The sequence below is a fragment of the Saccostrea echinata genome, unplaced genomic scaffold (genome assembly GCF_033153115.1).
Source record: "Saccostrea echinata isolate AGI-Se365-2 ecotype Australia unplaced genomic scaffold, CSIRO_AGI_Sech_v1 ptg000036l, whole genome shotgun sequence".
In the NCBI taxonomy this organism is placed as follows: domain Eukaryota; kingdom Metazoa; phylum Mollusca; class Bivalvia; order Ostreida; family Ostreidae; genus Saccostrea; species Saccostrea echinata.
Genome location: NW_026889785.1, coordinates 1,933,507 through 2,055,402, shown reverse-complemented (window position 1 = coordinate 2,055,402; position 121,896 = coordinate 1,933,507). Strand labels below are relative to the sequence as shown.

Sequence of the window (121,896 nt, the reverse complement as noted above, 5' to 3'; positions counted from 1 at the left end):
AGTAACAGGTGCGACTTATAGCTTTGATAACAAGATCGTTCATAAGCGACAGGGACCCAAATGCCTACCATTTTTTCTTTAAATGACGACCGCTACATTTGAAACATCTCTCTCAACAAGTACCTTTAGCATTCGACATCCGGCCCCGTACTCCCCATTATCACAGTAACCGTCGTGCACTCGTCCTTGGGCATCTTTAAATCGGTACACTAAAATGCTATGGTTAGCACAGGCATAGTCTGGATTGCGTAAAACATTTTTGTATACGTTTCTGACCTGTGCATAGGTATGAATTTCGGAGATGACTGAAGTGAAGATATTGCCATCTTCTGTAACACTGACACAGTTTTTCAATTTCTTCTTTGTCCAGTATGAGTGGATCCTGAGCTCGTGGTGGTACACCTTGTCACGATGTATGCTTCCATATGGAAATACTAACTTATTTCTCACTATCTTTGTTATAACATTTTCTTTTCGATACTTGGTGTTCATCTCCTGCAGCTTTTTTTAAACTCTCATTTCTTTGGAGAGTGTTCTGAGAAGTTGCTGTTAATGGTGACATTTTCCTTCTTTTGTCGAATAGCTTGGAGGATGAGTTCTTTATCGCTGTAGTTCTGTAATTTCCCTGTTATTGACCTTGGTTTAGAATTACCAGGAAATTTCTGACCATTTCGGTGTATTCTGATGAAGCCAACTTCCAGATTCAAATGCTCCTCGATCAACTCGCTAAATCAGATCTTCCTGGTCATCTTCAGCTAAATTATGTACAGAATATTGTCCTTCACTGATCTTCCTCTGAGGTCGACTATTTCGTTCTCTTGCTGAGTGACCCTTCTGTAATGGTTAACAACAATAGACTTTAAAACTTGGAGTTCTTTTCGCAAATAACTGTTTTCTAATTTCAGCGTCTCAATTTCACCAACATTATCTACGTTTTGTTGGCCGATGTATTTGATACGTTCGTCTAACCCATCTTCGTCCCAAAGATCTCGATTCATATTATTAACTGATTGCTGTAGAATATTGATATTGTCCAATTTACTGGTGATTGACCGTAAGCAATTATGGATAGCGGACATTTGAATTGACGCTCCAGTGGTTCCCGACGCCAGGGTAGGATTACACTGTGATTTGTTCTCATCCTTGCTATTTTGAAAAGCCATAATTTTTTAAAGTTACAAAATTCCAAAAACGCACAATTTTTTTTCCAATTTAACACAAAAGGAACTCTATCTAGAAAGAAACACCGCTGCAAAGTTTGGGGGGGCAACAACTAAGCCATCAAATCACAGATCGACTTATTCCTCCCTTAAATTTACACCATGACCACACTAGCCATAGGTCACGTGTAATCCTGTGCTCCAAATTTGTATCGTTTCATTGGACATTCGAGATTGAATACTTTTCGTTATTTTCATATTTCACTGGAAGCAATGGTCGATGTATATTTCTAGGAAGTAGTCTTCAACTTGAAATATGATGGAACACAAGACTGGACCCTTTTGTGATTAAGAATATTACTTATATTAACCGCATCAATTCCTTTGCAAGAAATATTTCCCTTTGTTGGGTCAATCAGGGTTCAGCTGGCATGAGTACTGTTTAGCTTTATAAATAGGCCAATTTTTGACAAATGATACATTGTGTTTTCTTTCTTGGCCCATACACATTAGAAATTGTACAAATTTGCAGTTTTTCAAGGATTAAGATTTTACACGTAAGTTACAATGAATATAATAGTGATAAAAAATTTTGTTATGCCAACAAAGGGAGATAAATTTAACAAATGCGAAAGTCATCTATTCCTAATCGTCACCTACGCCACAGAATAAAACATGACCTTTTTTTTTTAGCTCACATGAGCCTGGGTTCGTATGCATAAAAATTCTTAAGTCCTTAAGCATATACTTAAGTACTGTTTTCCTGCTTAGCAGATTGGAATTTTACTTAGCATATTGCTTAGCATGTTACATAAAACTTCTCAACTCTTAAGTATATGCTCAGCATATGCTTAAAGTTAAGCATGGTCTTTACTTTTCTTAAGTTCTTAAGCATATTGCTTAAGATATTTCAAAGAGGTAGACGAACAAAAATAATTAAAGGAAATTTACAAAAACTGATTTAAAAATATAAAGAGGTAATTAAATCAGTGAAATCAATTACAATCTACATGTATCTACTTTATTATATGGCATTTATATACTTTACAAGATGCTAGCGATTTATTATTATCAAAACGGTTAAAAATATGTTGCGTAGTTTTGTCAACGTCCAGCACCTGTGACAAATAAAGCAGTGTCGTCGGAAAAGCCCTTTTTGAGTTCACCAGTGCGATGTATTTCTAGTTATGTTAAATTATTCTTACATTTTCAGAAGAATTTGATTTACATGTATACATCCCATATTACACGTAATTTATACAATCATTCAATCGACACCTCAATCGTGGATTAATTAAGTAACGTGAGAGAAAGAGAGAGATTTAATTTAATGACTTTGTATTCAGTAAAAGCGCCAAATATTACACGAGATTATATCCACATATTCGAAACTAAACTAAATTCATCCTGGAAAAAGTGTTTACCATGTCCTCTAATGCTATAAAAAATAATTTCAATTTCAAAATTAATTTGATTAGCTCTCCCTCTCAATTATGCCTTTTTTTTCTACGTCCTCCACAGTTTGTTCATTGTTCTCTCTCTCTCTCTCTATCTCTCTCTAAGTAGTTGATAATATAAACATGTTATCGATATCAAACAAAATATTTTGATCAATTAAATCGATAAAGAATTAAAAAAAAATAGTTATAAAAGGAAGGCGAATCATTAAATACACAGGGAAAAGTGGCTCGCATGAACTTCATATAAAATTCGCACGAATATCATGCGAATTCTTCGCATGAGAAGGAGACGAAAAGGACCACGCATGATATTCGCACGAAAATATCATGCAATTTTCACATGAAATTCGCACGAATATCATGCGAAAAGAAATTCGCACGAAATTCATGTGAAAAAAAAACCCAGGTTTCATATGAATATCATGCGAAGACAAGCATATTTTTTGTACCCCAGATATTAATATCAAGCTATTATCTATGAGTGCCCCAAACCTCAATCCATTAATTCTATCCTTCTTCCTTGGAAACAGAAATTTTGCTTCTTGCAAATGAAGTTTTCTTAAGAAATTCTATTTTTCTTACTTAGTCAATTAATCCAGACACAAGTAATGCATGATTATACAAAAAGTAATTTTGAATTTGAAAGAATCAAAACTTGTTTTCTGGACTCCCTGACTAAATAAAGACATTTGTGACATCAATTTCTACATTGAAAACTAAAACAATTGATCTTTTTCTATCTTCTTTATTGAGGTTCTCATCACATAAGATTTCTTCATCTTGAGGATTCTGTTGAGAGGGTGTTGTCGTTATACCTGAAAATACAAAAGTAAACAATCTCAGGTTATTGAAATTCATAATGGAAAATATTTTTTTTGAATTAACTATGACTACCCTAGGCCCTTAAGTAGGATTAATACCTCTTGGTCATAATCACCTGTATGCCAAGTATGTTCTCCAGATACTACTCCTATAAAAAGTTGCATTTTCTGAGATACTTCTATCAACTCTATGACCTTGACCTTGTCTTATGACCTCTGTCCTGGAAATGGCATATCTTATGATCATTATCAACCATTAGGGCAGTATAATCTTTGGGAGTTACTTTTTTCAATATACAATTATATTATGTTATGGCCAAGAATTTAAACTTCAATTCCTGTTACCTCTACATTGCTTAAATGACCAACATGCAGGGTTGTTTCACTGCCTCTAGTCATAATTAAGCAACCTTTGTATTTAGTATATATCCTCATAAAAGTTATGATTATTTTATATTTTAAAAACATATCTAGTTCAAACTACCCTATGTTAGACTTGGGATATACCTTTGAGTCACAGACGAGTTTTGTCTCAAGAATGTCTACTGTGTTTCCATTACAGAGTTAATTGTGAATGAGAATAATTTAATACATTTGTACCCTTTTGACCTTGAACATATCTAAAATGCCCTTGGTACTGGGTCAAGGCTCATCTCTGGACACAAGCTACCTTTCTATCAGTTATGAGCCTAAGATTGTTTTCTTGGTTACAAAGTCATGTTCAAATAAGAATTTGATTCTCTTATTCCTCTTTTTAAAAGTTTGACAAATCAGTCTGTAAATTCCTGTTACCAGTTAGTTCATATATAATTACAAAGTGTAGGAAAAAACAAGATGTGTTTGTGAAACACTGATGCCCCTGTACGGCAGCTTATGGCGAAGGTTAAAGTTTCTCAAATGCAAGTCAAACTGCAAAGTCGAGAGTTCAAAAATGCCCAAGCACCAACCATTCAAAAGTTATGGTCAAGGTTAATGTTTTCTAAAAGTGGGTCAAACTCCAAGGTCAAGGTCAAAGGGTAAAAATAAATGGTATTCAGGGGGAAGACCTTGTCATAAGAAATATACATGCAGAATATAAAAGCCCTAGCACCAATAGTTCAAAAGTTATGGTCAAGGTTAAATTTTTTTCAAAAGTAGGTCAAACTCAAAGGGCAAGGTCAAAATTGTTGATATCAAAAGGAAGGTCTTGTCACAAGGAATACACCTGTGAAATTTGAAAGCCCTAGTACTAACTATTCAAAAGTTATGGCCAAGGTTAAAGTCTTTTAAAAGTGGGTCAAACTCTGAGGTCAAGGTCAAAAAGTCAAAAATATTTATACCCAAGGAAAGGTCTTGTCAGGATAAATATACAAGTGAAATCTGAAAGCCCTAGCACCAACTGTTCAAAAGTTATGGCCAAGGTTAAAGTTGGGTAAATTTTTACAAAAGTGGGTCAAACTCCAAGGTCAAGGTCAAATATGTTGGTACCAAAAGGAAGGTCTAGTCAATAAATACACATGTGAAATATGGACGGACGGGGCAAAAACTTATATACCCACGATTCTTTGATTACCAGGGCATTATTATAAAGTGGTTTAAAAGATAATTTCCAGACAAAACATGTCTACAGACAGACAAACAGACATGGTGATTCCAGGACACCCTTACAACTTCTTTGTAGGAGCTAGTATATAACTACATTGTAGGGGCAAAAAAGTTTTAGCTTTTACCAATAATATATGGCCCAGTGATCCTGACTTTTGAGATAATTCAATGTTTTACTACACCCACATCACTGTTTTCGTTATCCCTATAAATGCTCTCCCATTGGAAAATGGTTAGTCTGTACATTTCTGTTAAAACTTAAATTTCCTTGATCTGAGACTTAAACAAAACATGAGTTGTGCTAACTGGCCAAGTTTGCAATGGTTAAAATTGGCATTTAGGTGTGATTCTAGAGAATGTAACACGTATATCTGGAAAGTGCAAAAGTTTACAACAACAGACAGACAAGTTTTGACAGTAAAAAGCTTACTAAAGCTTCTGGCTTAGATGGAATAATTAAATTGAATATGTTCAGCTTAATGTCAAATTTAAATTGTGGAAAAAAAATCATACATGTATTTACTTACATGTACCATTGACAAATCTGTTTGCATGTATCTTCTGAGGATATAGGTACTCTGGTATTTGAAGCTGTGATGACATGCAAACTGTGCCTACAGTGAAAATTAAAAAATGTCAGATACTGTCAATTCAATAGCATTTGGTTAATTATCTCCTTAGTACCACTGCATTTTTATGCATTTATTCTATAAATTAGCAGAATATATTTAAGAATTAGATAAGCAGAAATAACCTGAATGCTTATGGTTCTGCTAGTCTGATTCAAATAACTCACAGGAAAAAAATTCCTGCTTTTCTGCGGCTTTATCCTGATTTTCTGCAATTATATTTTTGCTTTTCTATGTTTGATCTTCTATTATGGCCCCACCCTACCCCCAGGGGACATGGTTTGAACAAATTTGAATATACCTAACCTTACCTGAGGATGCGTCTGAATTTATATGGCTAATCATGGATTTGCAATTCTTTGGAAGAAGATTTTTAATGATTTCTCCTATGTATTCTCATTTTAAACTTTGATCACCAATTATGGCCCCTCCCTACCCCTAAGGGGATATGATTTGAACAACCTTGAATGTAAACTATCAAGGATGCTTTCATATAAATATGTCTAATCACTGCTTAACTGTTCTTGAGAAGAAGATTTTTCACATGTATGCCTAACATAAAAATTTGATCACCCATTTAGGCCCTCCCAACCCCAAGGGGTAATGAATTGAACAAACTTTAATCTATACTACCTGACAATGCTTTCATATAAATATGACCAATCATGGCTTTGCTGCTCTTGAGAAGGAGATTTTTAAAGATTTTTTCTATATATATATTTCTATGTAAAAATTTGTTCACTCATTGTGATCTCACCCTAGCCCCGGGGGTCATGGTTTGAACAAACTTAAATCTACACTACTTAAGGATGCTCCTTCATAAAAATCACCAATCATGGCTTTACTGTTCCTGAAAAGAAGAAATTTTAAAGATTTTTCATGTTTTCCTATGTGAAACTTTGATCACCCACTGTGGCCCCACCCTATCCCAAGGGGTCATGATTTGAACAAACTTGAATCTACATTATGTCAGAAAGCTTTCACATAAGTTTCATCTTTCTGACCCAGTGGTTCTTGAGAAGAAGATTTTTAAATATCCACACCCAATTTTTACTATTTCTTACTTATCTCCCCTTGGAAAGAGGGTATGGCCCTTCATTTGAACAAATTTGAAAACCCTTTACCATAAAGGATACTCTGTATTAAGTTTGGTTGAAATTGGCCCAGTGGTGGAGAAGAAGATGAAAATGTGAAAAGTTTATGACAACAACGACAGACGACGGACAAATTTTGATCAGAGAAGCTCCCTTGAGCCTTTGGCTCAGGTGAGCTTAAAACCAATCATGGAAAAGCAGCATGGAGTAGTTACAGAAAAGGAGACAGGTTGCAAAAATAAGATGGGGGGAAAAGTATGTCAGCCACTTGATCATAAATAACAACATTATTTATATATATTGATGTATACCTTTGCAATAAATATTTCATACTAGATTTTTTTTTACCTGTTTGCATGTAACATATATGTATAATCTTTGAGAAGCTATCAGTGTGGTATAGTGGGGGACCATCTGCTCATTTTCTAGCAAATACCTGCAAGTTAAGAATACAACATTTTAGTAAATATTTCTCAAACATGTCATTAGTAAACACAAAATAGAATATACAGTACAACTCATTTACAGGGAAGTTACTCAGACTTGCTTTCTTATAACTTATAAAGCTTCTTTATATATCTGCATGTATTTTGGAATGCATAAAAGTTTAACTCCTAAAACAACTGAGATTTACCTCTTTTTATGAGAACTGAGTTCTGTTGTATTTTCAATTTAAAATGTATAGATATGTTTACAGTGGCATTAGTGCTCCTAAATAAATACTTTTTATCTCTAGCTCAATTAGAAATCTATTGATTTATTAGCTATATTACATTACTGCTTTTATTAATATTGCAAACAGAGCGTCAAACTTCAAACTCGATGAATTATAAACATTTTTTATATCTATCCCCATTTATAATTAACCTCCTAGTGTTTTTAAAACACTGAATGTATCACGGCACACCCCAATGCCTGCCCTGGTGGCAAAAAGATCAAAGGAAACATTATTCTTTTCACTCTTTAAGTCTTGACCTTTTGGTTAAGTGATTATAGTGGATTGTACCACATAGGAAGAAAAGAAAGACCACACAAAGGGACACAACTCATTTACTATTTGCAAACTAGTGAACAACAATGTATCTAAACAGATGTGTCACCCACTGTGCATGTCATTAGTACATTGTAGTAATTATATAAATATCATGGTTCTATATAGAAGAGAGAGTAACCTCTTTGTGATTATACATGTACATTTACAAATAATGGTTTTGAATTGGTGGTGATGGGTGAATGTGAGGTGTAAAGGAGAGTTTGGAGAGGAAGAAATAGGGAAGGTCGGAGTCAGACAGAGGAAGATAAAGGAAATTCAAAATAGTAGAGTTGAAGGGATGGGAGCTAGGAGAAGGATAAATTAAAGACCCACCCCACTTTTTTCCAGGCCACCCTTCCATTATGTATCTATTTTTAGAACAAAATGATTGACTTACAGTCTGATTAAAAAAATTAGGTATATCCTAATATACATGTATAACTTTACAGTGCTGTATATTGCTTGGTGAGGTTTACACCATCCACCAGACCCAGGTGCAACAGGCAAAGAGTGCCTGTGCCAGGTCCATCTTATTTCAACATATCTATTTATTAAGCTGTCAGCATACATGTAACTATATTGCCAATAAATTATATTACATTCATCTGGTGATAAAGGAGAGGATAAAAAATATGACAAACTTACAGAAAATATGCAGTTGAATTTAGTCTGCTCTTTCTTGTCTGCTTTCTCACCCGCATGATGACGTAATATGTGACGTACGACATTCCATAAAAACCTACTTTTGGTTTCGTTAAATAAGTGTATACCCCGTAGTCATCAAAGTTCCGACTAAGACGCGGAAATAAATTTTCAAAATAAAGATTTAAAGGACAAAAATTATAGTTATTTAGATATTTCCCGATTCTGTGATGAATACGAAAGTGAATGGCCGATTTATCCAGGTTCTACTTGCACTTCCTGTTACAGAAAAAAACGAGTGTACCCTCCTGTGGCTTGTTCCAGAGTTTCCTTTGGGATTTATGTGCTCTAATCCCTTGAAACGACGGTGAATATGTATGTACTGTTAATTGTTTGTCATATTTTGTGTTTAAAATGTAGATTCTTATTGTTATTCATTTTGCAACGAAAATTTTCAGAGTAAATTCGGATCTCGTTTTCGTTTCAGGTTCAAGCCAGGTGAATTGAATGGTTCCGTTTCATCGAAGTCATAATGAAGTTATGCATTTTTTATGCTAAGCGACATTTATTTGAAGGCTTTACTAAATTTTGAGTAAGTAATTAACATTAAAAGTGATTTCTAATTGTGTATATTGTTCTGACACATGTGCAGAGACTTGTAAACACGACTTTTACAGTGTATCACACAAAATATTTTAGGACGCAGGTCCCACAAAAGATCCAATTTTCTTGGGATTAATCTCACAAATGTGGGGGTTATGAATGAAGAAATTCCATGTAATAATTAAACTGTTGCATTTGATATATTCTAATTATTTTATGCAGATTTAAAAAATCCATCTTTTCAGCATTATAATATCTGTAAAACACATAAATCCAATTGGAATATCATAACTAAAATGGACTTTTATATCTAATTTGGACAATAGGTTCCAATAACAACCTTATACAGTGTTTTCCCTTTATTTCAAAGTAAAGCATTAGAGATCAATTGTATCTGGCTTTGGGTTGATGTTTATGACAAATCTCTGTGGACCTTACAACAATTAAATTTTATTTTGGTTTTTTTTTTATTTCAAAGCGGCATTTTTATCAATTGAAGCGATTAATTTGGCCGGTAGCTGGTTCTTAGGGAAATCACTACTTATATAGAGAGTTGCATGGTCAATAACATGTTCTGATGTCTGACATATGCCCCTGTTGTGCAGTTATTAATGTAAAAAACACAGGGTCTTCTGTTTTGCTCAAAACATGTAATACCAGTGCAGTTTAACATAAACAAGTTGACAAAACATGGACCTTTCAGGTGATCACATGGAATTTTTTGTTTGTAATGACAGATCCTATTCAGTAATTATAGGAGTTAGCCCTTTTGACTGAAACAATTGGAATATCAGTATGGGTAGTAATATAATAAAATTTTTTATGATTTAATTTCTTTGTAGGAAATGCTTGTCAGGACAAAAGACTGAAAAACTGCCTTTAAACACAGCCATCATTAATGTAAATGGATTCATAAGGAGCATCCAAACAATATGATATTAGGATCATCAGAGACTGGCAATTTTTTACCACTCACTGTGATAGATGCATCTAAATAAACATTAAAATGTTAAATTTTTTTGTTCATTGCTTTTCCTCATATGGTATCAATATTGCATAATATTCTTGTGAATATCGCATGATTTTCACACGAAAAACAGACAAAGTGGAATTCGCATGGATATCATGCGAAATTTTAGTCGCATGAAAATCGCATGAATTTCGCATGAAATTTGAGTGATAACATTCATATGAAATTCGCATGTGGGACTTTTCGCATGATTTTTGTATGATTTTCGCATAAATTTCATGCGAAAAGGCAAACGCATGAAAATCATGCGAGCCACTTTTCCCTGTGTAAATATGACTGATATTTTTCATAATATTATTTCTTTGCTTCTTCATCATGACATGTGTTTGTTTACATTTAAGTGAAAGCGGAAGTGACTTTATTGATACGGCAACAGTGTACTTAAGCAGATTGCGATATGATATAAGCTAAGAATCGCTAAGCATGTTGCTTAGAAGTTTTATGCAACGGCATGTTACTCAGCTAAGAATATGCTTAAGAAATTTAAGTATATACTTAAAAAAATTCTTAGAATTTTTATGCATACGAATCCTGGATTCTAAAGGCAATGATATATATAGGTATTGCAAATCTTAGAAATCTTTCTCTACTCCTTATGTAGCGAAAAATCTGTTTGCCTGGGTACATTTATTTTAAGTTAAAGGTTCTTTAATATATTATGCATAAATATTATTTTACTTGTTCCAGATGCCTTGTAGTATTTGTATGAGCAATTCCAGAAGAAAGTAATTTTCAGAGACAAAATTATTGATGATTTTTATTATGACTGGGCTGGGTTAATTTCAAGACATTTTGAAATGCATTTAGCCCTTTACCTAATATTATAACTGACTTTACATCTGAATATCACATGTACAAATTGCTTGCTGATGTAATTGACTTTACATTTATATATCACACGTAAAAATTGCTAGCGCTTCATGAAAAATATGCCTATGTGCAAGTCTGTGTGATTTACACACCAATAATTCACACTAAACTTAAAAACATTCCTTATATTTACATTTTATAAGTTTAAATGCAAAAAAAATATACTCAATGTTTGAATTTCTCGCTGCCCTATATCGTTATATTTTCAGTAACGTGTCTGTAACCTCATTGTTACGTCACTAGCGCGAGTTTCTCAGTGTATATTTCTACGCTTGAGTATACACAAAAATGGTTTTCAAATCAAGTTCACAGTTGGCTTAGTAGAAAAACACAGCAAATGTAAATATACCTGTATATACATGTGGGGATCCAGTAATTTTTTCCAGGGAGGGGGAAGGGCAGGGCTATCACACCACATTTTTGGACTAGTGCAAGGACCGTAAAAATTGGGAAAATTAGCAATCTTTTAGGGAATTTTGGAAAAAAAATTTCAATTAAAATCATTGTATATTGGGTTTCTTGTATTTTTTTCAGCAAAATTTGTTTTTCGTACAGTAAAAAAATAAGAACGACAAGTTTGGTTATTATTTAATTTACTATATGTTCTTAAATTATAGGGAAAACGACTATTGGGAAAAATTAAAACATTCAAATGGGGAAAAGGTACCTTTTTGAATTGGGAATGGGACCTTTAAATTGCCCCAAATATATGCAATCGAGAGGGGGATCCTTGCTAAGGCTACAAATGTTGAGGATTGATTTTTCTTTTTGACAAACAAAAAATAACAAACGGGGGGGGGGGGGGGGGGGGGGGTTAGGACAAGTCATTTCAGATGTATGATACTCCTCACTATTTTTTAGGGTGCTTTTTTCCTAGGGGGTCCAATACCATTTTTGTTAATTTATGTAGAATTTAATATCTTTGAAAATCGCAAGGGGTACTCTGTAGATCCACACATACTGTATGCATAGTATAGCAACTACTTCTCAAATGTTAGGGCATAATTATTAATAGTATTATATGTACATAACTAATTTCTTTTTAGGACTATTGATCAAAGGAGGTATTGGTTTTGTATTCAACATTCATATAACAGAATGTCTTTTAATAGTATTTTTTTTAGTATTCCTCATACTGAATTGATTTATTGATTGTATGTTGTTTTATGTCTCATTCGAGAATTTGTCACTCATATAGAGACGTCACCATATACCGGTAAAGGGCTTCAAATTTTGACCTTTACTCGGCAATCAGGGCCATTGAGCAGTGAGGGATCTTTATCGTGCCAACGCCTGTCGTGACACGGGGCCTCGGTTGTTAAGGTCTCATCCGAAGGACCTGAAACTTTCACTTCAAAGGGTCGAGCGCATGGCGAAGGAACAGTTGCTATCCATTTTTTATCGAGTTAGGTCAGAGATTCGATTTCACGACCTCCCGATCACGGAGCGAGCGCTCTACCGACCGAGCTACCGTGAACGGTCATCATATTGGATATATGAATAAAAGATAGAAAAAATAAATTAGCATCAAGCTGGCATAGTTAAAAATACCACACATTATTTTTTTAAGCCAGAATCAAATAAAGTATAGATCATAGATGCATTATTTCTCAAAGCCATCAGCATGGCTTGCTTTTCTTGAACTGGGTCTTTTTTTCATTTGAGCAAATACAATTTGAGTGAAACCTTTGATTTCAGTCTTGAGTTTTGACCTGGAAGCTCATCTGATCCAATGGTTCAAGTGAGTTTTTCTTATCCCTTATTGTTAGTATTCCTCTCTTACTCTACAGAACTACTGGACCAGTTTTTACTAAACTTGGCACAAACTCTTTTTTGTTCTAATAAAGGGCCAAGTTTATTTTCAAACGGGAGACAACAAAAATGATCAGATGTAAGTAAACAATAAATCCATTTACTGTAGCATGAAACAGAATTGTATCTTAAATTTTGGAAATATTTTCTGGGTATTTTTTAGCCATTGGTTTCACTAGGATGTTTTATTTTCATACTAGTTATCATGAAAAAATTGACAGGAAATAAGTTCCCCCTCCCACCCAGGTACTTCTTGATTATGCATGATATTTATATTACTCCTACTTTATTTTCAGGGTTTGGGACCCATTTTATGTTACGAGTTTCAACTTCACCTGATAGAATTTTAGTACATCATACATTTTAGACTTATGGACAAAAAACATGCAATGTGAAGATAAGTAAGGAGAACAAAGCCCTGATAAATTTCAGATAAAAGATCCGGAAAAAATATTGCAGTGAATAACTATGAAGAAAAAACAGTCTTGGCAAATTTCAGAAAATTTTTAATGGAAGAATGCACATGTTGTTCCTGAACGGTTTGTATGTGAAATTTGTCCCATTGAAATCATTTGACACTCCATTTGAAGTGATGCATTTTTGATAAATGTTTACATGAAATGTTTCTATTTGACACTCTATTTAAAGTGTCACATCTGTTTCTCAGATTTTAGCTAATGAAGTGAAAACTGCATGAGTTAACAAACTTGAATTTCTGCATTGATATTGAATGCATTCATTAAAGCTGACATAATTTCTTAAAAACGCAACATTTACATCAATGTACGACTTGTTTCATACCAACTATTCCGCCATATTTCTTTCAGATACCTTGTCTTATTGTAACGATATATACCCCAGTGCCCTCGTTACACTTGAGTGAACTTTTGGTTTGGCTATCGACGCGTGCACATCTCCGATAGTAAAGTAATTGGGAACACATGAATTGATGAAAACATTTTAAAACCAAAACAGATAAAAACAGTCATAACGAAAATTATGAATAATTATTGTTTTGACTAACATAAATGCAAGTTTGGAAGAAAAAACATAGTTGCGCGTGTTTTTTAAAAGCATACCAATATATGCACAATAAACTTGAAATAATACACAGTAAAACTCGTACAAACAATTTGCAATAATCTATCGTAAGAATGGAACAGACCACCAGTTCACCAGCGTATTTCCTATGCATGTCCATATGCATTCCAATACAATTGATGCATATCGAGAGAACACGTCGAACACTGTAAACCTATTCATACCTGGAAATAGACCGATGTACCCTTTCGAACATGTGCACATGCTGAATAATTCACACCTTGTATTCCATTTATTGAATTAGCATCACAAAAAGTAATAAACTCCATAAATACTCAACAGTAAACACCTTATCACATCATCGTACAGCCTAGCACTCGAATACGCTTAGTCCGTGCAGATCAGATTTTGGTTAGGGAAAATATCAAAAGTAAATAAGGGAATTAGTATTTGTGCGACTGGGTAAAAAATAAGAAATCACTAAAAAAAGTCTGATTGCTGATTATCTAAAAACTAAACTGAGTAATGTGGTGTAAAAAATGAATTAGAACACGACATGAGAGCATTTAACCAGAACACAAATTAAAAAATATACACATACGTGGAGCTGGGGGGGGGGGGATACTCCCTTTTCTCAAAGTGTCTTTCAGGCACTTAGCATCTAAGAAATAATTGACACTTTACCTGAAAAATCTTTGACAAGCAAAAAAATTAATAATAAAAAATATAATAATAATAATAATAATAAATAGTAATAAAAAGAAATAAAATACAAAAAAAATCTCCAAAATCCTATTTTTTGGCGGGGATGGGGGGGGGGGGCAACTTTTTCGAGGATTTGACTATAGTGCAACAAAAAGTGGAGGAGATCAGCCTTTGAGTGTGTATTTCATACTAAACAGTAAAACATTATGCTCGGAAATAAAGCGGGGCATCCCCCATCCACGCGTTCGACAGGGATTTTTTTTTATTTTAAGAATGGCTGCCCCCCCCCCCCCCCAACTCTAATCCAACATTATTGTACATTGTACTCAAATATTTTTCTGCCGAATATGATAGTATGAATGGAATCTGTCCCTCCCCTGACTAGGGATTTTTTTAAATGCCTGTTTTCCTTCTTCACTTCCCTTACTTCATTTTCCTTCTCCCCCAATTTTTAAGTGCCTTAAGTTTTTCTCTTGCTTGTCAATCATTTTACTGCCCCTTCTCCGCCTAGCATACATACATTTTGAGAAACGGTGCTACGTGCTTGTTTTATATGCATGTATAGAAAGTCTTTTCAGATTGGAGAGTTGTCGCAGGTAGTCTAAAATTTGGTACCTATTCAATTTCTTGTATTTTGAAAAAAATCTTAAAAGATAGTTTAAGGTAGGTCGCGGGTTTGCTTTTGTCATCAATTTTGGTACACAATTTCGACGATTCGAGCGGTTGTTTTGTGCACATTTGATTATGACGTCAGTTACGTCACAAAGGCGACATTGCGTTGTTTCCCGTATAATTCTCTGTAAATAACTTCATAAATGGTCTTCAGGTACGAATCAAGTAGATTAATACAAAATGCATGCTACTGTACGTAAACCTCGTACATGTATGAACCAAGATCGGGTATTATTAAATGACAGTCTGAATTCTGATGTGATTTTGTGTAATGTCTTAGAACAAACTAAATACGATACCAAATGAAAGGAATAATTATATTGTAAGTGTTACTAAACCGCTAAAAGTCAATCAAAATAAATCAGCGTAAAACTTAAGGTATGCAAAAAGAGAATTATTATAAATTTCTTAGCCAAAAGTTGAAGCGTTTTATGTGCGCACGTATTTTGCACCTCAAAGGGAAGTGCGTATTGCACCATGTTTGCCGAGGCGAAACTTTTCAGGATGGAATCGATCCTCAACACTTAAAACGGATGAAATTTAATTACAGTACGTGTAATTTCCTGTTACTATTATTTCAATCATCATAATTATTAATTTGTTTATTTTGTATTTGAATCTCGTGTAGTCGCTATGTATATGCAGGCTAACAAATTGTGACCGCGTGTGTTCAAGTGCTAGTGACAATTTGTTTATCGTTGAGTTACAAATTGAGTTATTTCTTCTGTGATGCATATTTCAATAAAAGGAAAATAGGAAGTAATTCTTTCGACATGTGCACATCCCTGTAGCGATAGCTGTATTCCAGGCAGATGAGTTTAAAGAGTTCGGCGCGTTTTCTCGGCATGCATGCATGTATTTCTTCAATGCGTAAGTTGCATAGTATGTGCTTATACCGTGTAGCATGCACAAAGCTCAACAGTACAGTGGGGGGGGGGGGGGGGTTGGAAAAAAATGCGTGTGCATGATAGCTTCTTTATTGTTCAAATATATATGTAATGTAAATCAAACATGCATTTGCCGTTTTGATTTTTATGCATTGCATCAAAATTATTCAAATTTTATATACACCTTTCCAGTTTTCAGTAAAATTCCTAGTTTTGGTAGGATTGTTAGATTTTTTGCATGTTCCAAAACTGCTTTATCGGAGATGTGTACAGGCCTACATGTTTTCGGTCAGTTCATGGCGTGTTCCAAAACTTTGCTATCGGAGATGTGTATATGCCGACAGCCAGGCTAGAAAATCACTCAAGTGTAAAAAAGGAATCAGGGTTTATATTGCCGGTAAAATAAGTGAGCGAATCTGAAAGAAATATGGCGGAAAAGGGAGTTCGGAATCGAAATAAGTCGTACAAGGATGAAAATATCACATTTTTAAGAGTTCATGTCAGCTTTAAATTTGTATCTATATTTACCAAAGTAATTCAGGCATTTGCTATTTGAATATTTGCAAATATTTTCCTTGCCATTTGCCGGAAAGAAGTAATTTACACATTTATTTTAATTTTGCATGTGATAATTTTTAGGCCCAAATACTGTATAGGAACCTTGAAAATACATGTTCAAAATATGGGAGCTCCTATATGGCCTAAATTATGGCCGTATATGGAGTCAAAAGTAAAAGAGGGTAAAAATTATGAGAAGCTGTACAAAATCTTTTCCACATCAGTGTCAGAAAAAAAGTTAAAATTTGATAGAGTTACTTGTAATTGTACATATTTTAAATATAAAAATGAGAATTAATGCAGTTCATCCATATGTTTGACCTTGAGGACAAATTCACACTCAAATCTTGTATTCAAAACAAGAGGCCCATGGACCACAACGCTCAATGTTTTTCACTTCGGCCTTGCTGCTCTGCAACAGATTTTTCCCCAATATACATTTACTCTTAAGTAAAATTTTGATTTCCTTTTGTGGAACCCCCCCCCCCCACCTTATACACAGATTTAAAAAACATTGAATTAAAGCTACCAAAGAATACTTCCACATTAATATGATTCATCATGACTTTGCTGTTCTTGAGAAGAGGCATTTTAAAGATTTTCCTATATAATCCCTATTGTGGCCCCACCTTACCCCCAGGGGCCATGATCTAAACAATTTACGACCTACACTACCTCAGTAAGCTTTCACACAAGTTTTATCTTTTCTAGTCCAGTGGTTCTTGAGAAGAATATTTTTAAAGATTTTTTTTATGTGGATGTATTTCAATGCAAAACTTGGATCCCTTATTGTGGCCCTACCCTATCCCAAGGGGACCGTGATCTGAACATTTTATAATCTACACTGCCTCAGTAAGCTTTCCTCTCGGTTTCATCTTCTCTGGTCTAGTGGTTCTTGGGAAGAAGGTTTTTAAAGATTTTTCCAATATATTTCAATATAAAACATTGATTCCCTATATTGTGGCCCAATCTTACCCAAAGGGGCCGTGGTTTGAATAATTTAGAATCTACACAACCTCAAGAGGCGTCCACATAAGTTTTACCTAAATATTTTTATGAAACTTCATGTGATGATTAGAGATACTCAACTGGATCACATTTTTTGACCTTGACATTTCCTTTTACCATGACCTCATTTTTCTTAAATTAATGTTTAGCTCAGTTTCAAGATCAATTTAAGATATGTTTTATCAAACCTTATATGAAAAATAGATTGATGAGACCTATTCAACTTCATCAACATTTTTGTCTTAACTTTTCTTTGACTTGACCTCACTTTTCTTAAATTAATGTGTACTTCAGTTTCAAAAAACCTATTCATTTTGATCAAACTTCATACGCTTATCCATATTGAGAAGAGCTACTCACATTGCATGAACATTTTTTACTTTGACCTTGACATTTCCAAAATTTTTGTAAGACTCGGTTTAAAAAAATAAATCAAGATATTTTTATCAAACTTCAGATGTTGATACATTTGGAGTGTTATTGTACTGCATCATAAAATGTTGTCCATGACTTTCCCTTTGATCTTGATATTACTTTTTTCTTAAATATGCATATATCTCAGTTTCAACAAAACTATTCAAGATATTTTTGTATAAGCTTAGGCATTGATAAGTTATTGTCAAGTTTTATTTTCAGGTAAGTTGAATTTTTTTCCCTCTGGCTGCCCCCCCCCACAACACTTTCAAAAACGATGTAACGTCTCTGTACAGGGATAATCGACTGAAATCACTCAGAGCAAACATGTAATCAGGGACCCCCCACTCCCCCCGTTAACATCCAATCTAGGCTACTTGTCATATAGAACATATCTAGTAGTGGTACACTTTTACCTGGAAATTTTGTTAAAATATTGTCACAACAGCTCTTAATCTGGACAATCTCCATACATCTGCAAAATTAGACAATATTTTGGTGTTCTGGTTCCACAGTAAAGTAAATAACTAATGAGTAGTGAAAATAAAAAAAATCAAGACAAGTCATTATAGTTTGACTTCTGAAAACCTGATCGATCGATCAAAGCTGTCAGTTAGTTTCCATGAATGACTTACTGCAGAGACTTATTTGATTTATAATTACATTACTCCAATTTATCTATATATGAAACATATTTCACCAAATAATTTCACTTTCCTTCAATGGAGAAGTACAGAGATAATTCGAATTTCTTTTCTCTTAGGTAGCTCTAGTTCGATTTGCAGTTTGACTGGACTCAATGGACACAATAAACTGACAGCTGATTTAAGACTCATTACTTTTATCAAATGAATGCAAGTCACTTACTTGTACATGAATGATATATGGTAGTCTTTACTTACCGCTTTTACATATTTTATGATCGCATATGCATATGGCCTTTTCACATGACGATCTCTCTAGCATCGACGTTTGTTTTCCGTCACGCTTGAAATAATGTTTCTTCACGCTCAACAGGTCGAGACCACTAGATTTTCTGACGTCAGCATAAATTTGCATGTAGATTAGCTATCTGTTTACTTTACCGACTGTTGAATGAGTCGCAGTGCATTATGGGCTACTACAAGTATCAAAACGAACTCAGTTCTGTTGAAAATAAAGGGCAACTTGAATTGTTTCTTGGAAACTCATTTTCAATTCTTTTTGTATATTCTTGAAAGAAATATTGAAAATGATTTATAATCTTTCATTTCTATGATCACATTTACAAAATTTGCTTTGTGAAGCCTTATATCAACTTTATAATACATCGGAGTAAAACATTGTTCAAAGAGACGTAGGTGCTATTGTGTCGATAAAGCATTGGATGTGGTTTTTTTTTCACGTGATATACATGAACATAGTTTTAGACAGCAGTAAAGGCGCAATTATTAAACTCTTGAATATCATCAAAATGTTTTTATGTACACGCAAACGTCAAAACGTTTGTACGGTATTTGAAGCCACTATTAATCATCTAAAACAACTCAAATATCAAATGTGAGCATGGAACAGTGTCTAGAATATAATCTTTCAATTTCAGTCTTATAAAGTAAAAAAGATATACGGTTTTTCCTGAGACCAAGTAAATATTATGCAGTAAACCGAAGAAAACCACATGTCGCTATTGAATCGTAAACACATAGTAGACCATCATGCTTTGCGAATCATTCAATTGATTGGAGAATGGGTTTGACGAAAACATCGACATGAAAAGTGCCTTCCATAAAAGGTAGTGTACCCGACTTGCTCAAGATCAGCAGTCACAATAGTAATCGCTGTCTTTGCCAGCCGTTCAAGATAACTATTGTTTCCACAGGAGGACAGAGTTCTCATTCCTGTCACTAAAAAGAAGTTATCTTTTCTGTTGAGAAATAAAAATAATTGCGAACAAGGCCGCAAAGTTATAATGACGACTTAGTAAATTAATTTTAAGTGTGTACATTTTATTATGTTTAGAAGCGTAAAAGAAAAATAATGAGCACATTGACTGACAAGATTATAATTGTTAAGTGAGAATATTTATTATAATATTGGGGCAAAATAAACATAATGTGTACACATGGACAGACAAGATTAAATTTGTCGCGGGAAAATAATAATGTCGATAAACAAAACAAGATTCTTTTTAATTTTTGGGTGAGATAATTATTTGGTACACTAATATAGGAAAAAAAAAAATATAAAGATTTGGGGGGACCCTACGGCTTTCCAAAAGAATCATACATAGATATTTCAATTTTCTTTCTTTATATGATTTTTAAATGCTTATTATTAATTAAAAATTCTTATTATTATTAATAATAAATGCTTATTTAAAACATATATTGTTTAAAACATATTTCGTTCAGCAACTGATGGAACTTCACGTGTAAAACTACATGTAGTAGATGATATACAAACATTTACAACGTTGGATTCCGTGATTGAAACAGTGGCAGCAATTGTAAACTGTGATCGCCAATCTATAGACCTTGTTGGTATACATCCTGACAGCAGTTTTATCATTGTAATAGAAATGGAAAGGAAACTAGCGCAATTACTTTCAAGGAAAACACCACAAGAACTGATGAAATTAGCAGAATTCAAAATTGATAAGATTAACATTGACGGAGATGATATCACTATCACCGAACCAGGTAAAAGAAATACTTAAACTAAGGTAGAAGTGAAATACTAGTATAAAATAATAATAGATTAAACGTTGATTTTGAAAATTTTATCGATGTGTAAGCTCTTGACATTTTACTCACAAACTAAAGAAAAGTGCGAAGATCTGGTTACTTACACAATAATACACAGTAAAATCACCTTAACAAAAAATATTAAAGTTCTTTTTTCATAGCTCATGCTAGAGGTTACCCCTGCATGGTTTTCAATCCAATATGATGCTTCGGAAAACAAAATATAAAAGATCGTAATTCGTTAAAGCTAATTATATATAATTGTTATCAAATATAATACATATTAAATATAATGAATATATAAAATTATATATAATCATTAATTCACGTTTTGTTCTTTTAAGCATAATGTGCATGAACATTTTTAGCAACAGTTTTCTGCTCTCCGCTGATATTCTTAAACTTATTTGCTAAAAATTAGGCCCCTTTCGTACCCACATATTGATTTACATCGTTCCAGGTAATAGTAATGAATGGTGATTTGGAAAATACATCTCTTAGAAAATATCGTCGTTTAACAGCACTCATTTCGTATCATCTTCGCTAGCCAAGGGTGACGATCCGCTCCTCTCCTCTTTTCACCCTTGGCAGATTGAGTAAGGATTTTGTTAGCGCTGCCGAGCGCCCCCTATTGGAAGTCGTCTTTAGCTTACGTCAACTTCAGCCAATCAGAGTTTACGTAACATGAGCAGTAACCATCAAAAATGGCTGCGTCCATGGAAGATAAGGTCGAAGCCGTTATTTGCAGAAGATTTAATATTCCCTCGCTCAGACCGAATCAAAAGAAAGCTTTGAAGGCTGTAATGGATAGAAAGAATGTTTTTGTCGGTACCAAAACAGGAAGTGGAAAATCTCTGACCTATGAATGCATTCCAGTACTTTTTCCAGGAGCATGCATCGTAATAATAATGCCGCTGATTTCCATCATGTCTGAACAGTGCAAAAAATTGACTGCTTGAGGTTTCAAGGCCACTTACGTAGGAAAAGACTCGCATGAAACTAATTATTCAATAAATGGGGGAATATGATTTTATTTACTCTAGTCCCGAACAGCTAGTTGGTGACATGAAATGGCGAGATGTTCTGTAAATCTGAGGTCTACCAGCGAAAGCTAAGATTGTATGTTGTTTGACGTCCCTCTTGAGAATTTTTCACTCATATGGAGACGCCACCACTTGCCGGTGGAGAGCTGCAAATTTTGTCCTATACTCGGCACTAACGGCCATTGAGCACCGAGGGATCTTTTTCGTGCCAGCACCTACTGTGACACGGGACCTCGGTTTCATCCTAAGGACCGGTCTCCACGTTCACCACAGTGGGATTCGAATCCGCGACGTAAGGATCAACTCTTTACTTCGCGACTCTAGAGCAGACGCTCTAACCACTGCGCCACGCTTGCGAGGCGAAAGCTAAGAGCAATTGTAGTCGATGAAGCACATACTGTTATACAATGTCGAGTGATTTAAAGTTACAGGGAAGCTGAGGTTATAACAAATTATAAAATATTCATAATATAAAATATATTGCGCCTGTCTTGTAAATGAATTTCTATATATGGATACCTTGGTTCAGAATTTAAGTTACTCGCTGGAAAATAAGCTAATAGGAGAGAATCTCAGGATAAGAAAACAGAACCTTTTAGAGAATGGTCTTCAAGAATAGGAGAATGTGTTCAAACACTCAAATAGTGGCACTTACAGCAACGGCAGGTCCAACCAACAGAAGAAGAATAATGAATCAATTGTGCTTTTTTACCAATGTAGAAATTGTTGTTGAATCCCCTGACAGATGGAATATAAAAATATCCTCTAAATGTATTCCTAATAATGACCAAATTGAGAATGTGTTTGCATGGTTAATTTCTGACTTGACAACACTAAAAGAAAAGATGCCACGTCATGTTTTTTTTACGAGTCAATATCTGATGTTTCAAAACTGTATGTTGTTTTTGTTAAAATATTTGGTGCAAACTGTGATTTGATGAACATATAATTATCAAAGTTAATCTAATGAAAAGATGAAGGAAACATAAGAGCTGACATGGCTGTGGATGGGATGATTAGAATTCTTATCTGCACTAATTCTGCAGGAATGGGTGTTAACCTTTTCGGCCTGAATAATATTGTTCATTATGGATTACCCAGAGAATTGGACACCTTTGTGCAGCAAATGGGGCGCTGTAGTAGAGACGGCACACTGTCAAAGTAACTCATATTATTTAAAAACCACAAGTGACACTTGACGAAGGTTGAAAGTAAACTCGTAAAAGTAGTAAAAAACAACGATGAATGTAGGCGAAACAATCTGTGCAAAGCATATGTCATAGAAAAACTAATATTATGCCAATTCATAATTGCTGTGATGTTTGTGAGAAGAAATGTAGTTGTGATGATGACAATTGTCCTAACACCCACAAAGCTTACCAAATGACAGAACAGGAAGAGGAAGCAGAGGAAGAAATGAGTAAAGAGGTGTCTGAAGAAGACAGAAGATTTCTCAAACAAAAGTTATAAACTTTGAAATATCAAATATCAGTTGAATTTACAGTGTTTTTCAATTTGAGTTAATCTATGGTTTAACAGATAAAGTTATTGATGGGGTTGTTGAAAAATGTCATCTTATATTAAATCCAGATGATATCATGAAGTTGTATCAAATATGGTCATATGCATCAGCTGTTATTGTTTGCAATATTGTGAATGAAATATTTGGAGACACAGAATTTTATCAGAATGATACCGACTCTGAATAATAAAGTTCTTTGAATAATAAAGTGCCCCACCACAGCATGCTATGCCCATCAAATATTGTTTAACTATCAAAAACAGTTTATAGTGCAAGAAATCATTTCAACCGTGATACAAAGATATCAATGATTTTTCCATTCCTTATAATGTTTGATTAATTGATGTACATACATATCCTGTGGTATAAGCATTAATTATAACAAATAATACATCAGATATTTCTTAACTGGTTGTGTTAGAGTTTAACAAATGCCAATCTGTTTATTGTATATTTTATTATCTGGACCTGACAAACAGTTCACCCAATTGATTTTGGGGTCAAAAGGGTCAAGGTCCTAAAGTGTTATGCTTTTTCATTTGAAATACTTTCCGATCATTATCTGGAAAGCCTTATACGTGATCATCATTATAAAACTATTTAAACAGGTTGGTTGCAACAAGTAGTTGACCCATATTGATTTCAAAGTCAAAGGTCATTTACTTTATGACAATGGCCATTTCTAATGTTGTCCAACCAGAAATAATAATCCTTTCTTTGACATTTTTCAAAACTTATAACACAGAAACATCAATGACCTAATGGATGTCAAACATCACTAGTTTAATGCTGTATATATTCATTATCGGTTAAGGAGGTATGGGACACCTGAGGCACTTTTTTCTGAAATTATATAATTTCATCTTTCTAATTTATCTTCAATCTAGATAACCACGTAGTGTAGTGAGACAGAGCTTATGATATTTGAGGTTCAAAACATGCACAGAATTTATTGGTGCAACTTTTTAAAGAACTTAATAAATGAATTTTTTGGCCAAAATTTTTTATAAAAAATAACAAACACAACGAATCAACATATATCTTTTAATATTACATTGTATTTTAAAAAAGATAAATAACTATGATAAAGGCATAATATGGCACTCAATTAAATGCTATACTCTGTAAGGTAAATAAATTCATATTTTTAACTATTTTAAAACATCGAAAAAGACTGTAAACACCAAGTTCATCAATTCATCAATAGTTGCAATTCATAGCTCAAATAATAAATTTTTGTAGTCCGGGTTTAAGAGCTTACATTCATAAGATAGCCGCTCCTTGTTTTCGGAAAGCCATTTATGTAGCTCAGTCACTTTCACAAGTGGAAAAATAACAAACACAACGAATCAACATATATCTTTTAATATTACATTGTATTTTAAAAAAGATAAATAACTATGATAAAGGCATAATATGGCACTCAATTAAATGCTATACTCTGTAAGGTAAATAAATTCATATTTTTAACTATTTTAAAACATCGAAAAAGACTGTAAACACCAAGTTCATCAATTCATCAATAGTTGCAATTCATAGCTCAAATAATAAATTTTTGTAGTCCGGGTTTAAGATCTTACATTCATAAGATAGCCGCTCCTTGTTTTCGGAAAGCCATTTATGTAGCTCAGTCACTTTCACAAGTGGAAATACATCTTTAAATCCTGGAAACTTAGAAAATTCTCTGCCAGGAATTCTCTCAAAAATGTTTGCTGACCTAAGTTCATTCGCCATAGCAACAATATCATTCAGTTTTGATGGTGGTGGTCTCTTGCGTCCAGCCTTCTTTTTTCCATTTCTTTCTGCATATTAACCATTATTTCTTCTTGAATTTGCAAGGAAAATGCTGCATTTTTGGCACTTTTGTATGGTGCATTAGATCCTTGGGCATGTATCGTTTTCTTGACTGCCTGAACTAAGAGCTCAACTAGGTTGTCATTTGGTATGTTGTGACATAGCAGTAGGCCATAAACCTGAACAACGACAACTGGTACTTGGTATGGTTCCCCACACGTGACAGCAGCATCTGCAATTTGGAGTTAAGCAAAATTCAATTGCCATCTCCCATTTGGTAGGCATCGTTTGTATCCCTTAATTGCAGGGCACATTTCATTAAAGAGGCAGAGTACTCTGCAACATGATCACATTCTTGTTGAGGTATATTTACACCTGTGTTTTCTGTGATGTTCCAATGATGTTGGTCTTTCAAATGTCGTTGAAGACCATTTGCAGTTTTACATTGTCTGTCACAAACTTCACACACATAGCGTTGTTGCTGGTTGTCAAACAGTGCCTCTATCTGTCTTTTGTGTCCATTGTAGCAGCTTCTGTTGATAATACTGGCAAGTCTGAAAATTACATGAAACATACATTCTGTAGAATTTTGTACTCGATGAGGACACCCTAAATTTCATATGAATCAGTTTACAAGTATTATAATTTACAAACACAGTGCATACAATTCAATATTTCATCAATTATCCCACACATTCATTTATATAATTTTCCATATAAAAAAAGACATAAGACTAGGTGCACAATGATATGAATTATTGAAAATTACCATTGGGTATTTTTATGTATTTCTCCAGAATTTCCTTAGATATTTGCGAGATGAAATTATACTGCTCCTCCTTTGGTAGGATGTCAAACAGTGTCTGTTTTCGACTAGAAATTTCATTTATGTCTGACAGATCCAAAAGGTGTAAACATGCTGTCACAATGTAGGAATCCAAGCAATCATCTATGAATGAATAGTGAACCCTAGAGAGATAAATATGAAGAAAGTAGAAAATTCATGTTGCATAATAGAATGTAAATGAACATAAAGAACATTCTTTTAGGATGCTAAAATTTTGTCATACCTGTATTACTGCACAACTTCTTCTGAGCCATGGACGTCAATCTGACCAATAAAGTTCCGGAGTTGGCATCCTCTGTCTCCTGAGGCAGTTTTCTTGTAGAAAATCTGATATATGAGCTGGAATAAATAGAATTTGACAAGAATATAAATAATAATTTCTAGAAAGAATATATCAAAATATTGATACTATTGCAATAAGTGACAAAAATTGCCCCACATAAATGCATGTATTACTTTATTAAAATAAATAAATGATATGAAATGTTGACAATTTTCTTTTACACAAGATAGGGGTATAATCCTAAGGAAGGGACATAAAAAGGGAAAAAATCATTAGGGGAAATATAGATAATACTTATCAAGGGTAATAAATGGTGATATTACTTATCAGGAGAATAAATATTGATAATTCAAATCAAGGGAATAAACATCATGCTTATAGTTATATAAAATAAACCATGCTTAACTTTGAAAATCAACAAAAGAAAGAAAGAATGAATGAAAGAATAATACAAACACAATACAAATGTCAACAAGATGTGTTGTAACGCCACAAATGCCCCCACAGGCAGCCAAAATTTGAAATTGTAAATTGCACATTTGTAGCCGAGATATTGATTAGAAATTATGAATTTTTAAATCTTTTCCTATATGTCCCCGGCCATTTTATGGCAGGGGCATAAAACTTGAGCCTAATTGACTGTTGTCAGATAGAAGAAAAATAACTTTCAGAGGTTTAGGGGTATAGGATATAACGATTTGCTGTTTTAACATGTGATTTTGCCCAATATATCAAATTCTGCAAATCATTCAGTAAAACGCAGCTATAATAAACACACTTATAATAAATAGAGAATTGACTTTCTAGGAGAGGCATTTAAAGCTTATCAGATAAAATGAATTATGCACATAACAAATCAAAATTTCTGGCACTTCCCTATAATCATGTATTAATGTATTGCAGAACACGTTAAGAGCTTGTTGTCTGACAACAAACTTTCATATGTACCCCGATCAACCTGGGGTTCATTTAATCAATGACATTGACAAATAAATTGTAAAATAAATATGCCTTTTGAATCAAGAAAATTCAACATCAACTATGGCCCATTCTGATACCAACAGTAGGTTCATCATTCTGTGTAAGCCTTCAGGACGGTGTTTTAACCCACCAAGTCTGTCATAATATGTGTTACCATTCAACATGGCAAGCTGAGCTGAATAGGCTCGCTCATTTGTAAGCACGTCTCCGACGAAAACTTTTTTCTTGATGACCGATGGATTTTCTCCATCAGTATGGGCAATGTAATTGGCATGTATGTGTTCCAAGATGGTGATCATATCCTCAGACTTGTTCTCACTTTTATCCAACATATCAAGCAATACAAAATTAGATTTTTCTGAAAGTTCCTTCAAATGAGGGTTTGGAATGAACTTAAGCACACAATCTTTGTACTTTTTAAGGCAACCCACATACTTCACCAACACATGTGTTATATGGAATATGAAGTTTTCATCCAATTGTCTACACTCATCAAAGTTAGGAATAAATGTACAATTGTCAACTGATTTTATATCGCAATTGGTGCTGTATCATTTAATAATGGATTTAGAACTCTCTTTTGTAGCCCCACCAGAAGAAACCAGTGCCAACTTTGCCTTTTTCTGTCTACACTCATCTGAGATTGACTTCTAGTTATGTCTATGTTATCCCCAATGATGTCACAAGATATCTGAGAATTATTCTAACCTGATTCTTCTAATTCTTCCTTCTCCTTCAGCATAAGGGTTTCAATTTTCTCTTTCCATCTCTGTAAGAGCCTCTGTTTCTGTTTTGGCATTGCTGATGACGACACACATACACCAAGCTTTGCTAAAGTATCAATAGCCTGCAATGTACAGTCTTCAAGTATACACATGTAAAAACTTAGAAAAGACTTTTTTCTTAAATTTTTTTCCCTGCTAAAAATTATATATTCAGGTTGTATATAAGGATTTTTTTAGAAAAGTTAATCATTATTTTTTATGACAATTTTCACAGAATATTAACTATTTAAACTGGCACAAGCTGTGTCTGCACTGTGGTTTAAATTTAGGCTAATTTGACCTCATAATAACATTAATCTCTGATCATGATCTTTTACTTGAATATTTGAAATATTATTCTTCATTATAATTTCTACATACACAAACAAAACAGTATACCACCCTTTATTTGATTAAATGTGTAAAATAAAATAAAAGATAACTAATAACTAAAAATCAACTTTTTTATGCCATCTTAATATTTTCAGATATACCAACCTCATCTGTGGCTCCCCCTTTATCTAAAATCTGTGCTACTATGTGATGTAATGCTGATAACTGTTTGTTACGAAATCTCAGGGCCACAGCTGCAATGACAACAGTTCCCAAAATGGATCCTTTAACAGAATATTGTGGAAATTCATGCAACCGTTGAGCTTTCTTCTGCATTTCATTGTTTAATTTGTCCAAGGAGAAAGCTGCCACATTTTCACTACTGACACCTCTCAATACTGAAGACAACTTTTTGAAACACATAGCAGCACAGTCCTTCTCCACTTAAGAGAAAACGGCTTTGTTCACTGCTGCTTTTAGTGGTGATTTGTAGATAATTAGTCCAATCCTGTTACGTGAACTGTTGTTTGTTAAGGTTTTGACAATTTTCTGGTAATGACCTGATGGAATAATTCTACTTTTCACTTTCTCACTCTCAGCAGTTCTGTACAGCACCAAAAATCAGCATGAGGTCTCCAGTTCATAATCTTTATATTCACTTGTTCAAGCTATCAACAATTCTCAGCTTATCATAGCAGAAATGTTAAAGCTGTACTGGTGCATGTACATTTTAACGTCTCTCATATGAAATAGGTTGTGAACCTTATTACATTAAAAAGTAAATCCAAGTTCATGATATTTTAATTTGGCCGGGTTCTTATAATTAATTTTATAATTTAAAATTATAGAGATAATATTAAACGCATGAAGTAATGTAACATCTGAGCTATAAGCTAATGTCATACATGTAGATATTAAATTGATATAAACAATACCATAGCTTTACCAGGAAAAAAAACAATTTGAAAGTGATTTTGCTCCTTTTACCCATAGGCCGCGATTTATCAACAGACTCCTCTTGTGTTTGCACAGGTTTCGGTAAAATCAAGCGCTCTTGATAAGGAGAACATGTAAATAGAGGCTTCTATATTTTCCTGGGTGTTGGGCTGTGAATCAGCACTCGCTTTGTTTGTGTTGTAACTTTCAAGGGCGTGCTTGTTGAATACCTTTCCACGTAACGAATACTCTCATCAGTTAATGAATGGAATGATACGTTGGACATTTTGCCCGCAAACCGCTTATTAAAGCATGCTTTTCAGACTTTAGAGTGTTCATACGGTGCAAGAGGTCATAGTCAATTTTTGCGATTTTGTGGAGTTTTGTGAAACAAAGCCCGCAAATATACTTAGATTTGCCGTCTTCAGGTCGTGAAACATACCCCAGGAATTGACTTAATTGGTTCAATGCATTAAATGTTGGTCCAAAAATTGTTTTTTTGGGGGGTAGAACGTCAAGACATATCCTACAAGTTTCTTCCGACGCCAATTTTGTTTACAATTTCTAACTACACGTGGTGATTTTTTACATGCGCCTTCATTGGTGATGCTACCTTGGCTGTGACCAATGAAATGCGTAATTGTAACTCCAACAAAAGTCGACTCAATCTGCCAAGGGTGAAAAGAGGAGAGGAGCGGATCGTCACCCTTGGCTAGCGAAGATGATTTCGTTTTTATAAGCGACATATTGAAGTTTATTTTGATATTGACACAAAGGCTTATATTTGAGTTAAACTTTAGGTAGCAGATTTTTTTAAAATCTATATTGAAGAGAATTTTACTAAATGCAACATGGTGTTCAATGAAGACGTTACATGCTAAGTTCATGAAATTTTAGAACATTAATAAAAGTTTCGTTTTCCGAACAAATGTCTATCCACAAATTATATCAAATAAAGGATATTGCACAACATAGTCATTCTGTTTTCAAAAATCAAATAAAGATCTTGATAGAATCTTAAAGAGAAATTTGCAAATTTAAGGAAATAAAGAAACTTCAACAACTGCACGAAATGGAACTGACGGAAATAAAAGAGAGACAAAAGATAAAGAGAACATTGTGGGTCAGTCTGAAAAGAAAGAAAGAATTGAAACATTAACAGGTAACATTGACTAAAAGTTTACTGATATGTTACGGTTTTTTAAAACCCCATCTCTTTATTGATATTATATTGATAATTCTAGGTAATTGATGAAGGTTTGTAAAACTGATAAAAATCAAATACAAAGTAATAGTCTACTTTAAGTACATGTACATCAACATTTTAAAACCTTAAAAAAAAAAACAGTTTTAGTTATTAAAATAACCTGCCACAAAACAATTCTAAATTGATTTTTTATGGAATATCTCGAATCATTTTCCCTACACTACTCTCTAAAAATACAACTTTTTCTTAAGAAAATAACACTGACGACGTCATGGCGTCAGCATGACCTTATCATATTTCAACGTAATGATAATAGTATAGCGTAAAGAATTGTAGATTTTCTGAACTGAAAATATTAATTATCTTTTATTCTCATAACTTTCCTTCCTTTATTTAGATCTATTCTTATTAATCTAACTTTTTTTCCTTTATATGAATGGACATTGTAACTTTTGATTTAATATTAGCTTAATCTTGGGCCATGAAGTTCATACGTGATCAATATACATATATATATATATATATATATATATATATATATATATATATATATATATATATATATATATATATATATGTGTGTGTGTGTGTGTGTGTGTGTGTGTGTGTGTGTGTGTGTGTGTGTGTGTGTGTACTTTAACAAGGGATTTGATCACGTAACCAAATTTATGACATATCCAATTGAAACTTAAAGAAAAAGAATATTTCGTCTTCGAAGGACAAAATTCTTCAAAATCATTTGTTAATTTAAAATATTTTTAATTTTCACAACATTCAAATTGAATTTGAAATACTATACCTATACTGGTTTCTTAAACCGCATAAAATCCTTACAAACAACATATATAGAGGGTTCTTACAAATGTTCTAACCGTTCACGTGCACGGTAGCTCAGTCGGTAGAGCGCTCGCTCCGTGATCGGGAGGTCGTGAGTTCGAATCTCGGCCGCGACAGACCTAAGTCGATAAAAAATAGGTAGCAACTGTTCCTTCGCCATGCGCTCGGCACTTTGAAGTTAAAGTTGCGGGTCCTTTGGATGAGACCCTAAAAACCGAGGCCCCGTGTCACGGCAGGCGTTGGCATGATAAAGATCCCTCACTGCTCAATGGCCCTGAGTGCCGAGTAAAGGTCAAAATTTGAAGCCCTTCACCGGTATATGGTGACGTCTCTATATGAGTGAAAAATTCTCGAATGGGACGTAAAACAATATACAATCAATCAATCAATACAAATGTTCTACCAAGCCACTTTCCTTCCTACGGGCCTGTAGCTTTTATAAATGTAGGAGTATGCCCTCGATAGTTATTTTCTATTCATATTTTTTTTTCCCATTTCTTCATTGCAGAAGACATACGACTTATAGCAGTATTAAAAGATTATAACAAAAGAAACGAAAATAGACGATCAGTCTTTATAAATCTATAAACCCATGTTAATAGTATTTGTAATGAGAATGACACATACATGTAGATTAATGAAAAATAGTAGTAATAATCATTTAAAAAAAATAAATAACCAAATCAGCAAATGACACATTATATGTATATATCATTTCTAAGCACAAGGGCTTTATAAATGAATTTTCCCAAATTGCACAATTCTTTTACATTGTTCATACTTAATAACTGTATTAATTTGTGCATGGATGGCCTACACCAATAATACTTTTTCAATAACTTTGATCGTAATGTCGTATACATTGGGCATACAAGTTTAAATCATATTCATCTTCAATTTCAGTAGTACATGTTTTACAGAATCTTTTGTCTCTTGGTATATTTTTATGCATACCCGTTTCAATAAACAGATTATGCGAGGACAACTTCATTTTGGAAATACATTTTTTGTACAGCTTTGATATTATTTTTTTTTTAATAATACTGTAAGCAAAAAATATCAACTAAATGTTTGTAGATATAACATTTTGATTCTATTTGTATTTTTCTATATAAGATTGTATAAAGTGGTCATTAAGTCTTTGCCGAATGATTGGCAAACAAATACGACTATTTAAATTCTTTTGGTCTTTCCACATATAACCAAGTCCCAAACAATGTAATTGCTCCTTAATAAATTTAGCCCAGCTTTGATAATTTTGCTTATCATTTTCACAAATTCAGTACGACCAATCATAAACAGCTCTTAATATACAATTTTTAGACTGCAATAACTTAAACCAGAATTTAAACATTCGATAAATACGAATAAGATACATAGTTAGACGTCCTGTCTTAAAGTACAACATAGTTGTGTTTGTAGTTTTACAGACACCAAGTACATATCGTAAAACTCAAGATGAACCTTTTCAATGTCCTGGCCTTTGTGGGATCCCCAAACTTCACAGCCATAGTTTAAAATGCTACATACATAAGTATCAAAAATAGAGAATAATGTACAATGGTTAAAATAAAGCTGTTTCATGGTTGATTTGAGAGCAAACATAGGTTTGCGACCTTGTGCCGCTAATTATTTTTGAGTGATAAAAAAATATAACACTTTTAACACAATGTCTAGATAAACAATCTGGTCCACTTGTTCTATATTTTCACCGTTATAAAGCCATTTCTCGTTTGTGCAGACTTTCCTACCATTTCTAAATACAACAACTTAAGTCTTTGATGCATTTACATCTAGACCCCACTCATGTGTATATAACTGTAGTGTATTTAACATGCTTTGTAATTCATTAATTGATTCTGAAAATAATACCATGTCATCTGCATACATTAATAGATAAAGATTTAATAACTGCAGTTCGGTAGGCGTATTACCCTGTGTTATGAACTAATTTTTAAAGATCATTAACGTACAATACAGACAGCATAAAAGATAAAACTTTTCCTTGTTAAAGACCAACATGACTTTCAAAGAAATTCGATATAAGATCAGAAGATTTTACACAAGTTCTAATTCTAGAATACATGGAACGAATAATTGGAAGTAGCTTCCCTTGTATACCGTACTTCTTCAATTTTCTATGTAGTTTTTCCCTAATGATAGAGTCAAAGGCCTTCTTATAATAATAAAAAAACAACAACAACAGTAAAATCGTTTCTTAGTTTGGAGTGCTTGTGATACAAGACAATGTAGTGCAAATATTTCTTCTGTAGTACCAAACATAGGATGAAAACCAAACTGTGTATCTGTAATAACACTATTAGAGGATGCCCACAGTATTAACCTTCTATTCAGTATTGAGGTGAATAATTTACAAAAACAACTAATAAGACGTATACCTCGATAATTATTGGGGTCATCTGGGTCACCCTCTTAAATACAGGCACAATAACAGCATCAGACCAGATGTTAAGATACAATTAAAATATTATGTAAATATGGCAAAAATATATCCTTGAATTCTATAAAGTATTCATTCAAAATATGATCTAGGTCATGAGATTTGTCTCGTTTAAGATTGTCTATAGAATCCGATATTTTTTCTCTCGATAATTTCAATATCTAATTCTTCAAAAACGGTATTTCTAGTGTCCACTGGGGTATCGTTATCCATATTAGTAGTAGATGTAGATAAATCTTCGAAATGCCTTCGGAACAGTTCCATATCAATTGATGTATATTTCTGTTTTTCGAAAATGCTTATAATTTTTTGGGGTTGTCTTTACGGAGATGTTCCAGTAAATCACCTTCTTTCCGTAAATACTGGCGTTTAAGTTTTGCTTTTGAACGTTTGTAATTTCTTTTCGCCTCGATTAAATTCAAATGGTTTACACTGTTTTTCGTATTATTAAAACAGGAGAGTGCTGAACGATATATCCTATACTTTTCTATGAGTTCTACATTGAACCAAGGTTTGTCTGGTGGTTTCACACATGAATAAGATCTTGTCCCACCTGTGTTATGAACTGGTTTTGGAGTCCTTTTGTTAATTTCAAAACAGGGTTGCATAAAGTCAGTCAAACGTGATGTAAACAAAAACTCCGACGGGGTTTGTTTGGAAGCATGACACAAGATCTTCAGAATTTTCAGTTAAAGCAGACCGGGCTTGAATAAACATGTCCTGGTTCCAAACGAATTGCGAAGACAATTGGTTTTCACTATCACCAAGCACAATTGAATTACATACACTGTATAATATGTTTTTTTTAAAATTTCAATCTAATATGAAGAGGAGCATGATCAGAATACATAGTAAAATTTGCAACAATAAACTGAACAATTTGTGGAAATACATAGGGGTAGCTATTACATAATCTACAACACTCATACCCCTTGGTCCAACAAATGTATAATCTGTGTCAATACAAAGTTATGTCGCCCATTAAAAGTCCACTACTTTTGCATAAAGATAATAATTTGTTACCCAAATCATTGACGACCATATCAGGGTTCGTTCTACTTCGAATATGTGTATCTAATCCATAAAATAAAACTTCACTCAAATCTCTCAAAACATCATCATGTAAAATATCGTGCCTTATGAAATCATTTGCTTTTGCGGTTCTTGCATTAGTGTCTCCAATCAACATGACTTTCCCAAAATTTATATTCAACAATTTGGTTTTCGAGATCACTAAATATATCACAATCATAAGTTTGGTAGAAAGTTGAACTACTTGGTGGTATATACACACAGGCCAAATACATATCTTCAGGGCTTGCAATAAACATTTATTAAGCTTGAGCCATATTATAGTGTCATACATATTTTCAAGAAAAGATACATATTGCTTATGTTTTTACGAACTAGAATAATACATCCACCTCCTGGTTTTGATTTTGAAAATTTTCGGGGGAAAAACAAAGCTATAAAATCCTCCCATGTCAATAGAAAACTCCTATTTTAATCCAGCATTCTGTTAAAAGGATGATGTCATACGAGAGAATCTAGGCATCGGAAATTTTTATCACTGAATTTAAAAGAAAACCCTCTGTTTATGTTCCAGCTGATAATTTTCACAAAATCATTCTCCAATTGCTCCTAAGTATCACCTCCCCAATTTCCAGCACCCTGCGTTAGTATCTCCACGGGTTTGTCATCTTCGTGCTCATCTCTGCCAGCCTCTGTGTCCCCCGTCTCTCCTTTGTACAGTTCACCATCAATATAAAGTTTATCGTATTTCATCACTGCTCTTCTGTTTTAACCTAACGCCATATGCAGAACGGGCATTAGGGCTATCCACCTCTCGACAATTTTCCTAGGGAATTATTCCCGTACATACACTGTAGTTTGTATTTTTAAGTTTGTATGTAGATGCCCTGACACTTTCCCTGATTCTGCAGTTGGAGAATTTAACAACAATAGGTCTTGTTTTGTTGTTGAGATATCTTCCAATCCTGTTGACACGCTCAGTGTTCGCCTTTATTCCATAGATATTCAGTTCTGCTTCACAGAATTCATTGATGAGGTTTGTACAGTTCTCCTTGCCATTTCCATGATACTCTGCCTGTACAAAAATGAGCGAATCTTGCCTGCATATCTGTAATTTTGCCTTGTAATTGTTCATTAACTAACTTCAATTCCCTAATTTCCCTCACCGTTTCCTCAACATCGCCTTTTAGGCACATTTGAGATTTCTTGATTTACCCCACCGAGTTTCCAAGGTTACCGGTATACTTCTCCAGATGACAGACTCTAGTTCAGATATATTCAATGCGATTGCATTGTAAAGTCAAATCTTCACTTACTTTGTCGATTTTCGAGATTTTGGTTTCAAGGTCGCTGATTTGAATCATGAGTTGATCTACCCACGCTGGTTGCGCAGTGTTCGAATGTGCAGGCGGTGGTGTATTCATGAATGTGCCTTTGTCAACATGCCCGCCATTGACCACCCTTCCTGTTTTGGCTGACTTACTGTCCTTTTTAGGTGTAATGCCCTCTAAAGATAATCGTCTTTTATTGTCCTTATTATCCTCCGGTATATTGTGACATACACTGTTACCCTAATATCCCCCCAAAAGATATATCACGATTAAATACACAAAAATCTTCTCTCAAAATTTCTGACCGTCCTTTTTCAAACGCATGTGCATCCACTATAAATCCATGTATTTTTTAAACTTATAATAGTACACGTCTTATCGAATAGATGCCGGTCGGCGTATATAAATCAAATAGTTTCAGTTTATATAATAAAAATTTGTTTGTAGCAATATTGACAAACATCACATCAGTATATACAGTTAATTCTCGAAAACCGCCCCCTTTTGTAATTTAGAAATCATGGCGGTATAACGAATTTGGCGATGAATTGAATTTCCCATCTTTGGGTAAACAAGAACTAGAGTTATAGGCTACCCTTCTTGGAAATAAAACATTTATCATTTATATTCGAAGTTTTATATAAGAACTAATTTTAAAATTTGAAAATGTTTCAAATATTTTTTTTACGTACAATAATTTTTTTTAAAACAAAATACACAATTATAAAATAAATACATGAACACAGGTACAGCCATGTACATGTAAATCTGAACCTTTGATTTAAAAAAAAAACATGCTGTGTCGATCTTCGTGATCTATTGCCTATAGTATGTAAAATGAATTCCTGTAAATACATTAATTGTTTATGGCATCGTCGTTGCTAAAACTTTCGCAATTAACACTATATCCATATTTTCAACAATTGCCTTAGCATTCCACACTAGTACTTAAGAAGACGTCTTTTCTTTAGGAGATGGGAAATATGTTATTTAAATATTATACATTTTCTTTAATTATCTATTAATGTAGAGCAAGCATTAGTCTTTTTTGTACAAATGGTTAATAATACTGCATTTCAGACATCATTTCGTGCGACAAGTGAAGATCTTTATTACATTAGGGCCTGCGTACAGATATAACTAAAAATTATTCTGAGTAAATGTTTTTTAATCGATATTTGGAAACACATTTTGTATATGAATATTTTCTGCTATACTTTTGTATTAACATAGAATGAAAATGAATTCGTGATAAAAGTGCATATAACGGAAAATAAATACATTGAGGATGCCTACGAATTTCACGCAAAACGTTAGTAATGAAGCGTTTATGTTGTAGAATATGGATTGCAGTCCAGTTTGATAATTAATACACTCTTTTTATGTTTTCAATATTTGAAATTACATTGATGTCAAACAAGGAAGAAAATTAAATGCGGATTTATTTTCACATGTTTAATATTCACATAGACCATTAAAAGCGGATTTATATTCATATGTTTAATGTTGAAATAAATTTATTTTAAAACTGATTTTGATTTAATATATAACGAAAATTAAAAACAAAATATTAATTAGCTTTTTACTATACCAAAAGAAAAGTATTATAATTTCTAAACAGAAATTTTTCTTTTTAAAAAAGTTATGAAAATTGAATCTAATTGTATCATTCTTCTCTCATTGAAAATCTAACAGTAATGAAAATCGGGGTCTAATTATATTATTCTTCTTTCTTTGAAAATCCAAAAATTAAATTTAATAAAGCTTGTTTTATCAATATTTTGTCTTGTTTTATATAAAGCTTTTAATTGTTTATTTTAAATCGATGACCAGCAATGCCATCTGAATTTACACTGCTTTCGTGGAGATTATGCTTATTTACATGCTTGAGGACAACCCATTGTTCCCCTTAGGTAGGAAAAACACTTAAATCACATACAATGTACAAAATATACATTTTTTACACACTGAACTGTCTACAGAACTTTCCGTTTTTCCCGATTATGACGGCGGGTGTGACCGATCGGCAGGGGATGCTCACTCCTCCATGGAACCTGATCCCGCCTCCGATATGATTTTGGAGTTCAATTTTTGCTCTGCTTCCGATTTGTATTGTTTAAATAAACTATGAGCTTGAATGCTATTCGTTATGTCCATATTTCATTTAATTAAACCTAATTTTGAATTCCTTTTAACAAATTCGACGACTGGTTATCTCGAATTAAATTTGTTTAAACAAATTCTATAATTGTTTATAATTATTGAATTCAGAAATATTTTTCTATGGGCGTTTCATGTCGAATTCGCTTTAACGAATTTAATATATAATGTCAAGTTTAGGAATTCATTTGAACAAATTTGATTTGTCATTACAAATTTTGAATATTAAATTCAAAACTTGTTTTAAGAATGAGGTCTGAACACAATTGCATTACCGTTTTGCTTATAATTTTAATTTCAAATTTTATTGAAAAAAAATAACTTCAGTTTCATAAATTCAAGTTATATGAAAACGTAGAATTCAATGATCACCATATTCTTCGTAACATTACTTGTTTATATTAACGTGGACACAAGCTCAGTTATTGTTAATGTGTACGTTTTACCGTTTAATTTGTTAACTCACATATAACCAAACACGAATTGATAACACTGGTGTTTTTCTGCTTTCTTTCATTTCTACTCTGAATTTTCTGGATTATAATTTTGAATTTTTTTTATTAGTAGTACACACCATGTTTTCCAATTTTCTTAAATAATAAGGATAAATTCACTTTTTAAAGTGCAGGAATGTGTGTCAATGAAATATGTCTTGCAATTTGTAGTTGTAATAATTTTCAGATAAAATAGTTTTTAAGCACGCTTTAATTATATGTCGGTCTGAAATGCTCTAGAAACATGTTAGTCAGGATGTTACAGCGAATTTAAAAATATTAACTTCAAATCTGTGTCAAAACCTCTTTGATTTCTTTAAACGAATTCGAAAATTGGTAAAAACGAATTTAATTCGTTTTAACAAATCCGACAATTCTTTATATCGAATAGGTTATTGTCTTAAATAAGACATTATAGGCGAGATTGAGGAAACCTTAGAGGTTCTCAATGAGATAATGATTTCTTTTTTGCTTCGAATTCTAACGATGAAAGTATGAAAAAAAAATAATACTGAAAAAAGAGAATGTATTAGAAATCAATAGAGGGTATAATTTAGTTAAGAGTGGGAATTTTCATAAAAATAAAAAAAATAATAATAACGATGAGAGATAAAATCAACGTACTGAAAGTACTGAGAAGCGCTAAGCAATGTTTGCAAATTAAATTCATCAGATGAAATATATGGAGATAACGAACAGTATTCAAGCTCAAAAGTCCATTAAACAATACAAAATAGGAGCAGAGCAAACACGGACCTCCAAACATCAGAGGTGGGATCAGGTGCCATGGAGGAGTGGGCATCCCCTGCCGACCGGTCACACCCGCCGTGTGCTCTTTGTCATGATCGGGAAATAATGGAAAAGTCCGTCGACAATTCAGTGTGTAAATAATGGCCTAACAATTAATATGAAAAACGTCAGTCAGCATTTGACTCAATGATAAATTGTATTTGCTGACAAGGTCATTGTATCGACCATAGAACTTACGAAATGATGACTTTAAACGAGACAGCTGATATTCTTGTTTCATTAACTTATTTGTCAATAATTTACCTCGTTTTAGAAATTGTACATACGTAGAGCATGCTCTTGCGTATCGAATCAACTGAGAGATATATACCCCGTATGCAGGTGATGAAGGTATATTGCTGCATAAGTAAGGGAAGTTGATTTAATATGAATTTAAAATTTTCTGTTGTATTGGAATCAGTAATAAGTTGACTCTGTGTCTATTGGTGCGAGCACAGTTGTTTGATACAAATTCACTTGAAAATAAAGCATATCCGCCTCTTCAAATCACTCGAGGAGACATTTGAGGATCTCACGTAAAATCAAAATTATGATAATTTTAGTATGATTTAATGTTCAAATGCTATAGTAAAAGTATTTCTGAACTTGTTTTTATAATAACATGTATATCAGACTGAAACACTATGGCAACACGCGAGTCATGAAATTTTCCCCATGGGATATGAAATTATTAAGCAAGTTTTTATGCCCCTTTATTTTAAATATAGTTTATCTTTCCGCTTTTGTCAAAAGTTAAACTTCACATACATGTAATTGGCAGATAATATTTCTACGTTTCTTAAAAAAATCAATATATGCAAAAGTGACAGATAATCAGTGCAAATAGCAACGTATTTCTTAAACCTATAAAAAGAAAGAAAGAAATTACATGTAGTATTATTTTCTTTTTCCATCTTAGGAAGCTATAAGAGCTAGCTTTGTGTATAAATCGCAAGGAATGAGGGGGGAAATGATAAACGAGTTTTGAACACCTGAAAAATGCTGCTGATATTCCTCTCAATGATATGCAACACTGAGAACTGGAAATGTTCTAGAGATAAATTTTGATAATAAATTCAATCCATGCTCACGAGTTTTGCAGGGTAGACTTTGTATTTTAATTTTGTTGTGACCGTGATTTTATTTGTCATCAGCCGCAGGAGAGGCCTATCTATTTGTGGGTGTAAGAAAATGCATTCAGAGAAATAAGGCGTTATTTTTTATTGGTTTAATAAATGATTTCTTATTGATAAAAGATATATTAAAGTTATGAATTACAAGTCTTAAAAATTAATTAATATTATGTCTGAATTAGAAGTGCTCCCCAACATGGGAGCGTGTAAGATATGTACACAATCCTTACGAGCATCCAGTAGTAATTAATGATAAAAAAAGCTTAGACTATTACATTTTGTTTTGAATATGCTACAGCCTTAAATGGCACAACAGTTTTTTATTTCAAATTTCACATTTACCGCGCTTTGCAGCATATCGGCATCATGATGTAAAAGAAATAGAGATAACGAACAGTATTCAAGCTCAAAAGTCCATTAAACAAAACAGAATAGGAGCAGAGCAAACACGGACATCCAAAACACCAGAGGTGGGATCAGGTGCCATGGAGGAGTGAGCATCCCCTGATGACTGGTCACACCCGCCGTGTGCTCTTTGTCATGATCGCGAAATAACGGAAAAATCCGTCGACAATTCAGTGTGTAAATAATCCCAGCAGACATTTCAACGTTGATTCAACGTTGAATCAACATTGAATTTTGGTTGCATATGAAAGTTGAGGCAACGTTGAGACATCAACGTTGTTTCAACGTAAATTTTCGATGTTGAATAGACGTTGAAAATGGGTTGAACTTTGGTTGATTTATAGTTGAATTTTGGTTGCAAATGAAAGTTAAGGCAACGTTGAAACTTCAAAGTTGTTTCAACGTCAAATATCAACATTGAAAAAAGGTTGAACATTGGTTGAAATTAGGTTGATTTTTGGTTGAAATTTTTGGTTGTACAAATGTTGATATTTGGTTGAAATTCCGTTGAAGTCATACTGAGTTTTGCTTTATAAACAAATACATTTCACATTCTAATAAAAGTTTTTATTCAAGTTGCGAAATACATATGTAAGTTGTAATTCAGTATTAAGATTCTGAGTAAATTTATTTTAAACTGCGTCAAAACAAAGATAAATCCAGGATCCAATCACCGAATCTCAAAAATCGCTGTTTAACAAAATTTATCCAGGTTCATCATACCACGCATCTACCTAAAACTAAGTTCCACAAAGTGGCAGATCCATTGATTTTTAAATCACGCGCATAGTTACATTAAGTCCCACAAAATGACTCGTCGGTCGGAAAGAAATGAACAGGAAGCTCCATCCTCTAATGCAAAACCTATTACCAAAAGAAATAATGATATGAAAGTCATTTATTTGATAACTTGATATTTCAAATGATAAAAATATACATGAATTAAAAAAAAAAAGAAGACAAAAGTACATGTTCTTTTATTAATGAAAAGAATTATATTTGTCCTCGTGTTAAAATTCATTACTGTAACAGTATGGTTATAAATAATTGTTACTGAAGAAAAATGTTAAAAACATGGAGGTGTACATACACAATGTTGCATTCCTTTGTAATTTTCACCGGCGATGGATCTCATCCATTCAGGGCATCAATTACGTCTCAAAACCGCCAGTGGTTGATGGAACCTTACGGCAAACTGCAATTAAATTGTATACTATATTTTAATTTCATGTGCAAATGAATATCAACCAAACACATAAATACACGAACTAAGGATGTGCGTTTCACGCAGATTAATTTAAACAATATTTTATTATGTATAATCATAATAAGGTTGGACAACAGGCACTGCCTATATAAGTCCTCTCCATAATACAAGGTCAATGTCATATACATTTACAAGTAAATATTAGTTACATATTATTGAAAAAATAAATACATACATATGTATATTCAAAAGAAATTTATAAAAATAAGACAAAATAAGTAGTAGAAAATTAATTATAAGTGAGCTGATGATAGAATATGTTTGTAGTTTAACTTATATGACTAACAAAAATAATACAGGTATAAATGTGAAAGTTAATAAGAACGCATTAATATATGCTGGTTCTGTGGTTTGACAATTTAAAAAAAAGAAGAGAAACAATATCATGCAAATCTCTTTGTAGATGTAATAAATTCATGAACAAGTTTAAATACTGCAATATTTTGGTTGTAAGTAAGGTTATTGTCTCCATTCAAAATAAGTTGTAAGGATAAAGGCATTGGTAATTGCGAAGTATTAAAATGTTGCATGCAGATTACAAATATGCTTACAAGAATGAAATGATGTATGGGTACTAGAAAATCTAAAATGTCTTCTAAATTATACTTACTGAGCAGAAGATATGATAATCCAGCCTCAATCCTTGTGCATGGCGTGTAAAATACAAAATATGTGAACAGCAAGAAGACTTCTTGTTCATCAGTTGAATTTAAATTTTGACCCAGATAAACTGCAAACAACTTCTCTGTATCGCTGCCCAGCACGAAAATTGCATAACAAGGTTATCATGACACTGAAACTAACCAGCTAAGCAAGAACCACTCCTTATCTGATGATTGAAGATAGTTTGGGGAGTGGATCTAAGTAATGTAAACTGACCGGGGTTAATTGTTAGCGTGAAAATTGTTAAACCTTTTTGTAACGTGTTTATTTCAATGTTTTTATATTTTGTGATAAGAAAGATTATAGTAATATATATATATTACAGTTTACTTTTCCCCCTTTCATATAAATGCAACAAAAACACAATCTAACTAAAATCAGACTTCTTAGTTCCGCTCCGTATACATTCTGTGCAGAGTATACGGCACGGATCTAAGAAGGCTTATTTTAATTAGATTACATTAATTTGGAATAAATTCTTATTTTTATTAATTCTATAGTAACAAGGAATTACAGTGAAGTATTGAATAAAGATGCCATTATTTATAAACAGCTTATCTTAAGCACATAAAAAGTTTTTTTTTTCTTTTTCATTCATGCAAAAACACTGCATTCAGAATTAATTTACAAATTAACTTTTTTGAAACATGCAATTACAGTGTTGTGAATAATCATGATATTTGCTAACAATGCATATTTATATAGCAAAAAATTACACTGATTTATCGTTCATTAACCCTTATAATTGACCTTGAAAAATAAGGTGCTCATTATCCGTTGTTTCAACATTAAGTTTTCTTCACTTTTTCAACGTTGAAAATATGTTGCATCCTCGATGTTGTTTCAACGTAAAACTATTAACGAACATTCAAAGTTGAAAATATACTGTATTTTAAACATCGCTTCAACCTTAAAATAACAGGAAATATTTAACGTTGAAAATATGTTGAATCTTCAACGTTGTAAAATCGACGAACATTCAACGTTGTTTCAAAATTGAAATAACATCAAACATTCAACGTTGAAAATATGCTGAATCTTCAACGTTGTTTCAACGTTGAAATATCGACAAAAATTCAACGTTGAAAATATGTTGCATCTTCAACGTTGTTTCAACGTTATAAAAAGGTTAAGGATCCAACGTTGAAAATATGTTGAATCTTCAACGTTGTTTCAACGTTGAAATATCGACGAACATTCAACGTTGAAAATATGTTGCATCTTCAACGTTGTTTCAACGTTGTAAAAAGGTTGAGGATTCAACGTTGAAACCTCAACGTTGAAACAACGTTGAACTATAGTTGCTCAACGTTGCAACCTATATTCCACCTACTTTCAACGTTGAAACAACGTTGGGTGCTTGCTGGGATGTGACGAAGATCTAAGCACCCGAGGAGTTTACGTCATTTTGTCAGAGATTATTTGTGTATATAAATTATGGGTATTAGGATATTACATTTGTCTTCGTTTGATGATAAAACATTCCTATCCTTTTATCTCTTATCTTCATATGCATGAATTATGATATATTTGCACCGGAGATTAAAGTTATGTCATTTCTCTTTATCTCGCAATACGTGTAGCTGATTTGTAAACATTTCTTTTTTTAAATAAAACTGTTTATACTTTTCTACTTTGAAATAAAACATATCATAGTAAAAACTCAAGAGTATTTTCCTTGGACTCTTTCTTGTAAGAATACTTTGAAATGTTTCAGTAAAATTTCTACGGACATTTGATGCTTTGCATCAATCTTAACTTGTTAACGTACGATATTAAATATGAACACGACTCGTAAACATGGTAAATAGGCTCACGCCACTTAGTTTTACCATCACCAATATCAGCACTGGGGTATACCCTTCGCATTTGTTACACCTGTCTGCTTTATTGTCACGGGTACCTGCGTGGAATTGACGACAAGTGTTCGTGCTGGTATCTTACACTACCGTTGTTTACATTTTATTGCAGTTACGTGTATTTGTGTTTACTGTATACTGCACTGACCTGTGCAAGTGTTGAAAGCTTCTTTGGTAACTTTATCTCCTGCCGTGGAAGAACTACACAGTTATTTTTGTCGCTACCGAGTGTTTTACAATAGCTATGTAGCAAACGTCCGTCTACACATGTGACAACTGATTACACTGAATAGCGACTAAGTAAACGGCTTATATAAGGACCCCTTAGACAGTTAGATATATTATACTTTCATGTAAATAACTTGAACCTGATTCGTCGAGGAACATTTGTAAAAAAAAAAAAAAAAAAAAAAAATTAACAGTTATCCTCTGAATGATGAAATCACGTCCTCCAGTGTAGCAACAGTCAATTTTGCATGACGACGGGTGATATTCCAAAAAAACAAAAATATAGACTGCGCAGAATTTATGCTCGCGCGGTTCATTGTTAAGTGTATGTGTATAAAACACTCGGTATAATATAATAAATACAGAATGTAGTTGAGGGCTGTGCGTCGGTTGTCAATGGTTTTGGGGTAAAAATTTTCAATGTTACTCTCAACTACATGCGGTATTTATTTATTAACGACTGAATAAAGGAATATGTCGAACAGATTCCTTTTACGAATCGTGTTCAGCTTTAACTACATGCTGATAAGAAGCCCCATTGTGTTCAGTGAAAAGAAATACTGAAAATAAATAGCCCGTAATTTCTCTGCTAGTTCCATAGTTCTAAAAATAATTTCACGACCCAAATACTAGTATAAGTTTTTACAAGACAATAATTTTACTATACTCAAGTATGAACAAGTGAAACTCGCTCTTCTAGTCTTCATGAAGGGAAACATTCCGTTTTTATTTAGTTCTCTAAATCATGCTAAGCAGATGTACTTACAAATGGGTATCGCAGGCACACCTTTACATAAATTTATTCTTCCTAATTCTTTTTTCACACAAGTATGCATAACATCACATCAGTGCTATGCTTGCCTTGCTACATCGTTTAGGGCTTTTTCCCGCCATATCTGGAACATTACACAACAAAGCACAATATTTGTCATCAATATTTCCGAGAAATTAGTTTTTCTCTCTGAGAGGACTGGTTGAAAACACAGCCACTACATGCCACAAACACGAATTATTTACATCATTTTTTTAAATCCATGTTACAAGTATAGACTGTCCCTAAATACATTTCAATCTATTACTAATTGATACTGAGGTGCGAAATGTATGTCATTTATAGCTCTCTGCATGATGCAAGGGTGATGACAATGACAATGATTTTATTCTCATAAATCTACAAACATACATTGTAGAGAGGAGGTAGAAAAGGATACAACATATGTAGATAGGTATATTTAATTCATGTATAATAAACAGGACAAAATATCATGTTAAGATACAGATCAATTATTTCCATCTATGATTTGTTTGACAATCAACAAAAATTTGCAAATTTTTTTTCAATACTGAACAGTTTGTTGTTGGAAAAAATTTGTTTAAATTTCTCTATATTTGGTCTGAGGTACTGTAAACCGACTTTTATTCGCGAAGACTTTATTTCACGATTTACCGGGGATAAACTAGTTTGCAACGATTAATTTTCGCGATCAAGCCTTTTTTTGATCTGTTGTTAATAGAAAGAGAGACTTTAAAGACCGGTTCGCGGCGAGGAATATTCGCGATGACAAGGCTCTCGCGAACCTCGCGAAAATTTCTCGCACGCGAATAAAAGTTGGTTTACAGTAATTTGAAATATATTTTAACCTAGCCATTTTAATTTCTTTTTGTGTGCATTCAAAAACAATGAAATTAATCACTAATCTCAATAAGATCACATAAAGTACAAATCCTTTGTTCTCCTTGGGAGACCATTCCATCTCCCAGTTTTAAAGGGGAGTTTAAAATTGTTATATCTAAATATACATAGCAAAGTTGAAAATTTCCGATAACAGAAAGGCTTTTTTCTAATTACATTGTCTGAAATAAGGGTCCAGTAGAGGTTATATTAGTTAATAAGGACGTAAAAAATATAGAGCGTAAGTTAATAATTTTTTTTATGCAAAATTTTCTGCTAAATGATTTAATTCCCATGAGTTTCAAATACTCATTAAACACAATCCAATCCGAGTTTTAAATTCGTACATGTACTTATCAAATCAATACATTGCATAACATATAATGAAATATTTCAAGGTATTTTTATCAGTTCAGATGGTTATTTACTTCTTCGGATTAACACTGAAGCAATTGCTAGCTATATGACAAATGATTGTACATTGTACAGAGATAAGAAACGTCCTTATCCACTAACAGAGGGATTTCGTACTCTCTACCTTACTTATTGATACCTATACTATTATTAGAACTGCATGCTGATTGAGAGTCGAGGATTTCCAGTTGCATATTTTTTTTAAGACTCCGTAGAAATATCTAACTTGCTTAGTTTCGCTGGATCGCGAAAGGAAGTAGTTGTACGCTGCCAGTAAGCGCTTTGCGCTGCGCTTAGCGCTTGAAAATGAAATTACAAAACAAACTGAAGAATTCAATTCAGAACACAAATACATTTAGGAATTCATAAAGAATATTTGATCACTTGTTTTATTTTGTTTTATTGAATTATCTTTTTATTGTTACCCATTAATTAAAAAGACAATATTTTATTTTCATTCTTTTTGTTGGTTATTCAGATACAAGCTCAGCGACCCAAAGCATTGCAGAAATTCAACCAAGAAAGTACGATGTACTAGCTAGGCCGAATACACCGAAGGAAGTTAAGCGTGCTATCTTTGTTCATGGTAACCCAGTCGATGAAGAGGAAAAGCCATTTCAAGACATACAAGGTCAGCAGATGTAGCATCAAACAATACCTGGTAATTTTTCTACGATATGAAAAAAGACTCGAACACGAAGATTTTTCTTTAAAACATTGTTTCCTTTAAAGCGCACAAGCATTTCGATTTACTTTTGATTAAAGATCTGCTCAATACATTAAGCCTCAAAGAAGAGGACGGAGAAACCTTACCGATCTTCCAGACAAATGCCTCGCGCAAACATAGACTCTTGAATATCTATGCTATTGCTGCGACGCACATCATTTGTTTCTTACGATGTCGTATTAAATAGAACTTTAAACATTACAGACAACGTTAAGAAAAAAAATCTTGGATATAAATCTTGATGACAATGAATCTGATGCTTCGGATCCTGAGATTGAAAGTATAAAAGAATCAAATCAGATGAAGAGATTGTATTTGCAGTCAGTAAAAATTATTGCTAAGTTGAGAGTGTAATTTTTTTATGAAAATTAAGAGAAATATAACGTTGAGAGATCAACGAAAAAATTAGCGATTAAGAGATCAGGTATAGAAACAATGCAAAGATCCATAGGCGCAATATCCCTGCGATATGGGGAGTTTAGGGTTATCACAGGAGTTGATCATCGAAAATGTCAATCCTTCCATTCTTACAAAGGAATTTCCTTCTGAACACTTTGGTGCTAGGTACGTGCCAGGCAAGTCAACTTGCGACTTAATCACAGATTGTGCTAGCTAAAAAATTTACTGTATTAACAATAGAACTTGCAAAATGTTGACTTAAAACGAGACTGTTGATATCCTTGTATCATCAACTCATTTGTCAATAAAATGCCTCGTTTTAGAAGTTGTTCGTACGTAGAAATCCACTTGCGTATCAAATCGACTGGGAGACATTAACTCCATATACGTTTGAAAAGGTAAATTGCTACATAAAGAGTAAAAGTTGACGATAAAAAAGTATATCAGGAACGGGTGGTGACTGCCTCTCTGGTGATTGTGGGGGACTCTCAAGCTTTTCATCAAGTTTTCTTGCTATTTTGCCATTAATGTCTTTCTCTAGTAAAATATCCAAATATGAAACAGATGTATCGGACTTTTTGTTATCTTTCATATTAAATTTAGAGGGATATATTTAATGAATGTAGAAATGAATATGAATATTCATCGATATATGAATTTTTTTGCTTTGAATTCTAAAACAGACAGTATAAAATAAGTCATATCGGAAAAAAAGAATGTATTTTCAATTAATACAATGTGTAACCTAATTGAGAGTGGGATTTTTTTTTCACGAGAATAGAAATTAATATAAATTTTGCCTATAAAAGAAAGAAAAACACCAATACAAACTCAGATGTTAAATTCCGGAAACAAAAATTCAGTAAGAAATCCGTAAAGAATATATGATTACGTGTTACGATTTAAATTTATTAAATTATCTTTTTATTGTTGCCCATTAATTAAAATGACAATTTTTCTTTTCAATCCTGTTGTTGTCTTATTTAGTTACAAGCTCACCGACCCAAAGAATTGGAAAAATTCAACCAAGAAAGTACGGTGTACTTACTAGGCCAGATATAAAGAAGGAAGTTAAGCATGCGATGTCTGTTCATGGTAACCCAGTCGATGAAGAGGAAAAGCAATTTCAGAGCGGAAAAGGTGAGCTGATGTAGCATCAAATAAAATTTTGCGTGTAAACTTCCTGGCATCTCTACTACAATATAGGAAAGGACTCTTAAAAGAAAGAGATTTCTCTTTAAAATTCTAAATGGATGTTTAACCCTTTCTCTTCTGGAACATTTTAAGCGAATTTGGAGACTTTTTGACACATCATTATAAATTAATTTTTTACTCTTTTATATCTCTGCTACGATATGGCAAATGACTTGTAAATAAAGGAGATTTCTCTTTAAAATTCTTAATGGATGTGTAATCCTTTCTCTTCTGGCACATTTTAAATCGAATATGGAGTTGTTTTGACACATCATAATCAATAAAATTTAAATTCTTTTATCAAAAGGAATACTAAAATTACCTGCTATTTTGGTGGGAATATCCATATTTAAGAACTAAATTTCCATGACTATTCAGTAACCTCCAAACTGACCTTACTAGAGTCATAATGGTTAAAGCTTAAAGGAAATATGGAGATAACAAACAGTAGTCAAGCTCAGAGTCCATTTAAACAATACAAATCGGAAGCCGAGAAAACACGGACCTCCAAAAACATCAGAGTGGGATCAGGTGCCATAGAGGAGTGAACATCCCCTGCCCACCGGTCACACCCGCGCAGCTAGGTTAAGGACTCCCATATATATACGTCGGTTTGGGAGAGCTATTATGACGTCACGTTAAAACAATACAAATGAATCTCGATGAATAAATACTATAATGTTCTTTTTAAAACACACGAAATACTTTCGTTTCTCATAAATGTTACAAAAATAAATGGATGTGCAACTTATCTTGCCATAATAGCACTTAGCATATGCAGAATGAAAGCCAGCTTGATCTCGCTGTACTTACTGAGATGACGTCATTTCTTAGTTTGACACGCAGTTTCTCTGTATTTGAGGCGTGGATCAAACTTTTATCGTGGCTTGTAAAAATAAATACGAAACATGCGTAGTCAGACAAAAAGAGAGACATATTCTGAAATATATTAATCCACATTTTATTGTCAAACTAAATTGATAATGTGTAGAATTTATATATAGCCATAGGGAGCACATTTGTACAGTAATGTGCTAGAATGAGGGGTCCAGCCCCTCGAAAATATCAAAAGTTCAACGATATCCGTTTTACTATAAATTCTGAATTTTTAAACACGTGTAGCCATTATTCCTACTATTCTGAAAAGTGCTGGGAGCTGGTTGTACATTGTTTATTTATTCCGTAATCTAACATTATTCCAATGCGTATTACATTTTTGTCTGGAGTTTATACAAAGACGGCTAAATTTTAAACAGTTCTCAAGCATGAGGAAGTTGCTCCCAGCACTTTTCGGGTTAAGGAATTTGTCTCAAAGAAAACAAAATAAATTTTACAGCAGAAGAATGCCCGTATATCGTTGAACTTTTACGATCTTTATAGTAGTACATATATGGTCCAATTTTAAACCTGTCACGTGACAAACAGCTGATGTAAGCGATGTCACTTTGGCCGAACTCAGCAGAGACCCGATATATACAAATGCAATCACCAAAATTCACATTTATCACAACTACTGCTGTTAAAAAAATACTAAAATTGTATTCAATTTCCCTGAATATATAAAGGCGTGTATTTCATGGGCGTCCTTAACCTAGCTGCGCGCCGTGTGCTCCTTGTCATGATCGGGAAAAGTGGGAAAAATCCGTAGACAAGTCAGTTTGAAAATAATGGCCTAAAATGAGTATGAAAAATGTCAGTCAGCATTTGACTTAATGTTTGGTTGTATTTGCTGACAAGGTCATTGTACAGACAATGGAACTTGCGAAATGGTGCCTTCGAATGAGACTGTTGATATCCTTGTTTCATCAACTTGTTTGTCAATAGCTTGCCTCGTTATAGAAATCGTTGATACGTAGAGCTGTCCGTGCGTATCGAATCAACTGGTAGACAAAAACCCTATATGCAGGTGATAAGTATATTCCTACAAAAGTAAGGGAAGTTGACGATTGAAAAATTGAAGCTATCACGATTATCATAAGGCTTTGTTGTTAGATTATCATTAAAGTCTTTTTCTTTTAAAATATCCAAATATGAATCAGATGTGTCAGACTCTGTATTATCTCTTATTGTAAGCTTAATGGGATATATCGAGTCGACATACGAATGGAATTAACTATTGTTAATTGATAATACGTCGTCGATACATCAAAATATCGAGTTGAAGGCCACGGCAATAGTTTTTTTTCTTTTTTTGAATAAATTCTGCTTCATATGAATACAAAAATAGTTCTACTAAAAAGGGGTGCCAAAAATGGTACCCATGAGAATTCCAACTGATTGTTGGAAGACCTGATCTCCAAAACTACATAGATATTGTCAATCAGAAACTCAAGCATCTTTTTAATATAAATTTCAGAGTAGTTGTGTGTACAATAAGAATGCGTTTTTAACAAAATAATTTTGCAAATGACCAATGACAAGGTAAGTATATTAACGAGTTCCATTTTTATTGAAAAATCAGCAATCTTTGATGTCAAAAATCCTGGACTTTAATAATCGTTGGAAATGGTTGTATTAAATGTTGAAAAGTCGTACGTTTTGATGTTATTGATTTTGTTAAAATTTGGTGATTTCAAAGAACTATATATGGTGTGGGCCATTTAAGGCCCCCATTCAGAAAATGTTTATATTTACTAAGGGGACTGAAAAGGTAAGTGTGTTGCTTAAAAAAATATATTTTAATTTGTTCAGGCATTTCGTTGCCATGGAAACCGTCGTCAAAAAACACATACCTTTAGACCTAAAAATCTGGCATCTATCGTCTTTTAACCAATTTTTAATTTTGATACCAACTATAATGTCTTCAGTAAATGCCTATATTTATACTTTGGGATACTAGTATGTCACAGTGACTGTTTTACCAAGGAAATATATTTTAAATTGATCAGGCATTCCGTTTACATGGTAACCATATTCAATTATTCATACCTTAAAACTTTAATTTTGGTCGCATCTATAATATCTTTATTGAATGTCTATATTTATACTCTGGAATATGCTAAGGTGACTGTATTACCAAGGAAATAGATCTATATTTTAGATTTCTAGTTTTAGAGAAGCCATTCCGTTGCCATGGACACCATCTTTAAATACGTATACCTTCTGACCTGTAAATCTAGCTTCTATTGTCATTTAACAAAACTTTGTGATTGCATCTATAATTTCTTCAGTAAATGTCTATATTTATACTTTGGGATATGTTAATGTAAGTGTACTGCTGAGAAAACATATTTTAAATTGATCAAACATTCCATTGCCATGGAAACCATCTTTAAAAACGATATCTTCAGACCTAAAAATCTGGCTATTATTGTCATTTAACCAAACTTTTGCTGTAATAAAAACAATCGTTAATTTTGATACAGTCTCTATTCTCTCCATTCCGATTTTTTGTTAAACTTTACAATTATTTTGGTAAAATAAAAAAAAAACCATATTTAAATATTTAACGAAAACTGTTTTTGTTGGGGGGATTGTCTGACCATTAGTCTGTCCGTCAATGCAGTCATTTCCGACAATGAGGACTAGCTATCTTCTCAAATTGATTTCTTTTTACCGAAGCAAAATATTAAGCCATAATTTGGAATACGAATCGATGTAACAGTTCTTGATTTAACCGTCTAGGATTTTTTCGTTTTTGCTCCATTTTACAGAGAAGATGACTACAGATATAATTTATTGTATTGTTTGTAAATTACTAAATTTTGACCTGCGCCGCGATCAGATTTTTGAAGTTTTTAATTCTGGATAAGTTTTAAACAAATCATGATATTTTTGAAAAATTTAATACAAATCATTTAATTTTATTGTTAAAATATTTCTACCAAATTTGGATAACATATGACGTTAAATAAAAAAGATATGACAGAAGTCCACGAACTTTCCGAACAACCCTCGTATATATATATATATATATATATATATATATATATATATATATATATATATATATATATATATATATATATATATATATATATATATATATATATATATATATATATATATATAATTAAATAAATAAATTTGCATAAAAAATAAATTATTGCAATATATATATATATATATATTATTTCTGTTGCGTATTTCTATTCAAGATTGAAAGAAATATTACTTTAGTATTTTTTTAAAATTAATAATGCCCGCAATATTGAAATTTTAGGAAATAATAGGACATTTTCACAAATATGGTTGGCCTTATATTTGTTGCTTGTAAATGGAAAAAAATGACAACATTTTAACATACACAATGATCGTATTTGTAAATGATATGATACTTTTAAAATGTATACTGTACATACCTCTCTTTTGAAGTATATTCTTATACAGCAGAATCGAAGGTTTAGCGATTCGAAGATCAGACTCTTTCCTCGTGATCCTTGTGATCCGCACCCGTACACATCAACAGATCTATGTATCTTGGAATAACGATCGCGATAAAAAATATTCTTCCTCACAAAAATTGTTTCAAGAACAGATAGTTATTAATGTTCGGGATATTTATGTTGGTATACATAGATGAAGCAATTATAGACGACGCTACTTCGAATAAATATTCAATTAGGCCTATATACGAACAACGTCGTCTCTTCGTGCATGGTTGTGACAGCACACGATAGTCAGCAAAGGCAAATTTAAATCAAGGTTTTTTTTTTAATCGAGTATGTGCGACTTTTTGAAGAAGATTAATTTTTAGGATGTAGACTTTCTTTGAAAATATCTTTTGCATGTGCAAATATCTTTCTTGTTCAAGGCGTCGCACATATATATAATCGCCACTAACGGTGTCAAAAATGCCACTTTTTGACGTATTCTTGTAAACTAAGGTACTTTGAACCTTTAATTTCCTGCATATTACTTGAGTTAATATATCAATATAACGATAAAAGAGAAAAATATATTCTATTCTTTCAAACAATCTCAATTTCATTTAGGTTCATTGGCGTTTAAATTTTAACAATAACGGGGGCAAAATTTGAAGAAATCATATATAGTTCTTTCTAAAAGTTTCTAGGAGATTTTAAGTGTCCACATCTGAATTACGAGGGTTGTTAGAGAAGTTCGTGGACACATTGATTTGCAGAAAATTTATTGTGTACTTTGAAGAATCATGTGTGTCTGATGAAATTCTTTTCTCTTGTTTATAAGGATATAAAAATAATCAGGTCCATTTATGAAGGGTGATCAGAAGTTCGAGACCTAATTGAATTACTTCCATAAAAGAAATAAAATTAGGTTTCAGTGTTCATTAGTCTTTAAAGTAGTCCTATCTGGATTTAATGCACATCTTCCATCGTTCTGCCCATGCACGAATCACGTAATCCATAATCACGTGACATGCTCCGTGGCGTTCTGTTCACAGAAGTTAAAAGATTTTTCGGAGTCCTATATTTCTTATCCTGCAAGTTATTTTTTATAACAAAAAATGTTCATTTGTCAGAAATGGCCGAATCTTGAAAATAGGATGGGTGGATAAGGATGTCCTTTTCCAGAATGAGCATGGTGACCATCACAACTCGAGTTTTCTGTCTTAGGAACGTCGATTATCCGATATGGATATAGTATAGGCACCTTCATTATATCATATCTGGTATGTTTAAAGTCAAAAATAAAAAAGAAAATATTTTAGGGATTTATTAATTATATTATTGTTAAGATATTCAACTATTCTTCTATCTGTTACTTGGCGATCTTTCATAATAAATTGCTCAACTAAAGACAAATATCCTCCCCAGCTTGCTTTCACCAGGCAACAGAACAAACATCATTTTTAAACACCCCCCTTCCCTCACCTAAATAATGAATCAAATTAATGAATGAATTTCTGGCAAGTCTTTTATCTTCATAAACCTTGTACAAATTATTATATGCTACTGCAAAAGAATTTCCAAGATATACGTTAAACTTTACAGCCGTTCGTTGCTCAAGTACGACTGAGTCAACTATTTTCTGTCACAAAGCACGTACATTGTGATGCTATTTTCACATGGTGACGTCACAGATATGAAACAAAACATTACATAGCAGCTGCTATTTATAGAACATATGTATGACTATATTTCTGCCAAATTTTATTCTAATCTGAACTGTGGCTTTCTAAATATAGAGATAGTTCGCGAATTTTTTGATCACCACTCGTACTTACATTTTGAAAATATACAATGTTTTTACTTTGTGTTATCTCTCATATCAAATTTAGAGGGATATATTTAATGAATGTAGAAATGAATATGAGTATTCGTCGATATATGAATTTTTTGCTTTGAATTCTAAAACTGACAGTATAAAATAAGTCATATCGGAAAAAAAGAATGTATTTTCAATTAATACAATGTGTAACCTAATTGAGAGTGGGATTTTTTTTTTCACGAGAATAGAAATTAATATAAATTTTGCCTATAAAAGAAAGAAAAACACCAATACAAACTCAGATGTTAAATTCCGGAAACAAAAATTCAGTAAGAAATCCGTAAAGGATATATGATTACGTGCTACAATTTAAATTTATTAAACTATCTTTTTATTGTTACCCATTAATTAAAAAGACAATTTTTCTTTTCAATCCTGTTGTTGTCTTATTTAGTTACAAGCTCACCGACCCAAAGAATTGGAAAAATTCAACCAAGAAAGTACGGTGTACTTACTAGGCCAGATATAAAGAAGGAAGTTAAGCATGCGATGTCTGTTCATGGTAACCCAGTCGATGAAGAGGAAAAGCCATTTCAGAGCGGAAAAGGTGAGCTGATGTAGCATCAAATAAAATTTTGCGTGTAAACTTCCTGGCATCTCTACTACAATATAGGAAAGGACTCTTAAAAGAAAGAGATTTCTCTTTAAAATTCTAAATGGATGTTTAACCCTTTCTCTTCTGGAACATTTTAAGCGAATTTGGAGACTTTTTGACACTTCATTATAAATTAATTTTTTACTCTTTTATATCTCTGCTACGTTATGGCAAATGACTTGTAAATAAAGGAGATTTCTCTTTAAAATTCTTAATGGATTTGTAACCCTTTCTCTTCTGGCACATTTTAAATCGAATATGGAGTTGTTTTGATACATCATAATCAATAAATTTTAAATTCTTTTATCAAAAGGAATACTAAAATTACCTGCTATTTTGGTGGGAATATCCATATTTAAGAACTAAATTTCCATGACTATTCAGTAACCTCCAAACTGACCTTACTAGAGTCATAATGGTTAAAGCTTAAAGGTAATATGGAGATAACAAACAGTAGTCAAGCTCAGAGTCCTAAAAATGAGTATGAAAAATGTCAGTCAGCATTTAAGTTAATGTTTGGTTGTATTTGCTGACAAGGTCATTGTATCGGCAATGGAACTTGCGAAATGATGACTTCGAATGAGACTGTTGATATCCTTGTTTCATCAACTTGTTTGTCAATAGCTTGCCTCGTTATAGAAATCGCTGATACTTAGAGCTGTCCGTGCGTATCGAAACAACTGGTAGACAAAAACCCTATATGCAGGTGATAAGTATATTCCTACAAAAGTAAGGGAAGTTGACGATTGAAAAATTGAAGTCATCACGATTATCATAAGGCTTTGTTGTTAGTTAACCATTAAAGTCTTTTTCTTTTAAAATATCCAAATATGAATCAGATGTGTCAGACTCTGTATTATCTCTTATTGTGAGCTTAATGGGATATATCGAGTTGACATACGAATGGAATTAACTATTGTTAATTGATAATACGTCGTCGATACATCAAAATGTCGAGTTGAAGGCAATAGTTTTCTTCTTCTCATGTAGAAAGTTTTGATAAATTCTGCTTCATATGAATACAAAAATAGTTCTACTAAAAAGGGGTGCCAAAAATGGTACCCAATGAAATTCCAACTGATTGTTGGAAGAGCTGATCTCCAAAACTACATAGATATTGTCAATCAGAAACTCAAGCATCTTTTTAATATAAATTTCAGAATAGTTGTGTGTACAGTAAGAATGCGTTTTTAACAAAATAATTTTGCAAATGACCAATGACAAGGGAAGTATATTAACGAGTTCCATTTTTATTGAAAAATCAGCAATCTTTGATGTCAAAAATCCTGGACTTTAATAATCGTTGGAAATGGTTGTATTAAATGTTGAAAAGTCGTACGTTTTGATGTTATTGATTTTGTTAAAATTTGGGAATTTCAAAGAACTATATATGGTGTGGGCCATTTTAGGCCCCCATTCAGAAAATGTTTATATTTACTATGTGGACTGATAAGGCAAGTGTGTTGCTTAAAAAAGATATTTTAATTTGTTCAGGCATTTCGTTGCCAAGGAAACCGTCGTCAAAAAACACATACCTTCAGACCTAAAAATCTGGCATCTATCGTCTTTTAACCAATCTTTTATTTTGATACCAACTATAATGTCTTCAGTAAATGTCTATATTTATACTTTGGGATACTAGTATGTCACAGTGACTGTTTTACCAAGAAAATATATTTTAAATTGATCAGGCATTCCGTTTCCATGGTAACCATATTCAATTATTCATACCTTAAAACTTTAATTTTGGTCACATCTATAATATCTTTAATGAATGTCTATATGTATACTCTGGAATATGCTAAGGTGACTGTATTACCAAGGAAATAGATCTATATTTTAGATTTCTAGTATTAGAGAAGCCATTCCGTTGCCATGGACACCATCTTTAAATACGTATACCTTCTGACCTGTAAATCTAGCTTCTATTTTCATTTAACAAAACTTTGTGATTGCATCTATAATTTCTTCAGTAATTGTCTATATTTATACTTTGGGATATGTTAATGTAAGTGTACTGCTGAGAAAACATATTTTAAATTGATCAAACATTCCATTGCCATGGAAACCATCTTTAAAAAACGATATCTTCAGACCTGAAAATCTAGCTATTATTGTCATTTAACCAAACTTTTGCTGTAATAAAAACAATCGTTAATTTTGATACAGTCTCTATTCTCTCCATTCCGATTTTTTGTTAAACTTTACATTTATTTTGGTAAAATAAAAAAAAAAAACCCATATTTAAATATTTAACGAAAACTGTTTTTGTTGGGGGGATTGTCTGACCATTAGTCTGTCCGTCAATGCAGTCATTTCCGACAATAACTTTGTAACTGAAAAACATTAGAAGCTTATATTCTACATGTACATGTATATATACATAGGATTTATGACCTGAATTAAGCTCTAACTTTGATTCAAGGTCAAATTCAATGTCACTTGCAAAAACATTGACTAAATTGTGTTTAATTAATAACTTTATAATAAAAAATTGGATAGATTCCCATGCTTCAATAAAGGTGAAGGTGGCTCATAAACATAACCCATGGTCATCTAAAAAAAATCGAGTCACTGGCAGAAAAAAATGAGAAAGGCAATTTATCGGTTTATATATGTTATCATTTAAAAGAGGAATTCAATAAGACTATCATTCAGCATTATGTTGCAAAATGAACATCATTAATATTGTGCATAGAATGATCATATTTCAGGTGCAGAAATAAGTCAAACAAAAAGTCATTTTAAATACATTCTAGTACATTTTATGTAATATGTATTTTGCCTCTTCTATTTTAAGTAATACATAGAACACCTTTTAAATGCCTATGCGCATTTTCATTTCGAGTTCTTACGGATCTCACTTTCTAATGATGGGTAGCAAAGAATTCCTTATATTTTTAAATTGTTCTTTGGTTATACCAGTAAGAGTGAATTGGTTCTCAGAGGCTACATATAGCGGAGCTAGATAACAACAACTGGCGTGTCCCTAGCTCAGGCATGTGTGACAATTCTTGAGCACCAGTACAATTTAGGAGTGGACGATTTTTCAGAGAAATAGACTTTGGGCTACTGAATGTTATCCTGTTACATGGTCAAGAAAACCAAACTTTGTCTTGGGTTGACCAATCGTGTTGTGCTGGAGATACTGTACAATATTTCGGTGCCTAAACAATTTCTTGTTTAACAAATCGTACGAATTGTTTGCCTGGCGTATTGTGCCTCGAGTTCAGCTTGCATCGTCGATGGCATAAGCTCATAACTCCTTTTTGCCATCTGGAAAAGAAAGAAGACAAAATAAAGAATCTGATACAACAAAACTTGCATAAAAGATAATAATTTCGCCTTTCTTTTGTTGAACTACCCGTTTTTATCAATAGGAAATTTTGAACCTAGGATTACAATTATGACTTTAAAAAATTGAACATAAAAATGTAGAAGAAAACAATGCAAATACAATAGAATACAAATACTAGTAACTGGAAATTCAAGAGATAAGAGATATACAAATGAAATAAATAGATGTGTATTGTCTCTTTCAAAAATTTTTCATTCATATTGAGATGCCACCACTTGTCGTTGGAGGGCTAAAAATTTAGTACTCGGCACTTACGCCTTTTAGCAGTGAGGTTCTACTTTGTGCCAACACCTATTGCGACGCAGTTCCTCGGTTTCTACGGTCTCATCAGTTTCCAATTCTGCACTGAGATTCGAACCCGCGACGTAAGGATCTCTTTACTCTCCGAACTTTAGAGCAAGTGCTCTAACCACTGCACCACGCCGACACAGATTAGAATGTGTAACCATGGAAAAATTTGACTTAACTGCGACAAAATAATTGGGGGAGCGGGGTTGGGGTGTTGGTCAATGAATATTTCTAATCGCAACTTTTCGGGCTTTTCCAACAAGCGGTGAAACAATTTTGACTGTGTTACAAAGATGTCCATGACACACCCCCTTTTTTATAAACACTGAAATAAATGTATTGGCGTCAGAAGGTAATTGAAAGTGGGGGGGGGGGCTAGGGGGGATCGAACTTCTTTCAGTACCTTTTCTTTCAAGCGCTATGTTCCTGTTGAAAGGGGGGCTAAACCTACGCCCCAATGTTTAATGCCTATATTATGACCATCTTTGCAAAAAAGTGGGGGGGGGATAAGCCCCCCTCCCGCGGTTCCTACGCTTATGAAATATAGGGAGGCCTCCTATTAGTAGAGTCTGGAAAAGGAACAATCATCTCTGTCTACCCAACTATTCTTTAAAAAACAGTATTTGCGACTACATAACATTTTTTTTTTGAATGAACAAAATAAAAAAAAAAAAAAAAAAAAAAAAAAAAAAAGAAAAAACCCTAACAAGGGGTGAGGTAAATCATTAGGTGTTATGAGCGCATCCGGAAAGGGCTGTGATTTACACGTTAAAATAACAATAAAAATTGTGTTTGGGGAAAGGGGGAGGCAGGTCCATCGGCTTCCTGATACTACGCACCTGACCTGTATGTGTTATAGGTTAGTAAATAAATAAATTAACAAAGAAAAAAAAAGAAATTAAATTAATGAATAATTTGAAATTTCAGTTGAGATGCATGTTTATTGTTTTGTAGCACACAATAAACTAAAACTAAGAACAAAATGATTATTATATATATATATTTCTTTCAAATAAATAAATTTGCATAAAAATTAAATTATTGAAATATATATATATATATATATATATATATATATATATATATATATATATATATATATATATATATATATATATATATATATATATATATATATATTATTTCTGTTGCGTATTTCTATTCAAGATTGAAAGAAATATTACTTTAGTAATTTTTTAAAATTAATAATGCCCCCAATATTGAAATTTTAGGGAAAAAATAGGACATTTTTACAAATATATTTGGCCTTATATTTGTTGCTTGTAAATGGAAAAAAATTGACATCATTTTAACATACACAATGATCGTATTTGTAAATGATATGATAATTTTAAAATGTATACTCTACATACCTCTCTTTTAAAGTATTTTCTTATACAGCAGACTCGAAGGTTTAGCGATTCGAAGATCAGACTCTTTCCTCGTGATCCTTGTGATCCGCACACGTACACATCAACAGATCTATGTATCTTGGAATAACGATCGTGATAAAAAATATTCTTCCTCACAAAAATTGTTTCAAGAACAGATAGTTATTAATGTTCGGGATATTTATGTTGGTATACATAGATGAAGCAATTATAGACGACGCTACTTCGAATAAATATTCAATTAGGCCTTTATGCCAACAACGTCGTCTCTCCGTGCATGGTTGTAACAACACACGATAGTCAGAAAGGCAAATTTAAATCAAGGTTTTTTTTTAATTGAGTATGTGCGACGTTTTGAAGAATATTAATTTTTAGGATGTAGACTTTCTTTGAAAATATCTTTTACATGTGCAAATATCTTTCTTGTTCAAGGCGTCGCACATATATATAATCGCCACCAACGGTGTCAAAAATGCGACTTTTTGACGTTTTCTTGTAAACTAAGGTACTTTGAACCTTTAATTTCCTGCATATTACTTGAGTTAATATATCAATATAACGATAAAAGAGAAAAATATATTCTATTCTTTCAAACAATATCAATTTCAATTAGGTTCATTGGCGTTTAAATTTTAACAATAACGGGGGCAAAATTTGAAGGAAACCATATATATTTCTTTCTAAAAGTTTCTAGGAGATTTTAAGTGTCCACATCTGATTTACGAGGGTTGTTAGAAAAGTTCGTGGACACATTGATTTACAGAAAATTTATTGTGTACTTTGAAGAATCATGTGTGTCTGATGAAATTCTTTTCTCTTGTTTATAAGGATATAAAAATAATCAGGTCCATTTACGACGGGTGAACAAAAGTTCCAGACCTAATTGAATTACTTCCATAAAAGAAATAAAATTAGGTTTCAGTGTTCATTATTTTTAAAGTAGTCCTATCTGAATTTAATGCACATCATCCATCCTTCTGCCCATGCGCGAATCACGTAATCCAGGCGGTTACGTGACATGCTCCGTGGCGTTCTGTTCACAGAAGCTAAAAGATTTTTCCGAGTCCTATATTTCTTATCCTGCAAGTTATTTTTTATAACAAAAAATGTTCATTTGTCAGAAATGGCCGAATCTTGAAAATAGGATGGGTGGATAAGGACGTCCTTTCCCAGAATGAGCATGGTGACCATCACAACTCGAGTTTTCTGTCTTAGGAACGTCGATTATCCGATATGGATATAGTATAGGCACCTTCATTATATCATATCTGGTATGTTTAAAGTCTAAAATAAAAAAGAAAATATTTTAGGGATTTAATAATTATATTATTGTTAAGATATTCAAATATTCTTCTATCTGTTACTTGGCGATCTTTCATAACAAATTGCTCAACTAAAGACAGATATCCTCCCCAGCTTGCTTTCACTAGGCAACAGAACAAACATCATTTTTATACACCCCCTTCCCTCACTAAAATAATGAATCAAATTAATGAATGAACTTCTGGCAAGTCTTTTATCTTCATAAACCTTGTACAAATTATTATATGCTACTGCAAAAGAATTTCCAAGATATACGTTAAACTTTACAGAGTTCGTTGCTCAAGTACGACTGAGTCAACTATTTTCTGTCACAAAGCACCTACATTGTAATGCTATTTCACATGGTGACGTCACAAATATGAAAGAAAACATTACATAGCAGCTGCTATTTATAGAACATATGTATGGTTATATTTCTGCCAAATTTTATTCTAATCTGAACTGTGGTTTTCTAAATATAGAGATAGTTCGCGAACTTTTTGATCACCCCTCGTACTTACATTTTGAAAATATACAATGTTTTTACTTTGTGTTATCTCTCATATCAAATTTAGAGGGATATATTTAATAAATATAGAAATGAATATGAATATTCGTCGATATATGAATTTTTTGCTTTGAATTCTAAAACTGACAGTATAAAATAAGTCATATCGGAAAAAAAGAATGTATTTTCAATTAATACAATGTGTAACCTAATTGAGAGTGGGATTTTTTTCATGAGAATGGAAACTAACATAAATTTTGCAATATCAGAAAAACCCAATACAAACTCAGATGTTAAATTCCGGAAACAAAAATTCAGTAAGAAATCCGTAAAGAATATATGATTACGTGTTACGATTTAAATTTATTAAATTATCTTTTTATTGTTGCCCATTAATTAAAAAGACAATTTTTCTTTTCAATCTTGTTGTTGTCTTATTTAGTTACAAGCTCACCGACCCAAAGAATTGGAAAAATTCAACTAAGAAAGTACGGTGTACTTACTAGGCCAGATATAAAGAAGGAAGTTAAGCATGCGATGTCTGTTCATGGTAACCCAGTCGATGAAGAGGAAAAGCCATTTCAGAGCGGAAAAGGTGAGCTGATGTAGCATCAAATAAAATTTTGCGTGTAAACTTCCTGGCATCTCTACTACAATATAGGAAAGGACTCTTAAAAGAAAGAGATTTCTCTTTAAAATTCTAAATGGATGTTTAACCCTTTCTCTTCTGGAACATTTTAAGCGAATTTGGAGACTTTTTGACACATCATTATAAATTAATTTTTTACTCTTTTATATCTCTGCTACGATATGGCAAATGACTTAGGAGATTTCTCTTTAAAATTCTTAATGGATTTGTAACCCTTTCTCTTCTGGCACATTTTAAATCGAATATGGAGTTGTTTTGACACATCATGATAAATAAATTTTGAATTCTTTTATCAAAAGGAATACTAAAATTACCTGCTATTTTGGTGGGAATATCCATATTTAAGAACTAAATTTCCATGACTATTCAGTAACCTCCAAACTGACCTTACTAGAGTCATAATGGTTAAAGCTTAAAGGTAATATGGAGATAACAAACAGTAGTCAAGCTCAGAGTCCTAAAAATGAGTATGAAAAATGTCAGTCAGCATTTGACTTAATGTTTGGTTGTATTTGCTGAAAAGGTCATTGTTTCGGCAATGGAACTTGCGAAATGATGACTTCGAATGAGACTGTTGATATCCTTGTTTCATCAACTTGTTTGTCAATAGCTTGCCTCGTTATAGAAATCGTTGATACTTAGAGCTGTCCTTGCGTATCGAATCAACTGGTAGACAAAAACCCTATATGCAGGTGATAAGTATATTCCTACAAAAGTAAGGGAAGTTGACGATTGAAAAATTGAAGTATTCACGATTATCATAAGGCATTGTTGTTAGTTAACCATTAAAGTCTTTTTCTTTTAAATATCCAAATATGAATCAGATGTGTCAGACTTTGTTTTATCTCTTATTGTAAGCTTAATGGGATATATCGAGTTGACATACGAATGGAATTAACTATTGTTAATTGATAATACGTCGTCGATACATCGAAATGTCGAGTTGAAGGCCACGGGAATTGTTTTCTTCTTCTCATGTAGAAGTTTTTGAATAAATTCTGCTTCATATGAATACAAAAATAGGTCTGCTAAAAAAGGGGTGCGAAAATGGTACCCATGGGAATTCCAACTGATTGTTGGAAGACCTGGCCCCGGGATCATGAAGCAGACTAAGATTCCAGTCAAAATTTCAATCACCTGTAAAACGCTTATTAATTATTGATTTTTTCTCAAAATTTTCAGATTACACTACTTTTGTAAAGCAATATTATAAAATATTTTAATTTTGGTCTGCTTGACTTCTACATCTTAGTAAAACAAAAATATTTTGACTTAAGCTTATGATGTTTCATGATCCCGGGGTTTGATCTCCAAAACTACATAGATATTGTCAATCAGAAACTCAAGCATCTTTTTAATCTCAATTTCAGAGTAGTTGTGTTTACAATAAGAATGCGTTTTTAACAAAATAATTTTTCAAATGACCAATGACAAGGGAAGTATATTAACGAGTTCCATTTTTATTGAAAAAGCAGCAATCTTTGATGTCAAAAATCCTGAACTTTAATTAATCGGTGGAAATGGTTGTATTAAACGTTGAAAAGTCGTACGTTTTGATGTTATTGATTTTGTTAAAATTTGGTGATTTCAAATTTTCTAAAAATTTCTTGGAGATTTTAAATGTCCACATCTGATTTACGAGGGTTGTTAGAAAAGTTCGTGGACACATTGATTTACAGAAAATTCATTGTGTACTTTGAAGAATCATGTGTGTCTGATGAAATTCCTTTCTTTTGATTATAAATATATATATATAAAAAATCATGTCCATTTACTTACGTTTTGAAGAATACAATGTTTTTACTTTGCGGTCATAGGATTCATGGAGCAATAACTTGACGTGTTCCGATGTTAAAAGACGCGACAACCTAATTCCAATCCTGTCAATCTTCATCGGAGTTTAAAAGATTTTTCATTCTTTAGACTTTTCATGTCTTAATTAAAGTTAAAATTAAAGTCCAGGCTTTTTGATATCATTGACAGCTGCTTTTTCAATAAAAATGGAACTCGTAAATATACTTACCGTGTCTTTGGTCATTTGCAAAGTTATTTTGTTAAAAAGCATTCAGATTGTACACACAAGTACTCTGAAGTTGACATTAAAATGATGCTTGATTTTCTGATTGACAATATCTATGTGGTTTTTGGAGACCAGGTCTTCCAACAATCTATTGAAATTTCTATGGGTACCAATTGCGCCCCGTTATTAGCAGACCTTTTTTGTATTCATATCAAGCAGAATTTGTCCAAAATCTTGTACGTGAAAAGAAGAAAACACTTGCTGTGGCGTTCAACTCGACATTTAGATATATCGACGACGTATTGTCAATTAACAATGGCTATTTTCATTCTTATGTCAATACGATATATCCTGGTGAACTTGAGATAAAAGATGCCACAGAGTCAGACACATGTTTCATATTTGGATATTTTACTTGAAATAGACGTTAATGGTAATCTAACAACCAAGCTTTATGATAAACGTGATGACTTTATCTTTTCAATCGTCAACTTCCCTTACTTAAGCAGCAATATACCTTCATCACCTGCATACGGGGTATATATCTCTCAGTTGATTCGATACGCAAGAGCATGCTCTACGTATGTACAATTTCTAAAACGAGGTAAATTATTGACAAATAAGTTGATGAAACAAGAATATCAGCTGTCTCGTTTAAAGTCATCATTTCGTAAGTTCTATGGTCGATACAATGACCTTGTCAGCAAATACAATTTATCATTGAGTCAAATGCTGACTGACGTTTTTCACACTAATTGTTAGGCCATAATTTACACCCTGAATTATCGACGGATTTTTCCGTTATTTCCCGATCATGACAAGGAGCACACGGCGGGTGTGACCGGTCGGCAGGGGATGCTCACTCCTCCATGGCACCTGATCCCACCTCTGATGTTTGGAGGTCCGTGTTTGCTCTGCTCCTATTTTGTATTGTATAATGGACTTTTGAGCTTGAATACTGTTCGTTATCTCCATATATTTCATTCCCACTTAGAAATTAAACATTTATATGAAGACGTTACTTGTTTCCTAAATCTGTTTTTTGGCGTATGGGATATTAGCAAGATCCTAAAAGTAATGTGTACACAATAAAGCGATCAGCTTTGGAAATAATGCAAATATCCATAGGCGCAATATACCTGCGATATGGGGTGGAGGGGTTGGGGGTTGGGGGGGGGGGGGGGTTGGGAGCTGGGGTATCACAGGAGTTGATCATCGAAAATGTCAATCCTTGCATACTTACAAAGGAATTTCCTACTGAACACTTTGGAGCTAGGTACGTGTAGGCAATCCCAAGCAGATTTAATAACATTTTAGTCTCTTTTTTAGCATTTTCCTGTCTGCACACAATTTTTCAATAGTTCGGTGCTCCAAGACGTTCAATGACGTTGCCATTTTTGACTTTGTTTTTACGGATTGATCATCTTTCATTAGCGATTAAACAGTCAAATCTTTTCCAGTTAAATCCAAAATTTCACCCAATGGCGTTTCTTGAATAATATAGCGACTGGTGAAATATCATAAATCGTTGCGCACTACAACAGTGCAATTTTTAATTTCAGAAAAAAATGTCTATGTAATGTAAACGTGCGAAATAGCGACATGCTGCGTGAAGCATATTTTATCTGAATAATAAAGCTGTATATTTTTTTTTAGGAATCGTCGGAAAAAAATAAATCTTTGCATATTTTTTGGAAAATAAGTGTAGTTTTCATCTGCAGTGTTTTACTGGTTTCAAGCAAATAGCGCGCTCACAATATATCTTGTCCGCGAACTTTTCTAATAGCCCTCGTACACCACAGGAATACTGTTGTACAGTACTCCTGAAGTTTCTCCTTTACTGGTGTAAATATTTTAGTAAGGAATAAAGAAAGAGGCTTAGTAGAACATTTACTGGACCCACTATGTATCTATGTTTATAAGGATTTTATGGAGTTTTGGAATCCAGTAAAGGTATGGTAATTTAAATTCATTTTTTTATTGTTTGAAATATTAAAAAATATATTTAAAACTGACATATGGCTTTAAAGAATTTCCTCCTTAGAAAGGGAGCTATGGTTATAATTTGGATTACCACTAGCAGAATTAAATCCTAATTTCCTCTAAAATATAATTCAAATAATGAGCCTTACAAACAAAGACAATGTTGTTACCTGCTTTGTCAGCGGGAACCACTGCATACTAATTGTGTAATTTATCTTATTCTTGTTTTACTTCTGCATTGTCGAAGACAAAGAGATAAATGGTTTAAGGTATTGCCTCTCAATTGCTTAATGCGCGATTTCAACATCCATATGATACATTTAATCCATTCTGACAAAGTGTCAAGTTCCTCTTTCTCATATTTGGCCAATCGTCTGGCGTAATCTTTTATTGAATTCATAATATTTATGAATTATGACGCCAGTTGAAAGACTGGGGTTCTCTAAACTTTGGCGCTTTTATAATAATGTTAAGGTCCTCATTGTTAACCAGGAATGACCTGTCCAGCAGAACTATAGTTCTTGGGTGAAGGAGGCCGTGAACACCTTGGGGGATTCTGTTTCAGATGCTCGATATATAGGCACCGTACAGTTTCTTATAATGAAAAAGTTTGGAAGCAATTGTCGATGAATACAAGATGTGGACTTGAAATAAGATGGAATTCAAGACTGGAACTTTTTATAATTAAGAAAATTACTTATATTAACTGTGTCAATCCCTTTGTTGGTAAATAAATACGTTATATTTTTATTGAATTTTTGGGCACTTGAATCTTCTAGCTATATTTACAATGATCTATGTTGAAATAGGTCATTTGAAAAATACTAGCAAAAGGGCATTATACTGATCTACATTAATCCCATGCATTTTTTTTTTAATTCTTCACAAAAATATCTTATAAGTAGCTGCTACGAAACAAGATGACTTCAATTTTCGACCAATACTTTTTGGTTTTTGCTCATCCTAGACACATTAATGCATTCACTCATATTTCTACTCATATTTTTACCTCAGATGTTGGGTCATGACATTTAAATTGATATTGTCATTCTATGTAAGCGCCAACAAATTTACTTTAGGGCTTGGAAACTTCATGTCTGCGATTTTGATGAAATCTGCACCACAGGTGCATCTTGGTACGAAGCAAGCGAATATCGGAAGTTTCCCACGTGTACCCGGTTGCCATGGAGATGGTTCCATTGAATTAACCCGGTTTTATCCCTTTTCACTAAAGGAAAACATGAGAATTGAGGAAACGTAAAAGATTTTTTTTTCTGTGTCTAGTACAATTAAACAGAAATCATTAGGTCAATAGATAACATGAACATTTAAGGAACATAGGGTACACAATCGGTTATTTTAGAAATATTCCAAATTTTAAAAAATTGGTCGTGCAAAATGATATGGTTTTTTAAAAAGAGAAAATGGGAAATCTCGGGGGGGGGGGGTGAAAACTTTTAGGATTAATTTAAAGAGCTGTCCTTGAAAAATTTCCAAATTTTATGTGTGTTTTTATACTTCATACCCAATTGTGTCATTTCATGAAAAATATAAGTGGGCTTTTAATTTTTTTTTAGTAATATGTATTTATAAATAGATTTGTTGAAGAGAAACCTAAAAAATAAAATTTTGGCAAAGTTTAAGTTGCTATTGCTGGATATTTAAAAAAAACTTTAAAATCAATATATTTATGACAGAAGCTGGACTTCACTATCTGGTATGCACAATAGTTGAAAGGGATGCCCATTTCTATTTATAGTACAAAACACTTAAATATAGTTATGATTCAGCAAATGAGGAAAAAAGGAAATTGTCTGTCATTTAGAAGCTTCAAAAACAAATAGTTACAAATGTACTGCTCCTTCCAATATATCATACAATAATGTACACAATATTGAGGGTGGACTCTCATTTAAATTCTGTGACCTTGAGATGCTATGGATAGAAAACTATTACAAAGCTGAAGTGACTTACAATTCATTGAGATTCAGGATAATCAGTGGAGGTTTCCATTTCTATTTATAGCAAGAAGTATTTAAAAACAGAAAAGTCTCAGAATAGGAGAAATGATATACATGGAGATAATGAACAGTATTCAAGCTCAAAAGTCCATTAAACAATACAAAATTGGAGCAGAATAAACACGGACCTCCAAAACATCAGAGGTGGGATCAGGTGTCATGGAGGAGTGAGCATCCCCTGCCGACCGGTCACACCCGCCTTGGCTCCTTGTCATGATCGGGAAATAACGGAAAAATCCGTCGATAATTCAGGGTGTAAATAATGGCCTAACTATTAGTATGAAAAACGTCAGTCAGCATTTGAGTCAAAGATAAATTGTACTTGCTGACAAGATCATTGTATCGACCATAGAACGTACGAAATGATGACTTTAAACGAGACTAGAGAACTAGAGACTCCTTAGAATAGGAGGGAAAATTACAATTTTCTACAAATTACATCTAGAAGTGTTTACAGACATACTGTTTTCCACATAATGTCATGAAGAAGGTCATATACATCATTTCAAACATAATGAGGATGGGCTTTTAATTCTTTTTAAAGCAACTTCCTTGCAACCTAATAAATCTATTCAATCACTTGCCTCTATGGCGACAGAAAATTCTCCATAGCAACATGGTCAAAAAAGTTATTCGTACAATTTTATCTACAGTTGTAAATTATTTAAATTGCGATTAAACAAGACTGACGATGATCAGTTTGTCTTCTGCAATTGTTTTTGTACTAAATTAACTTGGCATATGACAAGCATATCTTATTAAGAGTACATTAAGAGTACCGACATGTATATTTGTTCGTATATCCTCCAGTAAAGTGGATTTAACCATGAGATCATCTTTACAATTTAGCTTAGAATTTGGGGATGAGTAAGAATATTCAACTTCTTATCATTTGTTACCATAGCAACAAAAAAACCTCCCAAGCACCAACCTACAATATCATATTTCACTTGGATAATATTTTACTAAATCGTAAAAAGTTGCTATGAATGAGGATTTGAAGTAAAACAAACTTTTTCCTTCTCTGACCACTGATAAAATGGGCAGTGAGGTCTGTTCAAGCATTTTTATATACCTCAGGGGCCATGCTGATTTAAACAATTTGATTCTACACAACGTAAGGGTGCTTGCATCTTTTTTTATCAGTTATCATGACAATACTGTTCTTGAAATTTTTTTCTAGATACTGCCAAATTAAACTTTGATCTCCTATCCAGCTACCGATTTTTTTAAAGAAATCCTTTTTCTCTTTGCCTTTTTAAATTATTTTCCATTGAAAGAGGACGTGGCCCTCCATTAAAACAAAGTTAAATCCAATTCACCCAAAAATGCATTGTGGTGTGTGTGGTTAAATTTAGCCCTGTGATTTTGGAGTTGAAATTGTGAGAAATTAACAGGCGACTGAGAGAAAGATGATGAACAAAAGATGATCAGAAAAATTGGGAAAATCCATTAAATATCTGCAACAGTGTGTGCTTAAACAAAAGAAGAATACGCAACAAAGTTTGTAGTAAAGTTTTGTATTTTTGACTTTGAAATATATTAATAACAATACAATGTTTAATCATAAGTGTTACACAATTAAGTAAAAATATGTAAAAATGTAGAAATGATAATATTGTGTGGAAAATACCTCAAAATTTGTCGGTCAGTTGAATTTCTTTATGAAATATTTTGAACCCGAGTTACTGTATAACTTTTCCCAAGCACGTTTCGGGTACACAAGGATACGATGAGTTTATTTATACGACAAAAAGTTAATAATAACTGTGTTAATCGGCTGCGCCGAAGAGATTTATGACCGTCACGTGATCAACGAAGTCATGTGGTATTACAACAAATATGTTTATATATATCATAGAGAACTTTTCATATAAGTTGGCCCTACTTAAGTACAAATTAAAATCAAAACTGATCTTTCAATGAAGTGTTTTGTTTTGAACGCGTTTAAGGCTTCGGGAAGCCTTAATATTGCCAATGTAACTTTTTAGTGATGATGTTTAACAAGGGAAAATGTTTTAATAATCTCATTTTTCACTGCATTCATTGTCTTATTTCTAAGAAGGAGAGCTTTAGCCCACTCTTTTTTTACTCAAGCATTGTTAAGAAATTTATGTTGATGTATATACCCCGCTCTGTACGGAGTTTGGTTTGGTTACGTTATTTGACAGTCACGTGAAAAAAAGCATGTAATGTGTACTGTATGTAGGTCATAAACAAATTTCAATATCGCAGGGGCATACCCTAGTTAGAATTAAAAATGTCAGTATTTTATTCATTTAGTAATGCTCTCTATTTCAGGAAAGCAGCAACACTTTTCAAGTTAAGGAATGTTTCCGTTATGCATGCTAAAAAAATGATCAAGATCTATAAAGTGTATGCCCTTGCGAAAAGGCGATTTAATGAGTCACCTCAGCGTGAAACATGCACACCCTGTACACAAAGACACGGTAGAATTAATGCAATACTTTCTCTCGATAGTTTATAAATAATGGCACTAAACAAAGGTTTCAGATTTGTAATAATGGTCTACCTAAGATTTGCAAATAATATTCTGTTGAATAATAAAACGCATTTTTCACCGTATAAAAATTACTTGATCCGCCTCTCACTCCTCATAAAATGCGTCAAATTTTACCATGATGACGTCATGTCGACAAGTGCATTGCGATCAGTGATTTTTTTTTTATATCTTGCTGATTGGGATTTGACTAGCGACAAAAATGAATGCAGTGGTAAGTTTTGATGTAGTTCATCACTCTTATGCAGTTTAAAACCGCAATTTATTTCATTTTCTGTTGTTGTGAGGAACTGCTATATTTGGGTGATGTCACAGTAGACATTTCCCGTATAAATAAGGCCCTGCCCCCTTTATGCAGCCTTAACAGAGCTGCGTAGGACAGATGAAAGGGTTTCAGTAATAAGAACAAAGATGAAATGGTCCTGGAATTTACTTTCAGAAAATAGAACCATAAATTAGTAAACATAATTTGTTGGACACAGATTTTTTTTTTTTTAAATATCAAATGTATTAGTGAAATGCTTAAAGATAGAAAGACTGTATTTTTTAAGAAACTCAATTTTACCTGGCCTCAAGACCTTAAACCGAGAACAGACTTAAATAAAAAAATTTGATTTTAAATATCTTGCGATTTATTTAAAATACGTACTTAAAAATTTTCAGGTATGTATAATATTCCAATTTAAACATATGATGAAAATTTTGTTTCATCATCAGAATTATTTCAAAAGTTATATTGATTTGAAATTTTGACTTAAGTCTGTTCTCAGTTTATGGTCTTAGGGTCAGATTTGGGTTTTATTTCATTGCCGTTTACACGGCAACAGCTAAACGATTTCCCATTTTCTCATTTTAAAAAAACATTTTTCCGTTCACTTTCCGTCCCTTCACCGTTCATTCAGCGTGCGTTCACTGTTTGTTTACCGAGCATTCATCGTTTGCTCTCCGTTCAGTTTTGCGTTCAGCGTTCAGCGTTCAGCGTTCGCTCTCCGTTCGTTCACTTTGCGTTCACTTGCGTTCAGCGTTCACTTATCGTTCAGTCTTCACTGTCATTTGGAACTCTGAAGTGAAAGGAATTATTTTTTGTAAGTAAGGATTTACAGGTTTTGAAATTTAATGGTTAAATTATCGTGTTAAAAGGATCATTATTTCATGGGAAAAATTATCTACAATATGTTCACGGAAGACCTTATAGTGATTCTACTGTTTCTTATTATTCTTTTTTTTTGACCAAAATTTTGTGCACGCGATTTCTCAAAAACTATTTAGTAGTTTTCAATGAAACTTTCACAAATAATGAGTTTTTATATGAACTTTGTTCATCACAAGTGAAATTCGGAAAATTCGCTTCCGGTTCCAAATTATAGGCAAATTCCTGATTTTTAAATGGAATGTTGTCCGCGGCAAACCTAAAGAACGACTAAAAGTATGAACTGGAGACTTATTAGAGATTATAGAACTTGTCTTCTAGATTACCAGAATCGCCTTTTCGTGCGTCGTCACTACTTCCGGTCGCTACCGGAAGCGAATCTAAAAAGTCGAATTTTACAACTTTTTTGTTTTTCAATATTTTTCGATGATATTAGTAGGGTTAATAGAGACTTTTTCCAGAATGCATAATATATAATTTGTTTGAAAATTGATAATAAATATTATAATTATTATTAATATTTTTTAGACAAATATTATGCACGCCATATCTCGAGAACTATTCAGTGGTTTTTCGTCAAACTTTCAGGGATAATGCCTTTTAAAAAACCATTGTTACATTTGAAAGAATTTTGGAAAATTGACTTCCGGTTCCATGTTATGGGCAATTTTCTGATTTTTAAATGAATTTTTTTTCCGCGGCAGATCTAAAGAACGGCTAAAGATATAAACTAGAGACTTATTAGAGATGATAGAACATGACTTCTACATTTGCGGACTTGCCTTTTTGTGCGTCGTCAATAGTTCCGGTTGCTACCGGAAGCGAATTAAAAAAGTCGAATGTTTCAACTTTTTTGTCTCTCAATATTTTTAAATGATTTTACTAAGGATAATAGAGACTCTTAAATAACGCGACCTGGACTCAATTCCCAGAATGTCTGGATTTTTTCGTACCTTTTTGTATCTTTTTTCAGCTGAAATATAATACTGTATCTTTGAAATGATATATGATATAATGTTCCGTTCAAATTACGCGATATATTTTACAATTTACGTTTTATAGTATTTCATGTATGAAGGAGTTCAAAGGAATGCGCAACGTAATACAGATAGTGTTATGAGTGAGGAATCAACTTCTCTCATGACGGAGAAGGGACGGAAGACCTTCTTGTTGCCATGGCAACAAGTTTCTAGTTTTTATTTTTATTTTTATTCTTTAACTTAGCTGTTAGGTTATTTATTTCATTACTCTGAAAAATAAATGTTGTTAAAAGTATGTACCTATGTAGAACGATCCTAAAATATTAAATTTAAATACGGGCAATATACGGATACTTCAAGCACTGCAACATTTTGTTGTTATATCAAAGACGATAAATCGTTAATGGAGAGATAGTAATCCATGTCAATTAATTTATCAACAGCAGCAAAATTAGAAAGTATTTATTTCTAACACGTTTTTTCCCAATTATTATAGAAATACATAATAGAATTATAAATAGTACTGCGCATATCCAGTTAATCAAATATCTTTGGAGCGAGTTTAAATTGATAGTTTGGTTAAAAAATATTTATTTAAATGTAATACACAATAATTTTTTTTTCTACTTTACATATATAAAGTCTATTGTTAGAGGGAAAAAATTCTTTCTTCACCCTAACCATTCAATATGTTTAAGACCCCCCCCCCCCCCTAAATCGGTTACTTAGTCAGTGTTTCCAGTATATTGTAATTAATAGTTAAAAAGAAGTCAATGCATTTTGTACCACACAAATTTCAGTCTCAAAACAAATATGCATCTCAAAAAGTCATTAAACAATAGTAGTTCAAAAAATACACGTGTCGGCGGTGGTATTTTAAATTGGCAGGGAGTATGTTTCAAATTTCATTACAAGTGTTTTTATTTATTTATTTTTTTTCTTGTTGAAAAGTTGGAATCAGATCTAGAAATGAAAAAAAAAATGTTTAAACCTCTTGGAAATACTACAGTGTAACACTTCGCCTTTGGTGTGACGAGACTTTCACACCTGCACAATGTCCAATGATTTTGATTGACAGCACAAACACGTGGACTTCATGTGAACTAGAAGCAGGAAAATAAAAACCGATTATAACTGTCAAACACATAAATTTGTTGATAAAAAAGGTTACTTTCACTGCCTGATATATTTAGAAAAAAATAATTTTTGTTCGATACAGGTACATGTACATGCATTTGGGGAAGGGGGGCTAAAACGGAATCTCTCTATCTCTCTCTCTCTCATTTGTCCGTTTAATCAAAACTATGACAGCACATTACTTAACTATCAAGGTCTGAAATTCTAATCTTTAACATATAATATGAATGCTCCTTAGTATCATCTTGACCGAGTATAATCACGGGGAACATGTGGAAGTCTGCTTAATAAATCAACATAAAAAAATGACAAGACATATAAATATATTATTGCATTATTTTTTTTAAATTCGAGTGTATTTATGCAATACGTCCACAGACCACAGATCTTTGTACAATTGTTACATTAAAGTTTTAGAATTCATAGCACGAAATAAGGTTTTTGGAATTTTTCTATTTTTATAAATTTTTGGCAATTTAATTTTACCGCTTATGAATTATGTTCCCTGTTCGGAACTCTCTAGTCAGAGAAGGTAACTAAATTTTCCCGAAGTTTTGTAAACATTGTCTTTGGAGTTAAATGTTTGTAAGTTTTCTGATTTTATTGTCTACTTTTGATTTTTAACTTCTGTAACTGTAAAAACTTTGGTAAGCGCTATGCATGACTGATTTCACGTAACCGATCGATCTTTATTTGTTGTTTTAGTAATCGTACCTTCTCTTAGCGGGTTTCGCTACAGGTTATTTCAAAAGTTATTTACTTATCTGACATTGTTTATTCGATAATTACTTGTACCTGTTTATTATAATTTTTTTTGTGTAACAACTTTTATAAAATTCACTTTCTATCTGCTGACTCTACAATAAACATCATTGAACTTAATCGGAATTGTTTCTCTTTGCCAATTTAGCATTACAGTAGAAAAAGCGAGTAGCTATCCTACCAGGCTAATTTCCCCAAACTTCACAGACGAAAAAGTCACTGTGAAACAATATTTTAAATTTTTCTCTCTCAATATTTTACACGGAATCGCTTTGACACGGAAATACATGTATGGTTGTTACAACCGTTGTAATTCATTCTCTAAGTCAGTAATTTCCTCTTCAAAATCATTATTTGTAATGGTTTTTAATTATATTTATTTTACAACTAGAATAATTTTATCGGTTAACCGATTACAAATTGCCATCCCTAGTAAATTTATCTATAAACACCCCCCTCCCCCCCCCCCGTGAAACAACAAGAGCTTTGGTATGAATTTGTTAAATAATAATTCAAAATTGCTGTAAAAAGGAAAGGGGGATGTTTTAAAAGTATTTTCCGTTGATTTCTATTGTGAAAAACACAAGTTTTACCAAAATTATAGAGCTTAGGCATAGCTTCCGAGTACTTCTGATTGTACATTTCTTCGCAGCTTATAAAAAATAGAAAAATGGCGGGTTTTACATTCAATAGCGCATTTTGCTATGTTCTGGCAAATATTTTACATACTTGCCTCCTTTTACTTTTGTTGTTGCAGTAGATTCAACTTTTCAGCTTCCTCAATACACATACTTGTAATCCTGGCTAATCTGTAAAGGATTAGGCAATGAGAGAGCCCCGGAAATTCAGGACATGGGATCAGGTGCTTATAAGAGGAGTAAGCAATCCCTGTTGACCGGTCACACTGTGAGCCCTATGTATTGATCAGGTGGACGGAACATTTCGTAGTCAAATTTAGTGTTAAATCAAAGGCTTAACTGTGTCTAAATACTCAGTACATCTGCAAAAACCAACTGTATGCAGTAAATAAAATGAAGTTATCAAACCTTCATGCTGTGGCAAATATATGAAAATCCTTTTTTGGTGGTAGTTGTGGTGGTGGTGGGGGGGGGGGAGGGAGGGAGTACATAACTCACTACTTTATACATGAATTTAACATTAGATCCCCACTCCACTTTTCCCTTCAATGAAAACTATCAGGTGCCTATAAAAAAACACTAATGAGAAGGTCCTACCAAGTACTGCACGTCTCTTCCATTACATGGTTTATCAACACCCATAACCCTCCCAGTAATATTCATGCTTTTCAATGCAAATACGAAATAAACACTGACTGTTATCATCTACAATAAATAATCCAACCAGGGCATGAAAAGGAATAACTAGTAGCTGTTTGATTCCCATTACATCTACAACCTAAAGTAATCCTTTATCTCCATTTACTATAAGACGAGAAGCATCGTTTTCTAAAATGTGTGTGTGTCGGGGGGGGGGGGCGGGGGGGTACCGACGAGTAAAAAAAAGAAACGGAACTTATTATGTGCGGGATGAAAAAGAAATGGAGGGGGCAAATTAACAGCGTTTGAAAATTTCCTTACTAAATAAACATTAAAAGACTATTCTCGTGTGACCCCCTTCCCCCCCTAAAAAAAGTACGTGCATCTAGTTTAGTCCAGTTTGGGTCACAATGTCGACCATGTTCTCTGCCCAGGATACATGTATCTGTTTAATTGCTATATATTTTGCAAAGCAAAGCAATTTCACCAAAACGTTTTTTTAGGAACACACCGTATATGCTTTTATAAAATACATGTATTGGAAAAATTGTTGAGGTGATACTTACTTCGCATTTTCTAGTGCAAAACTGGTGTCTATCTAACCAAGGCCAAAATGTAAGAGTAAGATCCACTTCCAATCTGGAGTTATAAGCGGACTCTGGACCGTAGCTTGAGATGTTGATTATCGCAGTACTTAAGCTTTCACAACAAACGCATATATATTTATATATGTTCATAGGTGACATATTGATCCCCGCTTTCACTGAAAGTGGGGGATATTAATTTGGGTCTGTCTGTCCATCCGTCCGTCTGTCTGTCCGTCTGTAACATTTTCGTTTCCGCGCGATGTCTTGAGAACCCTTTCAGCTTTCGCAATGAAATTTTGCATAGCAACTTTCTATGGACTAAAGAAGAACCCTATTAATTTTGAGGTCAAAAGGTCAAAGGTCATAAATTCATAAATTCTGTTTAATTCAACATTTTCGTTTCCGCGCGATATCTCGCGAAATCTTTAAGCTTTTGCAATGGAATTTTACATAGCAATTTCCTGTGGCCTAAGGAAGACCTCTGTTGTTTTTGGGTCAGAAGGTCAAATTTCAAGGTCGTAAATTCACAAATTCCGTCTGTGTGTAACACAGTGTGTACTTCCATGTTATGTTCCCCCTTCCCCCTGTGTACATAACAACCATGGTAACAGAAAGGAAATAATTCAAACGAAAGTTTCCTTATCTATTTTTATTTTTTTTTTTTTTGATATCGAAATGTATTTTTTATTATTTCATTTTCATGTTCATAATATACATATATTTTATATTTGAAAAAAGGAAAAGAAAAATTATCGCTTCATTTCCATGCAGTTTGTGCAGGTAACAAAAATATATCCTTCATCGACAAGAAAATTTATGACCAAATAGTATTCCAAGCGATTTCCATTATAAATATGGATGCTTTTGATATACATGTATTTTTTCATTGTGGCAGTTTTTTTTATCATCTTTTAATCGTAAAAAAGCTAACTGCGTTATGTATCTTGTCGCATTAATAAAAATGCACTTTTCCTTTCAAAGTACGCCAAGTACTCGAAAAAAGATTTAATATATGCTTGTATTTTTTTCATTTTTAATGATAAATCTGAAGATTAGGAAAATGGTAGAGATAATATTTAATTATTTGATTAATTATTCCTACCACATGTAGGACTGACACAAAATTCGACAGGGATTTCTGATGCAATGGATGAACGCAATCGGGGCGTTGGACCAAAGACTATTACTACATGTATAAAACATATCTCCCAAAGCTATTGAAAATTCCTTTTATTACATGTTTATGGATCAAAACGTGTCGTACATTAACTCTTCATTACAAAAAATTCATTTTAAAAAAAATAAATTTGTTCCATATATCAAAAGAACCAGTTTGTTTTACACTGAGCTCATGAACGATTTCATTGTGCATGTAAAACGTCAAATGACGTCATAGTGCATTTTGTGTGTTTTACTCGAAAAAAATCCAATATTCAACAACAAATATACTCTGTAACGGATGCACGTACCTTATAATGTCCGGAATAAAAAATGTAGGAAAAATTCACAGCTTTCAGGTTATGGCATTCATTTTTTTTTATTTTATTGTGTTTGTGATTAAGATAAAGCCAATAGAAGATAGCACAAAAAAACCAGTTATTTATGCGTAGTTTTATCAACTTCATGCTATGATATGCGATATTCAATTCAAGTTTACGATAATTTCTCAACATCGCAAAGAAAACCTTTGAGTTTCAGAAAATATCAATTGTTTTGTTGTAACCGGAATATTTAGGAAACATCAACAGTTTAATATCTGTGATGCTGAAAATGCGTCCAAATGCGTCTCTTGGGGTTATAGGGTTAAGTGGTTGCTAAACGACAAGAATAATTTCAATTTTCCGACTGTATACATTTCTTAATTGATACTTTGTGCTTCTCATGACAAACTTAAAGTAAGATATGAGGCCCAAAATAATGTAAAGAACATACAATAGAAATTTGTCTTAAGTAATGACGTTTTCAATTTTGTTGATAGGAGTCATAAAATGCATGAAAACTGCTGGAGTTATTTTGACTGATAGACATATCATATTTAATCACTTATAAAATTCTGAAAAACAAAACCCACAAACAAATTGTTCTTTTTTATTTGGCATATCTTAGTTGCCACGCTAACAATACGCAATACAGTTAAGGCTACAAAAAGGAGGCTGGGCCTAATTTATATGGTAAATCTTTACTATGACATCATACAAAATATCAATTCTTCAAAATACATTAAAATGAAATGATATTAATGAATTAAACAGTCGAAGAGCTTTAAACTACACAAAAACGTACTATTGCATGCAGTTTTGTCGTTAGTTAAATCCCACACAGCAATTGAAATATAAATAATTTACGGATTGCTATGCACGTGTTAATGTGGCGTCTTGTCGTAAAATTTGTCACAGTTCTTATGCAGGGAAAGGCGGATCAGTAATATTTTATTCAATGAAAAATGTATTTTAATTCAAACAAAATATTATTTGCAAATATTTAAGAGGTTGTTTACTTGAATGCGATGCCTATTTTATGTTATTATTCATATATTTTTCGCATATTTCCTAGTAAAGTGATACTGCCGTATATTTGTACTTAGTTTCATTGAAGGGTAATGGAAGGGTCTATATAAATCGATATAATTCAAGGGCATACCTTCAATAGATCATGACAAGCCTTTACACATAAATTCAAGAAGTACTTTAATAATTGAAAAGGACTGCAAACCTGGTGAATGACATATGGAGATAACGAACAATAATCAAGCAGAAAAGTCCATTTAAACAATAAAAAGCCGTAGCAGAGCAAACATGGACCTCTAAAACAACAAACGTGGGATCAGGTGCCATGTAGGAGTAGCATCCCCTGTGGACCGGTCAAACCCGACGTAAAATATTTTTATATTTAGAGTAGTTGACCACCGAAATATTCATCATGCCATGTAACAAATGTATTTTCCCCTAACTTTCACTGAAGTAGGGGATACTGATTTGGGTCCATCTGTCTGTCTGAATGTTTCTCTGTCTGTCATTCTGCCTGCGTGTAAAACTTTTGTTTCCAGACTATATCTCAATACGTGTTTGAGCTTTTGCAACTAAGTTTTACATAACAACTCCCTTCGGCCTAAAAAAGACCCCTAATGAATTTTAGGTCAAAAAGTCAAAGGTCAAGATCATTCATTTATTTATCCTGTTTGTGTGTTACACTTTCATTTTCGGGCAATATCTTTAAAAGTCTTTGATCTTTTGCAATGAAATTTTACATCACAACTACTTATGGCCTAAGAACCGTATTGATTTTGAAGTCAAAAGGAAATAGTCAATGTAAAAAAAAATAAAACATTACAAAAAACATTTTCCAGATGATAACTTTAGTTTTCTTCGAGATTTCTTGAATAAAATTAATATTAAGACTCGTCGAAAGAAGAATCAATTTTGAGGTCACGAGTTCAGAGGTCAAGGTCATAAATTCATACATTCTGTCAATGTTACACTTTTTTTCCAAACTATATCTTTAAAAAAATTATTTTGAGGTCAAAATGTCAAAGGTCAAGGTCAGAAATGTATATTGCTTATAAAGTTTTTAGATAATAGTTTTAGTATTTCTGTAAGCTTTTGCAATAAAAATTTTGGTCATGAATGTTTTTTACTTGAAACGACTTTAAGGCCAAAAGCCGAAAGATCAAGGTTAACCTTCTTTCTTTCTCCATCTGCAAATTTTTCCATTTCTTCCATCCTCTTCTTTCTTCTCAAGTGGGGGACAAAATTTTCTGAATTAGCTTAAAGTAATTATTGTAAACATAAACTATATGTACACTATATACATGTAAGTTCGTAGCACTTTGCATAAACTATAAAGGGTATCGTAAATATTCATAGATTAAAGCTACTGTAAAATGATATATTTTGGTGGGATCAATTTTTCTATTTTTAGAAAAAATATAGATTTATCGGGATTTAATTTCGTGGATAAGAATTGTTCTGCAATAATATAAGTATGTAAGTGGAATGTTACATTTCGTGGCGGACATGAATTCGTTGGTCTCTTCATATCTCGAAATGACAAAAATTAACCCCTTCCCCGAAAATAGTGATTTCAAAGTAGATCTTTAACTTACCCTTGCATATATAATTTATAGATAATTTCAATGCTGCAAGTTTTTGTTTGTATGTTGTTTAACGTCCCTCTCGAGAATTTTTCAGTCATGTGGAGACGCCACCAATTGCCGGTGGAGAGATGCAAATTTTGTCCTATGCTCGGCACTTACGGCCATTGAGCAGTGAGGGATCTTTTTCGTGCCAACACCTATTGCGACACGGAACCTCAATTTATATGTTCTCATTCGAAGGACCGGTCTCCACGTCCCACAGTGGGATTCGAACCCGCGACGTTAGGATCAACTCCTTACTTTGCGACTCTAGAGCAGACGCTCTAACCACTGCGCCACGCGGGCGACCAATGCTGCAAGTAATTTTGCTCAAAGCACGTTCATGCCACATCACGTTTAAACAGAAAATCTAATCGTCCCCAACATGTAGTTTATATTCCTATTAAATTTGTCCGATATTAGTAAGTACAAACAAATTGCACTTCCTTGTAAAGAATGATTTTTTTTATTTTAAGACTCATCTATATTTCCATTGCTTACCTTTACTGTACAGTGTTTGTATCATTGGTGAACTGAGATAAAAAAAAATGTAAGATGTGTTTTGACACGCACTATTAAAATAATATTTAAAAAAATGATAATGCAAGCAGTATCAACAAATGATACAGTTTAATCACATTTCATCTTTTTCAATTTTCTTTGTCAAGTACAACTGAAGAAAATACATAAAATTTTCTTATCTTACGAGAATTATCATAAATTTTCTAACAGGGTTCATCCTTTGTTAAAATATTTTGCTATTTGATAAGCATTGAGAAACCTCATAAGATGGACAAAGCAAAGGAGATTCAATGAGTCTTTTTTCAGTGATGTAAAGATAACTTAACAGTAACTACTTTGAACAAATACAAGTCCTTTTTCCTTGGTACAATAAAAAGACACCTTTTCATGAATTCTTCCCGACTTTTTTTTCAACACAAAAGAAAATCGATTTTATTGCGCCTTTTTAAAAGTTCTCTGCGAAGTGCTTAAAAAATCTTGTTATCTTGATTTAAAAAAAAACAACTTAATGTAATGGTTAAATTTAATGCAAAAACTTTAGGTCAATCAATTTATTATATCTTTTACCCAAATATACAACTCCAGACACATTGTAATCTTAATTCTAAATCAGAATGTTGATTTTCAGAGTACCTCTGCTTTGTGGTCATTTTAATCAAAAACTAGTTCTCTGAAAAGACTGGAAGAACTTTTTTTTTAACAATTTCAATAACATCAAAACGTAATATTTTTCGTCACTTTATACAACCGCTCTACTTGATAAATTAAAATCCAGGCTTTTGACACCATAGACAGCTGCCGTTTCAATTAAAAGGATTGGTCACGGTAGCCTAAAGTTAGGACGTTCGCTTCGTGATCGGGAGGCCCTGGTTCGATTCTCGTTCGCCTCGCCGCGTCAAGGCGTGAACATTGGTAGTGACTGTTCCTTTTCAAAGCGCCCGGCACTAGAAGTGAAAGCCACGATTCTTTTGGATGAGACCTTTAAAACAGAGATCCCGTGTCACGGTGCCGTAGGCGTTGGCATGATTAGAACACCTCACTGCTCAATGGTCCCGAGTGCCGCATTTAGCTGTAAAATTGTAGCCCTTTACCGGTATATGGTGAAGTTTCTATATGAGTAAAACTTCATACAAACAATCAATCAATAAATAGTAATGAAACTCGTAAATTTACTTACCCCAGGAGCTGATATTAAAAGACACTTGAGTTTCTGATTGACAATATCTATGTAGTTTTTGGAGATCAAGCCTTCCAACAATCTGTCGGAAGTCACATGGTGTACTATTTGCTACCCGTTATTAGCAGACATATACTTGCATTCATATGAAGCCGAATTTTTTTCACGAAAAGAAGTTTCTTGCTGTGGCCTTCAATTAAACTTTTTCGCCGAAATAAGGCAAAAATATTGCCGACTCGGCGTTAAACAATAACAATTAATCAATCAATCTTTTCACCATTTTAATATATCGTCGACGTTCTACAAATGACCATTGTTCATTTTAATTAATGCTTTGTTTTGATATCCTGTAAACTCGAAATAAAAGATACCACAGAGTCTGACACACTTGTTTCAAATTTGGATATTTCACTAGAAAAAGACGTTAATGGTAACATAACAACAAAACACTTTGTAAACGTGATGAATAAAACTTTTCTATCGTCAGCTTATTTATGTAGCAATACACCCTTATCACCTGCATATGAAGTGGATGCTTACCCCTCCATGGCACCTGATCCCACCTCTGATGTTTTTAGAGGTCCGTGTTTGTTGTGTTTGTTGTTTCAAAGGAATTTTGAGTGTGATTACTGTTTGTTTATTTCTATAAACAAATTTACGTAGTAAAACGAATTTAAATTGTTATTAGAAAAAATTGAATTGAATTTGTTATCACGAATTTTGATTTGTTTTTACAAACTTCCTAAATTCATTTTAACACGTTTCATTATAACAGAGTGGAAAAAAAATGTTTTTACGAATCTTTTTTTTCACGTTTCATATCTCATATTTCAAATTGTCACATTCGTTTTTTTAATGATTTGTAGAGATGTTTTTAAATATTTCTAAAATATTTCTATCGAATCTTAATATCAAATTAAAGGTATTCGATATAAAGAATTGTGGCATTCGTTGGAGCAAGTTGAACTCCATATTTGTTAAATTTCTTGAATTCCCTATAAAACCTAAATCTGTTACTATGCATTACATTTTTTTTAAATTTACAACTTACATTACAACGGAGACTCTAGTAGTACCTAACAAAAATATTTTTGAATTATCAAATTATTTAAAACGGATTTAAATCATTATGTCCATTTTTTAAAAATTCGATATTTCGTTATAATGAATTCAAAAATTTTATTTAACGGATTAAAATGTGTTTTGAGGAATAAATTCAATTTAACGGATTTTTTAAATTTTGATATAACGAATTTAGTTCTTTAAATGAATTCGACATTCAAGAACTATCGAAAAATATTTAAGAATTTGTTAAAATGATTTGTCGATTTTGTTTTAAAAAGTTCTATTTGTTTAAACAAATTTTAGTTTGTTTCAACGACTTTAACAAATTTATTATAATAGATTAAAATCGTTACATCAAATTCAAAAATTGATAGATCTTCTAATCTTATCTACGGATAGAAGGTACCATTTGTAGGCTTATTTACGATTGTGAAACCAACGGTTGAGTTAATAAAAGAATATCGGAATATCGGGACAAATATCTCAAATTAACAACGGGGGTAAGCACTTCTATACAAGTACTTTAATATACCTGACCATTCTATTTTGTCAATGAAAGTTAGGATTCTAGAAAAAAAAATATTACCATACCAATGTCGATAGCGTTGGGTATATTGAAAGTCTACAGTGTAGCAATGAAAATGTGATGGGACTTTTTAACAATATACAGAGACGTAAGCGTAGTCATGGACATCGATCTTACAATAAACCTATTATACACGATGTCTCTGTTGATTCACAACTACCTTATGTAAATCAACAATTAGGTCTTCATCACATTCGCACATAACGTTTCCCTGTCCCTTTGAAAGCTTTAAATAGTCTATTTGAAAACGTTTAGAAAGTCCATATTTGGATTCTACGACACCAATTTACAGGCTTGGATCTGTGATTATGGATATTGTAAATCATAGGCTTTTTAAACCGTCACATTTTCCGGAAGAAAATAATGCTCAGTCAACCTGATTGTTCCTTAAACTTCAATATGCAAAAAAAGGAATCGACGCAGTTAATATAAGTGATATTCTTAATCACAAAAGGGTCAGGTCTTGTATTCGACTATATTTCAAGATGAAGTCCACACCTTGTATTTCTTATAAATATACATTGACTATTGCTTTCAAACTTTTTAATTACCAAAAAAACTCTATAATGCCTAGATATCGAACATCTTAAACATTATGCTCCAACGTGTTCATGTTCTTCTTTACCCTACAAATATAGTCCTGCAGGACACGTCATTACTTGTGACAAAACTATAGTTAATAATGAAAACCTTAAACCAATAATTTCATTTTAAAAAGGCCAAAATCTAGTGAATCCCGATCTTTTCACTGGTGTAATAATTTCTTTAATATTATTATTTCTACGCAGCTAGGTTAAGGACTCCCATATATACGTCAGCCTATGCAGAGGTTCGGGAAAACTATTATGACGTCACGTTAAATCAATACAAATGAATCTCGATGAATAAATGCTGTATGTTCTTTTTAAAACCCACTAAATACTTCCGTTTCTTATAAATATTATAAAGATAAATGGGTGTGCAACTTACCTTGCCATAATAGCACTTAGCATAAGTAGAATGAATGCCAGGTTGATATCGCTGTACTTACTAAGATGACGTCATTTCTTAGTTTGACACGCAGTTTCTCTGTATTTGAGGCGTGGATCAAGCTTTTATCATAGCTTGTAAAAATAAAAATAGATACGAAACACGCGTAGTCGGACCAAAAGAGAGACATATCCTAAAATATATTAATCCACATTTTACTGTCAAACTAAATTGATAATGTGTAGACTTTATATAAAGCCGAAGGGAGCACATTTGTACAGTAACATGCTGGAATGATAGGTCGAGCCCCTCGAAAATATCAAAAGTTCAACGATATCCGCTTCACTGTAAATTCTGAATTTTTAAACATGTGTAGCTTTTATACCTACTATTCTGAAAAGTGCTGGGAGCTGGTTGTGCATTGTTTCTTTATTCCGTAATGTAACATTATTTCAATGCGTATTACATTTTTGTCTGGAGTTTAGAGAAAGACAGCTAAATTTTAAACAATTCTCGAGCATGAGGAAGTTGCTCCCAGCACTTTTCGTGTTAAGGAATTTATCTCAAAGAAAACACAATCAATTTCATAGCGGAAAGTTACCCGTATCTCGTTGAAAATTTACGATCTTTGTAGTAGTACATATATCTTCTATTTTTAAACCTGTCACGTGATAAACAGCTGATGTAAGCGATGTCGCTTTGGCCGAACTCAGCAGAGACTCGATATATACACGTGCAAACACCACAATTAATATTTAGCAAAAGTAATGCTGTAAAAAAAAATATTAAAATTGTATTCATTTTCCCTGAATATATTAAGGCGTATATCTCATGGGCGTCCTTAACCTAGCTGCGTATGGAAGATTTTTTACTATGAGAGTAGAAACAGGCGTTAATTCTTTCTAGGCGAAGTTTATATTTAAATGTTAAAGATTTTTAATAAATTTGTTAATAAATAGATCATTCTATGCACTTCAAACAGTCCTTTCCTTTTTACGAAATGTGAAATGGCAGAGACGGAAATGATGTTTCTCCTCTTAATTGTTCTCGCAGAAAATACTTGTCTGCGTCCGTGGTATTGGAACATCTACGTTGTTGTTTTTAACAAATCCAACTTACACCCATAGCTCCCTTTCTTAGGAGGAAATTCTGCAAAATCATGTGTCCGTTTTAGATATTTTTAATATTCCCAACAATCAAAATGAAATTGAATTACCATACCTTTACTGGATTCCTAATCTTCAAAAAATCCTTACAAACAAAGATACATAGAGGGTTCCAGTAAATTTTCTACCAAGTCTCTTTCATTACTCCTCACTAAAATTTTTCACAGAGGTGAAGGAGAAACTTCAAGAGTACTGTACAACAATATATTAGAGAAGTGATGTAAATCAGATGTGGGTACTTAAAAATTCCAAGGAACTTTTAGAAAAATTTAACTCACTAAATTTTACTAAAATCAATAACTTCAAAACTTACGACTTTTCAACACTTTATGCAACCATTCTCCACATTGAATTAAATTCCAGGCTTTTTGATACATAGACAGCTGATTTATTGCAATAAAAACGGAATTCGTAAATTCCTTACCTTGTTATTGGTCATTTGCAAAATTTAGTTGTTAAAAAACATTCTGATTGTACACAAAAGTACTCTGAAATTGATATTACAAAGATGCTTGAATTTCTGACTAACAATATCTTTGGAGTTTATGGAGATCAAGTCTTCCAACAATATGTCGGAATTCCCATGGGTACCAATTGCATTCATACAAAGCCGAATTCATTCACAAACTTGTACTTGAGAAGAAGAAAACACTTGCTGTGGCCTTCAACTCGACATTTCGTTATATCGACGACGTATTATCAATTAACAGTAATTACATTCTTTCATATGTCGACTCGATATACCCCAGTGAGACTGAAATAAAAGATATTACAGAAACATCAGTTTCATATTTGGATATTTCAATAGAAAAAAAAAACATAATCTTACAATAAAACTTTTTGATAAACGTGGTGACTGCGACTTTTCTATCGTCAACGTCCCTCATTTATGTAGTTATATACCCTTATCACATGCATATTGGGTTTATATCTCTCAGTTGATTCGATACACAAGAGCAAGCTCTACGTACAAACAATTTCTTAAACGAGCCAATTATTTGACAAACAAAATGATGGAACTAGAATATCAAAAGTCTTGTTTAAAGTTATCATTTCGCAAGTTCTATGGTCGATACAATGATCTTGTCAGCAAATACAATTTATCATAAGTCAAATGCTGACTGGCGTTTTTCATACTAATTGTTAGGCCATTGTTTACAAATTGAATTGTCAACAGATTTTTTCGTTTTCCCGATCATGACAAGGAGCACACGGTGGATGTGACCGGTTTACAAAGGATGCTTACTCCTCCATGGCACCTGATCCCAACTCTGATGTTTAGAGAGGGCCATGTTTGCTTTGCTCCTGATTTGTATTGTTTCAATGGACTTTGTGCTTGATTACTGATCATTTTCTCTATATTTCATATTGAGAATTAAATTGTACGCCTGGAAATCCAACTTATACACAGAGTTCACTTTCTAAGGATAAAATTCTTCAAAACAACATTTCAGTGTTCAATACTTTAAATATTCCAGTCAACCAAGATGAATTCGATCTATACTGGAATTCTGAACTTCATAAAACAGAGATATGCTGCCTGGCTGCAAATGCTCTACCACGCCCCTATCTTTACTCCTCACAAAAATATTAACTGTTGTAAAGGAGAAACCTCAGACGTATTCCGCTATACAGCATACTCTAGAAGTGGTGTAAATTAGATGTGGATTATAAATTTACCAAAGGACTTTTAGAAAACTTAAAATAATCAAATTTTCCTTCTGTCAATAGCATCAAATCTTACAACTTTTCTACACTTTATACAACCATTCCTTACGATAAATTAAAATCTGGGTTTTATGATGTCATGGACAACTGCTTCTTCAATAAAAATGGAACTCGGGAATTTTCAGTTGAAATCACTCCGATATTACACAAAAGTACTCTGAAGTTGATATCAAAAAGATACTGGAGTTCATCATAGACAACATTTATGTAGTCTTGTTAGAATGCCGATGTGCACGAATTGTGCTGCTTTATTAACCGACTTGTTTTCAGATTCCTATGAAGCAATATTCCTTTGAAAAACTTCTATACATGAGAAGATGAAATCACTTGCAGTGGTCTTCAACTCAACATTCAGATAAATCAATTAACAATAGTTACATCCAGTCATACGTCGAATCGATATATCCGAGTGAATTTGAAATAAAGACACCACAGGATCTGCTACATCAGTTTAATATATGGATTTTTTTCTGACTATAGACGATAAGGGTCATCTAACAACTAAAATGTATGACACACGAGATGACTTCAGCTTTTCCATCGTAACTTTCCTTAATCATGTAGTAATAATACGCTATCACCTGCATATGGTGTTAAAGTCTCATTCAAAACTTAAGATCATTCTGTGAGAAGGATCAATTTTTCAACCGAGCCAGGCTACTGACAACTAAGTTTGCCTTACAGGGATTTCAACGACTACGTTTAAAGTCAGCATTTAGTAAATTCTATGGTCCTTATAAAGACACAAATATCATCTATCAATTAGTCGTATTATTGCTAACATGTTTCATAAGCTGGGAGACATAAACACTTTTGCAGGGGGTAGCTTGATATTACTACATACTTAAAGAAAATTCAGGATGTAAAAGCTGAAGTTATCCTGTTTCTCATACAATTCAGTTTTTAGTTGCCTCTTTAAAGTCAGTAAAACATCCAAACCTAAAACAAATGTGTCAGACTCTGTGGTGTCTTTTATTTCAAGTTCACTCGGAGATATCGAGTCGACATATGAATGAAAGTAGCCATTCGTAATTGATAAAGCGTCGTTGATAAATTTGAAAGTCGAGTGGAAGACTACAACAAGTGTTTTCTTTTGTAACCGGAAGAAGAACTCTTAAGTAAATAAATTGTCAAAGTTACTAGCCAACTTGGCTTAAAGTGGTAAACTACCTCCAGTTATGATTATCAACCCAGGTAAGGAAATTTCTGAACTATGATCAACACTAAACGAAAACGCTGTTGTTAGTTTTATAAATTTAATAAAGTGAAAAATAAACATTTGTAACTGATAAAAAAATAATAAATAATGATCAAAATTTAACAAAGAGTTAAGTCTTGAAAATTGCAATAAAGTTTATCAAAAATATAATTTAATTTGCGAGTTTAGTAAATAATATACAATAATCGCAATAAATAAATAGATAGTTTATGAAAAATGTAATAGAAAAATGGGAGGAATGTGGAAAATCTATGAAAAATAATCTATAGTAAATAACAATAATAATAACTAGATACTTATTGCCTAGGCAATAACAGGTCTTCCGTTTTCTTGACTTCTTCTGGGGAAAAAGAAATACAATCTTGTCAATAAGATTACCCTAAATAATTAACAAAAGTTATCTCACGCCTTCCAAAGATATGTAAATACAATTAAAAAAAAAAATCAGAATTACTTTCCTGTTTTCTTTATGTACTTCGTCATGATTGAAAGTGCTCCAAACGAATAAAATGTTCATTCTACACCTAAATTATTCACAACTGATCATCCCTTAAAGTTTCTATGAAAAACTACTCATGTTTGAGACAACTTCCGGTTTTTCGGTTGGCACTTCCGGGGAAAATAAATTGCATTGTTATAGTCTATCTAACATCCGTATTAGCCAAACATTTCTGGAAAAAGAAAAAAAACTTTAAAAATTCACTTTTTTCATCGCTTCCTGTCACGACCGAAAGTGACGGCAACGTACGATTTTTACATGATGCAGATAAACTGAGGACTGTCTATCAGTTCTGAAAGTTTTAGACTTCAGCAATGTACTGTTTCTGAGCAATTTGGTGAACAAAATCTCAATTTGAGAACAGAAAAACACGCGACCGGAAGTGCATTTTCTAAGATGGTTGACTTCACACTAGACAATTGCAGTCTCAATAACATAAATAAAAATCATTTCAAAAACTTTATCTATAAGCGATATTTTTGGAAAAGTTAAAAATCCCAATTACATAGTTTTCTCTTATAACCGGAAGTTGTCGTTTTTTGTTTCCAGTGAGACCAACACATATAGAAACTGTGAAAGAGATTCATTATATGATGCAAGATTTATTTCAAAAGAGAAAAGTTGAAATTTTTGATTTCTTTGATCACTTCCTGTGACGACCGGAAGTGACGGCTGACGCTATTAACCTAAAGGTTTTTGCATACTCATTAAGCTCTATCACTCATATAAGTTTGGTGTCTTAATCTCTTACCGTTTCTGAGATCTCACTTTGACAAGTTCTCGTTTTGCGGACAGTAAAACACGCGACCGGAAGTGAATTTTACCAAGATATTTGACGTTACTCTAGACATTTGCAGTCTAAATAACATATCTAAAATCATTTCAAATACTTCATCTATATTATATTTATGGGAAAGTAAAATACTCAAATTATGTAGTTTTTCACTTGTAACCGGAAGTTGACGTTTCTGTTTCCGGTGGGACCAACATATTTCGAAACTGCAAAACAGATGCAATAAAGTGATGTAAGATTTGATTAAAATAAGAAAAGTTGAAATTTTCAATTTCTTTGATCACTTCCTGTGACGACCGGAAGTGACAGCTGACGGATTTGAACACGTTCCACAAACGTACTTGTCCTTGTCATGATCTATTATCCCTGAAAGTTTGAAGTCTTAATCTTTTACCGTTTGTGAGATATCGTCCGGACATGATCTCTTTTGAAAAAACGGAAATCGGACATATCTGACGATCGGAAGTGAATTTTGCAAAATCCTTCAAAATGTTCCGAGTTTATTTTATTTGTCATAATCCCTGAAAGTTTCAAGAAAATGCATTGAGCCATCTCTGAGAAATCGCTTGGACAAAAAATGGGAAAATAATAATAATAATAATAATAAAAACTAGAAACTCATTACTAGTAATGAGAAGGTCTTCCGTTATACTACTTCCTGTTTGCATGAACATGTCTTTTCCAACTTCGGTACTAGCCTAAAACGTATGTAGAAACAAATTAACTTTAAATTACTTTTTTCTAACATATTTCAAAACAGCGAAAGAGAAGCAATAAAGTGATGAAAGTTTTAATTTTAAAAAGAAAAGTTGAAATTTTCGATTTCTTCGATCACTTCCGGTGACGACCGGAAGTGACGGCTGACGCTTTTAACCCTATGTATTTTGCCTTCTCACTAACGTTTCTTACTCCTATAAGCTTGGTGTCTTACTCATGCCGTTTCCGAGATCTCGCTGAAATAACTTTTCATTTTGAGGACAAGAAAACACGCGACCGGAAGTGAAGATATTTCACGTCCCTCTAGACATCTGCAGTCTCAATAACATATATAAAAATCATTTAAAGAACTCTATCTTTAAACGATATGTCTGGGAAAATTAAAAACCCCTATTATGTAGTTTTTCTCTTATAACCGGAAGTTGTCGTTTTTTGTTTCCGGTGGGACCAATACATATCGTAACTGTGAAATAGAAACAAATATATGATTCAAGTCTTATTCCAAAAGAGAAAAGTTTAAATTTTTGGTTTCATTGATGACTTCTTGTGACGACCGGAAGTGTTGGCTGACGCTCTTATCCCAAATGGTTTTGTCTACTCCTCAAGGTCTAATACTCCTATAAGTTTGGTGTCTAAATCTCTTACAGTTTCTGAGATCTCACTCGGACAAGTTTTTGTTTTGCGGACATTTAAACGTGCGACCGGAAGTGAATTTTACAGATATTTGACGTTGCACTAGACATTTGCAGTCTTGATAACATATTCAAAAATCAGTTCAAATACATTATCTATAAAAAATATATATGGGAACCTAAAATACTCAAATTATGCAGTTTTTCGCTTATAGCCGGAAGTTGTCGTTTTTGTTTCCGGTGGGACTGACATATTTCGAAACTACAAATAAGATGCAACAATGTGACGAAAGAAAAAAATCAAAAAAGAAAATTTAAAAAATTCGATTTCTTTGATCACTTCCTGTGACGACCGGAAGTGACGGCTGACGCTCTTAACCCAAATGGATTTGCCTACTCCTCAAGATCTATTACTCATATAAGTTTGGTGTCTTAATCTCTTACCGTTTCTGAGTTCTCACTCGGACAAAATATTTTTGAAAAAAACGGAAATCGGACATATCTGACGACCGGAAGTGATTTTTGAAAAAATGAAAAAAACGCCTAAGCGTATTTTTATTCTCTATCATCCCTGAAAATTTCAAGAAAATCCGTCCAGCCATCTCTGATAAATCGCTCCGACAAGAAAAGGGGGAAAAAATAATAATAAGAAACAGTAGAATCACTATAAGGTCTTCCGTCTGAAACGGAAGACCTTAATAAACAGTAGAATCACTATAAGGTCTTCCGACTGAAACGTAAGACCTTAATAATAATAAGAAACAGTAGAATCACTATAAGGTCTTCCGTCTGAAACGGAAGACCTTAATAAACAGTAGAATCACTATAAGGTCTTCCGTCTGAAACGGAAGACCTTAATAAACAGTACAATCACTATAAGGTCTTCCGACTGAAACGTAAGACCTTAATAATAATAGATATTGAATAGTGGTTCTAGAAATTATACCTGTTATTGACATATCCCTAGACCAGGCGGGACTTGGAAAGGGGAAATTAAATTTACTCTATAAAACTTACATCCTAGCTTAATAAAAAAACTAACGTGAAAAACTAAACCTAGCTAAGACTTTGAATGCTGTTAAATCATGAGATGTTAGCACTGATTAAAAGGTACTAAGTAAATAGTGCTGTTAAACCATGAGGCCTAAGGCTGTGTTCCCCAACCCAAGTGAAGTAACCTGTTTGAAAACGGCTGTAAATACCCTAGCTATAGGCCCAAAAATAAAAGTCAATAAATATCAAAGATCCTATGGCTCACTGAACCAATCAGAACACAGCTACCAAAAGTACTATGGAAAGACTGCCAACATGGATGACACTTCCTGTTTAAAAGTAAAACATGTGGAATGTCAACACATGACCTAGCTTATAAAATACATGTACTAAAGGCGTTTTACGTAAATAACAACTGAAATCATAAGGTAAACAGAATTATCATACTGAAATACCAGCAAATACTTGTATTATAAATAAAAACCAAAACCACTACACTTTTTTTCCCTCATGTAGCAGTTTTTGAATGAATTCTACTTCGTAGCAATATAAAAACGAGGGATGAATAAATGTTTTGGAAATGTATGCATGAGATGTATTCTACAAATAAGTAATGGTTCCAGATGACAAAGCAAGTAGGAAAAAATGTCTTTGTTTTAAGGCTCAATATAATTTCTGAATTTTAGAATCCAACACTTCATGAAAATCCTTACTAAGATACATTGCAGAGTCCAGTAAATGCTTTATCAAGCCCCTATATTTTTTAAATTTGATTTTGATTAAACATCTTGCTCAATTCCAGATATTTCGTATTCCTGTTCTTTCAGTGTATTTATTTGATACTGAGTCAATCGGATAACTTCAATAGTGCTTATTTCTATGTACAACAATACACTGCGCGTGATAACAAAAACTACTGAGAATACTTGCAATTAATTAACAAAAATACTGAACGTGCATTGGGGACAATGAATAACCATATGTAGAGACGAAGTATATAACGAACCTTGCTTACTTTTTGATATTACTTATTTATTATATATAAGATATAAATTGCGTTCTCAAGTTGAATATTTTTGTTTTTATAGATGCATCATTTTCCAGTATTACCATACCCGGAGTTAATGGTGTTTATCATATCTCCTATGTAACATCTGAAAAACTTTGGGTCAGTGATAATGAATGGCTACTTCAGGTTGACTTCTCCGGACACGAAATAGAGAAAACAAAAACACATTTACTTTCATTCACCAGCAGAAAAGGGTTTCACACAGTAACAATGGATGGGAGTCTTTTATTTATTGATGACTATAACAATGTACAGGAGGTGACGTCCAAAGGAACCAACACAACACTCATCACAGCGAAAGAAGGATGTGAAAAATTACTCTGTGTCCACTCCTCTCGCATCAATGGTGACATACTGTTGGGTTGTGAAGATGCACTGATAAGGTATGACAGGACGGGACAGCAGATATTAGACTTTATGAATGGTTTGAGGCGGGGTATTTATTACCCAATATACATCACAGAAAATAATAATGGAGATATATGGGTCTCTGACGAGGTGAGAAAAGCCGTGGTTGTGGTGGATAAATTAAAACGAGAACGATTTTACTACAGAGGTCAAACACCTTATTCTGATTTCAAGCCTTATGGTATCTGTACCGATATCCTTGGACAGGTACTAGTATGTGATGATGCTTACCAAAACCCTAGTGTACATCTCTTGGATCACGAGTGTCGGTTTCTTCGTCTCGTGCTGACAAGAAAACATGGTATACGCCATCCACTGGCTGTGTGTGTAGACGAGAAGCAAAACCTGTATCTGGGGCAGCGTAATAACATGATAAAGTTGTACAAGTATGAGGGTCGTTCAATAAGCAACGCCTCCTACGATATATCGTATTAAATAAAGAAGCATTTAATTTTCTTTTTCCATAGTTTTGAAGTACTATTTAAGAACTCATAATCACCGACACCCCATGCTTTCTTCCATCGGTGATGGGTATCAAAACATTGGTGCATTTTAATTGCATAAAAGGAAGAACAATTATTAAAAGTGGAATCAGAGAGAAAGCTGGGTCTTATTATTGCAAGGAGAAGCCAGAGCTCCAACCATGTCTTATACAGGTTTTCACATTAGTCAAGAGGTCCGATATTACACGAACCTACATCAAGAAAGGCCATAAATGGTAGTTTTTATATTAACATTGCAGTGAGGAAAGTTCAGCAGCTTTTCTGTAAGGGACGTCCAAATACCTGTCCCCGAGTTAATTCTCTTGTGCCTGACAACGCTGCTGCGAAAAAGCATAGGAAGCACAGAGAATTCTGAAGAAAGGTACTTTTACAGAGTTTACCCATCCTCCAAATTCGCTATATCTTGGTCATTGTGAGATGTTTTCATTCCAAAAACTCAGGAAAACAATCAAAGGAAGAATTTACAATTTTAGGTATGTCAGGAGAGTTCTATTCATCAGTGCTCTGATCATGAATACATTGACCTTAGACGTGAAAAGCTTGAAGCATTAAAATTATAAAGAAACTGCTTTTTGTGATTTTCTTATTTTTAGATCACAATTTGCATTGCTTATAAAAGACCTTCGTATCTCCAGGAAACGAGTGTTTCACTATATGTATCCAACCACTATTACCGTACCAGTTGAACCTTCTTATCATATATGATTTCACCAATGACAAAAGGATGCTTATTGCGTCATAAATATGTGACGTTGCAGAGTGATGGTGAACATCAAGGCAGCTTTTTTTCATCCACGTGTTTAATGTTTTGACATGTCTAGTTTTGCGGTACTTATGAATTTTGATAAGTATAATTCATTTTCATTTATTAATTAAATTTGTGCCTGTTGTTTTAATAAAAATATGACAGCATTTTATTCGAGATTGTTCTCTTTGGATGTAAATGTAAACTATAAGTCTATAATCTATATTCATTTCTGTCAGAAGATTTATCAGACAAGATGATATACTGAGGTAATGATGTGGATCAGTTTGAGGTTACCTGCTAGACAAGGACATATTAAATACATATTATATCATAAAGGAAAGCGATCCACTCCACCATTCACAAATCACAACATGCAAAATTTGAATCATCGGTGGATATTTCTTTAAACTTAAATTTTGTTCTTATTGATTTATGCGATGTATTTGGTCAACGAGAGAGGAGTCATGCTTTCTAAAGGGGCGTGTCCGTCCGTATTTTTTGCCCTCTTCACAGACTTGTACTGTTTATAGGTTTTTGAGATCGATCAAGGTTCATTATCTTCACCTTTTTCCTTTCAAAAAGTGGGACTGCTCTAGAAAGCAAACCTTGCAGTCACAACAGTCCCCGAGACTGCTTTCTGGGACTACTTTGTTCACTCATGCGTGAAAAAGATCCTGAGTGACAAGAAAACCCTTCCCTTGTGTACTCAAATTTGCAAGTTCCCTATCGAGCTGTTGTAGATTTGTTTACTTTCAGCTGAGAGGTTGTTAAATAATTTTTAAAAAAAAACCAAGAGTAGGTGAGTTAAGGCTAGGCATAGGCATTTCTATGCAAATAATGTAATTAAAATGCCTAAGGACTATATCTATTAAACAGAGAAAGTTAAAACTTATTGTCTTAGACTTACTTGGTACCCACGACATGTGATAGCTAGTACACATTATGACGTCATATTATGACGTCATTGTTCTTTACTACACAAGATTATAATGGATATCAACTAAAATGCTTCGGCGCAAGGGCATGCTCTATTTTATTTAACTGAAACAAAGTATATTTAGAAGCAAATTATTCCAAAGTTTGCTGCTATTGCTGCACAAATATCAACAGCTTAGTTGTATAATTTCTAAATGTAAAGTTTAAGTTGAATAAGGGTAAAAATATACAGTCCGGTATAAGTTTCCTCATATTCCAATCAAATGAGAAAATGCCTAAGATTTGTGCAGCAGTTTTATTAATCTATAGAATATTCTTCTTAGAATTAAACAATTTTGATGTAAAAATAAATAGGGTAATCCCTTGCGCCGAAGCTGTTTTGTTGATTTCTTTCATTACATCCAGTAGGTAAGATCAATGACGTCATAATATGACATCATAATGTGGACTGGCTATAACATATCGTGGGTACTAAGTATGCATAAGAAAATAAATCAACACTTTCTCTGGATTATAAATATACCTCTTATGCATTTTTATTAGCTCATTTGCATAAAAACGCCTATACCTAGCCTTAACTCACATGCGAGGATTTCTCTTATATCCTGAATTAGTAGGGATAGTTATGGATTTTCCTATATATATATATATTGGTGAACGATGAACGGTGAGCGAACGCAGAACGCGAACGGAGCGCAAACGCGAACGCAAAGTGAACGGTGAACGAACGGTGAACGCAAGATGAACGAATTATTCGGAATGCCTCTGATCTTTTCCTTGCATTGAATCTATTTTATTGTATTCTAATGTCAGGTGCCAAAAAATAAATGAATAAATAAATAAACAAACCAATAAATGAATAAATAGATAAATGCTCCAAAATTAATGCACATTAAGTTTTTAATCACACGATTTTTATCGCTGTAAAACATTGCAATTGTTGCCAAACGCTGTAGTATAAAAGATAAAATTATTATAGTTGGAAAATAAAAATGTTTATTCTTATTTGATATAAAAAACCATTACAAATGAGAGAAAACTTCTGACTTATAGAATGAATTAAAACGGTTTTAACATCCATTAATATATTTCAGTACCAAGGCGATTTCGTGTAAAATAATGAAAAAAAAATTACAAAGGTCAGTTGACGTATTGTATAAATACGCTCGTATTTAAATTTTTAATGCAATAATATATTTATGTGTCATTTCTATTTTCCATGATGATTTATTGAGCAGACTTCTATATGTACCTGTAGATATTTCCCCGTGATTATACTCGGACAAGATAATACGAAGAGGCATATTCATATTTTTTGCTATAAATTAAATTTTCAGAACTTGATATTTAAGTAATATGCTGTCAATTTTTTTTATTAAACAAATGAGAGAGAGAGAGGGGGGATTCCATTTTAGTCCCCCCTTTTCAGGCTTCACTAAATGTTTGTACCTATATCAAACAAAAATTCTTAATTATTTTTCTAAATGTATCAGACAGTGAAAGTAACATTTTTTTATCAACAAAATTTTAATCCATCTGTTTGACAGTCATACTCGTTTTTATTTTCCTGCTTCAAGTTTACACGAAGTCCACGTGCTTGTCCTGTCAATCAAAATCATTCGATACTGTGCAGGTGTGAAAGTCTCGTCACGCAGAAGCCGAAGTGCGAGTGTTTCCAACAAGTTTTAACATTTATTTTTATCATCTCTAGATTTGATTCCAACCTTTCAATAATAAATAAATAATCAAAATACATTGGGCATTAACACTTGGATTTGAAACATACTCTCTGCCAGTTTAAAATACCACCGCCGACACTTGTACATTTTGAACTACATTTTTTAGTGACTTTTTTAGATGCATGTTTGTTTTGAGACTGAAATTTTTGTGCTACAAAACACATGAACTTCTTTTTAAATGTTTAAAATATACTGGAAATACTGACTAAGTAACCGATTTAGGGGAAAAAAGGGTGGGGGGGGGGGTGGCTGCTATTAATCATATCGAATGGCAAACATATAAAGTTACGGTGAAGATAGAATTTTTTCTCAATAGCTATAGACTTTATATATTATAGTAAAGAATTTTCTGTAGTGTATTACATTTTAAATAGATATTTCCTTTAACCACACTGTCAATTTAATTCGCTCCAAAGATATTAAAATAACAGGATATCTGCAGTACTATGTATAACTCTCAGAACTAGTTCTATATATTTCTGTATTAATTGAAAAAAAAAACCAAACAACGTGTTAGAAATAAGTTAGAAATAAATATTTTCGTAATTTTGCTGCGTAATTATTTGACTTGGATAATTATCTCTCCATTAACGATTTGTCGTCTTTAACATAATTATAAAATGTTGCAGTGCTTGAAGTATCTGTATATTGCCCGTGTTAAAATTTAATTTTTCAGCATAGTTCTACATTGGAACATACTTATACCAACATTTATTTTCCAGAGTAAATTAATAAATAGCCTTATATCTAAGTTAGAATAATAAAAAAAAATAATGAGTTAGAATATTGTGGATAATTTTTCCCCATGAAATAATGATTCTTTAAACACGTTATGTAAATTATTAAATTAAAAAACCCCGTAAATCCTTACTTAAAATCCTTACTTAAAAAAGATAAGTCCTTTCACTTCGGAGTTCCGAATGACACTGAAGACTGAACGATAATTGAACGCTGAACGCAAAGTGAACGAACGGAGAGCGAACGCTGAACGCTTTGTGAACGGTGAACGCGAGCGCACGGTGAACGGTGAATGCAAAACTGTGAACGGAGAGCGAACGGTGAACGCACGGTGAACGAACGGTGAACGCACGCTGAACGAACAGTGAGCGAACGGAAAAATACAGGATCTAGGAGTATTGATGAAAATATGAGATAAATATGCAATCTTATCGGTCTTTATTGAAATCGTCATTCTGTTTGTCCGTGTGTTTTTTTTTCCAAGGAGACATAATTCCAAAACGCTGGAGTAAAAATCTTCCATGCTATTTGTGTACTAAAAGTCTAATGATATTCTAGTAATATTTTGTCTTCTGACTGTATTTATTTCAAAATTTGTGAAGGGTTCACTCCTAATTCTACATTAAAATAAACTGTTTCCCAATGCGCTGCAGGGTCATCAAACGTCATTTGTTTCCTTCTGCTCCATTACCACTGTGACAGAGTGATATTTGTGAATATTTTTACCAATTTATTATGATGAATAAATTTATTATTTTCATTATTTATAAAATTATTTGCTACACATAAGTTTATTTAATACGAATATATTTATAGTAATGTTAATTTCGTTCCAAATAACCATGTCACTCATGTGGATATTTTTGTAATGTATTTTTGTAATATTTTTATAACGGAACTCTTAAATTTAATTACTTTGTCATGGGTCATTTGCAAAATTATTTTGTTAAAAACATTCTGATTGTACACACAAGTTCTCTGAAGTTTTCTGATTGACAATATCTATGTGGTTTTTGGAGACCGGGTCTTCCAATAATCTTTTGGCATTCCCATGGGTATCAATTGCGCCCCGTTATTAGCAAACCTTTTTTTGCATTCGTATGAAGCAGAATTTGTCCAAAATCTTATACATGAAAAGAAGAAAACACTTTCTGTGGCCTTCAACTGGACATTTAGATATATCGACGACGTATTGTCAATTAACAATGGTTATTTCCATTCTTACGTCGATACGATATATCACGATGAGCTTGAGATAAAAGATACCAATGTGTCTGACACCTCTGTTTCATATTTGGATATTTTACTTGAAAAAGACGTTAATGGTAATATAACAACCAAGCTTTATGATAAACGTAATGATTCTAACTTTTCAATCGTCAACTTCCCTTACTTATGTAGCAATATTCCTTCATTAACTGCATACGGGGTTTATATCTCCCAGTTGATTCGATACGCAAGAGCATGCTCTACGTATGTACAATTTCTAAAACGAGGTAAATTATTGACAAACAAGTTGATGAAACAAGAATATCAGCTGTCTCGTTTAAAGTCATCATTTCGTAAGTTCTATGGTCGATACAATGACCTTGTCAGCAAATACAATTTATCACTGAGTCAAATGCTGACTGACGTTTTTCATATTCATTGTTAGGCCATTATTTACACACTGAATTGTCGACGGATTTTTCCGTTATTTTCCGATCATGACAAGGCGCACACGGCGGGTGTGACCGGTCGGCAGGGGATGCTCACTCCTCCATGGCACTTGATCCCACCTCTAATGTTTTGGAGGTCCGTGTTTGCTCTGCTCCTATTTTGTATTGTTTAATGGACTTCTGAGCTTGAATACTGTTCGTTATCTCCATATATTTCATTTAAACTTTAATACACTATAGCTATATTTAGAGGAAATACCCGTTTCCTTGTATTCAATTGGTCAGTTATGGTCAATTGTAGAGAATTTGGTCATGTGATAATTTTGGAGGGAATTTTCCCATTGTGTAATTTGGTTCCTATGCGGCAGTCTTTGTTGAAAGTGCATTTTCAGTGTCAGTCAGTATTATTGAAATTTTACGCTTTGGAACTTATCCCATAATCAGATCAGTTGATTTGTATGTACCTATATAGTCTTTATATTAAACGCATAAATATTTGCTTCTGTAATGGTAAAAATATTTAGAAACCTCTTCTATTGAAATGGCTGATTATGTTGAAAGTATAAGTATGCGTAACATTTATTTTGAAAGAAAGACAGGATTTGTACTATAATTATAGATATAGCGCAGTGAATTGAATAACTGAAGTCAATGTATTTTAGATATAATACCTTAGATATAATTTTCTTGATGAAAGAGTAGACTAGCTATTGTTCTACGACCTTTACATCTGATGTGAAGTAAGCATAATTTCTAGATTGTCATGCTTGACTTTATATCATGATACATCATAATACTAATGAAACATACATGTAAATAATTTCTTTATTGTATTCATGTGAAAAAGGTTTTACATGAGATTATGCAGTGAAAATTGTATCAGTATATTAGTATGTAATAGTATTTTATTTGTTAAAATAATAAGCAGACGTAGATAATTTTTAAAGAGCAAATATTTTTGAGTCTTTTATATAAAGTGAGTTAATTAGTATTCTCATTTGATTCGGAAACATGAAGGTAAGAATTATCTTTTTGCAATGTTGTTTATTAAGCTTTTATGTTACAGGGTCAAAAACACAACTGAACAACTTTATACATATATATCCTTGCTTGTTCCCAATAAATAAGTCATTCCTACTGGACCACCCCAAGACCCCAGGTTAGAATGACGCCCAACGTGATTATGGAATGACAACCTTTCCAGTACCGGAAAACACCAAAGCTACTCCACGGTTTGGATTTCAATTTTAGTGATATTTTGTTTACTTCCGGTAGTGAAAATTTCCAGCAAAGAAAAATTCAACATTACATGTAAAATAATTGTTAAATTCAACATGAAATCATATCAAGGCAACTGATAAAAAGCAATCACTAAACAACCAACAGGTCCTATTACAGCTCTTACAAATACTACACCTCTAAAAGAATATAAAAAATGTTTTAAACGTTTCAAGGAATGCGATTGAATCCTAAAGATGATACACCAGAAGAACTAGACAACTGGATTAAAAGTTACATCAAATCAAAGGACACGATGCCTATCCAACAACTCCAACCACTTACTCTACCGGACACTGAAGCAATATCGAAGATATAGTAACATTATCTCCATATCACCCTAAAATTAAAACTTTTTCTAGAGGAGAACACGAATCCGAAATTTCCTATGATGTGTGGAGATATGAAATGAATAAGACACTTAAGGATCCAACCTACACTTAAGAGCAAAAGGACTTCGCAATCAGAAGATCATGATTGGCTCAGCAGCACGAATGGGTATATAACAAGGACTGGAGAAACTAATAGAAAATATTCTTGAGACTCTGGGTAGTGTTTATGGTGGTGTTCAAAGCGTAGAAAAATTACTAGCTAATTCTTATGGTGCCAAACAGAAAAGGAAGATATTACATCATGGAGTGCTTGACTCGAAGTCATCGTAGGAAAAGGTCTTATGAAGGGTATTATAAAATACACAGCCATGAACTCCATGTTACATTGAATGTTACGGACTGGACTCTGACAAGAATGAAAAGGCATTAGTGGTTATAAATGTGACACTATCAAAGACTACAACAAGCTTGGAATTGCCTTACGACAAAGACCACACTCCAAAGCCAAACATTTTGAAGTCAGCCAATATCTCATCAGCCATGGAAGAACTCAAAGGAATGGTTCAACAACTATCTCACAAAATATCTGCAAGTCAACAATCTCAATTTCCTCAAGTGTTCAGAGGAGGATACAAGAATAACAGAAAAAGTTCTAGAGAATGGACTTACAAACCACGCCGACAGAAAAATATGTTTTCATCATCAGCCTTCAACAAGCAAGTACAACAACGGGCAGCATCCAATATCATAAACAAAGGAGAAATAATCTGTCATCGATGCAACCAACCTGGTCACATAGCCATAGGATGCCGTGTGAGACTAGACCATTCACGGTTCAGTTTAAACGCCTGGAAGCCTTTACAGAGGGGCCCGTATTAGGCTGGAACAAAAGGATATCTCATGGTCCCATCATATCCAATAATCTTGTTAAACATCTATACCACCAGGGATATTTGGAACTCCCAAAGAAACAGAAATTATTTTAAATGGAAAAAATATATCAAAAAAATATACGGATATCTCGGTTTTTTAAAGAAATTTGACCGGGTCTTTAGTACGAAACTATCCCCTGCCACCTTTAACTTTCAAAGTTTGCTTTGCAAATAAAATAACTTTCGTTCCTCTGAAAATCCATGCAATTCTGAGCAAAGATATACTAAATACGTCTTATTTCAATGAAAAATAAAAAGATTCTAGCGAAATAGGTGACCCCACCAATTGTCGGTCAACTAACTACCTTAACCTCATATTCTTCTACTTCAAAAATGACAAATTCCTACAACTCAGAGGGAACTATTTCTTATCAAAACAGTGTTTAATGGTAGCTTTGATCAATTTCAAATGCAACTACATATACAAAGTTTAATAAGATTGGCATGTCTTGATGAAATTAACTCATACTCCTCTATTATTTATATTTCGAGAAATCCAATTTAACCTCTTTATTGCCTGAATTCATACATTTATAGCTTGTCTGCAAAGTTAAAAACCTAATCTGACTTTCAGGATATTTATTGTGATATACAAAAACCCCTCTTGCATCATAGGTTCAAGAAGAAGTGTCCTGGAAATCTCAGTTATATACCCAACCCCTCCAGCCATAACCGGATTCTAATGAAAATATACTGTGAAAATCTTACTTTCCTGACTGTCCTCTTCCTGAGTGTTTTATATTCAATGTCAACATTTGTGAGTGATCAAATACCTGCATTTGATTCCCCTGAATACTAAAAAATGATCATTCTGTCCCTCCTTGGCATTTGTGAACAAACCACATATGCATAACAGAATCCATTATTTACATGAAAATGTACATATTTTTGATATTTTTTTCATAAAATATACAATAAGACCATCAGTGTTGTTATTATTTAAAGACAAATACATAATCTATATAAAATTGTTCAAAAGTTCAAGTTCTATCACATAAAAGACAAATGAGGGGAAAAATGAAAGGGGGAGTATTTTTATGTAAACATCAATAATAAAATGTCCCTAATTTGAAAAAAAAAACAAATATGACAGCATTTCTTTGAATAAATCTGGTTCTTTGAAATGACATTTTTGCATATTGACTCATTTTCATTTTCAAAAAATACATATTGATTGAAATACAGTTACAACAGAGAAAATTTATGTAATTTCAATGATATCGCACTTAAAAAGCCCATTTAATCTTAAAACTAATTAATTGTATCAAAATTTGATAATAAATATGCGACAGTGCCCAAACTATTATATTCAATCAAATATTTTTTTCTCAGTACAAATTTGTATTGTTTGTGGATTTTATGAGATCGATCAATATTCGTTATCTTTACTTTCTACATTGTTTATAACAAGAACTCAATTTTAAGAAACTTAATTGCATTTATTTTTACATGAATTGTATATTTGAATTTAGTGAATACGAAATCTTACAGCTTGTTTTCTCGTTTATTTGTCATTATTTTGTTTAATTTTTTTTTTCTTTGTCAGACGTGAGAGTATCTTTTAAAGGGAATAAAGGGACCTAAAACAATCATATTTACCACGGCCTTATAGTTAAACTACTCATGAAAGGGTGAAGATAACAAACGGTGATCCATCCTAAAAATTATATAAACATTCTATTTTTAAAATAATTTTTAATTATCCATTTTTTAATAGCATGTATCACTGCTGTTTAAAAAAAATGTATTTGTAGGTGATTATTTGTCTACAAAATCAGTTTCTATAATTTTTAATAACAAAAAGCTGTTTGTTTTTTTTTTTTAGATTTTCTTTACTTTTATGTAGAGGGTATTTTTTCGGCTTATAGATTATTTTATTTTGTTTTTTTTATAGATGTATTATTCCCTCAGTACTTTTACCTGCCCGCTGTCATCAAGTCCAGTATTGTCATACCCGAAGTTGACTATGTTAGTTATATCTCCTGTGGTACGTCAGGCAGGCTGTGGGTCAGTGATTACAAACGTTTCCTACAGGTGGACTCCTTTGGTCATAAAATACATGAAAATAAGTTTAAAATTCACTCCATTTCATTAGGAGGGTCCCACACCGTCACCGATGACGGGAATCTCCTATTTATTAAGTGCGATGATAATGTGCAGAAGATATGAGGGAACCATCACCATACTCATGAAGTCAGAAGTTAGAGAATTACTCTGTAATACCACAGAGTCTGTCACATCTGTTTCATATATAGATATTTTACTTGAAATAGACGTTAATGGTAATATAACAACCAAGCTTTATGATAAACGTGATGACTTTAACTTTTCAATCGTCAACTTCCCTTACTTATGCAGCAATATACCTTCATCACCTGCATACGGGGTATATATCTCCCAGTTGATTCGATACGCAAGAGCATGCTCTACGTATGTACAATTTCTAAAACGAGGTAAATTATTGACAAATAAGTTGATGAAACAAGAATATCAGCTGTCTCGTTTAAAGTCATCATTTCGTAAGTTCTATGGTCGATACAATGACCTTGTCAGCAAATACAATTTATCATTGAGTCAAATGCTGACTGACGTTTTTCATACTAATTGTTAGGCCATTATTTACACACTGAATTGTCGACGGATTTTTCCGTTATTTCCCGATCATGACAAGGCGCACACGGCGGGTGTGACCGGTCGGCAGGGGATGCTCACTCCTCCATGGCACCTGATCCCACCTCTGATGTTTGGAGGTCCGTGTTTGCTCTGCTCCTATTTTGTATTGTATAATGGACTTTTGAGCTTGAATACTGTTCGTTATCTCCATATACTTCATCTGTATACATTCCTCCAAAATTAATGGAGACATACTGCTGGGGAGTAAATATGAAGTGGTTAGGTTTGACAGGACTGGACAGAGAAAAAAATGATATTGTGAAAGACGCGGGATGTGACCAAAGATATATAACTGAAAACAAGAACGGAGACGTTTGGATCTCTGGTTGAGAAGAGAGAGTAAAGGTAGTCGATAAATCAGGACGACATCGGTTTAAGGTAGAGACGGATAGCAATCACGTGATAGATTGAATCCGCATATTAGCACGTGCTGTTTTTCCGGATTCCGCAACGCCGCCAAATAATAATCTTCATTTACACATTATTGTCTATGCTACAAGATGGCCAACGAAGCAGTCGAGAAAATATCGTCGTTTAAAAGACAAAGTTTCCATACATATTAAATCTTCACGGTTCTCGAAATTGAAGCCCTTTAATAAAAATCGAAATGAAAATGAGACTGAAACCGACCATAAACATAATTTTGGTGAAACTACTCCTTGTCCACTGCAGCACCACATGGGTGCCGGTATCTGTGTCTGATGTGATTTTAAATATAGACATTAACTGATTAAAGGCCATGACCCTGTAGATGTTAATTTGGATGATGGAAGAAGTAAAACTTTTGCAGAACAAATGTTTTGTTTGCAGTGTCCGTTTCAGATACATCAGGTGAATATTTACGACTATGGTGCATGTTTGTTTTACGTACAGGTCTGGTACAATCACTAGATTTAGCTACGTAGCTTGAATTACCTACATAGGTTTATTTACCTACCTAAAGTAGTTTTATTTAGCTACAAAGTCAAACTTATTTTATGAACAGACTCTTACTTCTTGAATGAAATAACAAGACCAGACATTTTTGGTGAACATGATAAAGGCCGGATTGGTAATTATTAAGCACAATGTGAAGTAATCATACTTATCTGTGCCTAAACGCACACGAGGTTGTGTATAGTTACTCAAACAAAAGAAATACATATTTTGCTTAAAGCGTTAAAACACAGAAATGTGTAAACTTTCTCTGCTTTGAATCGCTTTTTAAATATTAATCCCTTGTATAAATAATAGTGGACATTTACTTGCGATTCTAGATCTTTTGTCTTTTTGAAATAAAAAGCAAATTTGTAAAAAGATGCATTGAAATAGCTAAATAAAGCTACCAAAAGTAGCTAAATAAAGTTACAGTAGCCGTCTGTAGGTAATTCTACCTATGCAGATAAATGTTCTGATTGTACTTGACCTGTTTAATACTTAACATTGTGTATTATTTAAGTATATGTATTTTACATGTTAACTTAAAATCCATATACATAGATGATAAATCACAGTTTAAATGGTGCTGTATTCAAAAGATTTTTAAATAATTATACAAGTTTACGTAATAATTATGCACATGTAATAAATTTATATATGTATTTGTTGTATGCTCAAAAGGGCCCTGATTATAAAAAGATATCAAAAATACTAAAAGAAATATTAGATACTACAGGTGAAGCAAAATATGGACTAGGCTAAGGCAGTGTATTCAGCATTCTCTGAGGAAATAAGGTGGCCATTCGAATCAAGTGTCAGCTGGAAAGAGTAATATCAAGGGGCTTTTTACATTAACTTCAAAGTAGCCATTGGTTTGTATTTAAAGCTTAATTTGTTTCCTCTCTTATTTTTTTCCTTTCAATTTACACTTGCACATGAATCAGGGAAAATCCAGAAATTTTTCCATTAAGGGGGGGGGGGGGTGGAGGTGTTTTATATTATTATAAATTTATTAAATTTCAAATTTTTAGTCCTTATATTTATAAGTTACGCACCATAATGTACAAACTATTGTATACATGTAGAAGCATTTTCTCAAGTAAATAATTTTTCAAATTTCATATACATATTTCAGGAAAATACAAGACAGATCTGCTACAGTAATTGTACATAAAGTAGATTACATGTGTGACAGGAAAGGAGGAAAATGTATGGCTGGACTGAGAATCTAACCTGGGAACCCCTGCATCACTAGTCAGGTGCTCTATTGACTTAAATACATGTACCAGTAAATGCATACAAAAAAACCCACACACATTGTAAATTGAATTAAAAACTGAATACATGTTACCAAAAATTATAAAATGTAAAGATGTCTTCTAACTTGAATGAAATTGTTTCAACTAAAACAGCAAAGAACTGGTATGATAATCTGAAGAAGTAAGTATTGTTAAAAAACTTATGAGACATGGTTTTTTAACAATACATGTACATACTGACTTCTTCACATTATCATACCTAAATTTACAAAAAATTAAATTTACAAATTAAATCAGAATTGTTAATAAATTCTACAATATCCTTTAAATAGATCAAACTATCTACTGAAACTTTTATTGTCTTTTTTTTCATGTTACAGATCTTATGGACATACATGATCCTTGGCTATATAATAAAGTGTCATATACAGCGTTACAAAAGAATATTAGTTATGTCAATAAGGTAAATAGGACAAGACTGGATTAAAAACCATGGAATTAGAATGATGTAAAAAATGTATTTTAATTCCACATATAATAGTTACTGTTCGTGTACATAAATTGGCTATTTAAAATTTAGCGCAATTACTGGGTGTGGAAATTGTTGACAAAATCATGAATTTGAGCTATATCTGTTCCTGCTGTATATTGTATTTATAAATGATTTCTTAATGGTATTCTTGAATTAGCGCATCGTTGTCTGCGCCAAAGCTGCTAAAATATGAAGCCTGCTTTTTTAATACACATACAGCATGTTGTTAGTTACTATATGTATTGTTTCACATTGAAGATGTGTCATTGACAGGTACATGTAGTGTTTTTTCCACAAAAACTTTATTCTTTGGCCTTAACTCTTGAACAATTATTGTTGGGTCTTTGTATTTCACATGTTTATTTCCTCTTTTAACCCCATGATCTTGGCCTTAGAATGTGACCTACATTGAGAAACTAAAATATTTAATCTTTATCTACATATACCAATTTTTTTTATAATTTAGACACTTCGTTAATCCAAATAATTTCCTTGGGAACAAAAGTGTCCAGATTAATGAGGCCGACTATATATGCATTTGATTAAAAGATTCATGACAATCTGTTGAATACATATATAAAAAATGTATTGCTACAGTATAATCTGACAGAAATGTCTTATATTCATAATATAGACATAGTCATACCATGTTTGCAATGTAAGAAAGAAGTAATACATGTATTTTAGTTCTTTAAATATTAACATAATTTGTTCATTTCAGAAAAAGAACTACCAAAAGGATACAGTAAAGAGGAACAGACATATCCCACTCATTAGATATGTGCTTCAAAATCTGAATATACAGAATGAATTCAGCTCATTGCAGCTCCTTCTGAAAAGAACACCTTTGTTGTATTGAAATAGAATCAACAGAATTGTCTGGTTCCTTGAACATGACACAACTGGATGCATATGATGGCAATTAAGGATTCATACATGTGTACATTGATCTTCGTCAGCCAATAAGCCAAAAAGCTACAGCTAGCAAAATTACAAGTTTATCTTACTTTTCCAAATGAATCCTAATGGTAATACATGTACATGTAGCATCAACATTCATCAAGCATTGTTATATTTCTTAGATTTTCTTAAATCAAACCATCCTTTTCTTGTTGTAGGTCATAATGTTGTATCAACTGTCATTCCAATTTTCTTGAAATTACGTGAGGAGTTTGGACTTCTAGAAAAACTTACATATTATTGAATGTATTCACTTTATTTTGTTAAACTACATCCTGAGTTTAAAAGTTGTACACCATCATGTGTATTTATGTATATAAATGAATTTATGTGATCTAAATACATACAAGATTGTGTTATATTATTATTTTTATTTATCACTATTTTGTGTCAATTCATGGGTCTTGAGGGGTTTTTCCGGGTTTTATATTTAAGCGCCATCTAGTTACGGCTATTAGCCTCATCTTTATCAAAATAACTTTGGGCTCCGAAAAGATGGTTTACATATTTTACTAGGGTGTGAGTATTTATATCGTTTCAGTCATGCAGAATAGTGTTTTGATTCAAGGACATTCATTCATTGTTCGTTTGCAAAATTTGTTTAGAACAGTTAAATGTCAATTTCTATCTGTATCTCGGCGAGAAGGTTCCATATAGAGGATATTCGGGTTCCATTAAATTGACATACTTTTAGTAGGCTTGGAGAAGTTGATAAGATTAAACCCGCTTTAGTACGTACACAATCAGGTTCTAATGATTTGTGTCGTCTATATGTTCAGTTATTCGACTGGGTTGAGGATGTTTCACTCGCTGAGAAAAATCCGGGGTCATGGAGTGCACAGTGTATGTGTACATAACGAATTCTCCATAGTAAACCACCAGGTAATCTTAGCAGGTTCTTAATAGAATCTGAATGGTTCAATGTCAAGGTGTCGTTGGTAAACAGGCTTTTAAATGCTAAATCAGGCAGGTTCTGGTGTACGACTTTTGAATCACTCAAGATTTTGGTCATCAGAAAATGAGAATAAAGTAAACTGTTAAAATAGTGTGCACCTAAAAGGAACACATGGTTACACAAAGTATTAGAATAGTGTTAGGGTGTCAGTTGTTTCAGCACTTCAAAGCTTGTGGGCAGTATTATAAAACTTTAATACTTATATAACAATTTATTTTGATATGGTCAGGTTTGGGTAGATTACAAGTGCGTTCAGTGTTTTTGGTTTCATTAAGGAACTTAGGCCTGTGGCCTGTCAGGCAAATGCTACTGATGGCATGTATAACTGATGGCAAATGCATGTAGCTAGAGTAAATTGCATTTGTTGTTCATCATGTAGCTATTACGGTCAGTCGCTTATTTTGATTTCATGATTTGCCATGGGGCTGGATGCATAATTACACCGGTAAGCATATTCAGGTATTCATATTGTATATTATTTAAGCTTTGTTTGTTTTTGGAACTGCCAAAAGGTGATTTATTAGCCCCATTGGGCTCATAATTAAAAAAAAAAAATGATGGGGGCACATTTCACCATGGTATTATGCCCTGTATGGTTGGGTACTATATCACTTTTTTTAATGGTTTGGAACCTTAGTTTGTCCTGTATGGTTGGACAATTAATTTGATGTATCCTGTATGGTTGGATATGCTTGTATACAGTGTATATATATCCTGTATGTTTTAGTTACCAAGGTTGTCCTGTATGGTTGGACAATTAATTGCCATATCCTGTATGGTTGGATATGCTTGTACACGGTATATACATACATACATACATATATATATATATATATATATATATATATATATATATATATATATATATATATATATATATATATATATATATCCTCTATGGTTTGGTAACCAATGTTGTCCTATATGGTTGGACAATTAATTTTAGCTATCCTGTATGGTTGGATATGCTTGTATACGGTGTATATATATTGTATGGTTTGGTTACCAATTTGTCCTGTATGGTTGGACAATTTATTTACCATATCCTGTATGGTTGGATATGCTTGTATGCAGTATATGTATATCCTGTATGGTTTGATAATTAATTTGACATATCCTGTATGGTTGGATATGCTTTTATACAGTATATATATATCCTGTATGGTTTGGTAACCAATTTGTCCTGTATGGTTGGACAATTAATTGACATATCCTGTATGGTTGGATATGCTTGTATATTTATATATATATGTATATATCTGTTATGGTTTGATACCAATTTGTCCTATATGGTTGGACAATTAATTCAATATATCCTGTATGGTTGAATATGCTAGTATAAGAGTTTTTTATTTATATGTATAGAATTCGTGCTTGGGTAACCATGTTTGTCCTACAGGGTTGGACAATTTATTTGGCATGTCTTGTATGGCTGAATCTGCTTATATACATAATTTTTATATCCTTTATAATTTGAATTTATCCCGTAAGGTTGGATAATTTATTTAACATATCCTGTATGTTTGGATATGCTTGTATAGAGTATATGTGTATATATATCCAGGATTAATCCTGTATAGTTTAAACAAGTTGTCCTGTATGGTTGGACAGTTATTTGACATATCCTGTAGGGTTGGCTATGTTAATATTTATATATCATGAATGGTTGGATAAAGAAGTTGTCCTGTATGGTTGGACACTTTATTTGACACATCTGGTATCGTTTAATATGCTTACACACATATATAGATATGTATATATATTTATCATATATGGTTGGATAACAAAATTTGTCCTTTATGATTCAACACTCTGTTTGACATGCTCTGCTTTGTTGGACATGCTTAGATATTTACATATCCTCAGGTGTATGTTTGCCTTGTTTGGATAAGCAGGCTTGTCTTCTATAGTTGGACAATTTGATTGACATATCCTGTATGGTTGGATATGCTTATAACTGTATCCTGTAGGTTTGGATAGCTTACTTCGTCCTGTATGGTTAGACACTTTATTTGCCATATCCTGTATGGTTTGATATACATAGCTAGATTAGCCCTGTCAGGTTGGGCAGATATAATGCTTGTGTATGTAGGACAAAAATTTACAGACCTATTACTTTTCTTGACCACTGATAGTTTCGTACCTTTATTAATCCTTGATGGATAGTTAGGTTAGAATATATTGACTCATACAGTTGTATTAAGATGTGCATCTATGTTTAAGAGGGTGGATAGATAGCTATAGGCACTGATTCCCTAAATGCCTAAACAGAAGATTTGGGAAGAGCAATATATTGACCTTGGGAGCACCACCTTTTAACAATCTTGTACCGACCACCAAAAATAATGGGTACACATTTAAATTATGGTAGAACTCGTAACATTTCAGTAGCACCCAAAAAGACAGAACAAACAATTAACACTATATTTCAATGGAACACAGCAATTTTGCATTTGATTGCTATCTATACTGAAAAATTCCAAATGAAACATTCAGAGACAGGTCCTGATATGGCATCATCTATAAGTATATCTTGGCAAACTTTTGATAAACAAATTAGGATGTATAGGCAGGTTAGGGGTACGTCTTTGGGAAAGGTTAGTGTGTAATTCGTGTTTAAGGCACAGAGATCTAGAGAGGAAACTACAGAGCCTCCCCCTTTTGATCAAAGTTTGGACAAAGACTCCAAAAAAAAATTAAGATTAAAATTAAAAAAAAAAAAAAAAAAGAATCTCCAGAGAAATTTGCTGGCCATGTAATAGGGAAGGGGTATGCAAATTTGAAAACTGCAAATTTCAGTGCATTTGTATAGAGTGTAGGATCAAATTGCAAAGCACAAACAATTGACATTATCCCGCAGGTAAGGCAGTTATGTTTTGACCCATATTATCCCCAATGTCCCACAATATATATTTTAGGCTATGATGTCATTATTTATGATTATTTGTTTCAGAATTTAAGTATGGATTTGATTTACAATATCTGGGTGCAAGATCTTCCAGATCATTTGAGTATGGCATGTCTGCTTTACACAACCCAGTCATTGTTTGCACCAAGCTACAGAAAGAGCTGACGCTCATAAAATTGCTGGGCCTTTTTTCTTTCATCCCCCTTTGAAACATTCAAATTTCCCCAATTGGTATTGTGCCAAAGAAAGAACACAGTCAATTTAGACTCAAACACTGCTAAAAAAAAAAAATAAAAATAAATAAATAAATAAATATATATATATATATATATATATATATATATATATATATATATATATATATATATATATATATATATATATATATATATGTATATTGAACAATATAAAAAAAATAAATTTGAACAAATTTATTGACTGTCCACAGAAATATATGGGGTTAAACAATCTCGTAACCGGATTGGCTCCTCTCGCCTTCTATGAGACTGATGAACCCTATACCGGGGTATATGGATTTGAAGAAAACGAACAGTAATTAAGCTCAAAAGTCCCTTGAAACGATACAAAATTAACACCTTATAAGTTATATCATTCGCATTAAAAAACAAACAACGAAACAAAAAATAAATTAGTTAATTAAAAAAAATAAATTCTTGAATAAAATCCCCCCCCAAAGCATTATTTATGACCTTAACTATTAAAAAATATTTAGTAAGTCTTTTTTGTATTCAACCCTGTAAAAGGTTTGCTATAACAGATACAATGACCAATAACAAGTTTTGCCCTATTAATCATTCCTTTTGTTCGCTGGATAATGAGATTGATCACTATTAGTTCACCTTTTCATTACACGTACTTTGCCGAATTCTTTAATTAAACAAAAAAAGTTTGCAATTACTAAAATTCATGAAGGTCATTCATTAAATATAATGATTTTGTAAAGGTAGCTTGTTGAATTATAAATTAAATTCTTTTTCTTTTTCATTATTTTTATAACAAAGCTTTATACAGGAAGAATGCATAAGTGTTAAGTAAATGAAGATACCAACAATATTTACATGTGAATACGCAAAGAAAATTCCATTGCCTATTATATAAGAAGTTTTTAATGTTAAGCAAATTATATGTCAAGAGTTCGGGTGTGATCGTTACAATTCCATTTTGCTTTAAAAAATTTTGGACCCAGTATTTAGATCGAACTGTTTAAAATTACATGTACTTGCTTTTATCAAATTTACTATTTTAAATTGTCATGGGTGTTTGTTACGAGAACTGTAATTACAAGAAATCCTGAATAGAATATGAATACTGAACAAAGCTTGTCGTTCTTGATGCTATGAATCTGCTTAGAAATAATTTAGGTGTTAAAGCTTGGAAGAAAGAAACGTTTGTTGTATTGCAATGTACTTTACACGCAAAAGGACATTTATATGCGCTTTTATATTGAATTATAAAGGAACTTACTTACAAGTGTAAAAACTTTTCAAATACAGTATAAATCTACCTGTACTTAAAAAAGAAATAGATACAATACTTTAAAAAAACTGTACTTAAAAATAAAGAAATATTGTCTTTATAAGTGTATATTAAATACAGGTACAGTGTTTAAATATCTGTCATACCTATATATACATGTAAGAATGCAGATGCAGATATACCTAAATACAGACCCTGAAACGTGCTACAACCCCACACGCACGCTGCACGAACGGCACACGCTCGCTACACGGTTTGCACGAAACGCTGCACGGTTTACACGAAACGCTACACGGTTTGCACGAAACGCTACACGGTTTACACGAAACGCTTTGCACGAAAGGCTGCACGGTTTACACGAAAGCCTGCACGAAACGCTTGTACACGTTTCTCACACGCTTTGTACACGATTCTCGAACGCTTTGGCCTCGATCTGGATTTTCTATTCGGAATCTCTCTGACTTTATTTCAATTATTACGGATTAATCAAAGATTAGTTAAGAATTGCAATCATTCAGATTAAGATTAGATCTCCCTACACCAGTACTATATTTACAGATAAAATACTCAATGTTCAGTTGTAATTAATTAACAGTTATCACTGAGTATGTGACCCGCGCGGTGAAATGCTTATCATCGTATGTGTACAAACCTTTTCTCACTAGACTCTAAATTACGCACTGAAAAAAATAATTATATTTGTAATTCATAATCTTTTACAACATCTATTGTTTTTACAATTATAGTTTGATATTTAAAATGTCGTTTTATTACTGACAAATAAACTCAGTTATTGATTTGAAAAAAAAAAAATTAAATTGCGTATGATTTCTGTAAACGGATTTATTTTCTTTTCCTTTTTTTTTAATTATTGATTGATTTATACATTTTTTTTATTTAGTAAAAAAATAATTTCATTTGACTAAAAAAGGTTCTGTTTAGAATTTGCAAAGGTAATAAGTAAACTGTATCAAACAGGAACATTGTGCAGGAAAGGGGGGGGGGGGTAGACTACCGCGATCTTACTGTTGTATCTTCAAATCTGTACAGGGTTAAATATAACAGGCACTTGTTTCAGTAAGTATACCATCGAGGAAAAATTATCATAGAAACAAGTGCCCGTTCTAAGAAAATAAAAGGATATCCATATCCAGCGGGACCCGATACATGCAATTCATTAAATGCACATTATTCAGAATGGTAAGTATATCGTTTCATTACAGAGTTAAACCTTAATTTATCATTAAAATTTTATATGGTAGAAAAGCCGGGGGATAGGTATTGTAATTATTTAGTTCTCTGTTGAGGCATTGTGTTTATCAAATAAAAACAATATACCCACCACCATTTCAAACCCCGTCTAGACAACAACAACAACAACCAAAAAAAAAAAAAAAAAAAAAAAAAATCATTAATTATGCAATCATTAATCGCGGCTCTTAACAATACCTTCAATATATATGTATACATGTCCAATCCTAAAAACTAAAAAAAAAAAAATATGCTCTAGAACTGCGTGATTAATAAAACAACTAATATATAATTATTCAGAATTTATTTCTTTATAATTTTATTCACGAATACACTGGCAGATTAATTCACTGTTTACAGACAATAGGATAAATTTAAGAAATAAGATCCACGGGTATTTATTTATACCCATTAAATACTAGTAAAACGTTCAATTTCACGAATTAAAAATCAATCGTTATTGTCGGGTGTCATCTTAGCTATGATTGACAAGAGATAATAGCAGAACAAGTTTAAGTCCCAGCACGCGGAGTCCGTGATCGCTGTTGTAAATGACCTTGATCACTGTCGTAAGAAGAGTGTTGAAAGCGTAAAGAAGATTCCAATATATTTTTAAGGGGTGCATCGGGCGCATCCCGAAAGAAACAATAATTTTTTTTAAAAAAGAAAATGATCAATAAAACAGTTGTTTAAAACAGAAACTCAATTTGTGTTTTCATTTGATCCCCCCCCCCCTCCCGGAAATATTTAACCCTGTATTTGCCGATGCATGTGAGTTATAATTCATTTATATGACTATTATAAATCAACCAATTTTATGCATAAAAAAGACTATAAATGACTCATCGTTTCAAAATTATTTGTATCACAATCTAGTAATATAAGAAAATTTTGTTCGTTTATAAAGAAAATCAATTAACTGTGCTCCCGGCCTAGAATTCCAATACTTCACATTTATAGCAAAGCACTAAATTTTTCATTTTATTTTTCACTCCTGCAATATCTATCCATTATTTTGTATTGATCACCGATATGTTCTTGTAATCTCTATATCCCGTAATTGTAAAATGGTGAAGAGATTCAAATAAATGAATGAAAAAGACAAGACCGGATTCCAAATGAATTTTCTTTAAAAAATGTTCAGTATTGCTCCCTTTAAAAAATGTATTGAATCAAATACCTTAAAATTTATGTGCATATAATTAATTACTTTTAACACATTTTCTGTCCATCTTTATTGAAATAAAAAAGAAAGAAAATCAAACAAATATGTACATTGTAATACATTACCGAGTAATTTTATTTTGTTGTTTCCGAATTTTTTTCACCCTTAAAATGCCACCATTATATATCCGGATAATATTAGTTACAAACAACACAGAATGACATGTTGATCCATCGATAGCCATATTTAAAATAAAAGGACTTCCGAATGAATCGTACACGTTTCTCACACGATTCTTGCACGAAAGTCGCACGTTTCTCACACGGTTCTTACACGAAAGTCGCACGTTTCTCACACGGTTCTTACACGAAAGTCGCACGTTTCTCACACGCTTCTCGCACGCTCGCTGCACAGTTTACAGGAAACGCTACACGGTTTGCACGAAACGCTGCACGGTTTACACGAAACGCTACACGGTTTGCACGAAAAGAAAAGCGCACGAAAGTCACACGCTTTTTTGGGGTAGTAGCACGTTTCAGGGTCTGTAAAAAGAAAATGCAGATTTTTAATGAAAAAGGACAAAATGCTTGACAAAAACAATTTGTAAGATAGGATATAAAGAAGTGTTTGTCAAATAGTTAGTTAATTTATCTGCTATAGGTGGAATGGTACTTGGTCCATACTGAAGTCACATTACTTCTGAGCACACACCTACTCATTTTACAGTATACACATTCACAACTCACAAAAAAAGTGTACCCTACAAATATGTAAAAATTTTACACACAAATGCATAAAATATAAAAACATTTAAAAAAAAAATTAACGAAAAATGGAGAAAATACCCCTACAAAAAAAAACAAAAACAAACAATTATCAGATTTGAGAAGGTCAAACTTACCTGCTATAGGTAGAGAGGGGCTTATTCCCTACTGAACTCACATCCCCACTGAGCTGCAGACGTTCAGCTTTGGGTATGAAGAAAAAGTATACACTAAAGTCCAGCTTTGGATACAGAAATATGTATTATGCACTATACAGTGTACATATACACAACACACACCTACGCAGAGGGATTGTACACATGTACTAGTGTATAAAAACAAGTATAATCTGAAAAGAGAAGTTTTTAAAAATTCTTTTAATGAAAAAGGAGAAAATACAAAACAATTTGTAAGATTAGATATAAAAAGGTATTTGTCAAATAGTTTGGTGTAAATTTATCTGCTATAGGTGGAATGGTACTTGGTCCATACTGAACTCACATCACTTCTGAGCACACGTCTAAGCACTTTACAGTATACACATACACAACTCACAACAACGTTCACGGTAGCTCAGTCGGTAGAGCACTCGCTCCGTGATCGGGAGGTCGTGAGTTTGAATCTCGGCCGCGACTGACCTAAGTCGATAAAAAATGGGTAGCAATTGTTCCTTCGCCATGCGCCCGGCACTTTGAAGTGAAAGTTGCGGGTCCTTCGGATGATACCTTAAAAACCGAGGTCCCGTGTCACGGCATGTGTTGGCACGATGAAGATCCCTCACTGTTCAATGGCCCTCAGTAACGAGTAAAGGTCTAAATTTGAAGCCCTTCGCCGGTATATGGTGACGTCTCTATATGAGTGAAAAATTCTCGAATGGGACGTAAATCAACATACAATCAATCAATCACAACTCACAATGAAGGTGAACCCTATAAATTCATGTAATAATGCTACACTCAACTGCATAAAATATGGAATCGTTTTTTAAAATGAATTAAAAAAAACATTTACGAACACATACGAACTACCAAACAACTGAAAAAGCCAAGTCATTTTCTCAAGTTAATACTTACGAAAATATTCTCGAGCAGACTACCCTAAGCGTTTTCCCGCCATTTCTTCACGCGTTTTTGAAGTGATGAAAGTGCCGATTTTACCTCCTGTGCTTAAAGAGCTATACCAAAGGGAGGTAATTCAAATATTTAAAGATAAAACTGACCTAATACTACGGACCTAAAATCGTTTTTTATATACAAGTGGGTTACTAGCCTGCAGATTTTTTTTCTGGTTTCTTGTTAAACAACTGTATTTCGATAAAAAGATTATACTTATGAAACTTGACATGTTTGTAGATTCTTTAAAAAGAGCGTTAAATTTACTGTGTTTTTTTAAATCAAAATTAGCCTGATGAAGACAGTATTATTATCAAAGGGTGAAAATAACTTCAGTATTTTGTCATGCTTATAAAAGAGTATAATAGGCCTGATTAAAAAAAATAATCAAACTGCTTTATTATAACTAGCAATAAAAATGTATTCGGATAAACATATATCTACGTGATAACAGTAGAACACAAAACTCACTTTCTGCTAGGCACGTGGTTTCCATTGCAGCAAAGCGAAAAATTATTATTTGTTGCATATTTTATTAGATCCTTTGCCTAGAGTATTTTTATATGAGTTTTAACCAAATTTGTTTTTATGCCACTTAACACATTTTTAAACTAAATGTTGGATGCTTGCTGATTTTGACTCTTAAAAAGTGTCGGTCAAGACTGTCCTGGCTAAAAGGGGGATGGGGGTGTGATGTTTCACATCTGGAATACTATGGATTATACTTTTGTCTCCCTATAATTATGACATTGTTAATTTCACCCTTTTCAGGACATCGATACTTATCGAGTGAAGATAGATGTAGAATTATCCAGTATAACAGAAATGAGGGGAGGATGTTGTTCAGTAAAAAGCTTACTTCTCATAAATGAATTACTCAAAGAAGTACCAGGGTCAATATGTTTGACGAAAGAGACTTCATATCATTAATTGATAAAAAGAGTTTATTCAAAACAATTGCATCAAAATCGTTATTAAGAAAACATACATCATGCTGGGTAAATAATGACCATATATTAATATCTTACTTCCTTTGCAGTCAAAAGGCTTCCTGAGTTATAACTTTGAAGAAAAAAAACTTCGTATCATCATAAAATGTCGTAGAGTCTCTGAATAACTATGGC

At 32.9% G+C, this 121,896-nt stretch overlaps 1 protein-coding gene, 1 long non-coding RNA gene and 2 pseudogenes across 3 annotated transcripts; 2 read left to right on the top strand and 2 right to left on the bottom strand.

Annotated features, from left to right (window-relative positions):
* Positions 1–8,734: 8,734 nt before the first annotated feature.
* LOC133199871 (uncharacterized) lies at positions 8,735–10,011 on the top strand. Of its 2 annotated transcripts, none has more exons than XR_009722854.1 (3): positions 8,735–8,798; positions 8,911–9,015; positions 9,869–10,011. It is a non-coding gene; the product is annotated as an uncharacterized LOC133199871 (long non-coding RNA). The 2 variants fall into 2 exon arrangements; XR_009722855.1 differs by having other exon boundaries at positions 8,778–8,790.
* A 14,833-nt stretch (positions 10,012–24,844) lies between these two features.
* Positions 24,845–26,206, bottom strand: LOC133199842 (uncharacterized; annotated as a pseudogene).
* LOC133199841 (uncharacterized) lies at positions 25,527–35,539 on the bottom strand (annotated as a pseudogene).
* Positions 35,540–40,862: 5,323 nt separating this feature from the next.
* On the top strand, positions 40,863–96,349 carry LOC133199840 (uncharacterized). Its single transcript, XM_061335666.1, has 6 exons — positions 40,863–40,899; positions 47,680–47,832; positions 49,315–49,467; positions 56,105–56,257; positions 63,595–63,747; positions 95,526–96,349. The coding sequence occupies exons 1-6, from the start codon at positions 40,863–40,865 to the stop codon at positions 96,347–96,349; spliced, it is 1,473 nt and encodes a 490-aa protein (XP_061191650.1).
* The last annotated feature ends 25,547 nt before the right edge of the window (positions 96,350–121,896 follow it).

Bases quoted from the DNA above. Each gene is read 5' to 3' on its own strand.
- LOC133199840 (XM_061335666.1), top strand. From the start codon at position 40,863: ATGTCTGAATTAGAAGTGCTCCCCAACATGGGAGCGT. The intron at 40,900-47,679 runs GTAAGATATGTA...TTGGTTATTCAG, and splicing joins GCTCCCCAACATGGGAGCGT to ATACAAGCTCAGCGACCCAA. The intron at 47,833-49,314 runs GTCAGCAGATGT...TGTCTTATTTAG, and splicing joins GCCATTTCAAGACATACAAG to TTACAAGCTCACCGACCCAA.